At 37.7% G+C, this 144,179-nt stretch overlaps 5 protein-coding genes across 9 annotated transcripts in view; 4 read left to right on the top strand and 1 right to left on the bottom strand.

Annotated features, from left to right (window-relative positions):
• Positions 1-34,573: 34,573 nt before the first annotated feature.
• On the bottom strand, positions 34,574-49,246 carry LOC136211009 (calcineurin B-like protein 7). Of its 2 annotated transcripts, XM_066002502.1 has the most exons (10): positions 49,024-49,246; positions 48,723-48,944; positions 44,928-45,076; positions 43,751-43,833; positions 42,677-42,736; positions 40,661-40,769; positions 40,332-40,384; positions 38,747-38,827; positions 36,428-36,540; positions 34,574-34,870 (listed from the first exon to the last, which is right to left on the bottom strand). In XM_066002502.1, exons 3-10 carry the CDS (start codon positions 45,013-45,015, stop codon positions 34,816-34,818), a joined length of 642 nt encoding a protein of 213 aa, XP_065858574.1. In that variant the 5' UTR covers positions 45,016-45,076; positions 48,723-48,944; positions 49,024-49,246; the 3' UTR covers positions 34,574-34,815. The 2 variants fall into 2 exon arrangements, with proteins under 2 accessions (XP_065858574.1, XP_065858575.1); XM_066002503.1 differs by lacking the exon at positions 36,428-36,540.
• Positions 49,247-66,288: 17,042 nt separating this feature from the next.
• Positions 66,289-76,669, top strand: LOC136211008 (uncharacterized protein At4g10930). Of its 4 annotated transcripts, XM_066002498.1 has the most exons (15): positions 66,289-66,428; positions 66,641-66,737; positions 67,113-67,198; positions 67,370-67,460; positions 67,690-67,739; positions 68,222-68,291; positions 68,807-68,916; positions 69,403-69,468; positions 70,455-71,017; positions 71,140-71,223; positions 71,375-71,450; positions 72,859-74,116; positions 74,211-74,285; positions 74,771-75,739; positions 75,873-76,669. In XM_066002498.1, exons 2-15 carry the CDS (start codon positions 66,666-66,668, stop codon positions 76,077-76,079), a joined length of 3,777 nt encoding a protein of 1,258 aa, XP_065858570.1. In that variant the 5' UTR covers positions 66,289-66,428; positions 66,641-66,665; the 3' UTR covers positions 76,080-76,669. The 4 variants fall into 4 exon arrangements, with proteins under 4 accessions (XP_065858570.1, XP_065858571.1, XP_065858573.1 ...); XM_066002499.1 differs by lacking the exon at positions 71,140-71,223; XM_066002501.1 differs by lacking the exons at positions 66,289-66,428; positions 66,641-66,737; positions 67,113-67,198; positions 67,370-67,460; positions 67,690-67,739 and having other exon boundaries at positions 68,219-68,291; positions 68,811-68,916; positions 70,439-71,017.
• Positions 76,670-80,979: 4,310 nt separating this feature from the next.
• LOC136211007 (probable inactive ATP-dependent zinc metalloprotease FTSHI 1, chloroplastic) lies at positions 80,980-95,217 on the top strand. Its single transcript, XM_066002497.1, has 15 exons — positions 80,980-81,779; positions 81,881-81,965; positions 82,962-83,396; positions 83,880-83,933; positions 84,021-84,086; positions 85,043-85,138; positions 85,221-85,349; positions 86,593-86,645; positions 88,839-89,034; positions 89,386-89,500; positions 90,001-90,275; positions 91,646-91,729; positions 91,813-91,925; positions 93,003-93,252; positions 94,673-95,217. Exons 1-15 carry the CDS (start codon positions 81,130-81,132, stop codon positions 94,859-94,861), a joined length of 2,790 nt encoding a protein of 929 aa, XP_065858569.1. The 5' UTR covers positions 80,980-81,129; the 3' UTR covers positions 94,862-95,217.
• Positions 95,218-98,216: 2,999 nt separating this feature from the next.
• LOC136215251 (SUN domain-containing protein 5) lies at positions 98,217-105,218 on the top strand. The gene is made up of 4 exons (XM_066002921.1): positions 98,217-98,475; positions 100,416-101,695; positions 102,881-102,966; positions 104,388-105,218. The coding sequence occupies exons 1-4, from the start codon at positions 98,295-98,297 to the stop codon at positions 104,626-104,628; spliced, it is 1,788 nt and encodes a 595-aa protein (XP_065858993.1). The 5' UTR covers positions 98,217-98,294; the 3' UTR covers positions 104,629-105,218.
• Positions 105,219-142,420: 37,202 nt separating this feature from the next.
• The window catches only part of LOC136211006 (F-box protein SKIP8-like), a 3,734-nt gene continuing 1,975 nt past the window's right edge, over positions 142,421-144,179 (top strand). Inside the window, exons 1-2 of the mRNA XM_066002495.1 lie at positions 142,421-143,134; positions 143,797-143,993. Coding sequence (XP_065858567.1) covers positions 142,697-143,134; positions 143,797-143,993 — 635 coding nt within the window. The 5' untranslated portion in view covers positions 142,421-142,696. The remainder of the gene's footprint in view (positions 143,135-143,796; positions 143,994-144,179) is intronic.

Genomic DNA, 144,179 nt, shown 5'->3' with positions numbered 1-144,179 from the left:
GAGTAACTTAGGATTAATTCCAAAGTTGAATTTAAATGAGTTTCTTAAATGTGATTATTGTAGTCAGGCAAAAATCACAAAAACAACTCATAAATCCATTGTTAGGAATTCTGAACCTCTAGAGTTAATTCATTCTGATATATGTGAATTAGATGGAAAATTGACTAGAAATGACAAACGTTATTTTATAACCTTTATTGATGACTGTTTTGACTTTACTTATGTTTATTTGATGAAAAATAAAAGTGAAGCCTTTGACATGTTTAAGTTGTTCATAGTTGAAATAGAAAATCAATGCAATAGGAAAGTTAAGAGACTTCGTAGTGATAAAGGAACAAAATATGGTTCTAGCATGTTTATTGATTTTTATAAATCACATGGTATTATACATGAAACCATTGCACCTTATTCACCTGAAATGAATGGAAAGACTGAAAGAAAAAATAGGACACTAACCGAGTCTGTAGTAGCTATTATGCTTAGTTCAGGTGCTGCCTCACATTGGTGGGGAGAAATCCTATTGACTATTTCCTATGTGCTAAATAGGGTCCCCTAAGTCAAAAAGAAAAATCTCTCCTTATGAGATCTTGAAAAATAAAACACCTAGCCTATCCTATTTTAGAACTTGGGGTAGTTTGGCTTATGTTAGGATTCTCAACCCTAAGAGAGTCAAACTTGCTAGTAGGGCTTATGAATGTGTATTTATTGGGTATGCTGTGAATAGCAAAGCATATAGGTTCTATGATCTGAATGCACATGTTATTTTGGAATCAAATGATGCTGACTTTTATGAAGATAGATTTCCTTTTAATTTGAGAAATAGTGGGGGTGCATCATCTAGTAACATGACTGCTGTTAGACCTATAGTGCAAAAGGAGAGTGAGGAATCTGAACCTAGGAGAAATAAGAGACCTAGAGTCTCTAAAGACTTTGGTTCTGACTTTTATGCTTTCACAATAAAAGAGGATCCACTTACTATACAAGAAGCCTTAACATCCTTAGATGCTGATCTATGGCAAGAAGCCATTAATAATGAAATGGACTCACTTGAGTCAAACCAAACTTGGCACTTAGTAGACTTACCACCAGGTTTCAAACCAATAGGTTGTAAATGGATCCTCAAAAAGAAACTAAAATCTGATGGTTCAGTTGATAAGTATAAGGCTCGCCTTGTAGCTAAAGGCTTTAGACAAAGAGAGAATGTTGATTTCTTTGATTCATATTCACCCGTTACTAGAATTACATCCATTCGTGTTTTGATTGCTATTGCTTCCGTACACATTCTTGTGGTACACCAAATGGATGTTAAAACTGCGTTTTTGAATGGTGAATTAGAAGAAGAGGTTTATATGGATCAGCCTGAGGGCTTTGTAGTTTTTGATCAAGCCCATAAGGTATGTAAGTTAGATAAGTCTTTATATGGGCTAAAACAAGCACCTAAGCAATGTCATGCAAAATTTGATAACCTCATCATTTCAAATGGCTTTAAGGTGAATGAAAGTGATAAATGCATCTACTACAAATATGAAAATGGTGTTTGCACCATTATATGCTTATATGTTGATGACTTGCTTATTTTTTGTTCTAATATTTATGTTGTGAATTCTGTTAAATCTATGCTATGTGAAAACTGACATGAAAGATCTAGGAGAAGCAAACGCCATTCTTGGCATCCAGGGACGAATCTACAGTGGGGGCAATGGGGGCACTTGCCCCCACTGAGATCCAGGAATGTATAAAACCCCAGGTATCAATTTGAGGTTCTTGTAGTTTGCCCCCATGAAAGTGCCATTGTTGCTGGGATGAAAGCTTCCTCGCATACCAGAGAAGACGAAGGCTAGGGATTAAGTAGAATTAGGTTTTTTTTTTTTTAATTTGTGTTACATAAAACGACGCCGTTCCACTTAAGTGGAACGACGTCATTTCCTATATAACAAATCAGAAAAAAGTTAAACAAATAACCTAATCCATACCTCCTCTTTTATCGTAGCAACAAAACAGACAAACCAATTTCCTTTTTGAAAATACCCTATCCAATCCCTGACTCCTTTCTTTTCTTTCTCCATCTCCTATCTTTCTTTTCTTTGAGGACCCTAACCTAACCCTCAATCCCCAAAGCAAATCTGCTTCTTCTCTCTCACCCTCCTTTGAACGACTTTGAACCAGAAGGAAGGTTCTTTGCTGTTTTGTTTTGTTTTGTTTGCTGCTATTAACTTTTTCCTTTGATTCTTAATTGCTCAACTTAATACATTATTTGCCCCTAACTTTCAAAGTGTCCCGATAGCCCCTGAACTTACGCAAAATGTAATCAATTGATTACTCGGTTGAAAAAAATAAGTTAAATAACAAAGATTATTTCAAGCGCCTTGGAATGTTATTACATAATTCAAAAATAGACTAAAAAGCAAGTAATTACTCGCTCAACTATAAAATTTGTCTTCTCTAAAATTAGAACCACATACCTCAATCTTGGTCATTTTACGTTTTTTAAGACGCGTGCAATATATCTTCTGCATTTAACTTACTTTTTTTGCAACCGAGAAAACAATTGATTACACTTTGAAAGTTAAGGAGACCAATCAATCTTTTTGGACAAGTCCAGAGACAAATGATGTATTAAGCTTAATTGCTTATTATGAAGTAGTATATGAAGTTGCTTTGCTGCTGTTAATTTTTTCTTTTAATTCTTAATTGCTAGTTATGAAGCATATGGTTTTAATTTTGGTGATTTCTCTCACTTAATACTTTATCAATTTCACCTATTACCAAGAAAGGATAGCTAGACATGAAGCAACTTCATTTTTAAATAGAGAAATAACAGTGTTGAATTTGGCATACTGAATTAATTCATAGCAGTTGTATGGTGAGATAAACAAAGATTTTTTCATTTTGTATTGGCAATTGCAAATTTGCTTGGGCTTCCAATATTGGACTATTCATTAGATATTGGAAAAAAGCATGTCAACCTGATTGATGAAAAGCTGCATAAATTGATTTACAGTGGATAGCTTCATATTTTATCTACTTTGTTTGATATAATTTGTAATTAATTGTAAATTAGCTATTTAGCAATTTAAGCATTCCAATTTAACCCTCGGAGCAAGTTAACAATTTTTTTTACATCGCATGTATAGTTTGCCCCCACTACCTATAAATTCTGGATTCGTCCCTGTTGGCATCAAGATAACTAGGCCTGACAATGGAATTTCCTTAGATCAATCTCACTACATTGAGAAGATTCTAAAGAAATATAACTACTTTTAATGTAAACCTGCATGTACACCTTATGACCCTTGTATAAAACTTTTTAAGAACACTGGAGACAGTGTAAGACAATCAGAGTATGCTAGCATAATTGGTAGCTTTCATTATGCCACTGATTGTACTAGACCCGACATCGCGTATGTCGTGGGATTGCTATGTAGATTTACTAGTAGACCTAGTGTGGAGCATTGGAATGCTATAGAGAGGGTCATGAGATACCTTAAGAGAACCATGAAACTTGGATTACATTATCAAAGGTTTCCAGCAGTCCTTGAAGGATATAGTGATGCTGACTGGAATACCTTATCAGATGTTTCCAAGGCTACTAGTGGCTATATTTTCAATATAGCTGGTGGTGCTGTTTCATGGAAGTCTAAGAAACAGACTATTCTAGCTCAATCAACTATGGAATCAGAACTTATTGCACTAGTTGTGGCTAGTGAAGAAGCAAGTTGGTTGAGAAGTCTGTTAGCTGAGATTCCCTTATGGGAAAAACCAATTCCAGCAGTATTGATCCACTGCGATAGTACCGTGGCTATTGCTAAGATTTAGAATCGTTATTACAACGATAAGAAATGACAGATACGGCGTAAGCACAACACTGTTAGAGAGCTACTCACTAAAGGAGCTGTTAGAGTGGATCGCATATGCTCATAAGAGAATTTAGCTGATCTTTTGACGAAAGGATTAGCTAGAGAGAAGGTCCAAAATACGCAAAGAGTATGGGACTTATGCCCCTACAGTGATGAGTTACACATAATGATAACCCAACCTATAGACTAGAGATCCCAAGAAATAGGTTCAATGGGTAATAACAAGTTGTGATGTAATATGTGTTAGATCATGCAATTTGAAGCATGAATATCCTAAAGCGATGTTAGGTTGAGATAATAGAAACTCTTAATGAAGTCTATACTCCATTTGGAGTGAAGTACATAGCTACAGAAGTACTTTTGATAGACTCACCTATATGAATGTGGAAGTGAGGCCGCTTCGTATGAGTTTAGGGCAAAACTCTAGAGCATTCATTATATAGCGGGATAGACGTGCAGGGCCATAAACGCACGGGCTACTAGGACTACACTCTGAAAAGGTTATGGCATGGTATAATGTTAGAGATAGAGTTCAAGACTACGAGTCACTCTAGTAAAATCTGATTTATACTCACTACGCAAAGGTTCAAATCGAAAGATGCCTCAGTTTATGTCTGACCTTATGTAACTGCTCAGTAAAACGTTTTCAAAAATTCTAGTGGGGGGTTGTTGGGCTTGGCCCAATTTTGAATTTATGAAAAAAGCCCAAAGCCTTTATCATATAGAGTGGTAAGTATCCCACATTACTTTCAAAGCACTTAGCGGAGGTATTTATAAAGGAGGTCCTCACACACTTGGGTGTGCCCCAAGGGGTACCCCACTTTTGTGAAAGGGTGAGGACCTACCTCATGCTTGACCACCACGCGCCGCCGCCGTCCGTCCGATCCGGGCCGGGTTGGTGTGGTGTGGTGTGGTGTGGTGTGAACTCTATAATTTTTTATTGAAAAATTAATAATATTCTTTTATTATTATTTTATTAAATTCAGATTTATTTTTTATTTAATTAAATACAGCTTTCTGAATCAGTCTCCCATAACGTCTATTTTTTTATCCGATCGAGTCTTTACCTGAACCAGTCTCCCACCTTCCCTGATTTCTCTCCCACCTTCTTCTCCACTAAATCAGAGCTCAACAACTCTTTTTTTCTTGTATAAATAGGTGTGAGAGACTGGCTTACTGCAACAATTAATTTTCATACATTTTTGATATTGAGCAAATTATTGAGTGTAGACAGAAACGAATTCGTACGGTGCAATACGAATTCGTATTACAGAGGGCTGTTTTATCCTGGAGGCGACCGGAAATTACACTACTTGCAATTTCCCGGCAGTTCCGCGAACGTCTTAAAGAAAGCGACTTAGTCCGCGACTCTGCCCATTTCTTTTGTTCGGTTTTTCCAGTTCCTGTTCTAACAATAATTAAGCTCTTAAACTTTATCTGTTCTAAAGATTAAGTTCCTAATTAATTATTTTTTCACATTGAACCTTTGATCATTGATTCTATTATGAATTCTGTCCTTATTTAACTTTTCCGTCGAGTTTGGACAGCGCACATCGTTAAGGCGATTCAGCCTATTGATGTGGACAAATATAAATAAGAGTTTATTGACTAGAATAAATAGAGAGTAAAAAGTAAAAAGAAATTACAAAAATCAATTTCCAGTATGTTCTTCCAAACTCGATCTTCTCCTCTCCCATTTTGCGATTTTCAGAATTAGAATTGTCAAATCTATATTCTCCCCTGACACTAAAATCCATTTCTAACAGGTTCTTCCAAGCTTGATTTCCAACTTGAAAGAATCTAGTGAAAATCGATTTCTATAAATTCTTTTTACTTTTTACTTTCTCTCCCCTAGTCAAGAAACTTATTTTTTTATTTATCCACGCGGAAGTGAAAAAATATACGTCAACAGGCCGAATCCCTTAGGCTCGTGTGGTCCAAACTCGATAAAAAACTTAAGGACTGAATCCATAACAAAATCAATAATCAATGCTCAATATGAAAAAATAATTGATCAAAAGCTTGATCCTTAAAATAGATAAATTTCGGTGTTTAATTATGTTTTTCTGCCAAAAAAAAATCAAACTGGCATTAAATCTATTTTCCTAAAAACCATAAAAGTAAAAAAAAAAAAATTAATTATGCCTTATTACTTAAATTTTTGTGAAATATAACTAAAGTTTAATAATTATTGGAATTTTTGTGATATGATAAAACTATTCTTAGAATAATGTTAAGTGGATAAGTATTTTTTCGAATAATATTCCATAATAATAAGAATTTAGCCCTAAGAAAAAGCTAATAGAGTTTTAACTTTTTGAAATTGAAACAAAATTGTAATGGCTACTCTACCACATTTGCACATGTAAAATTCCTCATTAATTAATGGTGGAAGAACATAATATAAAATTTGATTCAACATTTGATTGATTTATTCAAATGGGTCCTCATACATTGTTGGAAGAATATAGAAGAATAATTTGGTATTTAACCTTTTCTACATTTTTATAATAATGCTATTTTTAACGGAGTTCGTTCGGAAATTGACATTGCCCTTCATACGATTTGGATGTCGGTGAAAGAAATAAGCTTATTCCGTAAAGGTTATATGGCCCGTTCCATTCGGGATAAATTCATTTTGGACAGGTTTTGCATTCAAGGGATCATTAAGCCTTAAATCCATACCATTTCGGTTCACTAGGACGTGGATTAGAGTTAACACGAATGGGGCTGTTCTGGCGATTCCTTCTTGTGCGGCACAACAAGTTGTTGTGCCAGAGCTGGTGGTATCTTCCGAACTTCGAGGGGTTTCATAAAGGGTGCTTTTACGCTCACGTTAGCTGAGCGAGATGCCCTGTTTGTAGAATCAAAAGCGGTTATTTTTGCTGTAATTAAAGCAGGTGAATTAAATTGGCTCCCTCTTTGGCTGGAATGCGATTTTCTTGCTGTGGTAAATCTACTTCGGGCTCGCTCTTTGCGGGTGCCATGGAAACTTCTCGATGATTGGCTTCGTTGTTTAAATATAATGCGTCAAAATATTGTCAACGTCAGCCACATTTTCAGGAAGGTAATTCTACAGCTGATGCTCTATCCACGTTTGCTTCGACATCGAGCTCTTCATCTTTGTAGCATTCTTATCCAGATATTTGTGCCCAATTTGTTCGACGTCATATGATCGGGACTAAGTACTTTCTGAAGAAACAAACTTGACTTCTCTGAAGACAACATTCTATGAATACCTCTAAGGTATCGAATAAGCGAAAAACCAATTTTACTTATTCTAAGCAAGAATTGGAACCTACTATCCATAATAAGAGGATAAAGCTCTAGAAATGGAAAGAAATTGCCTCAAGCAACACTGACTTGTATGTAATCCACTTCTCTTAAGTTGGGAAGAGCCCTAGTCTTTCTAGCAATGATTTAGCCATCAAAGTGAAAAATGTAAGGATACATCGTAAAAAGGGTGTTGATACACATCGACTGCTCTATCAGTCTCATCACTAAAGAAATGGTACGAGAACTGAAAATAGATTCTATTAGGATAATGCATGTATAAGTACTGGTGGTTGGATTGAGCCAACACATCAATCATGTAGGCGACTGTATCTTATTGAGATGTGTGTTCAGAGGTGAAGAATACAGATGGGGGGCGAATTGCGAGTTTGTGATCGTAGATATAGACTTTATAAATAACATCATTACCTGAAGGCCATTATTATCTAAATATGTGGCCCTCATATCAATCAAGGAGTGAACTCTATGCATCTCGATGGAAGATGGAGTAGTAACATGCAAAGGTATTCCTCGGAGTCCTTTTGAGGAGTTGGTTGTGCTCTAGGATGATATGGTGATAGAAGAGGAAGAGCCTCACAGTACTGAACCCAGAGGAGAAATTGGAACCTCATTGTAGGAGAAGGTCGGGTGCTCCGGATTGCCAAGACCATGAAGGAACACATGAAACGAGAAATTATGGAGCTCCTAAAGAGTGAACAAGATGTATTCTTGTGGAAGATGAATGTTATGAAGGGGGATAGATCCATCCACGATCACCCACAAACTCAATATCAATCCTAAAGACAATCATGTTGATGGTTGAGGAGTTAGAGGCCAAGTGTGCTAAAATTTTAGGATGTGTGTATGTTTTATCTCGAGCATGCACTCGAAAGATTTCTAACAATAATTAGGGACAAATGTATCATACTGTATCAAGTATCATTCTACTAGAATCCACAAGAGTTATTTTTGAGAAAGTATCATTCTACTAGGCTTTACTTAATGTTTAGGCGATCAAATAAGTGAATTTTTTTTTTAAAGTTATTTCTACTCCTATTCGTATACTATGTGAGATGGATTTTTAGCATGCCTTATCCAACTAGCACGAATAAGCTGAAGTGTGGTAAGATTGGTCCAATATATGTGTTCTAAAGTCTTAACTCAATTTTATGCAAGCAATTATAATTATCTTAGTTTAATCATGTCAACAAAGGCAACGTATAACGTTAGCAAAGTTTCATACCATGTGGTCTCATATTTTTGCAGATCGATACCTGCGAGTTTTTTTTATTATAAACCAAACCTTGTGATTTGCAAAATTTTCATTTTTGTTGACTTTACCAAATTTAGCCGATAACGTCCCTAAAAATGAAAATTTTCAAGAATTAAAGTTGTTTAGTGTCATATTTACTATGAAACCACATTTTTTATTTTTCAAAAATCATCATATTTGGAGTGTTCTCTCTCTAAATATTAAATTTATCTCTCATAAAACAACACTTGAATGTCATCAATCTAAAAAGTTGAAGAATTAAAATTGTTTAAAATATGATTTTTTTTTTACAAGAAAGGACAATTTATTAAATATCATCAGCAAGAGCAGTACAGACATAAGAAGGAGGTACGAAATCCAGACCCTCCTCTCAAAAGCAGGTGTAGCTGCACGGGCTAAAAGGTGAGCAGCGGAATTCGCTGACCTACGAATAAATGAGATTGACACATTACCTATGTCCTTAATAAGGATTTTGCAGTCTTCAATAACTAGATCTAGAGCCGAATTGCCACTAGTTTCTCGCTGAATAGCATACACTAGCAATTGTGAATCCGATTCTACCAACACGTTCTGCCTGCCAGAGTCCTTCAGCCAGCTCAATGCCTCGCGACACGAGATCGCCTCAACAAGGAATGGGTCAAGACAACAGTAAATAGTATCGTTGCCCGCAGCTTGGAACCCGCCATCATTATCCCGCAGGATGAATCCATTACCAGCAATACCCAAGTCAGAAAATATGGTCCCGTCAATATTAAGTTTTAACATACCTGGTGGGGGTTTGCACCATTTCTGAATCACTTCAGCAGTCGTCGCCACCGCACAACTTCCATGGCTTTGGGCAGCTTTCCAACTTGAGACAAATTGCATGGCAGTGGAGAAGAGTATGGTATGTGACATGACTTGTTTTGACCATACTCTATTGTTCCGGTTAAGCCACAAGAACCAGCAGCAGACTGCCACCGTACCAGTTTCCGATGGGAACAATAACCTCAACTTCTCCCAGAATTCTCTAAAGGAAGAGCAAGAATCTCCTAGACCTGCAACGCTAGTCAGGCCCCAGAAAAGTCGAGCCTGATGGCATCCAACTAAGACATGGAAGTCATCCTCCTCCGATTGCAGACATGATGGACACAAGTTATTAATCGGAACCCTTCTAGCAGATAAAGCGCTCAGCGACGGTAAACAACCAGCTAAGGTTCTCCAAATTAGATTTTTTACCTTGGGAGGAACCTGAAGTGCCCACACTGTATCCCAATTAACTCCATCAATTGTCAATGATGGATTATTGCCATATTTTCTAGACCACAGGTGTTTATACGCACTTTTCACACAAAACTTGCCTCTCTTTCCCCAGAACCATCCCCATGCATCAGACACCAAACGGAGACTTAGAGGAATCCTCCGAATAAGTTCTATATCCCGATTCACAAAGATCCCATTGATTAATTCCAAGTTCCACTCTCCTGAAGGTTGTCGGATGTTATTCATAGTATCCACTTCAAGGCCCGGAAGTCGCGCACTTTCTATAAAAGGGTGGTCAGGGTCAGGCAGCCAAGGGTCTTCCCAGATGTTAATAGACTCCCCTGACCCAACAACACGTCTAGCTCCAGAAATAACAAGTGATTGTGCAGCATGTATACTTCTCCATATAAAACTAGGCTGATTACCAAGATCCGCCTCTAGAAAGGAAGAAGAAGGAAAATACTTAGCCTTATATACCCGTGAAAGTAAGGAATCTGGATTGGTTAGTAGCCTCCAACCTTGTTTAGCTAGAAGAGCAAGATTAAATAGATGTAACTTTCGAAAACCCAATCCACCTAAGCTCTTCGGGACACACAGTTTCTCCCATGACTTCCAACGCATGCCTCTCTCCTCAGACCCAGATCCCCACCAAAAAGAATTCATCATTCTTTCCAGATCATCACACAAAAGTTGAGGTAGGAGGAATAGACTCATAGCATAGGAGGGGAGAGCTTGTATAATAGATTTCAACAGAATCTCCTTACCAGCTCGAGACAACATTTTTGCCTTCCATGCTGTGACCCTTGATCTGACTCTATCAGCAATGTATTGGAACACTTGAGTTTTACTTCTCCCAACTAAAGCCGGGAGACCAAGGTATGTTGCAGTGCCCAGCCCCAATGGCACTCCAAAAATTGAACTTAAGATCAAACGGAGCCCCGCACTACAATTTTTGCTGAACGAGATTGAGGATTTGGAGTAGTTTACCTTTTGTCCAGAAGCTGCTTCATATTCTTGCAAACACTGCTGAACCGCTAAGCACTCTTCCTTGGACGCTTTGAAGAACAAGTAGCTGTCATCTGCAAAGAAGAGATGAGAGATTGACGGGGCTGATTGAACTATCCGACAACCATGGATCTGACCCTGAGCCTCTAAACTTTGCAACGACGCTGATAAACCTTCTGCACAAATCAAAAAAAAGGTAGGGAGAGATAGGGTCACCTTGACGCAGACCACGCTGTGGTAGAATTGGCCCAATCACCTGATTATTATGAGTAATATTATATCTGACCTTTGTAACACACTGCATCACCAGAGATATCCACCGGTCATCAAAGCCTAACCTCTGCATCATTTGTTCCAAAAACGCCCACTCAACCCGATCATAAGCCTTGGCCATATCAAGCTTAAGAGAAACATATCCTTGTTTACCTCGAGTTTTATGCTCTAGGAAATGGTTTACTTCAAACGCAAGCATAATATTATCTGTGATCAGTCGTCCCGGGATGAAAGCGCTCTGTGTGGGCGAGATAATAATATCTAGAACCTTTTTTAGCCTGTTAGCAACTGTTTTCGCCAGAATCTTGTAAATAACATTGCATAATGCTATTGGTCTGAGATCTGAAACTTTTTCTGGAGAAGATTTCTTTGGGATTAGAACAATATTTGTGTCATGGATGCTCTCCGGAAACAACCCTTCATTCAACCATTGAATGCATGATTGAATCACATCAGGGCCTACCAAGTCCCAATATTATTGGTAGAAACATGGATTAAAACCATCAGGACCGGGACTTTTATCAGGATGCATTGAGAAAACTGCCCTCTTTATCTCGTCTGCAGTATATGATTGAAGAAGATCAGCATTTAGTTCCGTCAAGATTTTTGGCTGAATATTATTCAAAATAGGTTCAGAGCGACTCCCTGAAGATGTGAAGATTTCTGTAAAGTAGTCTGAAATTAGAGAAGGTAACCCTGTCTCCCAGTCGACCCAATTTCCTTCCTCATCTTTCAGTCGTCGAATTTCATTCCTTTTGCGCCTACTGTTAGCAGCCGAGTGAAAAAATTTTGAGTTTTGGTCACCAGCTTTGAGCCAAAGTGTCTTGCTTCTCTGCTTCCAATAGGTTTCTTGTTGGAGGAGAAGCTCATCAAGGCGATTCCTAGCAGCCCATAGTGCTTCGATCGCCAGCCTATCAGTACAAGATTTTAGTCTTCTAATTTCTGATCTGCATCAATGAATTTCTTTCTTAAATTGGTTACGAATGTTGTTTCCCCAAGCAGCAAGTATTTCACCACATTTTTCCTGTTTAACCAAAATTCCTCTAGCATTTGAATGTTGCCAGGCCAAAATTATCTGGTCTCTGCAATCAGCTTCTTTGATCCAAGCATTTTCAAACCGAAAACAGCGAGACAGAGAACCCATAGTGTTAATTAGAGCCAAGAAGAGTACCGTATGATCACTACACTGAGTATCCTCATTCAAGACATAAGCCGAACTGAACTGCATAAACCAACTGTTATTAGCAAGGGCCCGATCGAGTTTCTCTTCTATAGCATTTTTTGAACCACGACCTCTTTCCCACGTGAACGGATAACCCTTCATACTAACTTCTGACAACCCACAATCTGTAATAGCATCACTGAATCCCCTTATCAAGTTAGGTGGGTGTTTGTTACCTCCTCTCTTCTCAGAATGAGAGAGCATGTCATTAAAATCCCCAATGATAACCCAGGGATCAGAATTATTCAAGCTAAGACTCCTCAATAACTGCCAAGAATCTTCCCGACGCAATCTCTCGGAAAAGCCATAAAAACCGGTTAATCGATACTCCGGCAAACCTAACAAAGTGACCCTGAAGTCAATGAAATTAGAAGAATAACCAAGCAACTGAACTGAATTAACAGTTCTCCACAAGAGCGCTAAGCCCCCTCCATTATTGATTGGATCAACAAAGAACAGGCCTTCAAAGGAAAGCTTTCGTTTCAATGCTTCCACCTTGGGACGACTGCATTTAACCTCCATTAGAAAGATGAACTCGGGATGTAAATTGGCAGAGAAATCCACCAACTGACGAACTGTCCGGGCGTTCCCTATCCCCCGGCAGTTCCAGGACAGTATACTCATGCTATCTTGCGAGTCGGGCTACCACGACTCGCTTCTTGGATATTTTCAGTAGCTACCTCCAACCTCACTGTATTGTTTTCCTCACAATCCATAAGATTTTCTGAACTCCCCTGTGTATCTTCGACCAATGATCCTGAGCGCTTGCGTTTCGGGTCAGAAATTACTACACCAATATCTTCTGGAGTCTGATGGATATACTCTTTGTCTTGAAAAGTTGTCTTACTCTGTAGTGCCTTAAAACCCGGGGGAATAACTGTAGCAATTTTCGGAATACTAACCTCCCTTTCACCTGAACCGACCCTTGAGACAAAACTTGAAGTGACAACATTATTTGTCTGAGTAAGGCTCTGAGGAGGTCGGCTAAACAAAAATCTTGATTGCTTAGGAACTTGGGAACGACGAGTAGGGGCTCTAAGCCAGGCCCCATATGCTCTCTCTACTTTCATCGGATCAGCCACTTGTAATAGAGCTTGACAGAATTTATCTGCGTGCCCTATATGTCCACATACAAAGCAAAAGGTTGGGAGCCGTTCATATTTAAAGTTTACCCAAAAAACAGTACCTCCCTGAACACTTATCTGCATTTTCCTCTTAAGCGGAGCGAGAACATTAATCGAAACACGAATTCGTAAATAGGTACGAGAGACCCCTGTGAAGTTATTCGGGTCAGCTTCCACAAAAGTACCCACAAAGTTACCTATACTGACAGCAACCTTTTCAGACATAAACCCAACTGGAAGATCATAAACCTGCAGCCAAAAATCAGTGTGAGACAAGTGAATATCCATAGGATTTTGATCATCCTCAAGCCTCTTTAGCATGAGTAATTGTTGTTCAAAAGTCCATGGTCCACCCTGAATTACCCTATCCCGCTCCCATGAATGGTAGAATTCAAAACGGAATAAATTGGGGCCTATATCTTCAATGAAAATCCCTTTTGAGGGACTCCAAACATCAGCTAATGTGGATTTCATAAAAGAGGTTTTGATTGGCATGTTTATTAGAAAAGAACCTATCAAACACCAAGTTTGGGGACGGGATTGAACTTCAGCGACATCCGGTTGAATCACTAATCCCGACTGAACTTCCTCCTCTAACGTAATTAGAGCACTCCTATCAATAATTTCTTCCATCGAAAAGAGTTAAGTTAATTATAAAACTTAATTAACTTTTATTAAAATTAATTATTCAATTTAATTAACTGTTATCAAACTTTTTTTTTAAGTCACAGCAATGAATCAGAACCAAACGGATAGAGACAGCGGCTAACAACCGCAGCAATAAATGGAAAGGAGGTCGGCAACCAGAGCAAGTCCGCGCTGGCGGATCGTCGAACAGTAGACAACAGAACAAGCAAGGAGAGAGACCATCGAACAGATCAGGCGGCCGGTGAGGGCGGCGAACAGCCACGGCAATGAATGGACCGGAGGCCGGCGACCACAGCAAGTCCGCGATGGCGGATCCAACCGGAAAATAGGAAAACAGAAACTGAAAAGCGATCCGCAGCCGGTAAGAGCATCGAACAACAGAGACCAGAATAAACAAGGGGAGAGACCGGCGAACAGAGCAGGCGGACGGTGAGGGCGGCGGATCTGGGCTCGTCAACAGCGAGATCGTCTTAGCGTCTTATCTTCTCTCCAGCGGCTAGGGTTATGATTTAATTCTTAAAATTTTTACAAACCACGTGATTTGGTTTGTAACAAAAAAAAAATATATAAGTACAAATCTGCAAAACATAAAATCATAAAATATTTATTTGAAATTAATTCTAAAAATAAATTGGAAAAATATATATTTTTTTTGCACGTGCTTTTTTTTCTTTTAAATAAATTTGGAGTTGAATAAAAACTTATTATAACAGTGGTTTTGATAAATTGGAGGCTTTCTCAGAATCCATTTTTCATGGTTTTCAAATCAACTACGAAATCACAGTGCCTTGGAAATTGACCACACGTTCTTATTCGAATCGGATATTTATCTACCTGGCTAAAGGTAGAGGGTAGGTTTGGTTCAATTGTTTTTGTTTGTTGTTTCTGATAGGTAGTAGATATTAGTTGTTATTTTTTGGGTTAAAGTGCAAAAATACCCTTAGAGCATCTCCAAGAGACTCTTAGTGAGCTCTCTAAAAATAATATAAATAATTGACTCTTAGTGATTTAAGAGTGGCTAAGATATATCACCTCCAACAATGCTCTTTATATTCACTCCTTATTTATTATTTTATTATTAAGATTATTCTTTATTATTACATTACCAATAGTGTGAAGAGAGAGACACATCAATAATAAATTATTAATAAAAAATGAAGTTATGAGGCACTAAGAGGTGGAGAGAGACTCTCTATTAATAAAGAGGATGGAGAGCCTCTTAGTGATTTGAGGAGCCACTAAGAGGCTATTGGAGATGAATTTTCATTCTCCCTCCTCAAATTTTAACTTAAAAGTCAATTTAAGAGGCTGTTGGAGATGCTCTTAACGTTTTGAGTCATGAGCAATTTTACCCCTAACGTCTAAAATGATGCAATTTTATCTCTAATGTTGGAAGCCAAGAGCAATTTTACCTCTAACGTTGATAAATTGGGTCAATTTGAGAAATAATTCATCAAACTGTCTTCTCGGTCATGAATCTTGTCATCTACACTTCACACATGCGTTATTTTATCAGTAACAAATCACAAACATATGTTGGGATGTGAAAAAAATAAGAAAAAATATTAAAAATATACTGTCTTTTGTACGAATTAGACAAAAAAAATCAAAAAATTCACCGAATTTGTAAATATTAATCTCCAATTTTATTATTAAATTACAAAAAACATTATATCCTTTTTTTAGAACAAATTGATATGCAATTGGTGCAAAATAAAGAAAAAAAATGACTGTATTTTATAATAGTGTCTGAAATTGATCCAATTTATCAACGTTAGGGTAAAATTGCTCTTGGCTACAAATGTTAGGGGTAAAATTGAACCATTTTAGACGTTAGGGGTAAAATTGCTCTTGGCCCAAAACGCTAGAGGTATTTTTGCACCTTAACCCTTATTTTTTTTACTAAAAGCCGTTGTTTCGAGATTTTACTAAACGCTTTCTATCTTATGTTTAGAATTAAAATGCAAAAAACAGTTCCAAAAAATGAAAACAAACTGACACAAAATATATGCGATAACAATTGATTAATAGTTTAATGTATATCAATTAAGGTTGGTTTGAGTAATTAAGGGTCTCAAGTCGTCTAAGTTAGATCTCGAGTTCGAGTCCTAGTCCTAGTATACATAGAAAGCTTTAATTGGAAGAGAATCTACCTAAAAAATATCTGACGAGTCTCGAACCGAAAAATCGGACAAACTATAAATAAATAAATAAAAGTTCAATGTCTCAAATTAAAATATGAGAGTCATCACATGTCACACAAAAGAGCATGTTTAGTGGTTATAAACTCATTGTTACTTTTCGGCTTAATACATCATTTGCGTTCTGAACTTGTCCTAAAAGCTTGATTGGCTCTCTGACTTTCAAAATATCTCGATAGTTCCCTGAACTTGCATAAAATATTCAGTTAGCCCTCTGAACTTGCACAAAATGTAATGACTTGATCACTCGTTGCAAAAAAAAAAGTAAGTTAAATGCGGAAAATGTATTGCACGAGTTTTAAAAAAAAAAGTAAAACGACCAAAATCAGGATATGCAATTCTAATATTAGAGAAGACAAGTTATATAGTTGAGCAAGTAATAACTTCATTTTTAATTTATTTTTGAATTATGTAATAACATTCTAAGATGCGCGGAATATATCTTCCGCATTTAACTTACTTTTTTGCGACCGAGTGATCAATTGATTACATTTTACGAAAGTTTAGAGGGCTAACTGAATATTTTATGCAAATTCAAAAGGCTATCGGAACACTTTGAAAATTCAGGGAGCCAATCAAGCTTTTTGGACAAGTTCGAAGAGCAAATGATGTATTCAGTCTACTTTTTTTGAGATAAGATATAAAAAATACCTCTAACGTTTATATTTAGTAGTAATTTTACTTCTAACGTCTAAGAAGATAACATTGATATCCAAGAGCAATTTTATGCATAACGTTGACAAGTTGTTATTCTACGCCAATTGCATATCTGTTGATTCTATTCCATTTGTTCCATTATATAAGTCATTTTAGAAAGTGAATTTTTTTTCCAAAATATAATTCGTTTAGTTTTCCAAAAATTATTAGTTTAGTTTTTCGATCAAGCATTGCATTTTTTTTCTTGGTTTTCAGTATTTATGTGTTTTTTAACATTCTAAGGCTTATGCCAAACCATTACACTAGAGAGAAATTTGTTTCTAAGTTAACCAATGTAAATTCATTGATTTAATTCTATATTAATTAGTGTGAAACACCATAAAATGACTTATATAATATAACAGATGGAGTAGAAAAAAAATTATATTTTTTGTGATTTTAATAATAGAATTTGAGGTTAATATTTTTAAATTTGACAAAATATTTATTTATTTTTGTCTAACTCGTACAAAATACATTATATTTTTTTTCACGATGATTGTGATATGTTACTAATTAGTGATAAAATGACGCACATTTGAAGTGCATGTGATAAATTTCATTACCGAGAAGATAATTTGATAAACTATTTCTCAAATTGACAACTTGTCAACGTTATGGGTAAAATTGCTTTTGGCTGCCAACGTTAGAGTTAAAGTTGCATTATTTTAGACGCTAAGATAAAATTGCTCCTGACTATATAAATGTTAAGGGGTATTTTTGCATCTTATCCCTGTTTTTTTATATGTAACTTAATTTTGTGACAAACTTTTATTGGACTCGTTCAAAATCAAAAAAGCAAAAGCATTCTCTCTCTTTAGTTTTTTTTTCTTCTTCTTTTTCTCTCTTTTCTCTCATCTTTATTAATTTTTCTCCCTCTAAAATCAAAGAGAAATGGTCCGTTTGTTTTACCTACGGTTTGCTGTTGTTGTTTACTGTTTACTGTTATGGTTTGCTATTTGCTGTTACGGTTTGTTATTGCTGTTACGGTTTGCTGTTTGTTGTTGGAAAAAACTGTTTTTTCACAAAGCACCAAGCACCCCTAAGTAAAATCTGGGACTATCATTAGATAAATTCCGATAATTTCACCACTCACTCCACTAATTAATGTAATCTTAAATTTCTTTAGATTTAATTTTAGGGGAAGATGCATTAATTTACTTTCACAATAACAATATCTGCAATTTAATAAGTAAACAATGTTAGCAATATCATTATAATAATGTGAATTCTTCATTTCACTGTTTCTGCTTCCATTATAAAATAATATAAAAGTAACATTTATCCAGCCAGAACTCATTTTAGAAAAAGAGAGAAAACATGGGAAAGATAGAGTGAGAACCAGTGGCGAATACAGGATTGTTTGGCTAGGGGTACCGATTTTACATGTAGTGTATAAAAAAAATTGTTAAATCAGTGTCTAATAGAAAAAATTCGGATTTAGAGAGGGTTTAATAGGCCAAGAAATTTAGAAATTTGGGTTTAAGAATGGTCTAACATGTCAACAAAATTAGAAATTTGGATTTAATAAGGGCTTAACAGTCAAAAAAAAAAATTAGAAATTTGGATTTAGAGAGAACCTAACAGGACCTGGGCCGATTTTGGATGCTAATTAATTCAGCATCCGATCTAAATTTCTTGGAAACATGAGGGTCGGAACACCACAACACCTCAAATTTTGTGGAGACAGGTGGACCGAAACTACTCGTGACCATGGTAGTTCCGGCGGCCGGAGGGGCCTGGCACCCCCGGATCCCCCTGTCTCCGCCCCTGGTGAGAACAATGCAAGATAAAGTTAATGGCAAAGAAACTAAGATGGAGAATTCTGAAGAAACCAAGTTGAGAAATTACACGGGATTGATTTTAGAAAGAGAAAAATTAATAAAGAGGAGAGAGAAGAGAAAGAAAGAAGAAAAAAAAAGAAATTAAAGAGAGATGGAGAAGATTGTGTATTTGATTTTTATTTTTTATTTTAGGGTTTGTTTGTGATAATTAGATAATAATAGGGTTAATTTATAAAGTAAATAAATATAAGGACAAAATTAACTCTTTTCCTTTTGACTTTTGACTTTTTTTAACACCGTCAATTTGTTCTGTGTTTGCTAATGGAATGAACCTCAAGGTACATGTTTGTCAACTTTTAAACCACATAGTCTATGTTTGAAAATGACCCAAACCACAAGATTTATTTTTGTAGTTTTCCCCAAAAAAAAAATATCAAACTGCCGTTAAATCTATTTTCCTAAAAACAATAAAAGTAAAAGAAAAAATTATGGACCTGTTTGGTAAAAAGCTTTTTGGAGTAAAATTAGAGGTTTGAGTCATTTTAGAGGTTTTGACTAGTCAAACTTCTAATAGTGGTGTTTGGTGAAGAGATATTTGAAATAGCTTATTGGGTCCAAAAAGCTAATTTTGAAAATGTTCGTTTTAAAAACTTTTTCAATTAGCTTATTGCTCCATCTCTTTTGTTTGACATTTTTACCCCTAATTATTACCCTTTAACACTAAATAAATGCTTTATCATGTATTTATTTGTAATTTACCCAATCAGCTAAGTTTTACCAAACAAGTTTACACAATCAACTAGTCAAATCAGTTAATGAAAAAAAATAATCAGCTAACAGCTAATGTAATCAGCTGATAATCAGCTATCAGCTAACAGCCAAACAGTGCCTATACGTTATTACTTAAAATTTTGTGAAATATAATTAAAGTTTAATAATTATTGGAATTTTTATGATATTATAAAACCATTCTTAGAATATATTTTTTTAAACTATTCTTAGAATAATGTTAAGTGGATAAGTATTTTTTCGAATAATATTCCATAATAATAAGAATTTAGCCCTAAGAAAAAGCTAATAGAGTTTTAACTTTTTGAAATTGGAACAAAATTGTAATGGCTACTCTACCACATTTGCACATGTAAAATTCCTCATTAATTAATGGTGGAAGAACATAATATAAAATTTGATTCAACATTTGATTGATTTATTCAAATGGATCCTCATACATTGTTGGAAGAATATAGAAGAATAATTTGGTATTTAACCTTTTCTACATTTTTGTAATTTTAATGGAATTCGTTCGGAAATTGGCATCGTCTTTCGTACAATTTGGAAGTCGGTGAAAGAAGTCAGCTCATTCCGCAAAGGTTATATGGCTAGTTCTATTCGGGATAAATTCATTTTGGACAAGTTATACATTCAAGGGATCATTAAGCCTCCATCCAATCAATACCATTGTGGTTCACTGGGTGTTTCCTCCACCGACGTGGATTAAAGTTATATGGATGAGGCTACTATGGGGATTCCTTCTCGTGCTGGAGCTGATGGTATCTTCCGAACTTCGAGGGATTTTACAAAGGATGCTTTTGGGCTCCCATTAGTGGAGCGAGATGCCCTATTTACGAAATTAAAAGCGGCTACTTTTGTTATAATTAAAGCAGTTGAATTAAAATTGTTCCCTCTTTAGTTGGAATGTGACTCTCTTGTTATGGTAAATCTACTTTAGGCTCGCTCTTTGTGAGTGCTATGGGAACTTCTCAGCGATTGACTTTGTTGTTTAAATATCATGCGTCAAAATATTTTCAAAGACATCCACATTTTCAGGGAAGGTAATTCTGCAGTTGATGCTTTAGCCACATTTGCTTCAACATCGGATTTTTCATCTTGTGGCATTCTTATCCGGACATATTTGTGTCCAATTTGTTCAACATGATATGATCGGGACTGAGTATTTTAGAATTCGCCATTAGTGCTTGTATTTTTGATATGTTGGTCTAATTCTTGTTAAACTCAATCTTTCCCTTTTTTTAATAAAATTTGGTTTTGTATGTTTACGGGTTACCCCTTTCCCACACTTAAACTAGCCTTTACTGGGGAAAAATTCTAATAGAAAAATACGATTTAAAAAGATAATTCATTGGGTTAATTTCAAATTAAATCATATGGTTCCACGTTTTCACAGATTGGTACATGTGTTTTTTGGTTACAAATCGAACCTTGTGGTTTGCAAAATTGTCATTTTGGATTGGCTTTGCCAAATTTGGCTGATAACGACTTCAAAATGAAATTTTTTTAAGAATTAAATGATATTTTAAGCAACTTTAATTCTTCAACTTTTAGGTTTGAGGTCATTTAGGTGTTGTTTTTTTATGAGAGAGAAAACTCCAAAAATGATGATTTTGAAAAATAAAAAAATATGGTTCCATATTAAATATGATAGTAAACAACTTTAATTCTTCAAAATTTTCATTTTGAGGTCGTTATCGGTCAAATTTGACAAAGTCAACCCAAAATAAAAAATTTGCAAACCATTCGATTTGTAACAAAACAAAATCACAAGTACCGATCTGCAGAAAAAATGTAACCACAAGGTTTAATTTGAATTTAACCTTCACATACAAAATAGTAAAACCTTAAGTCAAATATTTACTAGACAGTGTAATTTCAAGCCTTTTTTGGTGGTCGAAATGCTAAAGGTTAAAGGGTAGTCAGAACATGAAAAAAAAAGTTTTGAAATTGCACTGTCTGGTAAACTTTAGGTTTAAGCATGGTTCAAAACCAATGTCGCCTATACCGTCTAGGGTTCGCCTAGACGCTCGAAATCGAGAATCTGCCGATTTTCTCCAATTAGTCCCTCTAGGCGTTTTTTGGACCCCTAGATGATTTCAGCCGCTTGTGCCCCCCTCGACTGCCGTCTAAGCGATGATGAATAAAACACATTTTTTATTATGAATATATTTTTTGTTTTATTATAATTCACTTTTGAATTGTTTCAAGGCCTAATACACAAATAACCCCCTGAACTTGTCCAAATGTTGTAACTGCTCCCTCCAACTTTCAATTGTAACAATTTACCCCTTAAACTTGTCCAATTGTAAAACATAACCCCAAATTGGGAATTTTTTTACCCCGTAATTGAAGCAACCGTAAAAATGTTTCCCCGGATTCGTATCACGCCAAAGATCTGATTATCACACTCCACGAGTGTTGCAACATTTGTATTTCACATGTTTCTTCAATTGCAGTCCATGTCAGCAATTTGGGGTTATGTTTTACAATTAGACAAGTTTGAGGGGCTATGTTTTACAATTGGACAAGTTTGAGGGGTAAGTTGTTACAATTGAAAGTTCGGGGGAGGGGGGGCGGGCAGTTGCAACATTTGGACAAGTTCAGGGGGTTATTTGTGTATTAGGCCTTGTTTCAATGATATTGTTGTTGCAATATTAATGTGTGCACATCTTTTTTAAGATATATGTTATAAATATATGTATTTTTCTATATTGAATAATTTTATAATTTTATTTTTAATTGAATTTACATAACAATTTATTGATTAACAAATATAAAATACAAAAATACAAATCTGATTAATCCTCGATTAATCCTCGGGAGCTCTATTCGTCTGACAAACGTCTACAGTTTTTTACAACATTGGGTTTAAGATTGCAATGTTTTGTAAGTAAATGTTAAAAATATGTTCTTCCTTAATAACTATAGGGTAAATTTGTACATTATTCCACAATAATATACAGTTGCTAACTGCTCCATTTTTGCACGAGTCTTCTAAAATACTGCAGTCGGTCCTCTCCCAAGTTGAAGGACCATGGGTGTATTTCACTAGTGTTATTTACCAATAATTCACATGTTCAATCAGTATTTACATTCACATTGATGAACTGTCATTCCAACTTTTATGTTAATATTCAAATTTCAGAAACTTTCATGTTGGATTTTGAAATTGAAGCTATCACCAAAGCTGAGGGGCCAAATGCCTATTTTCTTAGGATCAACACGTTTATAGATCGTACAATCTAAACGCAACTGAAACAATTATACCACTTTATCCGGCTGGTAAATATGTTCAGTTTCGGTTTTGAAATTACAATATTTGATAAATTAATCTACGTATAATCAATTTCAATAATTAAAAACTTATTAAATTTAGGTTAATTTGCCAAATATTGACAACTTTAGGACTGAGTTGATACTTAAATGATTAAACTGAACTTATCTGTCAATGTTAGGTGCTAGTTGGATGGATAGGACCCTTAAAGATTAATTAGGAATTAATAAAAAATTAATAAAATTTATATTTTTTTTTTTTTTTTGGTAAGAATGGAAGAAAAAAACAAACAAACAAAAACCTAACCCGGGATCAGTCTAGGAAGACTGACCCCAATCCTATCCTCAAGAAGAGAAGGTAACAGAAAAGAAGGAGGAACGGAAAGGGTAGAAACACCTAACATCCCCCCATGCCCAGCAGCTGCCAAGCGATCCGCCACGCGGTTTTGCTCCCTATAAATATGGGAGAGGGTAAGAGAATCGAAGGCAGGACGAAGCCTCAAGATGGCTTTAATGAGATTCTGACTCTTAAGACAAACAGCCTATCTATCCGAAATCCTGTTGATAGCCTCCAAATTGTCGGACTCCACCGAAAGTCTTTTAACACCCATGCGAATAGCGAGTTTAATGCCAGACAAGATCCCCCAGAGCTCCGCAGTAAAGGAGGAGCCCGTACCTAAGTTATGGGTAAACCCAGCCAGCCAGGCGCCACCAGCATCCCGAAGAACTCCACCAGCAGCAATTCTGCCATTACTAAGGCAGGAGCCATCCGTATTCAACTTGACAACCCCTTCCCTGGGCTTCCTCCAACCAACTAACTGGACCACTTTAACCGGGGAGGGGTGAACCAGGGGCTCTCCTTCAAAACTCTTTGTAATAACAGAGAGTTTTTTCGAGAAGTAAAACCGGAGGTCAGGAATAAAGACAGTCTTCTCAGCAAATAACTCTTCATTCCTCCATTTCCACATTTGGTGACAAATAATAGCGAAGAGAATAGCCCCGTGCTCCATACTGGCCAACAAATTCCCATTAACGCCTTCAGAGAACCAGTCAATATCAGAGAACCCCATAAAGGAAGGAAGGATGTGGTGAGGAAGGACCCCTTCCCAAACCTTTCTACTATTCGGGCAATCCCTCAAAGCATGGCACAAGGTTTCCACATGGTCGCTGCATCTGCTACAGGCACCAGATACAGCCAAGTGCCTTCTGTGTCTATCTGCATTCGTGAGGAGCCTGTCTTTGACTCCCAGCCATAGGAAACTCCTAATGCGGTAGGGGACTTTGAGGGCCCAAATGGACTTCCAAATTTCCAAGGGAGGATCAGCCCTATTAGGGGTAAAAGCTTCATAGGCCGATTTGCAAGAATAAGAACCATTATTAGTCAAGGCCCAGCAGTGTCTGTCCTTATCCTCCTCCTGATTACTAATCTTCACACCTCTAATATTAAGGAGGGTCTCCAGGCTAAGAAAGGAGTCGAACTTAGACCAGATCCAGTCTCCCTCCGAGTCCACCACATCAGCAATTCTCCAGGAGATGAGATCATTCGGCGGAGGGGCGATGCACACCTCAATCAACGGTTTGTCACCAATCCAGGTGTCATACCAGAAACTAATGGATCTCCCATTACCCACCTCCAAGCCAATCCTCATACAGAACTCAGCAAAAACAGCACTAAGCCCTTTCCAGAGGAAGGAACAGCTGACAACCCTCTCCTTCGGGCCACCAAAGATTCTATCTTTCCTATACTTGCCGCACAGAAGACGAACCCAAAGGGAGGAGGGGGATTGCCACATTCTCCAAAGAAGCTTCATTAACAGGACTTTATTATTGTCCTTAGCTTGCCTTATACCAAGACCCCCCTGCTCTTAGGCTGGCAGGCTTCCTTCCAAAGGACCAGGTGAATCTTCCTCCCATCCCCAGACTCTCCCCACAGAAAACGCCGATTAATTTTATCAAGGTCGTTGAGGACCGGCTCAGGGAGCTTACAGGCTTGCATGATGTGATTTGGAGCAGCGCAGTTGATAGACTGGATTAAAGTAAGGCGACCTGCAAGGGAAAGAGAATTAGCTTTCCAGCTAGCACACAAACCGTTAGATTTGTCCAAAATGTCTTTAAAAGAGGCTTTGGACACCCTGTCACTATGAAGAGGGACCCCAAGGTATTTCCCAAACGATTGAGTCAGGGGAATGCCAGACATCTCACTCAGTCTTCTACACAAGCTATTATCCATATTCTTGGAACAAAGCATACGGGATTTATGGATGTTAATCTTCTGGCCAGAAGCCTCACAAAATCAGTCGAGGATATACATCACAGCCTTAATTTGTTCCTCATTACCCTCCACAAAAATCATGACATCATCAGCAAAGAGTAAATGGGTAACAGGGGGGCAATGTCTGTTGATGGAAACAGGGTGGAGAGTCCCTTTGCTCACCGCCTCTTGGATCAGGTGAGACAATCTTTCCATGGCAATAACAAAAAGGAAGGGGCTCATAGGATCCCCTTGACGAATACCCCTGGATGGAGAGAACTCATCCGACATATCCCCATTGATCATAACCTGGAAAACAGGAGAGGAGATACACTTTCCAATCAAATTCCTCCAGTTCTCCGGGATACCAGCTTTGGCTAAACTATCCAGAAGAAAGCTCCAGTTCAACCTATCATAGGCTTTCTCCAGATCCAGCTTGAGAGCCACGATCCCTTTCTTGCCTTTCTTAATCTTCATAGAATGGACAACCTCCTGGGCAATAACAACGTTATCCATCAATTGTCTTCCAGGAACAAAGCTCCCTTGATTTTGGCTGATAATATCCGGAAGGATCTTCCGGATTCTATCAGCCACAATCTTAGTAATAGCTTTATACAAGACATTACAAAGACTGATGGGTCTCATCTGGAGAAAGGAAGAAGGCTTGGCAACCTTAGGAATCAAGACAAGGAGGGTTTTATTTACCAGACTGATATCGTTCGAACCACCAAAGAAACCTAACACAAAGCTGTATATACCCTCTTTAACAGTGTCCCAGTGTTTATGATAGAAACTAGCGGGGATACCATCAATACCAGGAGCCTTAGTGGAACCGATGCTGGAGAAGGCCAGATCAATCTCTTTAAGCTCAATGGGATGGAAAGCATTATTAATAGCATCCTCCCCCAAACAAGGAAAGGAAATGCCAGAGTGGGCACTCTCTAGGTCCACAGCTTCCTCTCTGAACAGGTCCTTGTAGAAATCAAGGGCAAGGCGCCGAATGTCCTCCTCCTCAAAAATCCACTCACCACTGGCATCTTTAATAGCCTCGATCCTATTTTGCTGTCTCCTAATGATCGTTGAGAGGTGGAAAAACCTGGTATTTCGGTCCCCGTCTTGAATCCAAGCCTTCCTAGATTTCTGGAACCACAGAAGCTCTTCCTGTCTAAGCACAGCTTCCAACTCGTTCTGAAGAGCTCTTAGGTGACCATTCAGGCTATGATCAAAACGAACCTCCAAGCAACGCTGAACACCTTCCATTCTCCTCAAGAGTTTGTTCTTCCTCCTAATAATATGACCAAAAGTATTTTTATTCCAAACAGCCACATTCCTCCTGAATTCCTCAGTAGCGAGGAGAACATCAGAGTGGGGATGCCAATTGCTTTTAACGAAATCCTTAAACTCAGGGTGAGACTCCCAAGCCACCAGATACCTAAAAGGTCTATTACCTTTCAGCCGATTTCCTTTGACCAAATTAATGAGGATAGGGCAATGGTCTGAGTGACGGAAAGGGAGATTAAGTACCTTGACCTCAGGAAACCTATAAATCGATGCAACATTAGCGTACACCTTATCCAACCTAACAAACACACTATTCCTTTTCCAAGTAAATTTGTGGCCAGCAGCACCCAGGTCCGAAAGCCCGCACATATCCATACTTTGCTTATGATTAAGACACCGGTTCACATAATGATTACCCCCTCCTCTCTGATCACTCAAGAGGGCAATGTCATTAAAATCCCCGGCAACCAACCACGCCTCCACCATGTTAGAGCTAAAAGAATGAAGGATCTCCCACAGCCTTCTTCGGTTAGTCGAAATAGGATCAGCATAGACGAAGGTAATAAAGAAGGGTTTATTACCCGGGTAACACACCTTACTATGGATGAATTGACTGTCCATAGTAACAATATCAATATTGACTTGACCTGGCTTCCAAAAGAGCCAAATCCCCCCTGCCCGGCCAGTAGCCTCCGACCTGACGCAATTCCAATTCTTAAACTTTCTAACCACCTGATCTGCTTTGGCTCCACTAACCTTGGTCTCAAGAAGGACAAAGCAGGAAGGGTTAAACTTTTTAATGAGATCATTGACATGAATGCGGGTAGCCTTGCTCGCCGCACCTCTAACATTCCAAACGAAGAAGTCCATCAGAGGGGGAGACTACAGACGCAGGCCCAAACCCTAGATCAGGTATTTGTTCGGGGCTCCGGAGAGCCTAGAGGCGGTCCCAGAAGGACCCCTTTTATCCAAAGAATTCAAACCATGAAGGTTCTTTTTAGGTTTCCCTTTGGGATTCTTCATGTTTAACTTACTCACTCCTATAGTCTTACCAATAGGAGCATCAACAGGAGGATGTAGAGTACTCGCCTCCCTACTCAAACCCTTCCCAGCTGACAGGATAGACTGGGGAATCTCTTTGCCTTTAGTAGAAGCATTAGAGACAAAGAGAGGATTAATAGAATTACCCAGACTAGAGGCATGCTCTACCGACTCCAGACCAGGCATGCTTAAATCAATTTGCTTATCAGAAGGATCCGAGTCCTGATCTTCCTCCATAGATAAAACACCGAACCTTGACCCGGAACCCGAAGATGAGTCCACTCCAGTCTCATCCCCTTCTTAATATCCGGGGGTCTGACCTTGATCTCAGGAGCAATCTGGAGAGTAGTCATCTTCGTACTGATATCTGGTGAATGATTAGCATTAACATTAGCCCATGGCTTCCTTCTCACTGGCCTCTTGGCAAGCATCCATGGGCCAAAGCTCCTTACTTCCCCTTGACTCTTCTCAGCTTCGCCTATGATAGGTTGCACCAACTCCTCCACGTCCTTCCTCCTCTTAGGACAACCCTCAAGGGTATGGCCAAACATACCACATTCATAGCAGATGTTGTGTATACCTTCATATTCAATATGATAGACCTTGTTTTGAGTACAAAACTGAGAAAGAAGAGGCTTAGCGAGATCAATATCGATACAGACTCTGGCAAACTTGCCTCTCAATGCCCCAATGGTAGTCTTATCAATATGGTGGACTTTCCCAACAAGGCTACCAATCTTGTTCAGGAACCTATCACTGTAGTATTCAAGAGGTAGACCCGAGAACCTAACCCAAGTAAGGATCCTGTTAACAGAGCAATCATGGGGATCAAAATTTGGGACCCAAGGTCTCAGAGCCAACACATGATTGGAGATAATATACGAACCACCATTCACAACAGCATTGAAATCCTCAGCCCTTGTGAATTTAATGACATAATAGTCATTTTCAAGGTCTGTGATAGTAACCTTTCCTTTCTTTGCCCATTGAGCCTGGATCCTCTGGGCAAAATAATTGAAACTGATCCTTTTCCCCAACACAGTGACGATTAACGCCAATTTCCACTTCGATCTCATGACCCGCTTGTCATCTGAGGACAGCCGGATCCTAGGACACAGCGGGTTATCAGGCTCTCCATCCTCAGAATCGGAATCAGAGAGAAAATCCCCGAAATCATTCTCAAAAGCATCCACCTCCATCATGGGATCCTCCTCTGACACCCCTAGCAACTTATCCCTCCAGGAGGGGCCTCCCAAATCCACGGAAACTCCCGCTTGAGTGGCTTGTGCAGTCTGTGCGGCTTGCGCGGCCTGTGCGGCTTACGCGGCCAGCACGGCCTGCGCGGCCAGCACTGCCTGCGTGGCCTGCGCGGCCAACGAAAGTCGCACGACATGCTCATCCTGCTGGGGAGAGACGGCCAGTACTCCCTGTGGCCCAAGCACCGGAAGCGGCCCTCTAACTCCGGAATCATGCGCGCGTCCCTCCGCGAAAAGCGAGTCCAGGGCCGCGGCCGCGGCACCAACACCTTCCAGCCCCCGATCGGCCACCGCATCCCTAGAAGCCCCCAACGGCACCGACGCACCCCTAGCACCCCCCGTCGAAACCGCCGGATCCGCCTCCCCACCATCCACCCACTCCGATCTACTCCTATCCCTAGACCGATCCCTCCGAATCCCGCTGCTCCGCCTCCTCCCCCGAGGAGATCCCTCGGATCTCCCATCATCCGCCGCCGCCCACGCCTCATCGATCCCGGAGTCATTTCCCCGCCCGCGCCCCGCCACCACCAGATCCGACACAGGCCAGCCGCCTGCCTTCACCGACCCATCCCCCTTAACCTTCACGATCGCCTTGGTCATCGCCGAGAGAGAGAGAGAGAGAGAGATTTACTTTTCTTAAATTCTACTATTAGTTATAGTTAATTTAGTTATAACTAATTGAGAGAGAGAGAGAGAGAAAATTGAGTTATAAAATTGATCTTGTGTTTTAGAGAGAGAAGAGAAATCTGAAAGAGAGGAGATAGATCTAAAAGAGAGAAATAGATCTGAGAGAGAGAAGATAGATCTCAAAATTCTCCATCTTCATAAAAATTCTTCACCATGACAACAGATCTGAGAGAGAGAAGCCAGATCTGAAAAAGAGAAGATAGATCTAAAAGAGAGAGAAAGATCTAAAAGAGATGAGATAGATCTCAAAACTCTCAATATTCATAAAAATTCTTCACCATGATATAAATTTTTATAAATTAAATTAAATTATGTATTGTACTATCTAAAAATAATAATATAAAATGGGTTACTATAGAAATACATGTGTATCTGTAACCTATATTTTAAAAAATATGCAAACATCAAAATTTCAACAACAATATGATTGAAACAATTAAGACAAATAAAAAAAATGTTGATAAGTAATATAATTCACCAAAAGTTCTGAAACAATGTCTTGAAAAGTCTTAAACCATATCATAAAAACAAGTAGAAAACACAATTGAACCAAAATACGTTAAATAATAAATACAAGGGTTAATTTCAAATAGATGCCCTATAGTTTTACATATTTACAAATGGGTAGATGTAGTATTTTTAATTATAAACACAACCATGTGGTTTGCACCATTACCAAAATCAATACAACTGCCCTAACTCTGTTAAAAGAGATGAGTAATTTCGGAAAACAAAAATTTGACTTTTTCCTCTAAAAGATCAAAGGCTTAATGAATAAAAAAAATGAAAGATCGATACTTCATGATGCTTTTTATCATTTTAAATTGATGAAAAGCATCACGAGGCTCCTGATCTTTCATTTGTTGGCATTAAGTCATGGTCTTTTATTTGGATGCATTAAGCCTCTAATCTTTTATTTTCTGTCACATTGGTCATTGCTTGTCAAATTGGTTAGTTGTGAATATCCAATTCAGTTAAAAAAATGTTATTAATTTCATCTGTGTTTGAAATTATATTTTTTATAACTCGAAATAAGGTTTTTACAGTTTTCCTGTAACCATATTATACATATTAGAAATTGTTTCCGATTATTAAAAAAAATTCTAACGCATGTGAAATGAATAGCATTTTGTTAATCGAGTTTTATATTCAAAATAAACTTTTATAGTCATTAGAGACTTAATGTGATAAAAAAAAATCAGAAACTCAATATAAACTCAATATTTTTTATACTGTGATTTCACGTTTTTACAAATTGATATCTAGGGCTGTCAATTAGTTGGGGATTCCCCATTCCCATTGGAGACCCGACCTGTTGGGGACGGGGAATCCACGTTTGTGATCCCCATGGGGCGGGGATGGTTTTTATTTTGTCCCCGATAGTTGGGGACGGGGCGGGTATGGTTATAAGTGTTCCATCCCCGTCCCCGTCCCCATCCCCGCCCCCAAATGTCCCCAACGGGGATCCCCGACTACATACCCGAATATCAAAAAAATAAACTAAAAAAAATATATATGTGATTTAGATAAACTAAAAAGATTGAGTTGTAACCCGGTTGCTTTAAAACGGAATATATTCTAAAAATAAATTAAGATAGATTATGTAAGAGCTCTTAGATTGGTTTAAAATTAAAACGGAACCTATAAAATTAATAGTAGAAATTATAAAATAAAAAAAATTGAAAGCTAATAAGTAACGCATGCACTGGGGATAGAGATTCCCCACGAGAATGAAAATCTTAGATAATCAAAACCTTGGAAACCTTTAAAAAAGTAAAGAAATTAAAAAATTAAACGGGGATGGGGATTCCCCACGGGGATGAGGATTTCTCGCGGGGCGGGGATGGTAGCCAAAATTTTCCCCATATGTTATTCGGGGCGGGGACGGGGAATCCCCGATAGACAAGTGGTCGGGGATGGTTAATGCAATCCCCGCCCCGACTCTCCTCATTTACAGCCCTATCTATGATTCTTTTGTTACAAACCAAACTATGATTTACAAAATTTTCATTTTTTATTTACTTTACTAAATTTGGCCCATAACCACCTCAAAATAAAAATAAAAAATAAAAAAATTCAAGAGTTAAAGTTGTTTAGTATCATATTTACTATAGAACCACATTTTTTGTTTTTCAAAATCATCATTTTCAGAGTTTTCTCTCTCTAAACATTGACTTTCTCTCTCATAAAAAAACATCTAAATGACGTCAAACCTAAAAAGTTGAAGAATTAAAATTGCTTAAAATTTTTTATTTTGAATTCGTTATCAGTCAAATTTGACAAAGTCAATAAAAAAAATGAAAATTTTGTAAACCACATTATTCAGTTTATAACCAAAAAAAAACCATGATACTGATATATAAAATCTTGAAACCACGCAGTATTTATTTGAAATTAACCCATAAAATTGTTCTTCTATGTTCTTCCAATGTATGAGGACCCATTTGAATAAGATCAATCAATGCTGAATTTCAAATTTTTTCATTATGTCCTTCCACCATTAATTAATGAGGAATTTCTTCCCTATCAAACATGTGCACATGTAGTAGAGTAACCATCACAATTAATTTTGTTCCAATTTCTGAAAGTTACAAGTCTATTATATTGTATTCCAAATCTTATTTGGTATGTGTGCAATACATCTTCCATACGGAGCTTATTTGTTTATAATCAATTGATTAATTGATTGCATTTTAAGTAAATTGATGAGATTATCGGATATTTTATTAAACCTATAAAACATTTACCAGGGAAACAAATCTACTTCTCGTCAGTGTTCACGTGGATTCTAACTGAGTCAATGAATTTGATCTGTTACCGTGGTATAGCTCTCTCTTTATATGCTAAAATTACCGTTGACGACTTCAAAATTAAAAAATTCCAAGACTTGATGATATTTTAAACAACTCGAAATCTTCAACTTTTAAATTTTAAGGTCATTTAGGTGTTACTTGGTGAGGTGAGAAAAAATGAATGTTTAGAGAGAAAAAGTTCCGAAAATGATAATTTTGGAAAAAAAAAAACCATAGTAAATGTGGTACTAAAAGACTTTAATTCTTGAAATTTTTCATTTTGAGGTCGTTAGCGGTTATTTTTATATTGTACAACTCAAAAAAAATCCCGTATTTACAAAAACCTCAGTTTTTATTTGGACAAAAAAGAAGATAAATTTACATAGAAATTCAGATTTGAAAAATTATTTACAACTATGTAAGTACTAATTTAAATAATGTCAAACTAAGAAAATCAGTGTTTTTTATATATTTTAAAAACTATGTTTTATGAATTAGAGATTTAAAATATATTTTTTAGGGTTTAGGATTTATGAATTGACGTCTAAAATTTATAAATTAGGGAATAAAATCATACTTTATTTGTAATATATATAAAATAATGATATATTAAGAATTAAGTTTTGTAATATTATTTAATTATAATATGCAATCTCAATTGTTTAGTCTTATTTCAATACAAAAATCTTTGTAACTTTTTTTTTCTTAAGAAAAATCCTTATAATTAAATATAAGGTTTTTTTGGTTGATGATGTGGACTAAATGGTACATAGTTGTCAATTTTTGTATGGAAATTTTTTTTGAATAAAGACCGAGTGATACCCAATATTATTAAAAGCAAAATCAAAAAATTAACAACAGAGCATCCAGAAAACAACAACTAAACAAAACGGAAAGAATTCCTACCTAAAGCATTATCGCGAAGGAGAAAAAAAACAAAAATCCGAAATTCCATCCCCACCAACAAAAATCCGAACTAACTCTACCAAAATCAGCCAGCTTATCCGCAACTTGATTACCTTCCCTGAGCACATGAGAAAAAACTATTTCCATCTATAACATATGCTCCAAACAGTTCTGCCAATCCACCCTCATAATCTACGGAACCATCAATCGAGAACGAAACAGATGCACAACATAAGAAGAATCACTCTCAACCCAAAGCTTGCGCCACCCACGCGAAAAAGCATAAGAAATTGCAAATAAAACCGCTTGGACTATATTTATTTGTATGGAAAATATTTGTTTGTGTGCACCACTTAATCACCATTAGTGTCCACGTAAAACCAAATGTTTGTACTAACATTGTACATTTTTATACGTAGGGTTTAAATTTATTCTTAGCAGTTAATTATAGAATTAAATTTATACTTTTAAAAGCGCAGACATGAAACCAAATTATTAGGAAATTGACTTTTGTTGACTTGCCACTAATGGGGAGTCCAAAATGATTTGTTTCAACTTTTCATAATAGTGTTTAAAGTTTCATTCAAAATAACAAGAAATATAGTATTTAGTTAGGTGTATAACAGTGTTTAGCTTCTTCTTTTTATGAAAAAAATAACATTTAGAGATTTTTTTGAAAAAAAATTTGTTTGTATTTAGTTGATATTGATAAAATTAACTTTCATATTTTCACGAAACACGTAGCATTATTCATATTTTTATAATATTATTTTCGAAAAAACAAAATTTTACTATGTATAATAAATTATTTTTTTGCTTTTATTTTTTATTTAATTATTTAGATTATCTTTATTAATTTATGCATTACAATTTTTATTCTTATAATTTACTTATTAATTAATTCAAAGCATGCGCATATTAGACATTTTATATGCTAACAATAATAGTTTATTACAATTTTACCAAACAGTAATAATTAAATAGCTAATAACAACGGCTAACACAGCTGAAACAAACAACTACTCCATCTACAAAATGTTAGTGGTAATATTACATGGTTCTAAATGCTCATTTGATTCACCTTATATAGCTCATTTTAGAGGTAAACACAGTTTGGTTAACCGGTCTATCAAAAAAAAATTTAAATCTAACCAATTCTATCGGTTTTTAAGACATTAGATTAAACCCTAAAATAATCCAAGTATATCAATTTACTGTATCCACGGTTAATCATAATTTTCAGTTAGATTTTTCAGTTAATAATTTTTAAATACTATCTCAATGATTAACCAAAAACGAATATTAACCATATGTTTTTATCCAAACCTAAATATAATGATTAACCAACAAAAACAACGATTACTCGTATTTTTATTCAAACCTAAATATAATAGTTAACCAAAACAACGATTAACCATATTTTTTTTTATCTATATATTTAAACCACAATAATTGCTCAATACACATTATTTTAAATATCAGAACCAAATTAATTCATTCAGCATTATAACGATTCAGTTAACTGAAACCATCAATTTTTTAAAATACAAAATCTAAACCGTTATAATCAACATATACAAACCTAAACCGTATCCATCAGTTAAGTTAATTGGTTTTTCCGGTTCAAGCAATGGTTTGATCGGTCACACTAAGCTCATTTTTATTTTTATTTTGCTCCAAAAAAGTAGAATACGAGTTTATGGTTAAAATTGAGAAATAGCTGTTTTAAAAAGAAGATCGGCCGACATTTCAGTAACAGTGAACAGTAAAATTGAACCAATAATATCAATGGAAATGTCCTTTCAGCAAAGCTAAAAGTTTGGTGAAAACAGACAAAATGTACACTTTAGCTTTATTTATTCTTTGCATCATGTTTCTTAGCATCTCACAGCTTCAATAAAATTTGATGCTTGAGTTTTCTTTTTTTATGCCATTTTTCTAGTCTGGAACTTCAGTGTGCAACACAAAACTCGGAAATTGTAGAGTTAGCTCCCTGAAAATTAGGAACCAAATTTTAAATTAGAAAAGCTTGCAGTTTAGAATAAATGTTTAGCAAAATACATTAAAAACACTAAATCTCATATTTCTAGGCGACAATTAGGGGTGTTAACGAGCTGGGATAGCTCGCAAACTATTGGAGTTCGGCTAAGTCAAAGCTCAACTCGAGAGGGATGGCTCGATATATTATCGAGAAGAATCTAGGGATTTGTCTCGTCGAGCTAAAAAATTTGGGTTCGATCTCACCCGTTTTCTAGCTGAGTCTATCCAGGTTCGGTCTTGGTTCGGCTTGTTAACACCGATAGCTGGAACACAATGCAACAACTCATATGCTCTAACAGATCCAATACTGTCAATTTCTGACAAGACAACAACATTTACAAAGATAATCTGCCTGACACGATTATTATTTTTGTTGACTTTATATCATACATAATAGCTCCTTCAAGTTGGCTATAAAAGACAATTGTCTCCGAACTTTGAAAATGACCTATTAACTCTTTTAAAATCGCTCACTGAAACTTACTCAACGTTTTCTTTTGGCCTCTAAACTTATTTAAAGTGATACGCGCTTTAACTTGTTCAAATATCTCTTGGCTACGCCACGTAGGACTAATTTAAGCAACTTCAAGGCGAATAAGCCGCTTATCATTTTTGTTGATTTTATATCATACATAATAGCTCCCTCTAAGTTGGCTATAAAAGCGGACCAATTAACTCTTTAAACTTGCTTATCTAACCTTTTGCCTCCTAACTTACTTAACGTATTCTATTAGTCTCTAAATTTATCTAAAGTGACTTATTAACATCCTGAACTTACTTAAAGTAATATACGTTTGTTCATGTCTCTCCTATGCTATGCCATGTAGGACTAGGATGATAACCATATTAATTTAAACAACTTCAAGACTAATAGACCGCTTTCAAAATTAGAAGGTCATTAGACTTTTTTTAACAAAACTTACTTAACGTATTCTATTAGGGGGCGTTTGGTTCGGGGTCTTTAGGAATGGGAATGAGAATGGGAGGGTTTCATTCCCTTTATTCTTGTTTGTTTAAAAAAAAACTCATTCCCTTTACCCATTTTAGATTATGGGTTTACCCCACTTTAGGTTAAGCCCATTACCCCAGGCCATGTAGGGAATTGGATTCCCTTACCCCATTAACTTTCTTAAACATATCCAAACACATAGGGGAATTAATGCTTATTCCTTTTCTTTCCTTTAGTTTCCCTTTCTTGATTCCTTTCCCCTTACCCCTTGTGAACCAAACGCCCCCTTAGTCCTTAAACTTACTTAAAGTGACTTTATTGACCCCTAAACTTAAATTGATATACGCATGTTCAAATCTCTCCTATGCCATGTAGGACTAGGAGGATCATCATATCAATTTAAACAACTTCAAGACTAATAGGCGACTTTCAAATTCGGCAGGTCATTAGATTTTTTTTAAACAAGTTTAGCGGTCGGGGTTAGAGATGTATTAGGCCTAACGAAAATTCTTTTTCTCGAAAAAGAAAAGAAGAATGAAGAAAAATATAGCAAGAACCGACTTGAGATATGGAAGAGTCATGTTCTTTAAAAGAGTAGGATTCTTTGCTACAAATTCCTTCCACTCTTCTAGATCTATCTTTCCATCTCCTTTTGTGTCTGCCTGTGCCATTGTCTGTGAAAATACAATAAAGAAGCTGAATTTCTGAAAACGGATTATCGTGTCATAATTGCTTAATCGTGTTCACAAGATTATAAATACAATAAAAATAATAATCATATCAAACAAGTCGCGTTAAAAATTTTGTCTTTATAAATTATGTTTTCATGTCAGAATTAAACCGTTCTATTTCAAGAGATAAATTTATCATAGAAAAAACATCTCTCGCCTTCTGAACTTTCAAAAGTTTCAGATGTTCATATTCTTGTCCAATTGCATTCAATGACCCCTTATTTCTCAATAGAAATTGTTAGATGTATAAATTGGGAGACACGTTATGTCACGTGTTAAAGTACTCGCCATGTGTTAAAAAAAAATGCCAAATAGACGTAAGGCATAACACTCATTAGGCTCCCAAATTAAACCTTCAAAGTCAATTAGGCCCTTAAACTATTAAAATCATCAATTGTATCCCTAAACTAAGCAAAAATCATCAATTGAGTCTTTATCATATCCTAAAATAAAAAAATGTGACTATTTGATATGGACTGTAATGATCTCTGTATTGGTTCAAAATGGGTTTGGGGAAGAGACTCCGAAACTCCGAAACTATTCAACCGAATGATTGCCGATGAGGACTTAATTGATGATTTTTGCTTAGCTTAGGGGCCTAATTGATGATTTTGATAGTTTAAAGGGCTAATTACAAATCTAGCCCAATTAAGAGGGGCCTTTTACATATCTAACTCACTTTGCTTCCATCTTACCAAATTAGACACTTTCAACCATTTTAGACAAAATTACCCTTAGTTCTATTCAATCATCGATCTACTTCTGATTCTTCTTCTTCTTCCGCTTCTTCTTCTTCTTCTTGTTCTGGTCCTTCTTCTTCTTCAGTTCATATTCTTCAATTTCTGATACCAATCATTATCGATTTTTGAGATTATTGACGTATTATGTTCAATTTCCCATAGAAATGGTATGTTTTTAGCTTATACGCTTGCTTTTCTCGTTGGTCTTGTCTCTTTCTTCATCTGTAATGGTATCATTTCAATTTCCTCTATTTTCCACAATTTTTCTCAATTTTCCTCCATTGCTGTCGCATTTGTGACGAAATTTATCGCATTTCGTCACAAATGCGACAAGAGCTGTCGCATTTGCGACGAATGCGACATTTGCGACGAATGCGACAACTCTTGTCGCATTTGTGACAAAATGTTTGTCGCATTTGTGACGAAATGCGACAAATTTCGTCACAAATGCAACAGCAATGGAGGAAAATTGAGAAAAATTGTGGAAAATAGAGGAAATTGAAACAATACCATTACAGATGAAGAAAGAGGCAAGACTAACGAGAAAAGCAAGCATATAAGCTAAAAACATACCATTTCTATGGGAAATTGAACATAATATGTCAATAATCTCAAAAATCGATAATGATTGGTATCAGAAATTGAAGAAGATGAACCGAAGAAGTTGAAACGAAGAAGAAGAAGCGGAAGAAGAAGAAGATCGATGATTGAATAGAACTAAGGGTAATTTTGTCCAAAATGGTTGAAAGTGTCTAATTTGGTAAGATGGAAGTAAAGTGGGTTAGATATGTAAAAAGCCCCTCTTAATTAGGCTAGATTTGTAATTAGCCCTAGTTTAAAGTCCTAATTGACTTTGAAACCTTTGTTTGGGGAGCCAAATGGGTATTATGCCTAGGCGTAATTAGTAACTTTTGAAAGTTCACGGGCAGTTCATGTTTTGGGGTCATTGAATGCAATTGGACAAAAATATGGAGTTACCGAATGAAATTGGACAAGAATAAGGATTTACTGAATGAAATGGGACCCTTCCAAGGTTAATGAATGCAATTGGACAAAAATATGAGTCATTTGAAACGTTTAAAAGTTTCGGGCCTTTAAAGTTTTGGGCCAAGTGCAAGGGGAAACATATGTATTTAGCCTAGAAAAAAGGTTGAATACATAAGGGCCTCCCTGAATTTGGCTCATAACACCGATTGACCTGAACTTTAAGGATGTCACATTAGCTCTCTGAACTTGCATAACATAACATGTTGAACTCCAAAGTTAGCAAAGATTTGAGCAAATTGAAACCCGTATCACTACAATGAAAGGGACAAATGATATATGTCCAAAGTTGATGAGCTTAACGGTTTTTTCGGCCAAGTTCAGGGAGCTCGTGATGTGTTTATCCTAGAAAAAATAAGACATACCTTATCTACAATGGATTCAATGTCATCATCTGAAAGTGTCACATCTGATTCATTCAAAACAGCCAATACCATTTCCTTCACCTTCCAGCATTATTCAAAATCAGATTTCAGAAACTTGTTGATAATGTTGAAAAATTAAGTGTAATTATGCTGATAATGTTGTACAAAAGCTTTGATTTTAAAGCCTTTCACGTTTCCAAAATGTTTTGGACACCGAAATTCTCTGAAACTTGTTCGAAACATTTGTGTCACGTTTCCGTAATATAGAAAATTGGAATCTCATTTCTTAAAATTTAGAAACTCATTTTTTAGGATGTAATTTTTTTTAGATTGAATCAATATCGATCTGGGAATTTTCTAGATCATCTTTTACAAGCTTTAGAAACAAAAACATCTCTTCTTTATTAGGTAAAAAAATTAATGTAGATATATATAAAAGTTAGGGTTAATTACAAGTAGATACCTTGTGGTTTCGCCGATTTGCAGATGGGTACCTGTGGTATTTTTTTTTTTTTTTGCAAATGCAACCCTCTAGTTTGCAAAATTTTGCTTTTTTTTTACTTTGCCACATTTGGGGATAACGACCTCAAAAGGAAAATTTTCAAGAATTAAAGTTGTTTAGTACCACATTTACTATGGAACCATATTTTTTATTTTTCAAAATCATCATTTTTGCAGTTTCTCTCTCTAAACATTAACTTTCTCTCTCATCAAAAACATCACCTAAATGACCTCAAGCCTAAAAAATTGAAGAATTAAAGTTGCTTGAAATATCATTTAACTCTTGAAAATTTTCATTTTGAGGTCGTTATCGGCCAAATTCAGACAAAGTGAATCCAAATGCAAAATTTTGCAAACCACACGGTTGCATTTGCAAAAAGAAAATACTGCAGGTACCCATCTGCAAATCGGCGGAACCATAGGGCATCTACTTGTAATTACCCTAAAACTTAAATACATTCTTATTATTTTAAAAAAAATTATCCACATTTTTATTATGGATGAGAATCGGATTCATGCCAAATACAAGATCATATTTGCAAATTTTAGTACTTTGTTCGACAATGCTAGAAAGTGTATAAAGTTCAAAATGAAACAATTTTAGCACGGAGTATGGACACGAAGATCAAGTAAAAAACAGACCAATTGTACCTGTGGGAGATCAAACTGACGTCTAGAACCGGACCTAAAAGGGAGGACCGATTATGGGACTATTCCAGACAGCCATAACCCGCCCAGGTTGTGGGAACCAGCTCTGGGCAGGTCATAGGCAGAACCAAGCCCAAGGAAGTACAACTTGCCCCATAATTGGGTCCTTCACCGGTCCTCCCTTTTAGGTCCGGTTCTCGACATCTGTTTGATATCCCACAGCTCCAATTGGACCATTTCTTAATAGATCTTCGTGTCGATACTCCGTGAAACTCGAAAATGATAAAATTGTTTCATTTTAAACTTCACACACTTTATAGAATTGTCGAACAAAGGACTAAAATTATGCAAATATGATCTAGTGCTTGACATGAATCCGATTCGCATCAATTATTTAGACGTTTTCCTCATGTTAAGTTTGTTCGGTTTTTCGTACCTCAACACGTTCAATGTAGCCAGTACCTCGCAGATCATACAATCTAAATGCAACTGAAACAAGAATTTTGCCAGATTCATTAGGACATATATATATATGATGATACTCGAATTCAATTACAGTTGTATTCAGATGGACTCTGATGACCACGTGAATTTGATCATTCACTGTTAGATTTAGGCCGATTATAATCCTAGCGTGGGGATTCGCAACATCCTAAGGCTTAAGATCTAACGGTGAATTACCAAATTCACGTGATCATCAGGTCCATGTGAACGCAACCATGATTAGAATTGCAGTGGAAAAAGATCATCATATATTTACCATACATGTAACTTTTTCTGCTTGAGGATAACTTGGATGGAAGATGCTTAATGACCGTACAAACTCTCCGAATTCAATAACCCCGTTCTGCTTCTCGTCGAAAAGATCAAAAACCTGCAATCGAAGGAATGAGGCTTAGCAAAACGGACAATATCTACATGGTATTGGATCAAACTGTTGTAATTGGTATCAAAGTCGAGTCTCTAAGTAAAATGTGTTGGTTCGGGGACGAATCGGGCGGACGCAGGTGGGTCGGTTCTAAGGGGTGGTGCCAGAGTGGAAAGCTTGAGTAAGGAACGGTTCTAAAAGATGGCAATGGGGGCATAGAGAACTAAATCCCATATTGTAAATGAAGGAAGCGACTAGACTATATTAGTAAGGTGTAATCTATATAAACACGTTAAAAAATCGTGAGCCTCAAGGAATGGGACTTGAGTCAAAACGGACAATATCTATATAGTATTGGACAAGGCTGTTACAGTTGGTACCAGAGTCAGGTTTCGCCTCTTAAAACGGACAAATCTACATGGTATTCCAATCAAACTATTGCGATTGGTATCAAAGTCGACTCTCTAAGTTCAATGTGTTGGTTCAGGGATGAACCAGGGGGAAGCAGGCGGGCCTCTAAGGACTCGGTTCTAAGGGTGGCCCCGAGGTGGAAAGTGTGAGGAAAGAACCATTTTAAAAGATGGCGGTGGGGACAGACTGAACCAGGGGGGAAGTGGGTGGGACTCTACTCGGTTCTAAGGGTGGCGCCGAGGTGGAAAGCGTGAGGAAAGAACGATTTTAAAAGATGGCGTTGGGGACAGAGAGAACTAAACACACATCGTAAATAAAAAGGGAGTGACTAGACTATATTAGTAAGGTGTGTTTCTAATCTATATAAACACGTTTTAAAATCGTGAGGCTCAAGGAACGGGACATGAGTCAAAACGGATAAACGGATAATATCAATATAATATTAGACAAGGCTGGGTCAGGTTTCGCCTCTTAAGATGTGAGGCACAAAAAAGCAACTGGAGCCAAAGCGGACAATATCTGGTCAGACCAAGACACGTTTCAAAGCTATGAAACACAAGGAACGAGACTTAGCCAAAACGGACAAATCTACGTAGCGTTAAACCAAACTATTACAACTGGTATCAGTTGACTCTCTAAGTACAATGTGTTGGCTCGAGGATGAACCATGGGGGAGCGGGTGAACCTCTAATGACCTGGTTCTAAGGGAGTGGCGTCGGGGTGGAAAGCCTGAGCAAGGAACGGTTCTAAAGATGACGATGGGGGCAGAGAGAACCAAATCCCACATCAAGAGGAATGACTAGACTATATAAGTAAGGTGTGTTTTTAATCCATATAAACACGTTTTAAAGTCGTGAGGCTCAAGAAATTGGCCTTTGATCAAAGCAGACAATATCTATATAGTATTGGACAAGGCTGTTACAATTGGTATCATAGTCAGGTTTCGCCTCTTAAAGCCGTGAGGCACACAAAAGCAACTTGAGCCAAAGCGGACAAAATCTGATAGTATTGGATTAGACTGTTACAATGACAAAATGAACTTACAATGACCATGAGTGTTATTTTCTAATGGGTTAATTACAAGTAGATAACAACCACGAAATGAAAATTTTCAAGAATTAAAGTTGTTTAGTATCATATTTACTATGGAACCATATTTTTTATTTTTCAAAATCATCATTTTTTTAGTTTTCTCTCTCTAAACATTAACTTTCTCTCTCGTAAACCTCAAACCTAAAAAATTGAAGAATTAAAGTTACTTAAAATATTATTTAACTCTTGAAAATTTTCATTTTGAGGTCGTTATCGGCCAAATTCTGACAAAGTGAACCCAAATGTAAAATTTTGCAAACCACGGGGTTGCATTTGCAAAAAAAAATACCACAGATACCCATCTGCAAATCGGCGAAACCACAGATCATCTATATGTAATTAACCCTTTTCTAATTTACTCATAAAAATGTGTTATATTGAATGATCTTGGGGAATGCTAAATAAATTACCCTGTCTGCAAAAAGATTATTCTTTTTGCTATCTCTGAAAAGTGCAAGTAGAAATTCTTCCTGTTAAAAGAAATAAAACACAAGTTAGCACTTATGCAGTTCAAAAAAACCTTTTCATGTGTAGAATATATAATAGGTCATTGAAATTAAAAGTTTGTTTCAATAAGGCCACTAGATTTCATTTTCTTTTAATAAAGGCCTAATATATCACCAGTTCCCTTAATTGTCCATAAAAGTAGATTGGATCCTTAAACTTTGCAAGTGTCTCACACCAGCTCCTTAAACTTAATTATTTCGTGTCACAAACTCCATGAACTTGTCCATAAAAATAGATTAGCTCCCTAAACTTTATAAGTGTCTCACCAACTCCTTAAACTTGCTTATTCCGTAACGATTAAATACAAAAACCATAATACTAACTCTCAATCCTCATCCATTCGATCTCTCATCAAACCTGCAAAACTAACTCTTATAATAGGTTGAAAGGTAGGAGAAGAGAAAAAATTACCTCTCGAATAGATGAACATGTATTTTTAGAATTTAGGTTTAATAGGTTTTTGTATTTAGTTGTTACGGAATAAGCAAGTTTAGGGAGCTAATCTACTTTTATGGACAAGTTAACGGAGTTCGTGATACGAAATAATCAAGTCCAAAGAACTGGTGAGACACTTGTAAAGTTTAGGGAGTCAATCACTTTTATGGACAAGTTCAGGGAGCCGGTGATGTATTAGGCCTTTAATAAAATTACTAAATTTCACATTTAATTTCAATTTGTTTATAAAAAAAAAAACTCACTAAAATATTAACGTGGTATAAATGACAATTGACTAATAATAAGAAAGCGTTATGTCCGCCATGTCTGGCTTTTATGCCTGACATGGCAATTGCATGTGTGTCACATGGCACATCCTAAACCCCACACAAAAATTTAAAAATCACATTTTTGCTGGGGTGGTGCTTAGGTTGTATATAGTGAGTCGTTTCTGTGACGCCTCAACATTCCGATGAGTTTTTATACACAAATTGACCAACATAACTTCATGGAAATACACCGGTCGGGCCAAGAAGAGGTACCTTATGAATAAGGCCATCATTAGTTATGGAACCGCTCAGCTTCTTGAATAGATCATACAAAGCTTCTATTTCATTGACAGTAACTGAAATAAAGACAACAAAATCTAGAAAGTTGAGTTAATCAAATTACGATTTCTATATTATCGGAAATCAAATTATGGTTTCTGAATTCTTACGCTTCTAAATTTCATTCCGTGAAATAAAAATCCTTTTAACTTTACATTATTGTAACATTAAAATTCAAATCAACAAAAATCCGTAAAACAATTAACGAAACGGTGAGCTGTAAAAGTTTGACTACATCATTGACTCTTTTTTTATCCATGTAGCCATGAATTAGGGTTAGATGCACCATCAGTCACTGAACTTACTTGGTTGTCTCAAAATGGTCACTCAATTTCAATTTGTCTCAATAAAATTACTCAACTTTGAGTTTTGTCTCAATTAGGCCACTCTGACGATTTCACTGGTTAAAAAGCATCGGAATGATGACATAGGTGACACGTCAGCATGAGTCAACTCAAATCTCTAACCAAAACGACACATGACAATGACATCCACGTACACGCCACCTGACTATCACGTGTCGGTTATTTTTATGAAAAAAAAACAAAATTTAGTTTTTTTTTCATAAAAATAACCGACATGTGGTTGTCATATTTCATTTCGGTTAGAAATCTGAGTTGACTCATGTTGACGTGTCACCTATGTCATTATTTCGGTGCCTTTTAACGACTGAAATCGGCAGAGTAACCTAATTGAGACAACCATGTGAGTTTAGTGGCAATGGTGCATTTAACCCCATGAATTATGGTCAAATATCTATTTTATACCTATCACTTCGCTAATTTTTTAACATAGTTTTGTTGATTTGGACTTTAATGTTATAATAATGTAAAGTTTAATGGTTTTTATGTCAAAAAATAAAGTTTAGATACCGTGTAATATACTTTGACAACGATATGTCTAAATATATAACTAATTTAACAATTGAATTTTCAAATAAATCAAAATTTCTATTAAAAATTGTGAACCGAGTGCAGTTTAAAAGCAAACCAAACCAAAGCAAAAACCGAACTACATAAAAAAAATACAAACCGAACCGAATCAAATTATAAATCAGTTTGGATTGATTTAGTTTTTCGGTTTTGGTTCAATTTTGCTCACCGATACTTACATGGAGTCTCGGAAGCAAGTTTGATACGATCATCATATGCTTGTCTTTTGGATTTTGCCGAGCAAAAGCAGCCTTTGAAAGCATGCATTTTGTAACAGAATTAAGTGTACTAGATGTTCATGCCAAGACAGCTTTCAAATAGATATGTCCTGAAATCAATGTAAGCAATGCTCTTAAGTTAATTCTGGTGCTACAAGTTACAAATTTGCCCCTAACGTTGTCGAGAAGTGTAGAAATAGTAAACTTTTTGGCTCAATATTGCCAATCAGGAGCGACATTAGGCCCAGGTAATGGAATCCATAAGAAACGTGTTACCTAGGTCTAACATTGCTCCTAGTTCAAAACGTTGAGTTCAAAATTTACTATTTCCTACATTAGCGGTATATCCGCACGTTCTTAAAACGTTAGGAACAAATTTAGATCTTTATCCTTTTTTTATAGAACTGAAATACATGATAAAGAAAATGGAATTCGCTTTTTTTTTATGACTCATTTGATGCTAACTCGATAATTGACAGTACGAATATGAGGAAATCTTATTACAAAGTTCAATGTTATGATGAGTTCTAACAAGATCACCTTCACACATCTAAGGCTGTAAAAATGGGGTATTGTGTCGTAATCGTGTTATGTAATCAATATATTCCACATGATCATATATACTAAATAAGAAAAAAAACGATTCTACATACAAAATGGTGCAATGTTAACACAACTTTTATAGATAAGAGTAATTTCAAACTCCATTAACGACAGATCCTACAGAATCAATTTCATGTTAATTTGGTTCGATGTCGCCCACCTAAGCTCCAGTGGAGTCCACATGTAACCAAAAAAAATAGTAAATATGTTCTCCCCCAATAGAGGTAACCATAGGACTAAATTTGTAACTCAAGCGGTTCGATGTGAAATCAAATTCGATGTCCCCCACCTAAGCTCCACTCGAGTCCACATAGAACCAAAAACGTTTGTACTCCCCCACAAAGGATAACCATGGGACTAAATTTGTAACTTAAGTGGTCCGATATGAAATCAAATTCGATGTCCCTCACCTAAGCTCCACTGGAGTCCACATATAACCAAAAATTTTAGTAAATATGTTCTCCCCCAATACGAATAACCATAAGAATAATTTGTAACTTAAGTGGTCAATCAAATTTCATGATGCCCACCTAAGCTCCACTGGAGTCCACATGGAACCAAACAACAACAACAACAACAAAGCCTTAGTCCCGAAATGATTCGGGGTCGGCTAACATGAACCATCATATAAAACCGTGAAAATCAAGTCGTGTCAGCGACACAGATTCGCTCCCTCCACTCCGTCCTATCCACTACCATATTTTCCTCAATTCCCAATAAACTCATATCACTCTCGATCACCCTCCTCCAGGTTTGCTTAGGTCTTCCCCTACCCCTCACCACTACATCCCTTTGCCACTCTTCGGTTCTCCTAACCGGCGCATCAAGCGCTCTACGTCTCACATGGCCAAACCACCTTAGTCGGTTTTCTCTCATTTTATTCTCAATAGATGTGACCCCTACTTTTGTCCTAATTATTTCATTACGCACCCGGTCCTTTCTCATGTGACCACACATCCATCTCAACATACGCATCTCCGCCACCGACATCTTATGGATGTGGCAGTGTTTCACTGCCCAACACTCCGTACCATATAACAATGCTGGTCTAATTGCCGTCCGGTAGAATTTTCTCTTCAATCTATTAGGCATGCCGGGATCACAAAGGAAACCCGTAGCACTCTTCCACTTCGACCAACCAGCTTTAATCCTATGAGCAACATCTCCATCTACTTCACCATCCGTTTGGATAATAGATCCTAAATACCGGAAGCAATCCGAGGCCTGAACAACTCTCCCATCTAGGATGATTGTCCCTGCCTCCCTACTCCTACGGCCGCTAAACTTACACTCCAAATATTCTGTCTTACTTCGACTCAACTTAAAGCCTCTAGATTCTAGAGTTTGCCTCCATAGTTCCAACTTCATCTCCACTCCTTCTTTCATCTCCTCAACCAACACAATATCATCTGCAAACAGCATGCACCATGGTATACCATCTTGAAGTGAACTTGTTAGTTCATCCATAACGATGGCAAAAAGAAATGGGCTTAGTGCGGAACCTTGATGCACTCCAATCGTAATAGAAAACTCTTCAGTCTTCCCAACACTAGTACGTACACTCGTGCATACTCCCTCATACATGTCCTTTATGATGTCAATATATTTCCGCGAAATGCCTTTCCTTATCAAGGCCCACCAAAGTACTTCCCTTGGTACCTTATCATATGCTTTCTCCAAGTCAATGAAAACCATATGCAAGTCTTTCTTCTTATTTCGATAGTGCTCCATTAATTGTCTCATTAGATGGATGGCTTCCATAGTTGATCTTCCCCGGCATAAAGCCAAACTGGTTTTCCGAGATCTTCACCGTCCTCCTTAGCCTTTGTTCAATCACTCGCTCCCAAAGTTTCATAGTGTGACTCATTAATTTGATTCCCCGATAGTTGGCACAATCTTGGACATCGCCTTTGTTCTTATACAAAGGGATTAAGGTACTTTTCCTCCATTCTGATGGCATCTTATTGTTTCTCCAAATTTTGTTGAAGAACGTCGTCAACCATTCGATTCCTCTTTCTCCCAAACATCTCCAAATCTCAATAGGGATGCCATCAGGTCCTACTGCTTTTTTCAACTTCATCTTACTTAATGCCATTTTGACTTCACCCTTTTGAATTCTCCGCAGGCATTCATGATTTATCATATCGTGATGGATACTTATATCTCCAACATCTTGTTGGCGATCTCCATTAAATAAGTCATCAAAATAGGACCTCCATCGTTCCTTGATATCCTTATCTCCACATGGAACCAAAAACGTTAGTAAATATGTTCTCCCCCAATAGGAGTAATCATAGGACTAAATTTGTAACTTAAGTGGTCCAACATGAAATCAAATTCAATGCCCCCACCTGAGCCCCACTGGAGTCCACATGGAACCAAAAACTTTAGTAAATATGTTCTCCCCGAATAGAGGTAATTATAAAACTAAATTTGTAACTTAAATGGTCAGACAATGTCCCCCACCTAAGCTCCACCTGAGTACACATGTAACCAAAAACTTCAGTAAATATGTTCTCCCCCAATAGAAGCAACCATAGGACTAAACGTGTAACTTAAGTGGTCCCACACGAAATCAAATTCCATGTCCCCCACTTAAGCTCTACTAGAGTCCACATGAAACCAAAAACTTCAGTAAATATGTAACCATAGGACTAAATTTCCGACATAAAATAAAATTCGATGTCGCCCATCTAAGCTCCACTGGAGACCACGTGTAGCCAAAAACTTTAGTAAATATGTTCTCCTCCAACAGGGGTAACATAGAACTAAATTTGTAACTTAAGTGGTCTACCGCGAAATCAAATTCGGTGTCGCCCACTAAGCTCCACCGGAGTCCACATGGAACCAAAAACTTCAGTAAATATGTTCTCCCCCAATACAGATCGTAGGACTAAATTTATAACTTAAGTGGTCCGACATGAAATCAAATTAAATGAAAATTGATTTTGATTGAGCCTAAATCTGTTTTCCCCAATATAAGTTATGATTAAATTGTTACCTTAACCCCTATCTAAGTGCTGCAACAGTAGATGTAGGACCAAAAAAACAGAAAGCTCCTGAATAGAAAAGTGCTGCAACAGTAGGTGTAGGACCAAAAAAACAGAAAGCTCCTGAATAGAAACAGAAAATGAAAAAGAAACTTGAACTCACCTGGATCAAACACCTGTTCTGTTCTGTTCTGTTCTTCTCCTTCTTCTTCTTATCTAAATCTATGAATCAGCAATTCAACATATAACATCAAATCCCTAGCCGTCCCATCCGTACAATCTGCCTGCATTTTCTTCTTTTCTCCATTTATTTATTGCATCCAGCTTTTTCTCTGTAAAGACAAAAGCAAACCTCCAAATGGGAGTAATCCTGTACGGTCACCTCCTTCAGTAAAAGAAGTTACCTCTAAATCAAAACCATTCAATAAATTAAAATACCCAAATATAAACAAACATTGGAGTACCTTATTTCTCGGCGAAAGTGTACATAAACAATGAGAAAAGGCGTGGACTTTTCGAAATTATTAGCCGAAAGTCGTGCCTGAAGACGCACATCACGTTCTGAATATGGGTTTTTGATTATTTTTTTCATTGTTTATTGTTGAGTGGATGAACTTGGTCAAACTGAACAGATTAAGGTTTCAAGTTTCAAGATTGAAGCTTTTTCCAGTGGGGGGTCACAGTAAGGTATTGGTACTGCAAGATTTGAAACGGATCAAAGAAACTAGAAACTCGTTTTTTATTATTATTTTGGGATAAGGGTCCTTGACCGTAACGTCTTTTTTGGAATTGCATGCAGATTTGGTTCAAGCAAGGTTTGAGCTGTGGTTGTAAATGAGTGGACCCATATGAGTTCGGCTCGATAATAACCGATTGTGTTTGGCTCGATTTTTAAACGAATCGAGTTTGTGTACGGAGAAATTCAATTTGAAAATTCACATTATTCATAAACGAATCGAGTGTAGGTTATGAACAAACTCGATTACATTATTCATAAACGCTTAAAAATTTAGAAATTTGGATTTGATGGGGTCTAATAGCCTAAAAAAAATAGAAATTTGGATTTAGGGGGCCTAATAGGTAAAAAAAATTAGAAATTTAGATTTAGAAATGGTCTAAGACTTCTCAGTAGACCTGGCAATTGTCGTGTTCGAGTCGTGTTCGTGTCGTGTCATTTCGGGTTCGTGTCAAAAAGAGTAAACCCAAACCCAACCCAAAAACTTTCGTGTCAAAGTCGTGTTAACCTGTTCGGGTTAGTGTCGATTTCGTGTGGTGTTTTCGGGTTACATGTAATTTTGTTATGCATATATATTAATAATAACTCTTTAAAATATAAGCAGATATAGTACTGTTTTTAAACATTTTATATCATTTTTAGATTAGTATGTTAACAATAATTATCGAAAAGTTCGATAATATCATGTTAGAGGGTCATGTAATGTGTTTATAACAATTTAGGAAATTCAAATCAATATTTGTAATTAATAATTATAATTTTATTATCTTTATTAATAAAATGACATAAAAAAACACGAGAGAATATAACAATAATTTTCAATATCCGTGTCATTTCGTGTCATTTTCGGGTTCACATATCAACACTAACCCAACCCAAAAATTAACGTGTCAGTTTCGTGTCAACCCAAAAATGACCTATTACCTATTAAGCTCAACACTAACACTAAAAATCCGTGTCGTGTTCGTGTCGTGTAATCGGGTCGTGTGTCATTTTGCCACCTCTACTTCTCAGGCCATCTTGGGGTGTTAACTAGCACGCCATTAATATTTCTTGGAGACAGAGGCCAAAATTACCCTTGATATGGCTAATTTAGTAAATACTCAATCAAAGTTTTAGGTCAAAATGCTCAATTTATCAAATATTTAATAAAAGTTTAATTAAATAACCAATTTAGCACCATAATCGTTGAATTTTGTAGAGACAGGGGGCCGAAACTGTCCATAGTCATGGTGGTGTCGGCGGTCATAGGGGTCCGAGTCGGGCCCCTCCCTGTATACGCCTTTGCTTATATTGTTCATGAACGCACTCGTTGACAAGCTTGATTCGATTTTTTTTAATAATAATATTTTACAAAGGGAAAAATGTAAAACAATATAGTCTTGTATGTTAAACAAAGGCTTAATAGGCATCCAACCTCCTAAACTTGTAACTTTTTTTCACCTGGCCTCCTCAACTTAGGGGACAACCTCTCAACCCCCTCAACTCTCCAAAAACATCACATACAACCCCTTACACCACTATGTTCGGTCAAAATATTGACCCATTTAGAAAACACGCTTGACTGTTGACCACACCAATGCCACGTGTCATTTTTTTAATTAAATTTTTCCATATTCGTGCGAGATGTTGTCGCTGTTTGTCGTCGCAGCCTTATCGAGGTGCTGAGGTTGGCGATAGTTGTCGTCGAGGTGAAATGTATCCAAGTGTTACAAAAATGACACGTGACATTGGTGTGGTCAACAGTCAAACGTGTTTTCTACACGGGTCAATATTTTGACCGAATATATGGATGAAAATGGGCTGTATGTGATGTTTTTGGAGAGTTGAGGGGGTTGAGAGGTTGTCCCCTAAATTGAGGGGGCCAGGTGAAAAAAAGTTACAAGTTTAGGGGATTGGGTGCCTATTAAGCCTTAAACAAATTTCAAATTAATATTATTAATAAATATAATTAAAGAGTTGTTTGAAACCGAAGTTCATTATGAATTGAATTAACGGGCTGCTCTTGAACAGCTCATGAACAGCTCACGAGCAGAATGTTGATCTTGAGCTCGAGCTTGAGTTTGGGCTCGTCAATTTTCTGATGAGTCAAGTTTGAGCAGGCTAACGCTCGGTTCGGCTTGATTACAACCTAATTTTAGACTATATTACTAAAAATTAAAAATTTGAAAATGTTGACTTGACTTTTATTTTACTATTCAATCAAGAATTTCAAACAAGTTTATCGATGATAGATTACAGCAGTTTCGTACATTTTTTGTTGATTTTTTGTAATTATATTAGTAACATAGTAAATATTTTAACAGATTTTTTGTAAGTGTGTTGGTAAGACCATCTCTAAAATATTCTTAGTCTAGTCTAAGCAAATAATACAAACAATTGACTCTTAGTGATTTGATGAGAGACTTATACATACCATCTCTATAATACTCTTAAAATTCACTTCATATTTATTATTTTATTATTAAAATTATTAAATATTGTCATATTTGCCAATAGTGAGAGGAGAGAGACTTCTCAATAATAAACTATTAATAAAAAATGAAATAAGGACAGGACTAGAAGTTTAGGAATGGAGAAAAGATCCTCAATAGTAGGGAGAATGGAGAGCGTCTCAATAATTTGAGAAGTCACTAAGAGACTGTTGGAGTTAGTTTTTAACTATCTCCGTTCTCAAATTTTAACTTAAGAGCTCAACTAAAAAGTTGTTGGAGATATTCTAAAGTTTCAAAGTTAATTAGGACCTTAAATTATTAAAATCATCAATTAAGTCTCTCAACTAAACAAAAATCATCAATTGAGTTCTCATCCTAATAAAAAAAATCATCAATTAAGTCCTCATAAAAAATCATTCGGTTGAACGATTCCATGCCCTCTTCTCCAAATCCATTTTGAACCAATATAGAGATCATTATAATTCATGTCAAATAGTCACAGATTTTTATTTTAGGATAGAACGATGACTCAATTGATTATTTTTATTTAGCTCGGGACCTAATTGGTGATTTTGTTAGTTTAAAGTTTTAATTGACTTTGAAGTTTTAATTTAAGTCATCAAATGAGTGTTATGCAAAAAAACAAAAAATGCTCCATAAAAAATGCTCCAAAAGTTCTACTATGGTCACGCAACTCATTGAATAATACATATTTTAATGTTTAATTGTATTTTTTATTTAAAAAAAATACTAAAGGTGCTAAAAGGAAAGCAACTATTGTCTCTCCATGCAAATCACTTTTTTAAGTATTATCAATCTCATCAAGACTCTTCTAAACACTTCCCATTAGAGATATTCTAACACACTAAACATTTTAGACAGTTTGACAAAAAAAAAAAAATTAGGCTTAATAGGCATCCAACCTCCTAAACTAGTAACTTTTTTCACCTGCACCCTTCAACTTAGGGGACAACCTCTAAACCCCCTCAACTCTCAAAAAACATCACATACAGCCCCTTTTCACCTCTATGTTCGGTTAAAATATTGACCCGTGTAGAAAACGCGCTTGACTGTTGACCACACCAATGCCACGTGTCATTTTTGTAACAATCACTTGGATACATTTCACCTCGACGACCACTACCGCCAACCTCAGCACCTCGATAAGGCTGCGACGACAAACAGCGACATCACCTCGCACGAATATACAAAAATTTAATAAAAAAAATTGACATGTGGCATTGGTGTGGTCAACAGTCAATGGCGTTTTCTACACGGGTCAATATTTTCACCGAACATAGTTGTGTAAGGGGTTGTATGTGATGTTTTTGGAGAGTTGAGGGGGTTGAGAGGTTGTCCTCTAAGTTGAGGGGGCCAGGTGAAAAAAAGTTACAAGTTTAGGGGGTTGGATGTCTATTAAGCCAAAAAAATGTGATTAACTTCTACGTGGCAGACCTATTTGTTAACATTTTAACATATTTTTTTGTAAGGTATTAGTAACACATTAAATATATTAATGTTCATCTTGTTTGAAAGGACAAATGTGACAGTTAAATAGCAGTCAAACTAGTTTTTTAAATTTCGGTAACATATACCTAAAATTGATCTTGTTTAGAAATGTTAGGTTAAATTTGTACCATTTCGTATATTACGTTTAAACCTTAATTTAAAAATTGGTCAATTACAAGTAGATGTCATGTGGTTACACAGATTTGTAGATCAATACCTGTGATATTTTTTTTTACAAACGCAACCGTGTAATTTGTAAAATTTTGTATTTTTTACTTTGCAAAACTTGACTGATAACAAACTGAAAATGAAAATTTTCAAGAATTAAAACTATTTAGTATCATATTTACTATGGAACCATGTTTTTAATTTTTCAAAATCATCATTTTGGGAGTTTTCTCTCTCTAAACATTAACTTTCTCTCTCATAAAAAAACAACACCTAAATGACATCAAACCTAAAAGGTTGAACAATTAAAGTTGCTTAAAATATCATTTAACGCTTGAAATGTTTTATTTTGAGATCATTATCGGGCAAATTTTAACAAAATGAACCCAAATGCAAATTTTTGCACACCACAACTGTGAGCGGCCCGGGAACCCGATTACCCTTTACTCGCGCAATGGATGATGGATTTCCGGCAAATGGGATTCCGTTTTTACATAACACTATCACTTTCCGTTTTTAAGGACGACGTTTAGCGTGTCCCTTCCGGTGTATGCATTCTTTTATTTATATCTTAGCCTTTTTATCATGTTTTGGGTTAAAGTATTTATATCAGAATCGCCACCCGAATTTTAATGTTCGGGAACATGTCAAAAGATTAGATGGCACACGGGATCACAACATGCCACCTCTTCGGAGTTAGGTTCGTGACTTAAACGGTTCAAGGGTTTGATTAATAAACGGGTAGATTTGTCTTTATTAAAATACCATAATATTTCTATTCCATATTCAATATATATCGTTTTTAACGTTTGAAATCGATAAATAAATACTGAAATATCAATTATTACATCATTTCCACAAATGGCACAAATAGCCCTAATACATCAAATCTAGCCCTAGAAAGTAAATCTATTAAACTTGCAAGACAATAAACGTTAGTTGCGAGTACTTTGAGACCCGTCTTTCGGATTTAACTACGACGCCAGACTCAATCAAATAGGACTCATTTATTCCTAAGATCTAACACATCAACATGCAATTATTCTGAAGCCTAATTTATTTGCCTAAATAGATTTTAATAGAAATGCCCAAAATACTCCTATACCCAGGATTTGCTTTTATCTTCATTTGTAAATATGGACAGAAAGTAATAAATTTACCGAAACAGAATCATACTCTACCCGGACAAGAAAACATGAATCTGCACGAAAGTTCCCTGTTACTTATCTGAGGTGATCCCCGATCGGTAACAAGGGTCTCCGATTGAGGATCATATCCTCGATCGAGGATTGCCTTTCGGGTAGACCCTTTGTTTTGATGTCAGAATCAGAAAACAATGGAAAAAGTGTAAAAAACAAAGAAACAGATAGCAAATAATGGGGATCGGGCTTTTAAAACCCTTCAGACATTACCTCTTAAACGCTTTTCCAGTTTTGGTGTGGAGTAGGCCGATGCACGCGTGATTGTGACTTGAGCAGCAACTCGAACCCGTGCAGCAAGAGATCCCAAGTGACCAGAATGTGGTATTCCACTAGATTAGACCGGAAACCACCAATTTAAAGTAGATTTGACCCAAAAGATCAATTATGGAAGTGTAATGACTTCAAAATTGACAAATTATTGAAGAATAGTTATAGGAAACGCGTTTCTTTGACTAATATCTTACAAATAGTGTGTGTTTGGGTGTTTGAATCTCTCAAAATGACTTATTTTGGTAATATTTGTGTAGAAAACCTCACAATTTCACTCAATTTCAAGTGGATTTCACTTGATTTCATTTAATTTCAATCAATTTCACTTTGATTTTTTATTTTTCTTCTCAGAAGATGCTTCTGATTTTCTGTCTCCGTGCGTCTCTCCCTTTAGTAGTGGAGAGTGGATGAAAACTGTCAGAAAACTGGCTAAAAACTGTCTGAAACCCGTTAAGGATCGCCGATCGAAGACCCTCATGCTCGATCGAGGAACAGGTCTTCGATCGAAGATCATTTTTTATTTCGAGTATTTTTTAACTTAAGAAATAATAAATCAAATAGAATTTGATAAAAAAATGAAGTAAAGCAAGCTAAAAGACTCAGAAAACGAGGTCCATGTCTTCACTCGTATTCCGCACAGCGCATCGTGTGAAGTCCACCTACACAAACTATTAGCTAAAGTGCAGGGCCGACCCTGGGCCTAGGTCTGGGGTGCACCGGCCTAGGGTCTAGGGCCGGAAGAGGGCCCAAAAAAAATTAGAGTAAATAAATTGTTTATGTTTTAAGTATAACAAATAAATTCAAAGTAGTAGAATGGTATTACATTGTTTTCCAACTAAAGAGATCAAGGGTTCAGTTCCTACCTCTGTAATAATATATTTTTAATATATAAATGATATATATATGGGTAGTTAAGGGTAAGAATGCAAGTTTCATTTTATTACCTCATTTTAAAAGAAGTTTCATTTTATTACCTTAATTTGATTAAATTTGAAAATTAAAAATGGAAATCTTGCCTCCAAAAATCTCCTATAACATTTTATGTATGAGACTCCGTAGGAGATTCCTACAGAACATGTTTGTAGGAAAAAATGTAGTTGTTTCCTATATTTCCTACAGGGACCCTATATTAAAGGGGTCTTTACTGCTTATTTTGCCTAGGGCCCCTAAATTGTTAGGACCGGTCCTGCTAAAGTGTAACATAGACTCATCACTAGGGCCGGAAAAAGTCTGTGCTCACAACAAGGCTGCGTTTGCAAAATAAAAATACCATATATACCCATCTGTAAATTGGTAAAACCACATGACATCTATATGTAATTAACCCTTTAAAAATTTCAACCCCATTTCATAAATCCTAAACCATAGACAATATATCATAAACCCCTAATTTATAAATTCTAATCATTAAAATATATTAAAAATGGATAGGGTGCAAAAAAAAAAAAACTCCTAACATTTACATACATGAGCAATTTTATCATTAACGTCTAAAATAATGTAATTTTACCCCTAACATTGGCAGCCAAGAACAATTTTATCCCTTAGGTCGGCAAGTTGGATCAATTTTAGACATTATTCTAAAACACAAATATTTTATTTCTTATTCTGCACCAATTGCATATAAGTTGATTCTAACAAAAAAAAATCATGTTTTTTGTGATTTAATAATAGAATTGAAGATTGATATTTTTAAATTCGGTGAAAATTTTAATTTTTTTTTACTCAAACTCGTACAAAATACAATATTTTTTTTAAGTTTTTTTAAAAAACAAATTCACGTTTAAACATATGGTTGTGATCTGTTACTAATTAATGATAAAATGGCGTACATGTGAAGTATAGATGACAAGATTCATGACCGAGAAGACAATTTGATAAATAATTTCTCTAATTGACCCAACTTGTAACGTTAATGATAAAATTACTCTCAACTGCCAACATTATGGGTAAAAAATTTTAGACATTAAAGGTAAAATTACTTCTAAGTGTAACATTAGGGGTATTTTTACACCTTATCTCTATTAAGAATAATTATTGTGGGCTGCTATATACCGCAATATTTTTTCCAACCACCGCACTATTTTGACAATTTTGCCCTCCTCATAATTTAAACTCAAAAACTCAAAAATCTCAAATCCTCTCTAGCTTGTTGGTTTTTCAAAAAACCCGACCTAAAACAACATGCCGCCAAAGCCAAGAGCGGGTAAAGGCTTCATGAAATCTCCGGTAAGTTTTTTTTTTTAAAATTACTCAGAAATCACGGGTTTCGCCTCCGAATCGGAGGCGGAACCCGTATGAATATACACTAAACGGAATCGCCGTGCCGTTTCCACCACAGGTGGAACGGATGAACTGCCCCTTCCACCCGTGGTGGAAACGGCACGGCCGTTCGTTCCACTATACGGTGGAACGAAAGGCACAATCGTTCCACCGTACAGTAGAACGAGAGCCATGCTCTTTCCGCCTTACGGCGGAACGAGCGGCGCATCCGTTCCACCGTATGGTGGAACGGTGCGTGCTGCCCGTTCCGCCGTAAGGCGGAACGAGAACGATGCCTAGGTCGGCCCTATGGCCGACACGAGCGCCGCAACCGTTCGGCCCAGCGGCCGAATGGTTACGGCGGTCTGTTTAGGCAAAATTCGGTCCGAAATTTTGTTTTTTTTTTAAATAACTTCGTTCGACCCGGCCTATGGCAATGCCCAAGTATTAAAAAAAACCGAAAAAACGAGAAATTGAGTATATTTAAATAAAAATGCGTTATTTGCATATATATATGTAAAATGTTTTTGGTTTTTACAGGCTGATATTGCTGAGGCCCGTTCTGGAAAGAGACATACAAGGTCACGTGTTGTGACTGCCTCTGCCCGGAGGGAACGGGCGGACCAGATATTGATGGGGGATGCCCAGAGGGCACAGCCTGAGGAGATGGCGGATGCTGTAGAGATGGACGGACCTGACTCCATGCCTCCTCAAAGTTCATCCTCTGTGCCAGTACCTACTAAGACCATACCGAGGGGTCGTGACGTACGTTTTGGTTCTACAGCAGGGTCGTCTTCGGGTGAGAAATTTAAATTTACTTATTATTATGTGATTTATTCGTAATTATTATAAAACATACGAATATAACAAATGAGTTTACTGTAATTTCAGGTAGCAGCAAGCGCTCGAGGAGTGATGTAGAGGATGACTAGATCGTGAAGACCCCGGTTCCTAGGGGTCCATCTGATGGTCTTGTGATCCCGAGCTTCCTGTGACATATTGCCAATGCTATCTGGAGCGGACAGAATAGGGGCCTCCTCAGGTGTCAGACATGATCATTATACTGTGGGAAGTTGTGTGTATGGTACAGTGGTGCTTCTAAGCAGATCCAGAACCGTATAGAGTCAACTGGATTGTCCCATTTACCCAATATCATGTATGGCCACATCGATGTGCCCCTTATTGTGGCTTTTGTGGAGCGGTGGCAGCCAGACACGTCATCATTTCACATGCCGTTTGGTGAGATGAGCATTATGTTGCATGATGTGTGGCAGATTTTGCGCATCCCCATCGATGGGGCTATGGTGACTTCTGATGCGAGTGTTGAGGAGCTTCAGTCTTATGTGATGGAGTTGTTTGGTATGACTCGGGAGGAGTTGCAGCAGGGTCACTACTTTAATGGTGGTATACGAGCGGCTTCCGTCCTGGATTATTGTCAAGGAGATCGGATTGCTAATGCACAGGCTACTGCTTGGACGTTTCTGATGCTCGGTTGCACATTGTTCGTGGACAAGAGTGGAGACTGCATTCGACCTTCTTGTCTATTGGAGGTACAGGACTCTGTATCTAGAGCCATTGGACTCTCGTGGGGCTCAGCTGCACTAGCATATCTATACCGTCATCTAGGTATTGCTAGCAGAGGAGACTGCGGGCAGATCACAGGTTGTCTAACACTGCTTCAGGCATGGATTTATGAGTACTTTCCGTGCTTCAGGCCTTAGCGGGAGGGAGTCACATTGGATCCAGCGATGCCGAGGGCTTGCATGTGGCCATCTATACCGTTGGAGAAGAGTGGGGATCGACTGAAATCATATCGTGTCCGACTTGATAGATTGACTGCTGATGAGGTGCAATTTCAATTTAATTAAAAAATCCAAATTCATTTACTTGTATTATTTGTATGTTAATGTTGTTGTATACGTCTGTATGTGATGTGGATGCCGTATGGTCCTGATGTCATTACGCATACCCCTAGGATGATATATGCCGGATGGATACGTTATAGGGATGTGATCGAGCCGTACATGCCGGGGAGATGCCTTCGCCAGCTAGGTTATATGCAGACCATACCCCGACCGATCTTGAGGCCGTTGAAGTCCGTACGTCCTTGGTCCAGCTTGAAGTATCGGGTAGAAGTGCCCACCGATATGGCGGAGGATCTTTGGACCTCGTTTCCTGCCATTGCTTTAGACTCGCATGTTCGCTCTCCACACGACAAGTGGTTGTGTTGCCAAAATGTAAGAAATTTTTCATCCATGCAACAACAAACTTCTCCTTATGCACCAACCACATCTCCTCAACGTACGAGATAAGAGTTTGGTACCTGCTCATCGAATCCTTCATCTTGCCCAGATTTTCCTCGTACTCCGCAATGGATAAAGATTCAATTAATGTTCTCCATTTTCCATTCTTGAATTTACCGGCAATTGATTTGTCTCCCATAATTATGTATGCCCGATCTTCTACATCCTTGTTTATATGCCAGGTGCATAGCAAATGTGCTGTATGTGGGAAAACCTCCAGAATCAGTTTCAACAACCCCAACTCCCTATCACTGACGATAACAGTCGGGTTGAGATCAAACCCAATCAAAACCCTCAGCCGCTGCAGGACCCAATGGTAACTTCCTTCAGTCTCATCTTTAATGATGGCATATGCGATCTTGAAATTGTTATTGCAAGGCGTCATCCCAACAATTTCAACAAATGGCATTTTGTACTTGTTGGTTTTGTACGTGGAATCAATGCCGATGCACCAGTGATAAGTCCTGAATAAATCTACTGATTCTGGATGTGCCATAAACACATGTGTAATGATGCTGGAATCACCCTCAGTTTGCGTATAATGAGCATACTTGTTCTCGAGAGCGATATGATAGAACTGACTAGCCAAGTCTCTACCTTCAAACCCATCCTTCCTCATCTTATCTCTATAGTTGTAGACGTGTTTAATTATTGGGTGGTCTTCATGATGCTTTTCTTTAACGGCTGCTAAAATAGCACAAGGCTTTGCTTGAGCCGAACTCATATCACGAACGATTAATTTAGATGCGATACTGAGTCCGCTCATCTGCCGACTTCCCTCTGGATACACACGTAACGAATGATTGTGCTGACCAGTTAATCCAGCCTTAGCCTTTATCCCCCAACCAGTAAGGTCTGACCGTTGATAGGCTTTAATCTCAAATTTACACATGCACGCTTTAGTTTTAGTTTTTCGTATTAACCCTGCGTCATCTGTTTTCCCTCTGTAGCGTTCACCCCATGAACATCTCAATTGCTTTTGCTTTCCACCATTTTTATGCGAAGATATTGTAATCTCAAACCCAATTCGAATAGCTACCTGTTTTTCCCAAGTAACAACATCTTCACACGAAGGGAAAACAGTGTCCGTTATAAAACGAGAACTGTAATCAATGATGTCCAGTTGCCAATCTTCTAACGGTTCCTGAATATATAAAAAATGCATAATATGTATTAACAATACGCACAAAAATGTTAAAAAATGGCATTCGGTTGCATAATAGGTATTAACAATACATGTAAAAATTTAAAAATATAAATTTAGGGCTTAGTCGGGTTAAAAATTACAATTCCGAGCTTGTTCGGACCTCGTATAGGCTAAACGGACAGGCTGCCACGTTAAAATGCAAAAAATTGGGCAAATTATGCCTAAAGGGGCAGCCTGCCCATTCCACCGTAGGTGGGAACGGGCAGGTCACGCCGCTCGTCCGACGGCGGAACGAGCGGCATGCGCCGCTCGTTTCGCAGGCCGAACGGGCAGCGCGTTCTGCTCGTTCGGCTGGTGGAACGAGCGGCGCATGCCACTCGTTCCGTAGGCCGAACGGGCAGTTCGTCCGTTCGGTCGTGCGGACGAGCAGCATGAGGCGCCCGTTTAGGCCAAATCCAATTAAAAAAAATTAAAATTTAATAAACGAAATTTTAATTTAAATTTATATCGTAGGATTACCTCGTGTACGAAATCATGGTCTTCGGGAATGCTCGGGTCCATTTTCGTCCAATTAGGGTTTTTAGGCTTGGGAGAGAAAGAGAGGAAAAAAAAGTTTTGGTTTTTGAGTTTAAATTATGAGGAGGGCATAATTGTCAAAATAGTGCGGTGGTTGGAAAAAATATTGCGGTATATAGCAATACCCTAATTATTGTACTAGTTTGACATAATTTGAAAGATCGAAGATAATGATAACCAAGCAACACATAAATTTTCCTTTTCTTTTTTTATATTTAAGCCTAATTAGTTTTTTTTTTTTTAGAAAAATGCTTGTATTTTCATTAGATGAAAAAAGAAACAGTAAATGCAAGATCCAATACAAGTAAAATAAAGAAATAAAACTTCACACAAGTAAATGCCAAAACCAATACAAGATCCACGAAGAAATGGAAACGACTACAAAGAGCAAATAAAACCATAAAAGGTATAAAAAAACATCAAACAATAATATAACATATACTTATCGTAAATCCGAATTTGTAGAAAAGCATTTACAATCCAAATTTAACCATTTAGGCCATTCGGAACATTCGGATCTGAGTCCTTTTTGTTATTGCAACCACACATATTTATTGATCCACGGATAAGATAAACCGTTTTCGTTCTTGCTAAATTCGGAAAAAGTATAAATGACAGAATAATAGAGAGCAGATACAATCCAGACGGATAAAGAATATCTGATAAATAATAATAAAAACACAAAAACCTAACAGATCAATAAAATATGAGACTTTGTCACAAAGGAAGAGAAGAGAAGAAGAGGAGGGAGATCGAATTTTTTTTTTTAAGCCTAATTAGTTAATCATATTATATGTAATCAAAATGGGTAAATTACATCCATGGGCACTGGATTTTATCCATTTTTATGATATGATCATTACATATGTGGTTACTCAACGTCTCAAAATAACCATTGAAGATCTCAAAATAAACAATTTAAAAGATTAATGATATTATGGGGATCCAGAACGAACCAATCGATCAAACTCATGGCGGCGGTTGTGTTGTCTGGCTGAGCAATCCGAATTACCCTGGTGCTGTTTGGGAGATTTTAATGATTTGCTTTCTCAGGAGGAGAAGCGAGGATGGCGGGTTCATCCTCAAAATTTGATTGACGGGTTCAGAGAGGCTGTTGTGCAGAGCGGGCTAGTGGACTTGGGCTTTGTAGGTCATCCGTTTACCTGGGAGAGGGGTCGAGGAACGGACCGATGGGTTGAGGAACGCCTTGATCGTGGTTTAGCATCACAGACTTGGCTGAATTTATTTCCGAATGCTGAAGTTAAAGTATTGAACTTTACTTCATCTGATCATTTGCCACTCTTGTTGTCCCTGCAACAGCAAAGCAAGAGGGTTTGGGTCAAAAAGTTCAAATTTGAAAATTCATGGCTACAGAATGGGTGGTGTCGTAGCATTATTGAGGATGCTTGGAGAGGCTGTGGATCTGATTAGATTTTGGTAAAAATTGAGGAGTGTGGGCGGAATTTATGGAATTGGGGCAAAGACTATTTGAGTGCGTTAAAGTGTAAAATGGTACAAGTAAAGAATGATTTAGCTCACTTACGACGTCGACGGGATATGGATGGGGTGAAGTTGTTCAAAGAAAAACAGGAAGTGTATTTTCAGGTACTGGGCCAAATGGAGGTTTTCTGGAAACAAAGATCGAAGGCATATTGGCTTAAGATGGGAGACGCTAATACGCGTTTTTTTCACGCCTTTGCAAATGGTCGAAGGCGAAGGAATAAAATTGAAAAGCTGAGGGATGAAAATGGAAATTGGCAGAATTGGGAGAGTGGAATGGATGGTGTTATAAAATCATACTTTCAGGACCTGTTTCAATCAGCGAATTCATTTTCCATGGATACTTTGGATAATATCCAAGCGGTAATTTCTGAAGAGCAAAATGCTGAACTGATACAGGAAGTGACTGAATAAGAGGTTCGGAAAGCGGTTTTTAGTATGCATCCAGATAAGGCGCCAGGCCCTGATGGCATGAATCCTGCATTCTATCAAACATTTTGGTCTATAATTAGGGCTGATGTGGTTAAATTTTGCCGGGATTATATGGAGTCGGGGACTCTTCCGCCAACAGTAAATGATACCAACATTGTACTGATTCCAAAAAAGAAGCAGCATGAAACGATGATGGATTTCAGGTCGATTTCTCTCTGTAATGTGTTGTATAGAATCCTTGCAAAGGTAATTGCCAATCGGCTGCAACCTTTATTGAACGACATGATTTCTGAAGCTCAAAGTGCTTTTGTACCTGGTAGGATGATCACTGATAATATAATTATTGCTTTTGAAACAACCCATTACCTTAACAGACAAACACAAGGGAGATTTGGTTCTGCTGCGCTAAAGATTGATATGAGTAAAGCGTATGATCGGCTCGAGTGGAGCTTTGTTCGGGCCATGTTGATGAAGTTTGGCTTTTCTGAGGTATGGGTAAATCGTATTATGAAGTGTATTACTACTGTGAAGTATCATGTTGTTGCGGAAGGTCAAGAAATTGGTCCGATTGTACCCTTTAGAGGTGTACGACAGGGTGATCCTCTTTGCCCGTATCTTTTTATCATCTGTGCTGAAGGATTGAGTGGGCCGATTCGTCAGAAAGAACGAGATGGGCTTTGGCATGGTTGTCGAATCGCGCGAAATACCCCAGTGATTAGCCATCTATTTTTTGCGGATGACTGTTATCTGTTTTTCAGGGCTGCTGTGGATGAATGTGAGGTGGTCCAAGAGGTACTGAATGAGTATGAACTTGCATCGGGACAAGTTGTGAATTTCAATAAGTCGGCTATCATGTTTAGTCGAAAGGTGGCGAGGGATGTTCGGATTGCAATGTGTAATGTCCTGGGAGTGCGAGAAACAACTGATCAGGGGAGATACCTTGGTCTTCCGTCGATGGTGGGGCGAAATAAATCCACGGTTCTGCGTTTTGTAAAGAGCCGTGCGTGGGATCGTATTCAAGCTTGGCATAATCGGCTACTGTCTAGAGCTGGTAAAGCAATTCTCCTCAAAACTGTATTACAAGCTTTACCTAATTATGCCATGAATGTGTTTCTTTTTCCTCTTGGGGTTTGTCGTGAGTTGGAACGGATGTTTAATACATTCTGGTGGTGCAATGGAAATTCTGGGATAAGATGGATGAGTTGGGAGAGGATGTGTGTGGATAAAGAGGAGGGCGGCATGGGTTTTAAGAAACTCCGGGAATTTAATATGGCGATGCTTGGGAAGCAGGGATGGCGAATTTTGACGAAGTCGCATGCCTTAGTGTCGCGACCGTTAAAGGCTCGCTATTTTCCTCATACGGATTTTACCCATTCGCTTAAGGGTCGAAATCCAAGTTATGTGTGGAGCAGTATATGGGAGGCAAGTCAGATTTTGCTGTAGGGATGCAGAAGACGTGTAGGCAATGGAGTTGATTTGAGGATTGGGGAGGATGCATGGATTCCAAAAAATGTTACAGGTCGTCCAACCACTGCGCTTCCTGATCATATTCTGCAAGCACCGGTCTCGTCATTATTCTGCACTGAAAGGCGAGCGTGGGATTCTGAGGTTCTTTTGGATATTTTCAACCATCATGATGCTAACAATATCCTCAGTATTCCCTTATCTGTAAATGATAACTCCCATGATTGGTACTGGTGTTATGAACAGAATGGTGAATATACTGTCAAAAGTTGTTATAAATTGGCTGTTACTGATGTTGTGAATGGGAACATAGGGGCTTGGCGGAAGTTATGGAATTTGCGGGTGCCTGCAAAAATAAAGAATCTGGTTTGGAGAGCGTGTCATGAAGTTATACCTATGGCGACGAATCTTGCTCGGCGAGCTGTTGTATTATCTGGTTTTCTCCGATTCTGCAGTGAGGAGCAGGAAACAAGTCTGCATATTTTTAAGAATTGCCGTTTTGCACATGCTGTATGGAGTTATGCTGATTTTGGAAGAGGATTTCTCCATGGCCATGAAACGTTTTTAGAATGGATGGGCGAACTGCTGAATTTATTGCCAAAGGATAGGTGCTGTTTATGGGCATCAGTTATTTCAAGTATCTGGTACTGTCGAAATCGGTTGATCTGGCATGGAGAGAGGCCGCGGGCTGAGGCGGTTTTCCAGATGGCATGCTCGAGTTTGCAGGCCTGTCGGACGGCACAACTACTGTTGTCGAATAACTGTCGGGTACCTGCTGCACCGGCTAGTATTGATCGTTGGAGGCGCCCGCCTATGGGATATTCAAAATTGAACGTAGATGCTTCTATCGTAGCTGGTTCGGGAGTTATGGGAATTGGAGCTGTGTTGAGGGATAGTGCAGGGGTGTTTTGTGGGGGAATGGTGATGAGAGTGCTTGGAAATTTTCTCCCACGGGAAGCTGAGGCGGTAGGAATTAAGGAGGCACTCAGTTGGGCGAAGAATCGCGGAATCGATAGGCTGATTGTTGAGTCTGATGCGCTGACTGTGGTTGAAGATATTTATAGACCGCGTTATCGGTCTGCATATGGCACTCTAATTGAGGATTGTAAGAGGTTATTAGTTTCTTTTAATGACGTAGCTGTCAGGTTTGTTGCTCGTTCTGCGAATGAGGTTGCTAATGCTCTTGCTCATGCACATCATTCTTTGTCAGAATTGACGGAGTGGGGTATTGTCCCTCCGGATTTTATTTTGCACTTGTTGTTTGCTGATTCATATTAATATATCCATCTGGTTTGTTTCAAAAAAAGAAAAAGATTAATGATATTCTTGATAATTTTAACTCTTAAAAAAATTTGATATGAGGCCATTTATATGTTGTTTAGTTAGGAGAGAAATTGGATTTTTAGAGAGAGAACTTAAAAAATGGTGATTTTAAAAAATAAAAAATGCGGTTTCATGATAAATGTTATTTTGAACAATTTTAATTCTGAAATATTTTCATTTTGGGGTCTTTAAAATCATTTTGAAGAGTTAATTAAAATTTAGTGGCCAGAAATGTAACAAAATGTAAAGTTTAATGAATTCAAGTTCAATGGATTTTATGTTACAGTTTGAAGTTCACTGACCATATGCGAAATTTTTTAAAGTTCACTGACCATGTGTGTAATTTACCCTAATGAAAATTTTAAATTTGTAAACTGAAAATTAATGTATCATTATCGCTAGGCCAGCTTCGATTCTTTCGAAACCTCCAAATTACGAAGCTGTCTTCATCTTCTTCTTCCTCAACCGGCATCACTTGCAGAAGCAGAACGGACATGCAGAAGTAGCAGAATCTTCCAGTCGCAGATAATTTTCAGTTACAGGTATTAAATTTCAATTTTGACCTATTTGTAACTATTTGATCCCTAATTTCTCCCTCCTGCCCTCCGAAAATCTTGTCATTTGTTTGCTCCTATCTGACCTTCTCATCTCCTTGTTAATCGCAATTCTAGAACTGATAGCCTGCATATGGAGAATCGATATTTTTACTCGTTCATCCTTTGACTGTTGCTTCTTTTGTTTTTTTGGGAAAAAGTAACCAGGTTGGTTCGTTGTAAGGTATGATAATGGAGGTGGACTTCGATGCCAGTGATTTTTTAGACCAAGAAATTATTGAGTTTGAAGAGAATAATGTACGTATCAATATATTAAATTGTAGTTGTATTTGTGTGTTTTTGGTTTAATTCGTTGATTCCGAAGTTACCAATTTTTCTCAGTGATGGATATATGTTATTGTTCCATCAAATGTATCATTTAAGAACTGAGGTTTTTGCATGTAATGATTAGTAAGCTGCATCTATTGTTTGGTTTTAGTGGATTGGGAAGTAGTTTGAATTATAAGGGGCAACTTAGTTGCGGAATTTTTGGGCCTTTCTTGGCATTGTTTTATGATCGATGCTTAAGAAACATCTAGCTTGTTTCACTTGCTTAGCATTTTGGGATAAGTTAGAAATTTCAGCCTATAATTTGTGACGTCTGTTTTACTGAAAGTTTTATTTTAAGTGCAGGATAATTCTAATTTTGAGGGTGAAAGATGTGGGATATGCATGGACATTATTGTTGATAGGGGGGTTCTTGATTGCTGTCAGCACTGGTATACATCTTCAATTTCTTTCTAGCTTCATTTTCTTTCAATTCCTGTCACGGTGAATCCAAAATTCTTGAAGTACTATTTTTTTTTTTTAATGTCCATATGACTTCTATTATTGGTTAGAGTGAACACAAGCAGAATGTAGTAACTTTGGGTTCATCCTGAGAATTTCAGGTTCTGTTTTGATTGCATTGACAACTGGGCTACGATCACAAACCTTTGCCCACTTTGCCAGAACGAGTTTCAATTGATCACCTGTGTTCCAGTGAGTGATCTAAAAATCCTTAAAAGCAATTTCTTGTGTTAAATTTTCATGGCGACTTTTTGTATTTTTGTTGTGCATTTATGATTACGGAACTTTAGTTATGAGGTGAGATTTCTTTCCGTTGATTTCGGTGAACTAATCATATCATGAGGCTACCATTCATGAAGCTTTATTGAAACTTCATTCAGAAGATTGCACGAAATGATTGGCTTTTTCTTTGATTATGAAGGTGTATGACACAGTCGGAAACAATAAAATTGACGATGATTCATCTTCCAGGTATCTTGTTTCCTATTATTTAATTTCTATGTTGCTGGTAATTTCCTGATTGAGGACATTCGTTTTTGTGTATTAGGCATAGCATTCTTGTATATACGCAGCAGGCTATTTGTAGTTAATGGCACGTGTTTGAGAAATTTGACAGAGATACCATTGTAGTAGAAATAAAAAAAAAATTATGCTCCCTGGTTTCAAGTTAAAATAATAGCAATATGTTACAAGCCTTTTTGCTTAAGAATGAAGCTGGAAAATGGAAGAATCGTTGATCAGATTCGAAAGATGGGTAAACTAGAAAGTCCAAAACCGATATTGGCATTTCATTTATTATTTGAGAATTGATATTCATGCTATTGTGTTTTCAATTCTGTTAACTGTGATTAGTATCATGATTTGATTTTTAGGATTAAGTGATTGAGGTCATGAGATGATTCTTCATCACAAGTTTGTGAGTTGTGGTTTTCTTTCCTTCATCTGTGCTGCAGGGATGATGAGTGGTCTATTGAAGGGACGAACAACACTCTCTCTTTTCCATCATACTATATTGACGAGAATGTAAGCATCATTCAAATATTGAATTTTTGTGTCTTAGGATTAGTTCTTAGTCATCTTTTAAGTTTTCAGCTTTGTAACTATAAGCATACCGTCTTGTGAATTTAACAGGTTTATTTAGCATTAGTATACTGAGAGATATACTGAGAGATATACTGAGAGATATATGAAAGTTGAGAATTGTATTTCACAGAATAACTTTAATTTGGAATGTAAATGTTCAACTCTCTATCAAGGAGAGATCACTTCATTTTCCTATCGTTCTTGCCAACTGCTGGGCTATCTGGGAATATATCCTGCTGTTCCTCAATGTGGAATTCCTTTTCTGCTCAGAAGTTTATCAGTTGTGTCTGATTTAAATGCCACAATGTTTTGTACATGCATTTGAAATCATGGATTTGTTTTTATTTTTTGTATAAGTTTGGAGTGTTATAGGGATTCAGATTTATAATTTTAAGTTGTATCTTTGAAATGATTGTAGCCATCTGCAAATTCTTATTTGCTGTCTCATTTTGTAGGCAGTTATCTGCTTGGATGGAGATGAGTGCAAAATTCGAAGTGGATTAGCTAATATTGAAGATGACAGTAACTTGGATACCTCAATTGCCTGTGATTCCTGTGACATTTGGTAACTTCATTATCTGAAACAAGTTTATAAGGTGCTTATGTGTAAAATGATATTGGTAAAACCTAGATACTCATGAAGCAAGGAAAACCCTCCAAGAAACAAAATAAATTTGAAGGTCTGAAAATGATTAAATAGATGAAGATATATAGAACCCAAGCAAATTTTTGTTCTGAAAATGATTGAAATGAGTAGTTTTTATAACATTTTTATTGTGACACTTTTTGAACTTTATTGCAGTTTTTCTTTCTCCTGTTATAAATTTCTTCTAATTCACATTGCAACATTGTTATTTCTCTGTGAATTATTTTATAAATCCTATTTTGTCATCACATAATTTTCACTCTGCGCAAACGATGAATAGCATTTTATCCATTTCGCCTACTTAAATGCAATTGTATAGTCTGTCAATTTATTTAATAATATCATATAGTTAGTTTTTACCCCATTTTGAACCTATTTTCATTTTTTCGACATAATTGGTGATAGGTACCATGCCTTCTGCGTGGGCTTTGATACTGAAGATACATCTGAGGATACATGGTTATGTCCAAGGTAAATTGTAAGGAATTATAGTTTTAACATTCATGTAGATTAGGCTGGGAGAATCCCTCGCCCTTCATCTTATAATTGTCTTTCTTAATGAAATATATATTTTTTTTTTGTATAAAACGGATACATCGGGAAGTGTCAGGTTGCTGGTTCATTTTCTCAATATGGTCCCCTGAATGCAATCAGGGAAATTGGTTCTGAACCTGAATTTATGTACATGCATGATAAGAATAAACACGATATAGAGCAGAAACCAAGAATCAAGACATTGAATAGAGAAAGTAAGCTTATATTAGTTAAGAAAATTGGATTTAAGCCCGCAGGAAATAACTTCCCTCTCTATCAGAGATAGAGAGCCCTGCATTGAAGCAGAAAGAAAAATACAAAATAACCCTATCCTTTCTCACAAACACAATCCAATAAATACTCATTTCTCTCCCTTTAGTGTCCAAGTCTCACTAGACTATGACTAACTTTTCCCCCTATGCATTACAAACTGCTGTGCTGTAATAACAAAATGTCCTATTAATTCCCATCATTGCCTTGACCTGTTGCATAAACCTTCAATTCTCCTGGCCCCTCTGAATTATGGCCCAAAATTCCTCCATTGCGAGCATATTCTCTCTATCAATTCACGTGCATGTTGGCTGCAGGACTTTTAGATACCTATGGGATACATTCAAATGGACAATTTTGTGTCCCTTATTTGTGATTCTTATGTGGATAAAAATCAAATAAAGCAATAACCATTTTTCTTGCATATGATTTTTAGAATTAAATTTAAGAACCATCTCTGCGTTATAAATAGCTCACATTTTTCTGATCTATGCTTGGACAATTTTGTATGAAATCAACATTGTTGCTATTCTCCCTCATGCATAAAATAGTAAAATACTAGTATATTGTATATTTTTCATCATTTTTTTTAACAGAAACCTAGGTTTCTCCCTCCTTTTCTCTGAAAGAGTTTCAGTTTTGATTTGCTTTAGATGTATGGTTGGTGAAATACCACAGAAATCTGATGCAACTTCAAAACAGAGGCCAAGCCACTTGAGTGGTGCAGAGAGTGGGCATACTAGTTGTTTACATGAGACTACTTTCTGTGGGAAGTTGTCTGTGGCTGTTGCTGATGATGGAGAGACAGCTATGGTTGTCTCAATGGTTGATGGAAGTAAAGGGAACAAGGAGGCAACTGAGAAATACACAGCCCTTGAAGTGGATGAGGACCTGAAAGTTGATGGTGATAGTCTTATGGAAACCGTGTCTTCTAATGAAAAGAAGACTGTTGAATCAGTCTTGGACATACAGGGTGTCCAACTTTCCTTATCACAAAATACATCCTCCAGCCAACCTTCTGCTTCCTTGGTGATTGGTGAGTTGAAAACAAATTCTGTTGATGGAGCAATCAATCGACTGAGCAGCACTGACGGTGTTAAAAGTTCTTTGAGGAAGTTGCTTGATGAATCCAAAGCTGGTAACAAATTGTCTGAAACTGAAACTGAAACCACTATTGGCCTTCATCTTGGTTTATCTGTCAACTCTTCTTTGTCTGGTAATTTTGCAACCATAATTTTTTTTCAACTTCTTGTTAATGAACGAAGGGCATAAAAAGTTATATGGAGCTTTTCTATGTTCAAGAATGTGTAATTGCAATAAAAATTTATGTGCTGTCAGTTGATCAGACAAAGGATATAGGAACTGGACAACAAGGGACTGAGGATGTACCGCAAGTGCTTTCTGAAGAATCTTTATTAAGAGGTTGAAGAGTGTCTTATTATGATACAATATGTAAAATAATGAGTCCATTCTTTGAGCTGTAGCTTATGTAGTCTCCTTCATGATTTTCCTTCAAGACATTTGCATAACCATTTCATCATGCAATGCATTGCTAAATGTTTGTACTTTGCAGATGAGAAGATTCTACCTGATGCTGAAAAGGAGGCTGGCAAAAGGATTGGCTCAAAAAGAAGTCGTACAAATCGCAGGTTACTCAGACATTAAGCTTTTTGACACTTTCTTATGTTATTTATGCCATTAGTGGTAGTGCCTAGGCTTCTGTAGTTACTAGTTAGTAGTTTAGCATTGGTATGTCAAAGTGCCAACAACTTAATTGTGGCTGCTGTGCTGCTCTTTTTTTTTTTCTTTTTTTTTGGTCTGGGTGTCAACCGGAGTAGGTTTTTGAATTTGTTTTTAACCCTTTTATTTCCTTTGAGCAACTTCAAGGGGCTCATTGGCTGTTATCAAAGTTCGAGAGGTCATTAAACTTTCCTGAACAAGTTTGGGGTGTAAGGATGTAGTAGGCCAAATAAAACTAATAGCTTTCTGATGGTCAAGTTCAGAATCTTTTTATCTCTGAATATTTGCCTACCTAAAAGCTCTTAGTTTTGTTTTCTCTCTTGAACAAAGAGGGTTAAAACCCTAAATGCTTACAGTATCAGATAATCAGATTGTCACTCTTCATAAGTTCATCCTAAAACCATTTTCCTCTCTGGACTTGCCTAGTTTTTGGCTAGTTTTTTCTGAGCCATAAATGATGGGATTCGGTTGCCTTCTTTGGTTTTATGGTGCACCTTTTTCTAAATTTGGAGAGTAATTTATGGGGACACCATTCTGATTACTACACACACAGACAGATAATTACATATACATACTTGGATACATATGTGTACATTACATATACATGCTATACATTGCAGCCATTAAAACTTAATGCAATTTGTATAAAACATTTTGATCCCATATGTTTAATGGTGTCAAAACTGGCTGTCGAGTCATAATCGTGTTATGTGATCTATATTTTTCCCGTGATTATATATGATATAAGTGTAATGCAAATGATAACCGTGTCAAACGGGTCGTGTCGGGTGGGTTGTCTCTGTAAATTGTATTATCGTGTCATAAATTGATAGCCGTACCGAATATTCCCCTTTTTGTATGTCTTCTGCTCTGAAACCATATCTGTTATTTGTCATAGTAATGTGAAAACATAGTTTCTCATGTATTACTTGTAGACTGTTATGTGAAGAATTGCGACAATGAGGTATTGATATATTTTATTCTATAAGTTCCAGTGCTAATGATTTTGCGAAAAACTAAATGCACTTAAATTCTATTCTATAAGTTCCAGTGGTAATGGTTTTGCGAAAAACTAAATACACTTAAGTTACTTCGAGATGCAATATCTAAGGATTTTGGGAGTTTATTCAACATAGCTTTTATGGACTTCTTATTGTATACAAATGAATTTGAATCTGGCAAGAAAAGAAAGAGCACAGAAAGTAGCAACAGGAAAAATAATATAGTAATTTAAGTTATAATTTTCTTATTGCCTGTCGGGGTGAGTATTTTTTTTATTATATCTTTGATCAAAAGTCTTTTCTTTATTCTTTTTAGTGTTGATGTTGTCAAGACTGCTGCTGATGAGGAAGATAGAATTAAGAATGAAGCTGCAGCTTCTCAAAAGAAACTTAGAACCAAAGGAAAGTTTCAAATGACTCGTTCTAAGGATCAAAGCAATGAATTTTTTAAGGATGATTCACGTAGACGTACCACCCAGGTGGCAGTTCCCGAAGATGCCAAATTGAAAAAGTCTACTGAGAAGGAAGATGTTGTTCCTGATATAATGAGTATAGTTCAGGGGATTGGTCGTAGACCTAAAGGGCTTCTCACCCAGAACTCTGGTGATAAATCTTCAAAAGAAAGGGAAAGTACAGCTGGCTTGAGAGTCAAAAAGATTATGAGGAGAGCTACAGAGATTGAATCTTCAGATGTAGTTCAAAAACTTAGGAAAGAAATAAGAGAAGCTGTGCGTAACAGGTCCTCTACAGATATTGGGGAAAACCTTTTTGATCCAAATCTTCTAGCTGCTTTCCGCACGGTTGTAGCAGGACCCACAGGGGAAGCTCCTGCAAAATTGCCACCACCTGCTTTGAAGGCAAAGAAGTTGCTTCTTCAGAAGGGTAAAGTACGTGAGAATCTTACAAAGAAAATATATGGGAATTCTAACGGAAGGCGAAAACGTGCATGGGATCGAGAGTGTGAGGTTGAATTTTGGAAGCACCGATGCATGAAGGCTTCAAAGCCTGAAAAAATTGCAACTTTGAAGTCAGTCCTTGATCTCTTGAGAAAGAATCATGAAGGATCAGAAGAGCAGACATCTGGGAGTCAGTCGAAAACCCCCATTCTTTCGAGATTGTATTTAGCTGATACATCTGTTTTTCCAAGAAAGAATGACATAAAACCTCTGTCAGCTCATACATCGACAAATAATTCTGAGCAGAACAGCAGACAGCTAAACTCAATGGAAAAAGGCCAGAATTCATCTCATGATGGCCGTGCATCGGAATTAACACAAACAAGCACAGTTTCTTTGAAGCTTGCTGTTCCTTCAGTTCATGACAAAGGGTCTAATGATAAACTTCAAAGCTCGAAGGGTAAAGCTACTGCTAGTAATCATGGTTCTTCGCAGGCTTCATTAGGTGGTTTAAAGGTCAATTCACAGAAGGAAAAAGGTATTCATCATGATAGGAAGATTGACAAAAGAAAATGGGCTATGGAGGTACTTGCAAGAAAAAAAGCTGCTACAGGTACAAAAGCAATGCTTGAAAAGGAGGAAGACAATGCTAAACTCAAAGGAAATTACCCCTTGCTCGTATGTAACTTTTCCTTTAGTCTTTCTAATAGCTGTTTGGTTCAATGATTTGATTTATGCTAACATTTGCCTTCTTCCTGATTGTTATGAGCAGGCTCAACTGCCAATAGACATGAGACCAGTACCGGGACAAAGTCGCCACAATAAAATCCCATTATCAGTCAGGCAGGTAAGATATGCCTTCTCTATAACATGTCTTAACCTTTTCTTTTGTAAAAATCACATACATCCCTGACGCTTGCTTTCTTCTGAAGAAATAAGTAGTGTTGTACTTTGTCTTTAGAAGGGGGATAAAATGCACCCACCGGCAGTGAAGTTTGGTGTCTGTTTCATAACACTGAACTTCATTTTCTTTCAATTAAATCACTGAAACTTTACATTTCATTTCAATAAAGTAATTCTGGCCAATTTGTGTACAAAAGCTCACCGATTGTTGTCCTGGTGAAGCACTTTAAAATCAAAGTTTCCAGTGCAACATAGTGGCCAATAATATATATTGTCTGATCTAGGCTCATCCGAAGTTCTTCACACTGAATTGCTCAGTGACCTCTAATTTTTGAGCTGGACTACAACGGATGTCACATTGATTTCATTCTTCCGAACTGAGCATAGACTTGATTGTAGTTTTACCTAATTGCTGTCCTTGTTATACAGACACAGGTTTACCGACTAACGGAACACTTCTTGAGGAAAGTAAATCTGCCAGAGATTCGCAGAACTGCAGAAACAGAATTGGCTGTTGCAGATGCAATTAATATCGAGAAGGGAGTTGCTGACAGGTCGAGTAGCAAACTAGTGTATTTAAACCTCTGTTCACAGGAATTATTACATCGATCGGAGAATAGTGCGTCAGTCACGACCACAGAACCAAATTCCTCATCCTCATCGTTGCAGCCAATTGATCAATCAGAACAAGCTAATGAAAGTGATGCTGCTGTTCATGATGCGCTGAAGAATGCAGGGCTTATATCTGATTCTCCTCCGAGTAGTCCACGCAACACCAACACGGAAAAAGCAAATGAAGTTGTTAATTCTCCACTGCAGAACAAAGAAGATGAACCTGAAAACATATTTGAAATTGATTCCCATCCAGAGGAGGATATATACGGTGATTTTGAGTATGATATAGAAGATGAAGATTACATCGGCGCTGCTGCTACGAAAGTTGCGAAAGTACCTCTAGAAGAACCCGAATCAAGACTGAAAGTAGTCTTTTCCACTCTCAAGTCTGAAAACTTAACTGATCATCCTAAAGATCAGAAGAGATCGGATGATATCGAAGAATCCAAGCTTTCTACGAAGGGTCATACTGATACAGGCACCGTTAGCTCAACAACTGAAGATGGGACCGATAAGTCTTCTGCTCCTCCGCGGTCCTTGCCCGCTGAAGATGGTGAAGAACTTTCTCTTGCAGAGTGTGAAGAATTATATGGCCCGGACAAGGAACCATTACACAACTTGCCAGAAGAAACACGTGAGCTGGTTGTTCATGCTAATGTTCCAATCAAGGAGAGTGTTTCAAGCCAAGTTAACAGAGAAAGTTCATCCAACCTTTCTCATACCAGTGAAAACGTCCGAAGGAAGGATAAATCTGAAGTTGACACCATTCCTGTTTCCAAGAAGGTACTACCGCACCTATTTACTGTTGTCTCTACTTATACCGGTCTACCATTTATCAATTTTCTGAGCAAAAGATATGTGATACCATATCGTGCTTATATATTTATAAATTCGTCCGGATTTTTTTCGTCTGCAGGTTGAAATGTACATCAAAGAGCACATCAGACCGTTGTGTAAAACTGGTATAATCACTGCTGAACAATACAGGTGGGCTGTTGCAAAAACTACTGATAAAGTTATGAAATTCCACCAGAATGCCAAGAACGCGAGTTTCCTTATCAAGGAAGGCGAGAAAGTGAAGAAACTGGCCGAGCAGTACCTCGAGACTGCACCGCAGAAGTGAAAAGGCGACTTCAAATGACTAATATTTCGTGTTCTTGAAGTCGCTCCTACCTTTGTTTTTTTTCCCATTCTCCATCTCCATACAAGTTATTCTGCACATGTTGACAGCGTACTACCCGGCTCATTATCAGTACCAGTAATGTATACATCCAGAGTAATATTTCGTGTTCTTGAAGTTGCTCCTACGTCCGGTTTTCTATTCTCATTTCCACACAAGTTATTCTGCACATGTTGACAGCATACCACCCGGCTCATTATCAATACTGGAAATGTATGCATCAGAGTACGAAGCGTCTAATGGAATCGAAACTTGAAGTGACGGATCGGTCCAGAATGTGTAGTCTGCAGAGGGGATGAAAGGTAAATATCTATAGTTTAAATCCATTAGAATCTGCAGTAGGAATTATGGAATGGAGGAAAAGGAAGTTCCCAAATTGCAGGAACCTTAAACAAAGGAAAATGACCGTTTGGATGTTTAAAAATTCAAAATCAAGCTCAAAGGTGTGAACTGAGTTAATGTGTATGTAAATTCAAATCACAAGATTCCCATAGAGTATATGATTAATTATTTCTTGGTGGGTTTTTTTTTTACGTTTAGGGTATGTTTGGTTTAATTTTTTTTTTTTTTTTTTTACATATTAAATAAAAGATCAGAAGTTTAGTGTATCTAGATAAAAAGTCAAGGGCTTGATACAAAAAAAAAATCAAAGGTAAAAACAATGAAAGATCGAGCCCCAGGTGCTTTTAGCCAAATTGTTATGCTTGAATTTAGGTAAAAAGCATGAGACTTGCCATCTTTTTTTTTTGTTTTTTTTTTTTTTTTTTTTATAACTTTAGACTATATTAAGCTTTTGAAAAAAAAAAATCAGTTTTGAACATAAAACTCAGTTTATAAGGTGTTATTTGTATTTTTTACAATTTGAAAATAATTTTTGATATATGTAATCAAGGTTGTAAAAAACATTAGATGTTAGTTGGACGGACATGATCGGATTTATATTTTTGTATTTTTTATTTGTTAATAATTTTTTTTATATAAATTCATATATATTATTTAAAAATAATAATATAAAAAACACGTATATTTATAATATATCTATAAAAATGTTTAAAAATCAATATGTCAACAATAATATTTTTTTTGATAGAAATTGGGACGAGACAGAACTTGGACGGGGTGAGCACTCGTGATTCAAGAACTGACAAACCCGCAATATATTAATAAACGAAAAATGAGTGTTTGAACAAGAGAAGAGGAAGGAGAACAAACAAAATGAAGGGGGAGGAGAAAAGTTTAGGAAAGTCAAGAAAAACGCAAGTGAGAAATACTACAAATGTCATCATTGATAAACCTGTGGCAAAAAGCAGGAGTTGAAGGCCACCAATTGATCACTGAGGAAGAGAGTCCAAACTTTGTCAGTGCATCAACAACTCTATTTCCTTCCCTAAAGATGTGTGAAAAAAGAATGTTCATCCTATAGCAAATGCTGAGACAATGCAACCATTCTTGACGAATACTCCAAGGAACATCCATGGAACGATGTCTAAGCAGATTAACAACGTACATTGAGTCTGACTCAACCCAAAGCTGATGCCAATTTTTCTCCCAAGCAAGTTCAATTGTAAAAAATAGTGGCTCTCAATTCAGCCATGTAAGCAAGAGAAGGAAGGGTAGAAAAAGCAAAACAACCTTTGGGAAATCCACGATAGTTGCGAAAAATACCTCCCGCTCCTGCCTCGCCTGAAGTGCCAAAAGCAGAGCCGTCCACATTGACTTTAACCCATCCCGGAGGAGGTTTAAGCCAATGGACCAGAATAATGTTGGGAGCCGCGGGCGGCTTAGGAGAAGCCAGAAGACGGGATAAGATAACATCATCTCTCCGTGAAGAGCAAAAACCTTTAGAAGTGGTAAAAGACTCTCCAATCATTCGAAAGAGGGTGATCTTCGAGTGCTGAATAGAAGGAGAAACCTCCTTAAAGATTGCTTCATTCCTGCAATGCCAGATTAACCAGATGCAAGTGACAGCAGCAACACGCCAGATCATCGACACCTGTGAGCCAAAATGAATGCTATGAAGAGAGCTGAAGAAATTGATGAATTGTGAATAACGAGGCAAATAGCAGTCAAAGTGAAACTCAAGGGCCCTCCAAAGAGAATCTGAAAATAACCAAACCACAAGCCATAGCTCCCACGAGAAGGAGAAAACCATAGCTTCCACGAGAAGGAGAAAACTTCTCTAATGAAAGAAGGAGAAAACTTCTCTCAACAACAATATTATTACAATTCAATTATAATAAAGTAAAAAATATTCACAATAAAAATGCTATTGTTTACCGCAAGGTTGTAAAAAACGCCAGGCGCTAGTCGGGCGGACAGAGCCTTCAGGAATTAATCGGATTTGTATTTTTTTTATTTTTTTATTATATAAATTCAATTAAAATATAGATTATACTGTCTAAAAATAATAATGTAAAATTATTTAATATAGAAAAACATGTATATTTGTAACATATATCTTTAAAAATGTGCAAACATCAACATTTCAACAACAATATCATTGAAACAACTTAAAATTGGATTATAATAAACCAAAAAAATAAATTCACAATAAAAAATGCTTTTGTTCATTGTCGTTTAGGCGGTATTTAGGCGGGTCGAGGCGGCCTAGGCGGAGGCAAGACAGCTAAAAATCACCTAGGAGTTAATAAAACGCCTAGAGGGACTAATTGGATAAAATCGAGGCGGATTCTCAATTTCGAACGCTTAGACGGTCCAGACGGCCTTCGTTTCGAACAGTGGTTCACCGTCACTTAGTCGACATCTAAGCGGTTACAAATCGCCTAGAGACAAAAAAAATACGTATAGAAGGGCTAATCACAAAAAATTAGGAGGGATTTTCGATTTTGAATGCTTAAATAGGGTCTAATGAATTAATGTGATAAAAAATTAATAATTTAATATGATCAAATAAAAGATGTAAAGCTCAATGAATAAAAACTAAAAGATTCGGGGATTAAATTGGATGGTTAAATAAAAAGGGAAAAGTACGAAAATAAATGTTTGTGTATGGTTTAAAATTTTACAAATAGAGGTATGCAATATGTTTTATTTACAAAAGAAAATATTACAAATTAATAGTTGTGATCACAACAAATGATATTTTTATTTTAAAAAAATATATTTTTACAAATTGTCAAAACCTAGCCTCTTAGAACATAATTCCCTAAATCGGAACCATAAATCATATGGCGAACACTTTATGTTTTTTTTATTGATTTAACAGTTTTATAAACTAAATTGATGTTTAACTTTATTTTATATAACTGCACTACGATTTTAGAGTTTTTGTTTTGTTAATACGCAAAATAAAAATACTTTTAATTGTCATTGTAATTTCAAATGATTTATTTTGTTAAAAAAAGGCAAAAAGTATCATTAGGCTCCTGATCTTTCATTTTTTATTCATTAAGCCCTTAATTTTTTATTTGGATACATTAAGCTCCTGATCATTTATTTTTTGACTCATTAAGCCCTTTATGACAAAAAAAGTAATTTTGAATATAAAATTATGTTAAAAATACGTTATTAACTTAATCTGTATTTGAAATTATTAAAAGGATATTTTTTACAGTTTGAATTAAGGTTTTTACTGTGTTGATCCTCCATCTTTCTATAATCTTTTACAAATTACTCTAAACTTTTAATTTACACATAAAACAATTAAATTAACTCCAAACTTTTCTTATAGCATCAAATAAAAATCACACACCCAATAATTATAATATATACTAATATCAAGGTACAAATTCTAATGTCAACTTATAAAATTCGAAAATTTTGGACACGGACGTGACATTTACAGTTTTCTTACAGTCATATTATACAAATTTCGAATGCATGTGCAATTTATGTTCAAAATTATTTTGTTGGTCATAAAAAGCTTAATGATACCAAAAATAAATGATCAGAGGTTTAATGTATCCAAATAAAAGATTAAGGGTAAAAATGAAAGATCAGGAGCCTAATGATACAAATAAGTATAAAAAAAAATAGGGTAAATTCCAAAAAAAACCCTTGTGGTTTCATCGATTTCCAAATAAACCCCTGTGGTTTGTTTTTACCAAAAAAAAGAGCGTGGTTTACGCCGTTACTCGAAAAACGAAAAATGAGTTAACAGTGTTAAAAATGCCGACGTGGCAAAGGGTAAAGTTGGAAAAACGATTTTTTTTTATTTTTCTTTCTTCTTCTTCTTCTTCTTTCTTTTCCTTTCTTCTTTTTTTTTGTTTTTTTTTCCAGAAATCTGGAAATTTCCAGATTTCCGATTCTGGAAATCTGGAATTTCCAGATTTCTGGGTTCTGGAATTCCAGAAATCTGGAAATTTCAGATTTCCAAAATCGGAAATCTGAGATTTCCGATTAAAAAAAAAGAAGAAGAAGAGGAAGGAGAAGAAGAAGAAGAAGAAGAAGAAGAAGAAGAAGAAGAAGAAGAAGAAGAAAGGAAAGAAGGAAGGAAAAGAAAAAGAAAAGAAAGAAGAAGAAGAAAAAGAAGGAAAGAAAAAAAGAAAAAAAGAGGAAAAGAAAAAGAAAAGAAAGAAAAAGAAGAAAAAGAAGGAAAGAAAAAAAGAAAAAAGAGAAAATTAAAAAAATTAAAAAAATTCGGAATTTTCAATTTTATCCCTCATTTTAAAACTGTTAACCCATTTTCTGTTTTTCGGATAACGGCGTAAACCAGACTTTTTTTTTTTTTTTGGTAAAAACAAACCACAGGGAAACCACAGTGATTTTTTTTTGGAATTTACCCAAAAAAAAATATCGAAAAGTTTCAATATCCAATTAAGAAGACGGTAGTAAACCCGATCCGTTATGGCCCGGAACAGTTTACAGATGGAATTTGGATAAACCCAGAGACAGACGGATTTATTTAGCTCAGTGACTAGTCACTGCATTCTCATTTCAATCTCTCGAATCCTTGAACTTGAAGCTCAATTACCTTACAATGTTATGAAAATCCATAGAAAATCCTTTCTTGTTAACGCGCGAATTTTGAACAATGAATACCATTGACAATCTTTTATCCACTAGGGTTTATCTTCCAAAACCCTATCAAAAACCCTTCAAATGCACTCGAAATCATCGATTAAAGTCTCCAATGCTTCACCGGTCATTCACAGTTCTATGCGAGGTGAATTCAGGCTCCCCTTCTCAGCCCAGTGAGACTGGAAAAGATGATTTTCTCACTAGAGTTTTGAAGGAAAATCCGAGCCAAATTGAGCCGAGATACCTAGTTGGCGATAAGTTCTACACCTCGAAAGAAAGAGAGAATTTGAGCAAGAATAAGAACGTAGGTGTTACTCAATTTCTTGCGGATAAATTGAAATTGAAAGCAAAACCGACTGAAGAGATGAGTGAAGGTCAAATTAAGGGTGAAGCAGTGTATTTGAAGGATATATTGAGGGAATATAAGGGCAAACTCTACGTTCCTGAACAGATTTTTGGTGCAGAGTTATCTGAGGAGGAGGAATTTGATAAAAATTTAGAGGAATTGCCGCAGATGAGCTTTGAGGATTTTAGGAAAGCAATGAAGAGTGATAAAATTAAGTTGTTGACATCAAAGGAGGTTGCAGGAACTGCTGGTTTTAGAGATTTCATTGTTGATTTGAAGGAAATCCCAGGACAGAAGAGCTTACACAGAACCAAATGGTAAATGTTAGTTGCTAAAAGTTTTATCATTTGGTGTTTCGGATTGGATTTTTTCCTTTTGGTGATATACTTTAATTATAGGCTGCAAATTTGCTTTGTAGGGCAATGAGACTCGACGAGAATGAAGCTCTAGTATGCTTGGAGGAGTATAGAGGCCCCCAATATGAAATAGAGAAACACATGAAGGTTTTCAATCTTCTAATTCATTGTAAATGTCATGGAAATAAATGCACATTGCTATAGATATGTATTTCTTAGGCCTAATACATCCCTAGCCTCCCAAATTTGTTCGGAAAAGTCTAATGACTCTTCTAACATTGAAAATGACCTATTAATCCTTGAAATTGCTTAAATTGACATGATTAATCCTGAGTAAATTGCACTGATGGTCGTTCTGAACTTCACTTTCTTTCAATGAAGTCATTGAACTTTTCTTTTTAAGTCATTCCGGCCATTCCAAACAACATATTTGTTGGTGTGCCTAGCGAGCCATAGAAAGACAAACATTGGAATAGTAATGTGGCAGCCACGTTGTGATTCCGGCGATTTTATGTTTGAATAGACCAAAATGACTTTACTGTATGAAAGGTGAAAGGTAAGTTCAATGACTTCGCCGAAAGAAAATGAAGTTTAGTGGTCTTTGTGAAACATACCCTAACTTCAATGACCATTGGTGCAATTTCCCAATTAACCCCCTAAGTCCTACATGGCAAGACAATATACAGATTTGCACAAGTTGAAGCGCGTACCACTTTAAGCAAGAAGGGAGCCAACAATAGGTCACTTTAAGCAAGTTCATGGGCGAATAGGCCACTTTAAGTAAGTTTAGGTGGACAGTCGATCACTTTGAGCAAGTTTAAGGATTTAATCAGACATTTTCATACTTCAGGGGTCAATCGTCTTTTATGGGCAACTTAGAGGGGTGTACGTATTAGAGGCCTATTTCTTACCTTTTGACATATTGTTAATTGTCTTCTATGTCATGTCAATGTTCCACTGAGTTTTTGTATAAAAAATTGGACGGAATTACTATATTGAAATCAAATGTGAAGTTAAGTGATTTTATTGAAAGAACCTGGAGTTCAATGACTTCTGTGAAATAGACTCCAAATTTTATTGACGGTTGGTGCATTTGTAGATATGCTTTTCTTACTTTTTGCTCTGTTTTTTTTTTTCATGCAGTCTTCAGTGGGAAAGTTGCCGGAGTACCCTCATCCTGTGGCGTCTTCCATATCTAGTAGAATGATGGTAGAGCTTGGAATGGTAACAGCTGCAATGGCTGCTGCTGCAGTTGTAATTGGGGGATTCTTAGCTTCTGCAGCATTTGCCGTTACTAGTTTCGTCTTTGTGATGACTGTATATGTTGCATGGCCTATAACCAAGCCATTTTTAAAGCTGTTTCTTGGCATCATATCTGGAATTCTCGAGGGGGTGTCGGATTATGTTATTGATATTTTCACTGATGGAGGAATTTTCTCCAAGTTGAATGAATTTTACACTTTTGGTGGTGTCTCTGCCAGCATTGAGATGCTAAAGCCAATAACATTTGTGCTTTTGATCATGGTTGTTCTTATCCGTTTCACGCTTTCAAGAAGACCTAAGAACTTCAGGAAGTGGGTAAATGTTGTTTCATATTTTACATTCTGTTTCTTATATGCAATGTTGCACGAAAACTTTGATTTTAAAGCGTTTTGCATTTCTGTATCCGTTTCGAAAACCGAAACTCTCGGAAACTTGAAACTCCTTTCTTAGGATGTAATGTGTTTTCAGAAGTAGATCAATGCTAATCACATGTTTAATAAAACCTTAATATTTTGTAGATCATCTTCTACAAGCTTTCGAAATGAATAAACCTCTGTTTTCCCTCTATTATGTGACTTATATTATATATATATATATATATGAACATGCATCCTTATGATTTTAAAAATTATAGATATACCCTTAAATTTTTATTATTTGTACGTTTCCCCACGTTTCCATTTCATATATCTTTTACAGATTGTTGTTTCTCAATGTTTGTTTTCGTTTCAGTTTCCGTATTCGTTTGTGTTTCCATGTAACATAGAGTTGTACTGATGTAGTTTCTATTTTTTGCAGGATTTATGGCAAGGAATTGATTTTTCACGCTCTAAGGCAGAAGCTCGTGTTGATGTAAGTTTTTGACCATTTTGGTTTTTGTTTCCAATCTGCTTATGTTCTACTTGAGTGTTTCACTTTATTGGAATCACATTCTTACAGGGCTCAACTGGAGTTAAATTCAGTGACGTTGCTGGGATTGATGAAGCGGTAGAGGAACTTCAAGAGGTATGACAACTTGCGTTTTAAGCTTATCTATTAACTTTCATCGAAACAACTAGTGAATTCTTAAACCTTACTGCCCCTTTACCCGAATATGGGGTTGATTACATCTATGGTCCTCCATTTATAAAAAAATGGAATAAAATTTCCATAACTCTTTATTTATAACGATAAACTCCTTGCTGTTTGACATTTTGTCACAACTATTATCCTTTTGGCCTGAAACCAAGAAATTCAATGGCCGGAGATTCTACCTGGATGTCATATCAACCATTTTTAACCACGCCAAGAATAAAAAACAATAAAAACTAATCTTTCCTTGCATTCTGTAAGCTTTTAGTTCAATTGGTTCCATGTCATGGTATCAAAGCCTCTTTGACCAAGTGATCAAGGTTCGATTCCTGACAACCCCATTTGTTGATTTAATTTCAACACATGCTAATATGGGCCTGTGTTGTTCACGCTTCAACCCTAGTTGGCATTCACGTGCGGGTGTGTCAGATGTTAATATGAATTGGGCATTTAACTATCATCTTAAGCTTTAAGTTCAATTGGTTCCATGACACATCCCTGTACCTTGTGTCGACAAAATAGTGACTTAGGACCCATGTGGCAACTCTGGGAAATGGATTTACTAATTTCTGGTCAAAAGGACAATAGAAGAAATAGAAGTCAAACGGCAAGGGGTTACTTGTTATGAATTAAAGAATTATGACAATTTTGTTACATATCTGACAGTTGGAGGACCATAGGTGTAATTAATCCCCCAAATATGCCTTCATTTTCATCTAACCCGGCGACATCCTCTCTATCATTTGATAATCTTAGACTCGTAGTATCTTTCCCCTTAAATACATTTCTGATACTAATTCATTGATATTTCCGTTCCAAAATTTCATGCCAAATTATATTTACTGCTCACACTATATTGATTCTTATTTTTTCGTTAAATCTTCGTTTAGTTGGTGAGGTATTTGAAGAATCCAGAACTATTTGATAAAATGAGTATCAAGCCTCCACATGGAGTACTTTTGGAGGGTCCTCCTGGATGTGGCAAGGTTAGCTATGTTTGTTAACCAGTTTATGAATATTGTAATGAAAGTTGAACAAATGTTAAATAGTTTTTAATTACTTTTCCAGACTCTGGTTGCGAAGGCGATAGCTGGTGAAGCTGGAGTTCCATTTTACCAAATGGCTGGGTCTGAGTTTGTCGAAGTCTTAGTTGGCGTTGGATCTGCTCGTATAAGAGATCTATTCAAGAGAGCCAAGGTACTTTAGACTGCTCCAAAATCTGGATTTTTAATATCTGTTGGTCTGCTTAGTTTATTGATGGAGCTACATCATTTCTCTAGGATGTTGAATTCAATCTTTAGAAGCATTGTACTTCATGGCAATTCGTTTAAGTGGGCTGTGTTCGTGTTGTGTCAATATCGGGTTAGTGTCTGTCAACTGAGTCAACCCTAACACAACTGAAAATATTCGTGCCAACCTAATTGGGTTCATGTCGTTTTTGCGGGTGTCATGTGATTTTACTATCCCTGTTAATGATGACATTTGAAAATAGTGGAAGATATAATAGAACTTCTAAACATTTTTGTCATTTTTGGATTAGCAAATTAACTCTTACCATCCTAAACTTTGATAAAAAAATCCATTTAATAAACAAACCCTTGACCCGTTAATATCATAGTCATACTGGGTTCATGTAATGTTTTCATAAGTCACGAGTAATTTTACTACCTCTATTAGGGATGGATTATAAAATTTTGGGAGGTTCAAGTTGTGTTCATGGATCAATTTATAATTTTATTACCTCCGTTAAAGTGACATGTAAACATGAGTGACTAATAATAAATTTAAGGGATATGGTGCAAAAATACCCCTAACTTTTATAGTCAGGAGCAATTTTACCCTTAACGTCTAAAATGGTGCAATTTTACCCATAATGATGACACTCAAGAGCAATTTTATCCCTAATGTTGGCAAGTTGGGTCAATTTCAGATACTATTAAATCACAAAAAATATGAAATCTTTTTTTAGAACCAACGGATATGCAATTGGTTCAGAATAAGGAACAAAATATCTGTGTTTTATAATGATATCTGAAATTGACCCAACTTATGTTAGGGGTAAAATTGCTCTTGGCTGCCAACGTTAGGGGTAAAATTGCTCCTAACTTGTTAGGGGTATTTTTGCACCTTATCCCTAATTATAAATATTGGTGTCATTTTTCGAGTTACCAAGTCAATCAAAAAATGTCTGTGTCAATTTCGTGCCAACCCAAAAATGACCTTGCCTGTTTAATAAAATAGTAGCCCATTAAATTCGTGTTGAATACATGTCGTGTTGTCTACACAATTGCCACCTCTACTTTATTGCATACGAGAAGAATGTTTTGAAATTGAGCACATTGTATAGGTGTTCAAATCATGAGTTACATTAGATCCAATATAATTCTTGTTGTAAGTGCTTGAATTGAAGTGATTGTTGAAAACCTAATGGTTTCTGCAGGTCAATAAACCATCCGTCATTTTCATTGATGAAATTGATGCTTTAGCAACCAGGTGATCATCCTTATCAGTTACTTTAAGTGAATATTCTTGTATCCTTCTGGAATTCATATTGCAGTCACTAGTTCTGATCCGATTTTCATGTGCTTTACCGTTCTGATTTTTTAAAAATGTCAACCTAATGCACACTATGCTCATTAGCAAAGCCCTTTTATTTCTTCAGAGGTTTTTAAACTCCACAGATGAAACGATTGGATAAAATTTCTCTTGACCGACAACGATAGAGGTATTCTTATCCCGTATTACTTCATAAATAAAGCTCCACCGGAACATATAAATATTAATGTTTTCCAACATCACCATTGTTTACCATACATTTATTTGGAAAAAAGGCAAAATGATTAATGAGTTGATGGAAGTAAATTTATAATGCCATAATTGATAAGGATACTTTTGTGACGGTTGTGAAAACTGTCACTAGCAACTGTTGCGACGGTTAAAACCGCCTCCAGAGACCTTTTTCTTGTAGTGAATGAAATTTGATTCTTAATCATCACTGCATCTTTCAGTATGGAATCAGTGGAAAACTTCCTTCCTGAGTCGTTGGAAAACTCCTTTTTTGATCCTTATCTAAGCAAGAACAACCCATCAATGATCATCATCCAAGATAAGGTTTCATTAACGATCTCCAATTGTCAATTCTAATAAAAGATATATTAATGTTTTAAAAAAGTCTAATGAAGATTTTTGAAGGATGTAGTGCGGTGAAAACATTAATCCAATATCCCACATAGGTAGAAGAAAGCGTTATGTTGCCATTTATATATAAAAATACAAGCAGATTCCATTGACGGGCTTGGTAATGCGAGCTTCTAACCCAAATGGGGGTATTAGCCTATACTGACTGTCCAAAAAGGTATTTAGTGGGTTGGAAGTGCCTATACGGAGCAGTTAACCTTCTTTTGGATCGGAAGAAGGTTAACTGCTCCGATAGGCGCTTCCAGCCACTGAATACCTTTTTGGACAGTCAGTATAGGCTAATACCGATCACTTTAATACCTGACTTGGGTTACAAGCTCGTGTTACCAAGCCCAGCAATGGAATCTGCTTGTGATTTTTATATATAACTTGCAACGTAACACATTCTTCTACCTATGTGGGGTATTGGATTAATGTTTTGACCGCACTACATTCTTCGAAAATCTTCATTTTACTTAAAAAAAAGTTTACAAATCTTTCATTACAATGAACAATTGGAGATCAGTAAAGAAACCTTATCTTGGATGACGGTCAGTGATGGGTTCTTGCTTAGATTCATCTACAGACAAGGATCATTAAACAAATTTTCCAACGACTCGCGGAGGAAGTTTTCCATTGATTCCATCCTAAAAATGCAGTAATGATTGAGAAATAGATTTCAATCCGTGTAAGAAAAAAGGTCTCTAGAGGCGGTTTTAATCGTTGCTAGTGACAGTTTTCACAAAAGTGTTCTTATCAATTATAGAGTTTATAAATTTATTTTCATCAACTCGTTAATCATTTTGCCTTTTTTTCTTCTTCATTAAATGTATGTTAAACACTGGTGATGTTAGAAAACGTTAATATTTATATGTTTCGGTGGAGCCTTATTTATATAGAATTATGGGATAAGATATAAAGATACCTCTATTGTTGTCAGTTGAGAAATTTTATATAGATGGTTTTTTGCATTTTTTATTTGCTGCATAATATAACTGGATGACAATATATTGACGGTAGATGAATATATCAGTATTTATAGACTAGGAATCAAATGGTTAGTGCATAGTTAACTAGGAACCCTAAAAAAAACTCCGGGTTATAAAATTGTGCCTATGCGCGCCTCCAGCAACCCGCTAAGCTCACTAAGGCGCACGCCTCGTGAGAAGAATCTGCATTTTGGCATCTCTGGGGGCATGCCAGGAGCCTAGCGCCTTTTGCGCTTGAGGCACGCCTTTGATAACTACAGTTGAGTGATTCTTCAATGTATATAGGATTGGAATATTGAAGATAAGTCACTTTTGGAGATTATTTCCTCATAATGATGAGGATCACATAGACCATTGTAGCGAGATATCATCCTAGGCTATGCTAAGTCAAGTAGCTATGTTGTATGATATAAACTGCCGACTGATGAAAGACACGGTGTAATATAAATTCTGAACTATTTTCCATTAAACAAAACTTATTATTTATTTGTTTATTCTTTTTGTTGCTTTTTTTGAATAGGCGGCAAGGAATTTTCAAAGAATCTACTGACCACCTCTACAATGCTGCCACTCAAGAGAGAGAAACTACATTGAACCAGCTCTTGATAGAGCTTGATGGGTTTGACACCGGCAAAGGTGTTATTTTTTTAGCTGCTACAAATCGTAGAGATTTGTTAGATCCTGCTCTTCTCCGACCTGGTCGTTTTGATCGCAAGGTTTGTTTATGCTAGAAAAGGGTACACATGAAATGAAAGAGAACAAATTTAGACTCTACATATAAAACCGTGCAATATGAGCATTAAGTTATGATTCTGCATTGACACTAGTGGAGCTTAGATGGTGCAGATATGGATGGGTTTCCGTTATATCTGTCGAATATTAATGGAGTTTGAAATTCCTCAAGCTACGATATTAGTGCTAACATCGCACAGTTTTATAGGTGGAGTCTAAATCTGTTCTCCCCCAATAACCTTAAGGCTAAATTTTTACCTTATCCCTTTCTTGAAGCTTGAAGTTATCACTGTCCAGCTGCTGCTGGTGTGCTAACCTTGGTTTTTCTTGTGCAGATACGAATTCGTGCTCCTAATGCTAAAGGGAGGTCGGAGATATTGAAAATTCATGCAAGCAAAGTTAAAATGTCGGAGTCTGTTGATCTATCTATTTATGCAAAGAATTTACCTGGTATGTCTTCTCATATTTGGCATCATTGCATTAAGCTCTATTACACGGAAGCGGATGTGGAAACTGAAACTGAAATGGACCAGTAATTGAAATTTGTGAAAGATATAGGAAATGGAAACATGGGACACGTGTATATAATTTTTAAATATATGGATAATATCTATAGCTATTGAAATGATAAGAATATAGATTTAATTAATTATATATATTAAAACGACTACATACAAGGCAGGCACGTAGTAGAGGGAAAAAAAGTAGTTTTCATTTCAAAATCTTGTACAAAATGATCTTGAAAATATTAATGATTTACTGAACATGTGATTAGCATTGATCCACTTTTGAAAATGCTTTACATCCTAGAACACAAGTTTCCCATTTTTGTAAATTACAAAAATGTGACTGAAGCATTTCATACAATTTTTCCGTGAGTTTTGATTTCCAAAATGTTTCAGAAAATCAAAATTTCGTGTTCAATGTCGATAATCATGTGCAATTATCAGGATGGACTGGAGCCAAGTTGGCTCAGCTGGTCCAAGAGGCAGCTCTTGTGGCAGTAAGGCAAGGGCATGCATCAATAGTTCAATCAGACATGGATGAAGCAGTTGACAGGCTTACCATAGGACCAAAACGAGTTGGAATAGAGTTGGGTCATCAAGGACAATGTCGTAGAGCTACTATAGAAGTTGGAGTTGCTATCACTTCTCATTTGCTCAGGCAATATGACAATGCGAAAGTTGAAATATGTGATCGGATTTCAATAGTCCCCCGCGGTCAGGTTCTCGTTCTGTTTCCTCAATGATTACCCTTTTCTTTTGCTCGTAATAACTTCTCTTCCTGTTAGATTTCCACATTACTTAATTAGAGAGCTACATGACTCTTTATATATGAGAAAATTTTGGGATGAGTCATAGTTGTTAAAGGCGTTTCTAAGGCTCCATGTGCACAAGGCACTAGGCAGAGCGATTCGCACCCCCAAAGGCGGGGCCTTTCGCCTCCTGCCTTTGTGCACCTAGCCGTGTTTATAAGAGGCACCAGCGTGCACAACACAGGCTCAACCTGCCTTGTGTTTTTAATTCCACAAATTAATGAGGTTGCCAGGACTCGAACCCTCGACCATTCGGTCCTACAGGCTCTGATGCCATGTCATGGAACCGATTGAACTAAAAGCTCAAGCTTATAGTTAAGGCCCAATCGCAGATCTTATATTAATCTCTGACAAGAAGTAGCTATTAGTTAATTTAGGATTTACTATTTAATTGAACACTTAAACTTTAGAATGTGGGGTTTATTGCATATTAGAATTTGTGATTAAGAATATTGACATGATTTAGTTTTTATTGCATTTTGATTTTAGAATTTGTTGTTTCTTATATTTTAAATATTATCATTTATGGTTTTATAAGTATTTATTCTTTTAGTGCGCCTTGTGTCGCTCAGGCACGTCCCTATGTGCCCAGGCGCATGTTGGGTCACTCATGCTTATGTGCTTCGCGCTCCAGATGGTTTTAGGCGTGAAGAGTGTTTTGGGCTGAGTTTAGCATTTGTTTAAATGGTATTATAGCCTTTTATTCAGTGTTAGGTCACCCATGGATTTACTTCACGCTCCAGATGGTCCTGGGAGTGAGGGGACATATTATACGTCTCACATTGCTTAATTAGGAAGCTATATACTCTCTCCATTTCAAAATAATTGTCACATTTGACTAAATTGCACATACCGAAGGAATAATTGATTTGCATTAAATCTATAAAAAATGGATTAAAATAGCCTCCACTCATTAATTAAGACAAGAATGGAGTAATTAGTGTCGAACTCATTAATAAGGGTAAAATAGGAAAAAATTGTCTTGAAAACTAAACCTGACAAATAATATGAAATAAGAAAATAGCTCCTTATATGCGTGAGTCAATGCTTCTCCTTTGAGATACCTTTTGGGGGTGAATTATTTTTCTGGGATAAAGGAAGGCTTGAACAGCCCAGGAACAAAAGAAAAAGGCTTTTGGGGGTGAATTAGACTCTTATTTACAATTACTAAATTGTCGATGGGATGGTTAATTTCCCCTCTCAGATTTTGAGCCTATTATGTTGCATGTCACACAATTACTTTAGTTCCTAAGTTTAAATGCGCTATATGTTTTCTGCAGACTTTATCACAGGTGGTATTTCACCGACTGGATGATGAATCATACATATTTGAGCGTCGACCACAGCTGCTGCATCGTCTTCAGGTATGTCTTTAAAAAGTATCTTAATTTGGGAAACCTTTTTTCAGAAACTTGTGATTATTTTACTAAGTTTGTTCTGCGCAAAGGTTCTTCTTGGTGCGAGGGCAGCTGAAGAAGTTATTTATGGGAAGGATACATCGCGGGCATCGGTTGGATACCTCGCAGATGCTTCTTGGCTCGCTCGTAAAATCATAACCATGTTAGCCATCACATTGTTGTTTTATGGATAAACGCATATTTAAGTCCTTGATCGATTCAATTTTTATTAATTAAGTCATTGATGGGGATAGGGTACAAATCTGGCCCTATGGTTATTGGGAGGATAGATTTAGACTCCACGTATAAAACTGTCCAATGTTAGTACTAAGGTTTTGTAGACGACTCCATTAATGATAGATCCAACAAAAGTCAATTTCCCCTTAATTTGGTTTTATGTTTGCGCCACTAAGCTACAAATTTAGCCCAATGGTTATTAGGGGAGGGCAGATATAGACTCCACTTATGAAACCGTGCAATGTCAGCACTACTGTTTGATTCCACGTGGACACCACTGGAGCTTAGGGGGCGCCGAGATGGAACTAAATTAACGAAAAATGGACTTTTGTTGGATCTGCCACTAATTAAGTATGAAATTGCTGAATCTGAAAAACTTTAGTGCTAACATTGCACAGTTTCATACGTTGAGGCCAACTCTATTCTCCTCTAATAAACATAGGGCTCATTTTGTACTTTATCCCTTTAAATGGTCACATCAAGTACTTGATCAATTAATTTTGAACACGTTAAGTTCATGATCTTTTAAATGGATACATTAAGCATTTAATCAATTATTATTTTAACACATTAAGACCGTATCGGATAACCCAGCTATGTTTGTTTGTGATTCAAACCCTTTATCACGTGTAGAACTGCCAACATGTCACAGATCGCCACGTCAGATAATTATATAACATTGTCATGTCAACGCCTAAGGTAACTTTGTCATCAACACCCGAACTAACTTTAACGTAACCCCTAAAGTAAAACAATCAAACTTATTTAGTGACTGTTTTACTTTAGGGGAACATTGATATGCTGACAGTTCTATTCTATGTGCGCTAAATGGAGTTTTAATCAAACACATAATTGGGCCATCTAATAGGGGTATAATGTGTTAAAAAACTATTAATCAAGCAAAGTCTTAATCAATAAAAATCGAATTGTTCACGGGGCTCAAATATGCATTTTGCGTTTGTTTTATGGGGGTTTAATATGAGTTCTTTTTTCTTTTAAACAGATGGAACTTGGAGAATCCGATGGTGATTCATGGAGAACCACCTCCTTGGAGAAAGAAAAGTAGATTCGCAGGGCCTCGCCTGGATTTTGAAGGATCTCTTTATGATGATTATGACCTAATTGAACCCCCAATCAACTTCAATTTGGATGATGAAGTTGCCGAGAGAACTGAGAAGTTGATAAGCGAAATGTATGGAAAAACAGTTTCTTTGCTAAGACGGCACCATACTGCATTGCTCAAAGCTGTTAAGGTAATTTATTTTGTGGAGGTTTGTCTGTGTTTTGCTTCTAATCATCGTTTAAAATGATTTTCCTTAAAAAAACGGGAAAAAATATTACTGGACTCTTGAACTTCTACAATTTTAAGGATTAAGCCTTTGAATTAAGCTCCTGTACTTTCACGGCGGTAAGAATTAAGCTTTTGATCTTTAATTTTTATACATTGAACTTCTCACCAACGGCACTGCTTTCTAAACTGTTAGTAAAAAGCTCAATGTATGTGAAAATTAAAAATCAGAGAGCTTAACTTTAAAATTGAGAAAGTTCAAGGGCTTAATCATTTGTTTACTTTATCAAATGAAACATTAACATAATAATGAGGTCGTAATAGTTATTTGACCATAATTTTCGTGACACTTAAAAAAAAGCTAATGTAGTCAAATTTGTACGGGTGATCATTTGGTTATTTTTTTTTTTTGTTTTAGATAGTTGTTGTATGATGGTTCATGTTAGCCGACCCCGAATTTGTATCGCTGACACGACTTGATTTCACGGTTTTATATGATGGTTCATGTTAGCCGACCCCGAATCATTTCGGAACTAAGGCTTTGTTGTTGTTGTATAGATAGTTGTTGATTTGGACTTCAATATTAGAGAATATAAAGTTCAAGGATTTTTATGTCATTAGATAAAGTTTAGTAGCCATAATGTTAGTAGCACTATTATTTAGGAGCCATGAATGTGTTTTACCTGTGGCAATGGCATTGACATCCTAAGCTGTCATGTTACCTGCTGTGTGTCACGGGGCCAGGCCAAAGCCCCGTGAGGCGCCGAGATTTCCCGGGTCCCGGCCAGGTAGGTCCAGCCAACACCTACCGAAGGGGTCTGTCCCCTTTGAACATCAGGCATCTCGTCAATTCGTATGTCCATAATCCGTCCTGGAGGGGATTCCCGTGGTTAAACCTCGCTTTACAAAGGACCCGCACTATGGGCCGTCTCGTGGGCCCAAAGTGTCCGTAGGGGTTCCACCCTAGGGAGACATCCGCCTCCCTTCCCAAAGGCCGGATGCCTTGACGCTGGGCCCGATCTTCCTCGACGCCTTGCCACTGCCCTAGCCAATGCTCCTGCTGAAGTTTGGGATGATTTGGCCATGCCTGGGGCTCCTGCTGAAGTTTGGGATGACTTGGCCACGCCTGGGGCTGAGATTTGCCTACGGCCAAATGACTTTGCCTACGGCCATATTCTGTCCCCGCAAGACTGTGGTGCTGAAAGTAAACTTAGCAGTGTTCTCGTGTCATAATAATACGATTATGAGATTTATATATTTCATATAATTATATATAATATAAATGCAATAAAAATGATAATTGTATCAAACAGGCCGTGTTAGACTGGTTGTCTATATAAATCTTCTTTCGTGTCGGAAATTGACAAGCCCTACTTGATTTGCAGGTACTTCTTAATCAGAAGGAAATCAGTGGAGAAGAAATCGATTATATTTTGAACAATTACCCTCCTCAGATGCGTTTAAGTCGTCTTTCGGAGGAAGAAAATCCGGGAAGCCTTCCATTTCTCGGAACAGAACGAGGGCGCGAAGTCGATCACGCCATGCTAACTTCATCCGAAGAACAAACCCTATGACCCAACACTTGACTTTCATATTCATACAGCCAAAAACACAGCCTTCCTTGTCGGCCGGTCCGGTACAAACATGACAGTGGAGTAAGACTTCTGCTGTTTGAGATCATATACATAAATGAGCTTAAAATCTTTCTTGTCTGAACTTTTTTTGTTGAGTGTAGAAAATTTTCCTGTTATTCCCTTCATATGTGTCGTTGTTGAAGCTAAAAATGAGAGGAAAGGAAGTAGTTTCAGCTGGCTTGATTGAGTTGAAAAGTGTTCACCACTATATTGCTTTGCTTTACTATTCATTTATATTATAGAGAATATTTTTTGATAAATTGATTAATATTTATGTATAAAGGCTCAATTTGTCAGATGGAGTTTATAGTTAAATAATTAGCTTATTACATTAGCGGATATTTGTTTACTTTAGCGGATATTTTAATCACGGAAATCGTTAAAGTGATCTAATTGAGACAAAATTCAAAGGTGGATGATTTTATTGAGACAATTTGAAGTTAAGTAACCGTTTTGAGACAATTATATAAGTTTAGTGACCAATGGTGTACTTAAACCCTGACTATTATTGTTAGAATCTGAACTGACTATTATTGTTAGGACAAAAGGATTAGACAAATTTGATAATTTTAGTAGTAAGAAATTAAGTTTTGTGATATTAGTGTTTTATTCTTGATACTCTGAAGTTAACTCTATTAAAATATTAGACAAACTTAAACTTAGTCATTGTTATCACTTTTGACGGGCAAATTACACCCATGGCTATTGAGTTTTACCTTAAATAATATTATGTCCTTTAAATTTTAAAACGTAATATAAAAGTGCCACTAAATTTCAATTAATGCCTATGATGATCTGAAAATAAAAAATTTCAAGAATTGATAATATACTAAGGAATTTTAATTCTTTAACTTTTTCGTTTTGAGGTTATTTAGATATTGTTTAGTCAGTAGATAAAAAATTTTGAAAATTGTGATTTTGGAAAATAAAAGACATAATTTCATGATAAATGTGGTTCTAAACAATTTTAATTCTCGGATGTTTCTATTCTAAGACCGACAATGGTCATTTTGATGCGTTAATTGAAATTTAGTGGTTATAATATTAAAAAATATAAAATTGAGTAAGACTTTGTTCTTTATTGCTGAAAAAAACTGAACTGAATTGAACTGAACTGAACTGAATTTAACTGAATACTACTGAACTTAACTGAATACTACCGAACTGAACCGAACTAAACAATAATGATGATATTAGACTTTAAAATAATTTAATTGATAATATTGGACATTAATAAATTTATAATAATAATAATGATGGTTCTAATAAATTTAATAATATCAATAATAAATAAATATATTAGTAAAGATAAAACTAAATTGAATATCAAATAAAAGCTCGGCTTGATAAAATTTTGGCTCGATAAAAGCCTATAAAATTAAATAAAAATGAGTCTAATTTAAATTAAAAATACAAATTACATACAAACACAAATTTACATATAATTTAAAGCCTATGAAATCAAATACAAATTTTTATATGAATACAAACTCTTAACTTTTTATTCTAATTAAGGGTTAAAGTGTAAAAATATCCCTAACGTTTTGGGTCATGGGTAATTTTACCCCTAACATCTAAAATGGTGCAATTTTATCCCTAACATTGATAAATTCGATAAATTTGAGTGCAATTCCTAATTTTTAAATATAGAAGCATACTTTAGTTTTAATTTTTTTTATTAAACGATATATACTTTAATAAACTATCATTTCTTGACTATCATTTCTTAACTTTTATCTAATTTATAGATAATGATAAACTATAAATAATAATAATAATAAATAATAATAAATTAAATAATAATTATTATTATAATAAATTATATATAAATAATTATAATATAATAAATAAGGATAAATTACTGAATACTGAAACTGGATGCTGAAACTGAATGCTGAACTGAACTGAACTGATTGTTACTGAAATTAAGTGATAAAGAACAGGGCCTAACTTTCATATTATATTATGTTTACCATAAAACTAACTCAAGGTCAATGGACATGATTGTAATTTATCCAATTTTAACAAAAAAAAAAAAAGGTTAAATGCACTATTGGTCACTGAACTTTCATAGTTGTCTTAAAATGGTTATTCAACTCCATTTTGCTTTAATTAAAATCATTTAACTTTGAATTTTGTTTCAATAAAGTCACACCATGACGACTTTAAAAGCAAAAAAGTACCAGGAATATGACGTGACTTCCACATCAGCACTAATCAAATTTCACCGCTAATCGAAACGACATGTGATTACCACCTCATTGATCGAAATCACGCATTGTTTCAGTCATCGGTGAAAGTTGATTAGTGCTGACGCGGAAACCACATCATATTTTTGGTGTCTTTTTAGCGAAGCTTCATTAAGGCCGACCACTACATAGGTTCTTGAAGTCGTTAGGGTTATTTTGATGCATTTCCATTTTAAGATTATTTTGATGTGTTAGTCGAAATTTATTTTAGTGGTTATAACGTAAAAAAAAGTTGTAAAGTTAATTTACTTTCATATTGTGTTTGAAATTTAACAACCATACTATAAAAATAACTAAAGTTCAATGGACGTGATTGTAATTTATTCACTTTTAATCTTAAAAAAAGGTTAAATGCATCATTGGTCACTGAACTTTTATGGTTATCTTAAAATGGCCACTCAACTTTATTTTGTTTCAATAAAGTCATCCCGATAATTTCAAAAGCAAAAAAAAAACACCAGGAATATGACGTGACTTACACATCAGCACTAGTTAATTTTCACCGCTAACCGAAATGACACGTGACTATCGCCTAACTTATCGAAATCACGCATTGTTTCAGTCATCGGTGAAAGTTGACTAGTGCTGGCGTAGAAACCGCATCATATTTCTAGTGTATTTTTAGCAAATCTTCGTTAAGGCCGACCACATAAGCACTTGAAGTTGTCGGGGTGATTTTATTGAGACGTAATTTAAAATTAAATGATTTTATCGAAAAGAAATGAAATTGAGTAACCATTTTAAAGCAACCACAATGATCAATGGTGCATTTAACCCGAATCAAAGGACTAATTTCATAGATTCAAAGAGCAGCCCTAAAATACTGCCGTTAGTAAGAGCTAAGACCACAGTGAGCTGGACATTTTAGTCAGTCAGACAAACAAAAACAGTAATCTCCGAACTTACGCTACACCAGAAGTTTCCGAAATAGCTGGAGTCAAACAAACCACAAAACTCATAAAAACATGGAATTCAAACCAAATAATCAAAATTAATAATTCAAAAATGGGTTTTTTAATCAATTTTCTCAGTCATTTACAAAAACACATACACCCAAACAAAAATAGAAAAAAATTCAAAAAACCCCCAAATATCCTCCTCCTCCCATCTTTCTGGAAGAACAAATGAAGAAATGTCGAAATGAAAATGGGGGCAAGAATAATATTATTATTAGTACAAATAATAATAAGAATAAGAATAAAAGAAGACATTTTTATGAGGTGTCTTTATCTTTGATTCTTTTGCTTTGGGTTCTTCTTTTGTTGCTGTATTCTAGACTTGGTCTCAGTCATCAGAATAATGAAGGTAAAGTTTTCATCTTTTTCTCTTTTTTTTTTTTCATCCCATTTTGTTGGAGATTGTCAAATTTGAATTGGGTTGTGATTTGTTTAATTAATGGAATTTTAGGGCACGTGAATTTGGGGGTATGGATTTGGATTGTCTCGAGTTGAGTTGAGTTTCGACTTGAGATGTCGCGAATAATACATCTAAACTACTTAAATAATGATTAAACATTAGGGCACATGAATTCAGAGGTACGGATTTGAATTTTCTGTTTTTAATTGGGTAGTGATTTGTTTAATTAACAGAATTAGGGTTTGTTAATTTGGGGGTGCGGATTTGATTTGGATCATCTCGAGTTGAGTTTCGACTTGAGATGTTGCGAATAATACATCTAAACTACTTAAATAATGATAAAACATTAAGGAGTTATTGTGAATTTGGATTTTGAATTGGGTAGTGATTTGTTTAATTAACTGAATTAGGGCACGTGAATTTGGGGGTACGGGTTTGGATCATCTCGAGTTGAGTTTCGACTTGAGATGTGGCGAATGATACATCAGAAGTACTTAAATAACAATAAAACATTAGGGAATTATTGTGAATTTGGATTTTGAATTGGGTAGTGATTTGTTTAATTAACCTAATTAGGCCACGTGAATTTGGGGGTACGGATTTGGATCATCTCGAGTTGAGTTGAGTTTCGACTTGAGATGTCGCGAATAATGCATCTAAACTACTTAAATAATGATTAAACATTAGGGCACATGAATTCGGAAAGTACGGATTTGAATTTTCTGTTTTTAATTGGGTAGTGATTTGTTTGATAAACCGAATTAGGGCACGTGAATTCGGGGTTATGCATTTGAATTTTCTGTTTTTAATTGGGTAGTGATTTGTTTAATTAACGAAATTAGGGAATTTGGGGTACGGATTTGGATCATCTCGAGTTGAGTTTTGACTTGAGATGTCGCGAATAATGCATCTAAACTACTTAAATAATGATAGAACATTAGGGAATTATTGTGAATTTGGATTTTGAATTGGGTAGTGATTTGTTTAATTAACTTAATTATGGCACGTGAATTCGGGGGGGGGGGGGGGTACGGATTTGGATCATCTCGAGTTGAGTTTCGACTTGAGATGTCGCGAATAATACATCTAAACTACTTAAATTGTCATGATTAACCCCTTATTTCCTCATAGCGGCACTGCATACTCTACGTGCCAGTGTCAATTTAAGCAAGTTGAGATGACAGAAAAGTCGATTTAAGCAAGTTGAGGTAACAGAAATGTTGTTTTAACCAAGTTGAAGTGATAGAAAAGTCGTTTCAAGCTAGTTGAGGTAGCAGAGAGGTCTTTTTGATAGTTTCGGGGAAAATTAGGCGTTTGAGTGTAAGTTATTATACATACATACATACAGGGGCAGACCGATACTATGACTGGGAGCCTTGGGCCCCACCAACCCAAAAATACAGTTTAATATAGTGGGTGAAGGATTTTGGTGTCCGTCAAAATTCCCAACTGGCCCCAGCCCAATCAGCAACCCTTTTAAAATTTTGCCCTCTGCCCCTATACATACACAGGGCAAACCGACACTATGGCTAGGGGCCTTAGCCCTCACCAGCCCAAAAATACAGTTTAGTATAGTGGGTGTAGGATTTTGGTGCCCTTCAAAATCCCCAGTTGGCCCCACTCCAGTCAGCAAACCCCTTTAAAATTTTGCCCTCTGTAACTTTATCATTCGTCCGCCCCTATACATACATAGGGGAGACCGACACTATAGCTAGGGGCCTTAGCCCCTTCAGTTTAGGACGGTGGGTGAAGGATTTTGGCGCCCGTCAAAATCCCCAGCTGACTCCAGCTCACTCAGCAACCCCCTTTAAAAAATTCCCCGTTAACTTTATCGTGCGTCCGCCCGTATACGTACATTCATACTAACTCGTGGTTCATGCATTTTTCAGGAAATTCAGTGCTCAGTAACAGAAGCTTACCTTGTGGTGGTGTTTGCAAAGATAACTCATACTTTGAAGAAAGAATCTACAATACCACAAATGGACTTCTTCTAGAGCTCAACATAACTTCCGGCTGCAACAAATCCGCAGTAGACATCAATATCGGTAACCAGAAGTACTCGATTTCCGAAATCGATAGGTTAGAAGACGTAATCGCGAGCTTTTTAGGCTACCGATCTTTCGTATGTAAAGCTCAAAATGCAGAAGGATTGAAAGCAGGAACCAAAACAAACCTAAGATCTATTGATTCCACATCTTTTCTCAATCTCGACGAGTTTCTAAACGTTTCGATGCGCGAAAAAGAAGAAGAAGTTCCGTCGCAGCTTGCGAACATCACTCACAGACTCGAACCCGACGGAAAAGAATACAACTATGCCTCGGCGGTAAAGGGTGCAAAAGTTGTAGCACATAATAAGGAAGCAAAAGGGGCAGAAAACATTTTGGTTCATGATAAAGATAAGTACCTACGGAACCCGTGTTCGGCTGTCGGAAAGTTTGTCGTGATTGAGCTGTCGGAGGAAACGTTGGTGGATGTTCTTAAAGTTGCTAATTTTGAGCATTATTCTTCTAATTTGAAGGAGTTTAACTTGTCGGGAAGCTCGAATTACCCGACCGAAATGTGGACTCAATTGGGGAATTTTACTGCTGCTAATGTTAAGCAAGGGCAAACTTTCAAACTTTATGAACCTAAATGGGTTAGATACTTGAAATTAGACCTTTTAGGGCATTACGGGTCCGAATTTTACTGCACGTTGAGCATTGTTGAGGTGTTCGGTGTCGATGCGATCGAACGAATGCTCGAAGATCTTCTCATCCCGTCGGAAGAAGGCAACGCCAGTAAGTTGCTGAAGCCTACGTTAATTGCAACACCGGTATTGGAACTTGGTGGAAAAGGCAACAAAGTTCGAAATGCGACTGATGATTCCGCGACGAAGAACGAAACAACGACGACAGCAACGACGAAGAAGATTCCGATTCCTGCTCCGGTAATTGAAGTTAGACAGCAGACAGTTAGCAGAATACCTGGTGATACTGTTCTAAAGATCTTGCTGCAGAAGGTGAGGTCGCTTGAGCTGAACTTTTCGGCACTCGAAGAATTCATTAAAGAGATGAATCAGAGACAAGGTGATCTTCTGCCCGACCTTGAGAAAGAGCTATACAGAATTTCTTCTCTGTTGAAGAGCAGCAAAACAGAAATTAATAGTCTTATGGAATGGAAGCAACAATTGGTACATTTCTTTCAACTTTCATATTTATAATTATCGATGAAATTTGTGTCGCTAAATGATTAATTTTCGTTTATAATTTCACTCTATTTGGAGTCTGTAGCGGATTTGTAATCTGCGGCAGAATCTGTGACGGATATCTGTTTTGATGCTTACTCCCCAAAAAATTGTATTGTAGGCTGAATACATCAAAGTCGCTAAAAACCCGATTGCCCCCTTAACTTTAAGTATGTCTCGTTAGCCTCCCGAACTTACTTAAAGTGACATGATGAACCCCCTAGTGCTACGTGGTAGAGTAAGAGGCAATTTGCACAAGTTGAAGCGCTTATCACTTTAAGCAAGTTCAGGGAGCTAGTAGGTTATTTTAAAAGGCAAAAAGTACCATTAGGCCCCTGATCTTTCATTTTTTTGGTTCATTAAACTCTTGATCTTTTATTTGGATACATTAAGCCCCTGATCATTTATTTTTTGTCTCATTAAGTCCTTTATGATAAAAAAAAGTAATTTTGAACATAAATTCGGTTAATTGGCTGTTATTCATTGCGCCTGCATTCGAAATTTGTAATTTTTCACTGTTTGAAAGCATTTTTGGATGTGTAATGTGGTTGTAGAGAAACTGTAAAAAATATATTTTTTTAATAATTTCAAATACAGATGAAGTTAATAACGTATTTTCAACAGAATTAGATGTTCATAACTTGCTAATTTGGTCATAAATGGCTTAATGAGACCAAAAATAAATGATTAGGGGTTAATGTATCCCATTAAAAGACCAAAAAATGAAAGATCAGGGGTCTAATGATGCTTTTTTGCCTTATTTTAAACTAGTTTAAGGATCAATATGTCATTTTTAGTAAGTTCTAGTAGTCAATAAGTCACTTTAAGTAAGTATATAGACGATATCTTCTCTTTCAGAATAAAATAAAACAAGATATCTCCAAAGTTCATGGCGGTTTTCTGGATCAAGTTTAGGGATCCCTGATGTATTCAGGCCATTTTTCCATAGTTTATTCTATTAAGAACCTATAGCGATTTGAAATTAGTGACGGAATCTGCGACAGAAATATCCGTCCCGATGTTTAGTCCAAAAAAGTAATTTTTAACATTTTTTCATCCATTGAATCTCGAGTATTTTGTTCCGGCTCTACCACCAAAAAGCTAATTATATGGTTTCTTTTCCCTTATCAGGCTAAAGGAGTTGAAGATCTAGAGTCGTGGAAAGGCGGCCTAGTTTCGAGTATGGATGCATTAGTCAAAGAAAATATAATGCTAAGGTAAGAATTTTGATGAGCATTTTTTTTCCATTAATGCGTAGATTGCATCAACGGTTAGTGAAGTTTGGAAGTCTATTTCATAAATGACTTTGAGCTTCATTATCGTTTAATAAAATAATTAAACTTTACTTCTGATTTTAATAAAGTCATTCTGGTAAATTTGTATAAAAAAACTCATCGGAATGTTGATGTGACATAAAAGACTGTTGACTATATGCCAACTAAGCCTCGGGTCGGATAAGAATTTGTGTTTTATTGGTTTAGGATGTGTGATGTGGCACACACACATGGCTGCCACGTCAGCCATAAAAGTCAGATATATGCGCCATGTCGCTCACTTGACATATAATCAACTGTGTTTTGTATCATGTCAATATTCCAGTGAGTTTTTTATACAAATTTTCTGGAATGAGTTTAAAAAGGGCGGCCCGGTCGCATTACGCGTCCCCGCTGAGCGAGGGTCCGGGAAGGGATCCCACCACAAGGGTGGAATGAGTTTATTGAAATCAAATATGAAGTTCATTGACCTTAATGAAACAAACTCCAAAACTTCAATAAAAGTCAATACATTTTAAGTCGCATTGAACTTTTCTCTTAATAGATCTAGTTTTATTTGGATAAAAAATAAAACGACGGTCACTCAACTTTATCTATTAATTCACTACAATCGTGAAACTTTAATTTGTGTCATATAATTAACTAAATATTGATTTTTATCGCACTAAAATCACTTTTATGAATTTTCCAACATGCCGATAAAGATGACGTGGCATCACTTTGACATGGATCAAACCACTTTTTGAGCCGTGCAACGCCATGTCAGCAACAAAAGCACTCCAATCGCAGTCTATAAACAACAACAAATTGAAATTTTGGAAGATTTCTATTGCTGACGTGACATTGGCAGTGCTAATAAGCGTCTCCTAAACTTCGACGTGGATCGAGTTCATAAGCCAGGTTGGAAATTCATTACAGTGACTTTAATCAATGGAACAAAATCAAAATTCAGTTCTTTTTATGGCACAAAATAAAATTCAATTTTGCTCCTAAAGTTATTGGAAAATTTTAATTTTACCCCATCATACAAAATGGACTCAATTTTGTCCTCATGGTGGAAATCCTAGCTCAATTGTACCCTTTTTATGAAATTCCGTCGCTAATTTTCATCATCATTTACTTATAAAAACGTAAAACTAAACTAGATTTTCTACGACGAAAGTAAAATTGAGCTAGAATTCTACCGTTATTTACAATAAAGATAAAATTGATCTTTCCTAATATTCGGTGACAAATTTGACCCTTATCCGAAAAGTCAATTACCGTCAAAAAACAATAGGTAAAAGTTGAATGACCGTCGCTCAATTTTACCCGTTTCATTTTCCGGTTTTCCGGCTAACAAGTTTGTATTTTTTTTACTTCAGATTAGATGTTCAGAAAGTAATAGATAATCAAGCAAATTTGGAGAGCAAAGAGCTTGCTGTTTTTGCAATAAGTCTTTTCTTCATTTGCTTTGCAACTATAAAGCTAGTTTCCACAAGAGTTGTGAATTCGTTACGGGATTCTCCGGGGAATAAGGCGGCCGTTCACCGGACGAGTAGAGGTTGGTTTATGATACTTATTACCAGCACTATGACAATATTCATCACCCTATTGTCTGCCTAAATTTTGAGAATTTTCAGCAACAATTTTGACACTTTCTTCTAATGAATGCATTCTCGAGTTGCAATATCGAGGAATGCGGGCTAAAAATCGGCTAACAACGTACGAGAGTGCAATTTTATCCTCATCGTTTTTACCCTAATTCGGTTTTTCCTTTTTTTAAAAGAATTACGTTGGTAAATCTACGGAAATTACCAATGGAATCGGGAATTCATTTTGAAAAGGGTAAAACTGAGCTAGGTTAAAAACGATATGAGTGCAATTTTACCTTCACCGTTTTTGTCAGTTTTTCCCTAAATTTATTGGAAATCACCGATCGGATCGAAATTGATCGTTATTGGCTTAAAAAGAGGCGAGGCCGAGCTAGGAAAAAAACGATGACGGTGAAATTGTATTATTTAAAACGTTAAGAGTGTACTTACACTTCTTCTGGCGTATAACACAACACGTTAGGAGTATTTTTTTACCGTTATTTCGTAAGCAGGATTTTTACTAGCTTTTTGTAAGCTTCTAGTTTCTAGATTATTCAATTTTGATCTTGGAATTCCTGCTATTGTACAAAATGTTAACATAAATATATGAAGGTTATTTTTGAGCCATATATAACTGTTTATTTTTATTTTCCCGGTTAAATGTCTCGATTTAAATGGTTCTTTGACATGTTATCCGATTTCTTTGACAAAAATATTAGCAATTTGAATTCTAACGACTCCATTTATTATTAAAATTTCTATTACGGTTTGTTTGAATTTTGATAAATTTATTTACTTTTAAAATTCAACATGATATAGTGACCTATATTTATAGGTGCAGGGGTTGTAAATGAGCTGCGCTTATGAGCGGTTTCGTGTTCGGTTCGATCGTGTTCGACTTAATTTATAAAGGAATCGAGCTTTAGCACAGTGAAACTCGGCTCGAAAGCTCGAGTTAGGTTCATTAACAAACTTATAAGCAAGCTCGATTATAATGTTCATATACACGTTCGTGAACAAGTTTGATTTTTTTAATAATAATATTTCTATAAATAGAAAAATATAAAACATCATAGTTTTGTAGATTTCAAAACTATGCAATTTTGTGTTAAAAAAAATTCTAATTGATGAATTGTTTGCGAGCTAAGTTTATGAATTGAATTAAATGAATTGATTATGGGCAAAACTTGCAAACAAACTCGTGAACAACTCGTGAATTAAACTTTTTAATGATTTTTCATATAAACTTTTTAATCTGTTAAGTACTTATTTTAAAAACTAAATATATAATTATTTTACTATTAAATAAAAATATTAAAATTCAAATTTAATTAAAAAACACTTAATAAATAAATTTATTTTTTTAAAATGTTTTTTTATTTAAAAAATTAAATATATATTTTCATATATGGATATTTAAAGACTAAAAACTAAACTCAACTTAGTATAATTTCTTTAGTTTTTGCTCAAGTATCATGCTTCCATAATTTGTAGAATTTGAAGTATAAGAAATTTAGTTAAATTCCAAAAATTGCTTCAAGAGATGGCAATAGTTAGGATATCAATGACTAATATCATTCTCGTACTCTTATCCTTTTATATTTTGAATTACTCGTTTTGTCTTATTACTTTAATGAGTAGACGGTCCTAATTTCATTCATGTCTTATATAATTCACAAGTATGTTTATTCGTTTAAATATATAAATTCAATAATAAACATATAAACTATAAATTTAACAAACTATACATAAGCTTAATATTATACAAGTTTAACATCATTTACAATTTTAGAAAGAAAAATCCTGAAACACACACTCCATATGATCTCAAATAGATGTCGTTTTGGGATTTTCAATTTGGTATTTTTTTATATGTCGTTTTATATTACCAATGCACTTTTAACAATATTTTCTCAAATTTATCCTTATTTATAATAAGAGAGATGTTTAATAATTAATGTAAGTAATTGGGTAAATTCCAAAAAAAAAACTCTGTGGTTTGATGTTGTTCCAAAAAAACCCTTGTGGTTTGTTATTACAAAAAAAAAGACTGTGTTTTACGTCGTTACAAGGAATGCAGAATTGGAGAAAACGCCGTTTAACTAAGTGACGTGGCAAAGGGTATATTTGTCCGAAAATGTTGGGAGACCTATATAAGCTCCAGAACTTACTTGTTAACAGAGTTTATCTTCAGTGACTTTCCATATTTTAGTTGCATTGATCGCTTTCCTAAATCGGAATACGAAGTGGCAGCTAACGAAGAACTCATGTCTAAGCACTTCGATCATCGTTTATACTACTGAAGGTGTTTGATTTCGTAAGCGACGAAATTAGATAGACGTTAGAATCGACTGGTCGAAGTGGGTAGAGCAACCACATTTCAAGGCTCTCCAAGGGGTTACGTGTCAGCCAAGGTAAGCTAACAATATCCATGGATGAATCAATTTTTTCTTATGTTACATCAATCCAATTATCACTACAATCCCAATAACAATTAATTTCTTCTTTAAACACCCATTTTCTGATTTCAATCTTCTGTTTTCTTCGTTCTTCTGCAACAGTTCCTTTCTCAGTCTTCCATTTTCTTCCTTCTCCTGCAACAGTTCCATCTCTACCTTTTTCTTACCCTCAGAAATAGACCGTAACTCCATCTCGAGTTCATCCAGGCGAGCACGACAAACTTCTAAATCATCAGGATCAATCCACTCAAAATAATGACAAGCAGCTCGATCAGGATATTTCGCACAGCCAACGAACCTCCTTCCATTGTTTAACTTTGTTGATGCTCGGCGGATTGGAGCTCTAAACCCACAGAAGCAGTATGATTCCTGCCACTGGCCCAATGAAATTTGAGAAGACCCTGAATTCGATGAACTCATCTCTTCAAGCTTTTAGGGTTCACTCAATTCTACACGAATTAGGCAAAATTGGAACTCCAAATCTTGGGGTTTACCTTCGAAACATCAAGAGAATCACGAACATGTTAATTACTCAACATGATTTGAAGGAATTTTGATTTTAGATTTTCGAACGAACGAAGAAATTGAGAAGAAGCAGAAAATTGGGGAAAGAAGAACAAGTTCTGGAGCTTATATAGGTCTCCCAACATTTTCGGACAAATATACCCTTTGCCACGTCACTTAGTTAAACATCGTTTTCTCTAATTCTGCATTCCTTGTAACGGTGTAAAACACAGTACTTTTTTTGTAATAACAAACCACAAGGTTTTTTTTTGGAACAACAACAAACCACAGGGGTTTTTTTTGGAATTTACCCTAAATAATTCTAATTAAGAATAAAGAGAAATTTTACACAAAAAGTAGGTCTACCATACAATGTGATAGTAGGATGACTCGTGTTGTCTGACTCATGAGGCATCTTGTCCATTCGGCACCTGGCATGGAAGATCCCCACATCTGAAGGAATGGCCATCACCCATGGAAATCAATCGGTTGCCTAAAAAATGTACATGGCATCACTTGAAATGAAGCCATAAGAAGACGAGCCCACCGAGGAAGAAAGAGAAAAGGCAGAACCAGCTGGGCCTTGGAGTCTATCTAGATGGCAGACGACAAGTTGATGTATATCTCAACAGAAATTCCTTCTCCCAAAAAGGGGAAGGGAAGTGGAGACTATGCGTCAACTATAAGGACCTGGACAAAGCTTTACTAAAAGAATCTGAACAGTTCAATGCATAAATATGATCATAGATTCTATAGCAGGTATGCCATCCACTCCCTGTTAGATGCCACAATGGGGTGTTGGTCCCTTGTAAGGTTGCAAGTATAGTTCCAAGGGGGGGTTAGGAACTATTTAAACTTTTTTGCAATTAGGGCAGACTTCTTTTTCTAAGGAAAAAGGTTTTAACAGCGGCGCTGAGTAATCAGCAAGATACTAGCTTAGTCAACTGGTGACTAGGTCAGTTTCTTAGCTTGAGTCAGGAGATAGCACTTAGAGTCTATTCCTGAGCTCAGATGTTTAACGCGCACAACTCAAACTTGACCTCTTTACTTGGTCAGTTTTTGGTTATTTTAAGCAAGCAATATAAATAAGGAGTTAAAGGTAAGAAATACTTTACTCAGCAGATTTATCCAGGTTCGGCTTCTTCTAAGCCTACGTCCTGTCCCCGGAACACGTTCCGAGATTTCGAATCCTCTACTGAGCTCTTTAAAGGTAGAGCCTCAAACCTTTTACAATCTTAGCAACTGAGTATAACAAGAGTACCTTCCTCTATACCTCTACTCAGTCCTAATCTCTCGCTGAGTACTATAACCGAGTACTCAGCCTCTCCTTTCTATCTCTAGAAATGATAAGTGTTTTGTCCTATACAAAGTTTTGCTAAGACACTTTAGACGATTGAAACAATCACTCTAGACTTTTACACAGATGTATGAATTGTAGTGTAAGATTTTCTTTGCTTCTTTGCTTGCAGAACTTGTGTAGAAATTTGGTCAGCGTAATGGCTTGATCAAGTTCTGTGTGGAGTGAAGCTTCTGATGGCACTATTTATAGAGACGTCTGGGCATCGGTCATTTCGAATTTCGAAATAACCGTTGGAGGGAAACGGCTACCTGTCGTTGTCATCCTGACTTGCTCAGAGCTCTCGGCCAATCAGAATTGTGTATCTTCTGTCCTCGGTCAGCTCAGCAGACTGTCTCTCCTTTTATGGTAAAGTCAACTGGACAGCATACTGTGTCGTCTGAACTTTACCCGAAGGGGAAATACTTTGTCTGAAAGTTTTCCTTGGCCAGCTACTGTCTTGTACGTTTGTCGAATCTACTCAGCAGCTTCATCTTGAAGTTGTTCTCGAAGGTCTTCTAGATCCTTCTTTTGCTGAGTTGCGTTTTGTTCAAAACGGCAACGTCTTGACAAACGCGGGCCGAGTTGTACTGAGTTGTTTGACTTGGGCCTTGACTTCCGTATTGGGCTTGGGCCTTTTAATTCTTATGTCTTATAAACAATTTTAACTCAACATTGAACAAACACATTAGTAGAATAAATCAAAGCATTTAAACTTAGTGTGTTTTAGAATATGTATTTCAATTATACTTAAACAATTTTGTCAAATCAAAATTATGTGGAAAGGTGTTTCAACAAACTCCCCCATTTTGATGTTGGCAAAACTATTCAGCGAGGAACTCAGTATGAGCTCCCCCATGATAGTTGACTTTTTATAACTTGGCAAACTCCCCCGTAAGGGTTGAGCTACTGACTTAGTTTTACTCTAAACATTTAAGGTTTAATCGAGTAAGTCTAAGGTCAGTTTTCAGATAGGTCAGCTAATTCAACATATTCTATTTACTCAGTATTAAGCGGAAGGTATAATCATATAGAGTGCGCTGAGTAATTTGTTGTTCAATGAGTTCTTAAAAGACAATGTTTTATAAGCACATAAGTCAATGTCAAACATGTTATCAGCATTTGATTCAGTCAATAAGATTTATAAGTATAAAACATAGCTGATTTAATTGAAGATACGTAATGACTCAGTACACAGTAATATATATTAACATATATCATAACTCAGGAATAGGAATCAAAGATGCAGATATGATATATTGATAGTAGTCAGTGGTTACACAACAAAACTTATAGATAAGGCATATAGATTACATCTGACTTAGTCTATACTGAGCTAGCCTATCTATTTCTTTTTCTTGTGTTGAGACTGACTTCGCTCATGCTGAGCTCTAGCTGCTTTATCTTTCTCTCCCGTTTTGTCAGCATCAGGAGGAGGAAGTTTGAAAGCATCAGTTAAGACAGCTCGAGTCAGTTCTTTAGACAGCTCTTTAAGTTTGTCAGCGCTTTCATTGACGCCGTCAAAAATTGCAACTCCATCAGTTGATACCTCTGCGGGTATGTTGAGGTCAGCAGCACTGAGCATATTGACGCTCAACGCTTGAGCTTTGCCTTGCCAGATAAGAGCTTCAGTAAGACCAGCAAAGATTTAGTGAAAGGTCTTTAAAAGGGTTGTGTCGTAATACTGACGTTGAATATTGTTATGACGAATGTGGTTGAAGGTTTGTTGTCACGTCCGTGACTAAATTTCTTGAATTTATATTATCAATTGATTATGATCTTTCTATTTCACGCCCGATGCCGATTGAGGTTGTTTAGGGTCGGGTGTGACATTTGTTGTATGAGAGACTACATCTCATTCTGCTTCATTGCGTCAGTATCCATCTCTTGCTTATTCAGATTAAGCAATCGAATAGCCTCACCAATTTGCTCTACTGAGCACTGATTGTAAGAAACCATTTGCTCATTGGTCTTGAGTTGCTCGGTGTGAAGCTGAGCAAAAAGCATCTTGACTTCAGATGAAGTGGCATAGTCGGTGTTCACCTCTGACAAGTTCTGGATTTGTTGTTGTAAGGAGGTCAAGTATTGCACGGTTGTCAGCTGGATCTCAGCCAGTTTGGCTATTGAATCCTGCTTAGCTTGCTGTGCTTGAAAAGATATGATGACGTTCAGCAAGTCCTTGAGTCCCTTAACTTCGTTGAGAAGCTGAGTGACCTGGGAGAGCTGAGTAGTCTCAATAGATGAAGACCCAGCAGCAGGAGGAGTGGAATGTTGAAGGTCTCTGATCAATGCTTGAACTGAGTCAATGAGCTTTTTGCCGGACTCAGTAGCATTCACATAGCTTTGAGAGCCTTCAGGGACATCAGTGTGACCGGAAGGAAGAGGAGTGAAAGGAGTTACCTGGTCAGTGACTGGAATAGCATTCTCAATCTGCACTTGAGTTTTAGGTATAGTTGATTGATCGGCAGAGAGTTGAGTTGGAGAAGTGGTAATTCGAATACTGTCTGTGCTGATGGTAGAAGTGTGTGGAGTCAGCACTATGCTTGAAGAAATGGCATGAACAGTAATCGGCTCAACCTGACTAGTTGAGGTGGCGGAAGCATTTTGGTCGGCATGTTCCTGTTGAGAAGAAACAGAGGCTTGCTTTTCTAATGGCGCCGATGTAGTGGAAGTTGGTTGGCGTTTGAAAAATTTTAGCTTTACTGAGGAGGGGTCCTTAGTTGTCTTAGAAATGACAAAGTCAGGAAGAGTTGGTGGGGGCACAAAATCTTCAGTGACAGGCTTCTCACTGGCCTTAACCAACTTTCTTCTTCTACGAGGTGGAGTGACAGTTTGAGTAGGATCTCCTGAGTGAGAAGGAGAAGATTCATGTTGCTCATCATGAGGCTGGTCAGCTTGTTCTTGGACTGAATCAACATTGTGTTGATCAAGTACTTGCTCATCTTCAGCAGCAAACCCAGCATTGGCCTGCTCAGTCTCGTGTTCACTTGCTGTCTCCTCAGAGTCCTCAGCGTCATCCTGACCGCTGGCCTCTTCTTCTTCTTCTTCCTCTGTACTTTCACCATCAAGTTCTTCCTCAACTTGTGAGATGAAGTGATCATCCAGTTGGACCTCATGTTCTTCGGACTCAGCTACACTACCTTGACATTGGGTGAAGTGAGAGTCACCCGGTACAATGAAGTTAGTAGGCATGGCGTTGAGGGGAGTCAGTGTAGAAGGTTTCTGCTTCTTCTGAGGTTGCTCAGCAGTTTCCTCAGTTCCAGGCTCACCTTGCCTGCTTCGTTTCTCAGCTGACTTACCAGCTGACTTCTGCCTTTTTGCTGGAGACTCAACATCTTTGGAAGGAGTCTCAGCAGTTTTCCTTTTGCAGGAAGCTGGGGCCTTAGTCCTTCGCCCTTTCTTTGGCTCAGCAGTTCCCTCAGCTTGTCCAGCAGCAGCAGCAGTTTTACCTTTCTTCAAAGGCTGTCCAAATTTTAGTGCTCTCAGCGAGGCCGCTGTGATCTCAGTTCCTCGAGTCTTGTCCTCACCTTCGAGATCAACTTTATGGTCGATGAGGATTCTTGTGATGATTGATCCTAGCCTCAGCGTGCCAGTACTTCAAAGGAAACCAGCAACAAGAAAGACTGGCATGTTGATGGGAGTGTACGTCAGCATATGCCATATAAAGCATTGCTCGAAGTTAGTTGCTGATGTAGTGCAGTTGATCTTTGGGTAGATGAAGTAGGTCAGCAAGTAATGAGCCATCTTCTGGTGCTAACCCATAGATGAAGCTGAGACTTCTCCTGAGTGGCCCTCAGGTTTGCAGAAGTTTTGTTCATACCCAGTGCCATCCTGATCTCCAGATCTTCTCAGCCTTGCTCCCTCAGTTTTTAATTTGAGAAGATTGCCTAAGTAGAGAGGGTTGATGAAGATGGTTTTCTCTTTCACCACTGTGCACAGATAGTCATTGTTGAGGATGGGAAAGCTTAGAGAGATTTTTAAAGAGTTTCTTTGCCTTAGAGTTCGATAAGCGTAAAGAATAAAAAATGGGGAAATACCCATTATTTATAGAGGTGATGTGTGGTGTGGATTTAATCGAATCCATGTGTCAGTTTTGCCTTGGGATTTTGAACCGACAAAGATCCTGACATTTATGACACATACGGCGTATACGTCATCCTAGGGCTATACGCGTGCTATTACATTTATTCTAACGGATCTAACACTCAGCGTTTAGAATACTAATCGTTTGATATTCTGAGTGGTCAGTATTTCATAAAGAGATGATTTCTAAGTTTAAGTTTAAACTAATTTACTCAGTGTGCAAGTTTACTCAGTATTTGCTGTTTAATTAGTTTCAATGAGTACACAGCAAAGACAATCATTCAGCATAGTAATTCACTCAGCATTCATATTCATTTAGCACAGGAATTTACTGAAGAGGATTAAACATACCAATTGCTTCTCTCAGTATGCTGAACTGCTCACGGGCCAGTGGCTTCGTGAAGATATCTGCAAGCTGTTCGTCCGTTGGGACAAAGGTCAGCTTGATCTCACCCTTGAGTACATGGTCTCTAATGAAGTGATGTCTGATGCTGACATGCTTCATTCTGCTGTGTTGAATTGGGTTCTTTAAAAGATCAATTGCACTTTTGTTGTCACATTTGACTTCAATTGTCTTCGTTTGAACACCATAGTCTTCAAGCTGTTGCTTAATCCATAGGACTTGAGCAACACAATGACCAGAAACAATGTACTCAGCTTCAGTGGTAGACAAGGCTACTGACGCCTGCTTTTTGCTGAACCAGGATACAAGACAGCTTCCCAAGAAGTGACATCCTCCAGAGGTGCTTTTACGTTCCAGCTTATCCCGTCCATAGTCAGCGTCAGTGTATCCGATGAGTGTAAAATCATGAGTATTTGGATACCATAAACCTGCGTTCACTGAGCTTTGCAAATATCTAAGGATTCTTTTTACAGCAATGTAATGAGATTCCTTAGGGTTAGATTGATATCTAGCACAGTAGCATACTGAAAACTGAATGTCCGGTCTACTGGCTGTTAAGTAAAGTAGAGAGCCTATCATACCTCGATATAATTTGCTGTCTACTGACTTACCATTCTCGTCAGCGCAGAGGACAGTGTCAGTGCCCATAAGAGTGGATATTGGCTTGCAATTCTCCAAGTCATATTTCTTTAATATCTCCTTGGCATATTTGGCTTGACTGATGAAGATGCCATTTTTTCCTTGTTTAATTTGAAGACCGAGGAAGAAGTTGAGTTCTCCCATCATGGACATTTCAAACTCAGTCTGCATTTGTTTGCTAAACTCCTTGCACATTGATTCGTTAGTTGCACCAAATATTATATCATCAACATAGATTTGGGCCAGCAGGGTATCTTTACCCTTTCTCTTAATGAATAAGGTTGTATCAGCTTTGCCCCTGACGTAATTTCTAGTCAGCAGGAAACTGGTCAGCCTCTCATACCAAGCACGTAGTGCTTGCTTGAGGCCGTACATAGCCTTTTTGAGTTTGTAAACATGGTTTGGGAACTTAGGGTCCTCAAAACCTGGAGGTTGATTAACATAAACCTCCTCGTTTATAACTCCATTAAGAAATGCACTTTTGACATCCATTTGGAATAATTTAAAGTTCATGTAAGATGCATATGCACATATAATTCTAATTGCCTCTAGCCTTGCCACTGGGGCAAAGGTCTCACCGTAGTCAATACCTTCTTGCTGACTGTAGCCCTGAGCTACAAGCCTTGCTTTGTTCCTGACTACATTCCCTTGTTCATCCATCTTGTTCCTGAAAACCCATCTTGTTCCAATGGTCTTTTGACTCTTTGGATGAGGCACTAGCTCCCATACATCGTTTCTTCTGAATTGGTCGAGCTCCTCTTGCATTGCGTTCATCCAGAATTCATCGTACTCAGCTTCAGTGAAATTCTTCGGTTCTTGAACTGAGACGAAAGCAACATTGCTGAGGTACTTCCTGAGTTGATTCCTTATCATCAGGGTATTCCCAGCAGAATCAAGGATTGCACTTTCTGAGTGCCCTCTTGGAATCCTTATCTCTTTAGGTAGATTCATGTCTTGTGATGTCTGTGTTTCAACAATCTCTGCAGAAGTAGATGGGTCAGTAAAAGTAATCTTAGGTTCACTCTTACTCTTGGTCAGCCTTTTCGTGAATGACTCAGTAGCTGGTTCTAGGTTAGCGGTGGTTACTGAGTGTGGATCATCTTCGGTCAGCGGCTGGTATCTACCTGCAGGGTTAGTTTCGTCGAACTCTACATGCACTGACTCTTCTAAAACTTGAGTTCGCTTATTAAAAACTCTGTATGCTTTGCTGTTTGTTGAGTAGCCCAAAAAGATAGCCTCATCAGCTTTTGAATCAAACTTTGCTAAGCTATCTTTGGTATTTAAAATAAAACATCTACAGCCAAAGGCACGAAAGTATCCAATATTGGGCTTTCGTCCTTTCCAAAGTTCATAGGGGGTTTTCTTGAGTATAGGTCTAACTAGAGCCCTATTAAGAATATAGCACGCTGTGTTAATAGCCTCTCCCTAAAAATACTTTGGAAGCCTATGCTCATCCAGCATTGTCCTGGCTATTTCAACCAGAGTTCTGTTCTTCCTTTCTAAAACCCCATTTTGCTGAGGTGTTCTAGGAGCAGAAAAATTGTGGTCAATGCCGATGGCTTCACAGAATTCAACAAACTTTTGGTTTTTGAATTCTCCACCATTATCACTACGGATGTGAGCTAATTTTAGGTCTTTTTCATTTTCAATTTTTCTAACCAAATTTGAAAATGTCTCAAAGGTTTCATCCTTGCTGGTCAACAAGATGACCCACGTATACCGAGAGAAGTCATCTACAATGACCAAGGAAAATCTTCTTCCACCCAGACTCAGCGGCTGGACTGGACCAAAGAGATCCAAGTGTAGTAACTCTAACGGACGTTTAGTTGAGACAATATTTTTACTGTGAAAAGATTGTTTGGTTTGTTTTCCAGCTTGGCAAGCGTGGCATAATTGATCTTTTTCAAATTTAAGTTCGGGCAGCCCCTCAACCAATTGCTTTCTTACTAGTTTGGCCAAGAGGTCCATGCTTACATGACCAAGTCTCCTGTGCCATAGCCAGGAATTCTCTTCCTTTGATACTAAGCACACAGTTTTTGAAAACTTTTTCTCTAAGTCTAGCATAAAGACATTATCTATTCGAGGGGCAGTTAATATTAACTCATTTGTTTTACCCTCGTATATTTTACATCCAGTAGCATCAAATATAACTTTTCTCCCATTGTCACATAGCTGAGCTACGCTGAGTAAGTTATATTTGAGTCCGCTGACTAGGGAGACAGATTCAATAGTAGGATTACCTCCGATGGTTCCTGACCCTACTATCTTACCCTTCTTGTTGTCTCCAAAACTTACACTCTTGTAGACACCGAGTCGGAGGACCTGTGACGAAAACCTGAAACAAGACGGTCGAAGCGATTGATTCCGAAAGTTTTGAAAAATATATAAAGAATAATAAGCTGAGGAAAATTAACGGCACGGCGCGGGCACGCAACGGCATCCCGCACGCGGACGACGATGGTCGAACGCCCGCTTGACGGCTCGAGACGTGCGCATGGCGTCCGTCGGACGCACCGCGAGTGGCACGCTCTCGACGCCCGGGCAATGCCTGGGACCGCTGGCGGTGCGCGCCCTCGTGGGCCGTTGAGCACACGTGCCTGGCAGCGCGAGGCACGCGTTCGGCGGTCGCGACGTGCGAGCGTCTAGCTGCACGGAACGCGCGCTCGGCGGCCATGGAGTGCACGCGTCCGACGGCGCGGGGCACGCCCCGAGGGTCGCTGGGCGGGCACCCAACCACGTCGGACGAACGCCCGACGAGGGTTGGGCGCTTGCCCAACGCCGTTGGGCGATCGCCCAACGAAAGTTGGGCGATCGCCCAACATTGTTGGGCGGCCGCCCAACAAGGTTGGGCGGTAGCCCAACACTAGGTTGGGCGGCCGCCCAACCACAATGGGCGACGCCCAATTTTTTTTGGGCGTCGCCCATTGTTCCGGGATCCGTTTCCCTATATAAGGGCACAGATCCCAAGGTGAAGGGGAGGATTTTTTAGAAGAGGAAAACTTTCTCACTCTAAACATTTTTAGAGAGAGAGAGTGGATTTTTTTGAGAAAAAATATATTTTTTCTCAAAAATTCCAAATTTCCTAAGTTCAATTTTTACTAAATTTTCATTAAAAAACGGAAGCTCGCGGTTCGTGGAATCAATCGGCTTCGACTGTCAAATACCGAATTAAAGGTATTATCCGAGGACTAGACTCTTTATTTAATTTATTTCTCTCCTTCTATTTTTTTTTATGTTATAGTTTTTTATTCCTTTAGTCATTTATTTATTTTGTCACGTTTTATTTAGTTAGCATATTTATTTAATTTTCGTTTCGTGTTAAATAAAATTCAGTTTTGTTTTAAAATAAAAACCTCGTTTTGACATCCCAATACGAACCGTGATCCGATAAAAAGGTAGTTCGGGTGTCGAAAACGTTGTAATTATAAGTTTTTTAATTTAAAAGAAATTTCCAAATAATGTTTTAAAATAAAAACATCGTTTTAGGAACTTCCGTTTTCGACTATGATCCATTTTCGGTAGTTCGGAAGTCCAAAACGATCGAATTAGATTTAATTAAGGCTTTTGAACAAATCTGGAAAATATTAGAGTGCTGCTGTAATTTGCCAATTCTGTCACTAAAGGCTGTTTACCGACGGATTTTCCGTCGGTAAATCTGCCGAAATGTAAAAAATGCCATTTCAGTCCCTTTTTCTTAACTTTTAGACTTTTAATCCTTAGTATATATATATATGATCATGTAATATATTCTTTTCAAATTGTTTTAAAACTTTAACATATATAATTATTTTAGGAGATTGGTATTTCATTTTCATTCTAATTTTTTTATATATGTACATATTACTTTCTTTTTATTATTATTCATTTAAATTACATTAAATTCTATTTTAAATGTTATTTACTTGGGCATTTTGGGAGATAATTAGTAGATATTGGGGGATGAACATATAGTCTTTTTGACATTAGGATTATATTAGTTATGTATATATATAGTTTTGGGGTATATTTGGGTTATCTTAATTATCGTTAAATAAAATTATTTTGAGTGATAAATGCTATTTTCTTATTTATGAATTTCATTCACTATTTTCTTATGTTTAAAGTATAAATATATTATTTTCATTATTCTTTCTTATATATGTATTAGATAGTATATTTTCTTTTACTCTTATTTTATGTCTTTTGGGCTAGAATGTGTAAATATACATCTATATTATTTTCTTTATTTCTTTTGGTCATTTATAAGTCCATGTTTCAAATGGGCTTCACTTGGAAAAATTAATTTTTGGGCCTAAATGTGTTTATTGATGTAATTATAATAGTTAGAGAGTCCATTAAATAAGTGGGGAAAATAAGTCACAAAAAGAGAGTTTTCAATTAAATTATTTAAGCTAATGAGCTTTCTTAGATTTCTAATGTAGATAAATAGAGTCATTTTGGTTGATATTTCAAATCGTCTTCAAAACACCACGTTTTAAAACCTTAGTCCGTTCCAACGACGGATTAAGCGAACATTGTAATCAAAATCGTTTTCTTTGTTAATAATGGAGATTTTGAATCGCTTTCTTAATGAATTTGTACAAAATAAAATTGACTTGTATGTTTAACCACGTTTTCTTATTAAAAGGCTTTTACTTTAATGATTTCAATTACTCGAGTCGTTCCAACTGCGATTCGGGTAAGCTTCATCAAACGGGGTTTTAAAACGCACCCAAATCGTTCCAACGGCGATTAAGGTGCGAACCATGTAATAAACATCGTTTGGGGAAATAAGTTAATGTAGAATAGACACACAACATAACATTTAAATACGGTTGTAAATAAATCACTTCTTTCTTCCCCCTCTCTGTGTATGTATAAACATAAATGGGTGATTCTTTACTAATGTGGCTTTTCAATATCATATGCTCAAAATGGTTTCCAAAAAGAGAAAGAAAAGGGTTTCAAATGAATTTTAAACTTAAAGAAGTATACGATTAGTCCGTTATCGCCTAACATGCTGAGTAGGAGGCCGGTGGTTCATAACCGGGCGATGTCGGGGTGCCTAGTAGCCTTTCTCCGGAAAGGAGCTAGCCTTCTCGGCTCGTACCTAAGTTTCCCGAACCCACACCGGTCTCCCGCAAGGGATCGGTGTTCATTTTCCCATTCGTGGGTGGCGACTCTTCCATATCTCCGAGCTCCGGTCCTGCCGAGCAGCTTGATTCCGCGATTGGTTGCTTTCGGCGCCAATCACCGCTTATGTCGCCATGAGGTTGTCCATCCCCCGGTCCGCCCGGGAGATTAGGCCGCGGCACCTCGTCTAACAAGTGGCGACTCTGCTGGGGAAGCGAGAAATTTGATTCCGGAAGGCATGCACTAAGCCCTTAACGGGGACGGATCGTTTTACTTCTTTTCGTATGCATTCACGAGCATTATTGCAAACCCTTTGGGTAATTTCCGCGAAACCTCTAGCGAGAGTCCATTCGTCGCTCGAAAGAGGCTAGCGTAAGTTCCCCCTTACAGTAAGGCGCCAGAGGGTCCCTATCCATTCGTTAGGGACGAATCTGTGCGGTCCCGCGGTCAGCCGTGTCAGCATATAGTAGCCTTAGAAGTTTCGATAGGATTACCCGTTACTATTTTTGATGTGATAAATGAATCAGTTCGTGTTTTCAAACCGCCATGATACGTGTCTAATCCTAAATTATGTAAAGAAAATGAGACGATGCGTTAATATATACTCATGAATCGACATACTAATTACCCTAAAACATCGAAATGATTTGAACTAAAGACGACTTAGTCATCTCATATGAATGAACATGTGCGACCCGTCTTGTCCCTTTCGATGTCCCGACGAAGGCACGTGTTCAGGAAATATGTTATGACGTAAGCACGTATTAGTATGAATCAGTTCGGTGTTAAGGATAGTTATATTTCGATACAAAAGACTATATTAACGGTAGCCGTTATTCACATCCTTTAGATAAATTGGGATAAAACGAGATCATGACGAAACGAAAACGAAGAACATTTCTGTTTCGAACGACCTTGTTGTAACGTGAAAAGTTTCGCACAAGTAGCCCGTCCCTTCCGAATAAAAGACGAGCTTTTACGTTATGCCTTGTGTCATTCTTAAGAGAAATGGACGTGTCCGCAACAGATGACTAAGAAAATAAAGAAAAGAAAAATGAACTAATCGACCAAAATCATTCTGAATCTACGATATATGTTAATCCCGCGAGTAGTTAAAGAAAATAAACCAATGTCGTTGAATACGTGCCTCGGATGAGAGTATACCCCGTTTAAAATCTCGAAGCCAAATTAAGCCAAACCATATAATTGCGCCATATAGACGAGACTGCGGGTTTTGACTAACGACTCGATCATTTCGACCGTTACCAAAACTGCAAGAAATATGGCCCGATATACGTGTTTGCTTAAATTCGCGCCTAAAAGAAAGAAAACGGTGATATCCTCGCTTCGAACAAACACGCGATTCAACAAAACGTTGATTTTCTATAACCACAATGAGATGATATATCCCGTGGATTGGGAGGAACAAAGAGTTGTAATTAGCCGAAAGATTATCGTGCGCTCAAAATAAGACTCGCCATCTTTTCACGTAGCAAAATGAGCAAACGAATTCTCGACGCTAAGAACAAACACGTTACGCGATGAGTCCGTTCCCTAAAATAAAATCCAAAAGTGATTCCATCACTAAATAAACACGTGGTTACGTCTCTCGATAGATCCAAAAGATCCCGTTGTAATACAAAAATCGAGACACGAACCCACGCGAACAAAAGGGAACGAGTCATTGACAATAACGAACGATTGGACTAAAAGAATAACTCGAACCACGTCTAAAAACTGAGATGCGCTCAAAGGGAGTCAAAACCCGAATTAATGCGTCTCACGAAAGGACGAAAGACGAGTTATTCCGAAAGGACAATCCAACTTGGTCGATTTCTTAGTCACTGAACGTTGATACGTCAAAACGAACTGTATTGTCTGATGGTTGATTTACCTTCCCGCAATAATCGATGGCATCACGCGTCCCCTGGACCGTAATGTGAGCCAAAAAACCAAAATCCTAGGAAAGAGACCTGAACCAACGAGTGTGTGGAGGAATAAGGGTGGAAGAGAGATGTTGTGATACATGTAAATAGAACTAACGTTTGTTCTTCTTATCTTATAATCGTAAATAAATAAACGCACACACCACGAATCATGCATATGAAATCATGCATACATACTAATGGATACCGTTCGTGCAGACGTCATCATTAAGCGGTTGTGGTTTCGCGAGAGTAATCGGCTTGTCAGACAGTTTGATCAGTCGCGAGTAGACAGTCCCGAATCAGTAGTTGTGGCTTCTGAATCATCTTTATCCGAGTATACTCAGTCTTCCGTCAGTATGTCTGCAACCGACGAGAAGGTGGCTGAATTGGAGAATTCTGTGAACAATATCAACGACCAGCTGGCCGCGATCTTGGCCCAGTTAGCTGAGTTAGTGCTAAAGGACAACAAGAGTGGTAGTAAGCGTGCTGAGAATGAGGTGAACGATGGCCCTCGCTTTGGGAATGAGGAGGATTATCAGGATTATGTCCGAAAACAGTTAGAGAAGGAGAAAGCTAAGGAAGAGGAGTGGAGGCAACACATCACACAGGAAGTGCAGGACTTGCACGGAGGAAGCTCCGGAAGTCAGGATTTCTATAACTTGAAGAATTGCTTGACAGCAACAACTTTGCCTCTGAAATTCCGGCTCCCTGACATGAAAAAGTTCGATGGAACTGGAGATCCCACCGCTCACATGAATCAGTACGTTGCGGTAATGAAGCACAAGATCCTGACCGAGGATCAAGTCTTGGGGCTGTTTAACACTTACCTGGAGGGGGCTGCCCTCACATGGTTCCATGCGCTGCCAATGGTGACAAAGAAGGATTGGAAGGAGTTAGCGAAGTCATTCATCGCTCAGTATAGTTTTAACACCATCTTGGAAGTCACTTTGAAAGAGTTAGAGAGCACTAAGCAGCAGACTGGGGAATCCCTTTCAGACTTCGTGAAGAGATGGAGGGCTAAGGCCGCGGTCATGAAACAGAAGCCGCTTGAGCAAGATCAGATCCGAATGGTGATTGGCAATACGTTGCCGTATATTAATAATGAGTTGAGATATATGCCGTTCACAGATTTCAATCAGATGTATAGTTGTGCCTTGACCATCGAAGGCGATGGGGAGCCGAAGAAAGCTTATACCAAGTGGACGAAGTCTGGATATAGTGCCGGAGGGCCTAGCGCGAGTACGGAATCTGCGACAGTGAAAGTGGTTGATCTTAATGCTATCGAAAAGAGGCGGTTCGCCAAGTTCGATCAGACCTATGCGAAAGTTTTTGAACGTCTGCAGAAGAAGGGGTTGTTGAAAGCCCTTACCCCGTATAACAAAGCTCAACCTACTCCGCAGATTCAGGCTAGAGGGTATTGTGAATTCCACAGCAGTTATGGACATACGATTGAGAATTACGAGAGGCTGAAACACGAAATCCAAGATTTGATTGAGGAGAAGAAGATAGCTGATCCTTCGTCAGCAAACCCTTCCGTTAGGCGCAATCCATTGCCTAATCATAGGGTGAGCGTGATCGGAGTTGGTTTGACGGAAACTGTAGTGATGGAATCTTTTGAGGAAGATGTAGAGGAGTTGTTGGACTCCGTCGAAAGAAGCAATGTGGGAAATGGTTTGTATGTGTCCTTCTTGGGTGAGGAACAAGAGGAAGAACCAATGGAGGAGGGATCAGATGGTGGAGCACCATATGACGAGGATAGTGCCGAAGAGACCGGTGAAGGGGCGTCTCGGACTATCGTGCCAAATTTGGGTTTGTTTAGTGGAGGAAGGGATCCCGAAGTGCACTTGCGTGAGTATATGCACGACATGTTTATTGAATCCTTCGGGGTAGATGAAATTGCTCAGTGGTTCCACTATTCGCTGGTAGGTGAGCCTTTGCAATGGTTCCATTCATTGCCCGACTCTTGCAAGCACGATTGGGATCGGTTGTCGGATTTGTTTCTTGAAAAGTATCAGAGAGCTGAGGATAGAACCGCGGAGCACTTTGCAATGCAGATTGGACCCATCAAGTGTCCATTGCCAAGGGTGAGCAAGTATAACGGCAATAAGGACCCTATGGAGCACCTTCACTTCTATTCGTCGGCTATGACAACCTTGAGTTTCAAAGAGGAAGAGATCACTAGCTTGTTTTGTAATTCATTGATGGGTGAACCGCTGATGTGGTATATGTCGCTGCCAATGTATGTTAAGACCGATTGGGCAGCTATGACAAAGAGATTTATCAAGGAGTATACAGTATGGATGCTAGCAGAGCAAACCCCTGATTCCCCATCTTACCAAACACCCGATGCGGTGTTAGCGATGCCTAGGTATGGTGGATACCGGGATCCTGTGGAGCATGCAAGGATATTCCGCGATCATATGTATAACGCTGGATTTCCACAGTGTGAGTTGCATGAACATTTTCCGAAAACCTTGATGGGTGAAGCCTTATTGTGGCATCAGGGTCTGTCAGAGGAAGAGATGTGTCATTGGATACCGCTCCGAAATGCCTTTGTGGCGAGATATGAAATGTACATTCCATGGACGGGATCTCTGGATGATCTGGACAGGATTAGGCAATTCCCCGAGGAACACTTTGTGGATTATGCTAGGAGGTGGAGGCACCGTTATGAGCGGTGTAATGAGACAATGAGTGATAAGGTGCAGCTTATGTGCATACAACAAGGCGCTATTCCGTTGGCCGCAAGAAGGATGAGTAGAGTGTCCCTCCGTGACTATGATGAGTTGATAGGTTGGGCCTTGTATGGATCGGCGGATCCCTTTTTCCTGAATCCGAGTGTTCCTCACGTCATGGATTTAATGGTCGTAGACATTTGGGCGAGTTCCTCGAACGAGGAGGATGCCAATCGAAGGGTTCCTATTAACATTTGGGACGAGTCGGATGACGAGCCGGAAGTTGCGGTGATGACGAGATCAGGTCGTGTGGCCGAGGGAAAGGCACCAATGGTAGAGACTGAGATTGGAGAAGGTTCGGCTCCTAAGCCCGACGACCAAGTTCTTGAACAGTTGAAGAAGACGCAAGCTAAGTCTACGGTCTGGGAAGTTTTATGCCACTCTAAGTACCATCGTGAGAACCTGATGAAGGAGTTGCAGAATTTGGTGATCTCCACCGACACTGAGCCGGCAGCGCTAGTAGGGGCAATAATGGCCCGAAAGAAGACTGAGATCACATTTACCGACGAGGATCTCCTAGAAGAGGGGAAGGCTCACAACAAGCCATTGTATATCCGAGCGGAAATTAACGGGAAGAAGACTAGCTGTGTGATGGTCGATGATGGATCGGCCATTAATGTTTGTCCGTTGAAACTCTTGTCGAAGTTGGGAGTGGATAGAGGAGACTTGACAGCTTCTGAAACAGTGATCAGAGCATACGATGACAGCCGTAGGCATATTGAAGGAGTCTTCAAGGCCAAATTGAAAGTAGGGCCGCATGAGGAAGAGACTGAATTCACAGTGTTGGACATCCCGGTAACTTTTGCTGTGTTGTTGGGACGCCCTTGGTTCCACAAGCTGGGAGATGTGCCCTCCACGCTCCACCAAATGATCAAGTTCCCTTTCGGGGAGGAGATAGTAACAATTAGAGCTGAGAAATTGAGCTCGGTGGCAGCATTGGGAATTGAGCCTCTACTCTTCTCCGGATTGCAAGTCTCTGGGATTTACGAGTCGAGCATGACCACCGATGTGGTGAAGATGATGAAAGGAGGTTTCATCCCGGGAATGGGATTAGGAGCACACCATCAAGGGTTGTCGGAGTTTCCGGATTTTAAAAGTCAGAAAACCCGGAGGGGTTTGGGATATGAGCAGGGGAGTCCATCCAACATGAGTGCAGAAGGAAAAATAGGCTTGAGGAAGCATTTTGTAAGCGAGGGGCATGGAAAGCCATATTCGGGAACCTCCGAGTCGTGGACTAGCACGGAAGGAAAGATTTTGCCAGGGTTTGAAATCTTCAATGATGTCGCCGACTGGGGCAAAGGAAAGGCAAGCTGCTTTGTCGAGGAGATCATGATGCTAGATTCAAATGCCGAGGAGCAGGTCATTACCATTGAAGCGGCTACAGGAGCTGAAATTGAGCCTAGTACCTCGAGAGTATATGAGAAGTCCGAAGATATTGAGGATGAAAATTGTATTACTGCTTTGTTTGAGTCCGATGATGTAATCACCCACGCTATCAATGAAATGAATTCTGATTTTGCTTACTTGCTTGATGTTGATCATGATCATTCCATGCATTCTCATTCATATAACATGCCTACATTTGAAATCAATACAATAGAAATGTCAACTTTCAATCTTGGTACGGATGAAAATCCTAAACTTATACAAATTGCTCAAGAATTAACTATTGAAGAGAGAAAAGAATTTGAGAGAATAATTAAAAAATACGAAATTGTATTCGCGTGGACATATGAAGACATGCCTGGAATCGATCAATCAATCGTAACTCACCGTATTCCAATATATCCCGAGGCGAGGCCTGTAAAGCAGAAGCTCCGACGTATGAGACCCGAATGGGCAGATAAGATCAGAGAGGAGGTGAAGAAGCAGTTAGAAGCAGGATTCATCGAAGTGATCGACTATCCCCCTTGGGTCGCAAATGTAGTGCCCATTGCGAAAAAGGATGGCAAAGTGAGGATGTGTGTGGATTACATAGATCTTAACAAGGTATGCCCCAAGGATGAGTTCGCCTTGCCTCATATCGATGTATTGATCGATAATGCAGCATCAAGCGTCTTACACACAAATGTGGATGGTTTCATGGGCTACATGCAAGTTCAGATGGCCGAAAAGCACAAAGCGAAAACCTCGTTCACAACAGAGTGGGGAACATACTGTTACAGAGTGATGCCATTTGGTTTGAAAAATGCTGGGGCAACCTACCAGCGAATGGCCACAGCCCTGTTCCATGACATGATACACAAGGAGGTAGAAGTCTACGTGGATGACATGATGGTCAAATCAGAGACAAGAGAATGGCATTTTGCCGCACTCGAGAAGTTTTTGGCCCGAATTGCAGAATTCAAGCTAAGGTTAAACCCGAAGAAGTGCTTTTTCGGCGTTTCGTCGGGGAAAATCTTAGGCTATGTAATCGGAAATAAGGGAATTGAGGTGGATCCCGATAAAGTGAAGGCTATAAAGGAAATGCCAGCGCCGAGAAATGAGAAGGAAGTGAGGGGGTTTCTGGGGCAAGTTCAGTATATTAGTCGGTTCATAGCAAGACTCACCACAATCTGTGAGCCAATCTTTAAGTTGTTAAGGAAAGACCAACCCGTCGTTTGGAATGATAAGTGTCAACAGGCGTTGGAGAGTGTCCGAAGTTACTTGTCTAATCCGCCAGTGTTGAGACCGCCTAAACTGGGAAAGCCACTTCTCCTCTATGTAGCAATTGAGGAGCGATCTATCGGAGCAATGTTAGCTCAAGAGGGAGACACCGGTGTGGAACACGCGGTGTATTATTTGAGTAAGAAGTTCCTAGAGTATGAGCTCAAATACAACATGATCGAAAAGACATGTGTGGCAGTGGTGTGGTTGACGAAGAAACTGCGGCACTATTTCCAATCGTATAAAGTGATCATTATTTCTCGGATGGACCCCGTGAAGTATCTATACCGAACTCCATCCTTGACGGGGAAGTTAGCCAGATGGTTGTTGCTTTTGTCCGAGTTTGACATTGAATATGTGACGAAGAAGGTTATCAAAGGAAGAGCCGTGGCAGAATTTTTGGCTAATCAACCCCTGAATACAGAAGAAGAAGAGATAAGCTATGATTTCCTCGATGAACATTTGAATGCAATCGAAGTTATACCGTGGAAAATGTTCTTCGACGGAGCAGTTAATTCGAATGGAGCCGGAGTAGGAGTACTACTTATCTCCTCGGAAGGAGAAAGAATCCCGATGGCGAAGAAGTTATCCTTCCCCCTTACCAACAATATGGCCGAATACGAAGCATGCATTTATGGTTTGGAGTCATTAGCAGCACTGGGAGCGTCATATGTCGAAATTTGGGGTGACTCCAAGTTGATCATCGAACAGGCACAAGGAAACTGGGAAGTGAGAGAAGAAAGGCTACGTCCGTATCTAGATCAGCTAGAAGGGTTGGCATTGAGATTCCAAGAATGTCGCTTCTATCACATTCCTCGAGCTCAGAATCAGGCCGCGGATGCCTTGGCCACTTTGGTGTCAGTTTGGGACAACCCCCGGAACCTTGCTTCGAAACCATTGGTATTGAGAAGATCTCACAAACCGTGCTACGAAGACGTAATGCTGTTAGGGGCAGATGAAAAACCGTGGTATTTCGATATCGTGAACTTCATGAAAGATGGAACATATCCGGCAGAGTCAGAACCTAGGGATCAAGCTGTGATTAGAAGGCTAGCTCATCAGTTCGTCATCCATAACGACTTGCTTTACAAAAGGCACATTGACGGATTACAACTAAGATGCTTGGATGCTGGAGAAGCCCGCGAGGCGATGGAATCAGTACATTCGGGAATTTGTGGAGCCCATATGGGAGGAGCAGTACTAGCTAAGAAAATTATTAGGCAAGGCTTTTATTGGCTCACCATGGAAAGAGATTGTAACGAGTATGCAAAGAAATGTCACGATTGTTAAATCCACGGCGATTGCAGTCATCTTCCGGCCATGGAACTACATGTGCTAGCACCTATTTGGCCATTCGCTGCCTGGGGCATTGACATCGTCGGCGAAGTAAGGCCTAATGCTTCAAATGGACATAAGTTTATTGCAGTCGCCATCGATTATTTCACCAAATAGGTAGAAGCAGAGTCGTTTAGCAAACTGGGATCCAAGCAGATGAGAAAGTTCATTGAAAAACACTTGATCACCAGGTTCGGAGTGCCTCATCACATGATCATGGATAACGGGGTCCAGTTTCAGGGGGAAGTAAGGAATCTTTTTCGAGAATATGGCATTGAACATCACAGGTCTTCTCCGTACCGTCCACATGCTAATGGGGCAGTAGAAGCAGCTAATAAGAACCTTAAAAGGATCCTCGTAAAGACGGTGGAATCACATCGGAATTGACATGAGCACCTCCCACTCGCGTTGTGGGCTTATCGCACGACAGTCAGAACCTCGACTGGGGCAACGCCATTCTCCTTGGTATACGGAACAGAAGCAGTCCTGCCGATTGAGATCGAAAAGCGATCGTTGAGAATCGCAGTGGAAGCAGAAATTCCCGAAACGGAATGGGTGAAGAGGCGATGTGAGCAGTTGGCTTTAGTTGATGAGAAAAGGATGGAAGGCCTTTACCATGTACAGTTATATCAAAGAAGGATGGCTCGGGCTTTCAATAAAAAAGTCAAGACCAGTCCTATCAAAGAAGGAGATTTGGTGCTGAAACAGATCCGTGTGACGCACACCGACCCGAGGGGGAAGTTCAGGCCTAACTGGGAAGGACCATTCGTCGTGAGGAAGATACTAAGCAAAGGAGCGGTGAAGTTAACCACAATGGATGGCATGGAATTCTCCGAACCTACCAACCTGGATAGGCTTAAGAAATACTTTTCGTAAAAAAAAAATAAAGAAAAATAAAGAAAATTCCCGATAGGTTGAAAACCCGCAAAGGGCGACCTATGCAACAATAAGGGAAATCCCAATGGGTGAAAACCCGAAAGGGCACTCATTTAAAAATTCCGGGATAGTAAAAGGAGAGGAGAAAAATCGCCGGGATCCGAAAACCGAAAGGCGGGTCCTGGTAACAATAGTTATAACTTGAGCAATTACAAAAACAATGTATAAGAGACTAAGTATTTCTGTTGTTTGTAAATAAATAAAGGCATGAATATATTTGACGAGAATGATTGGAATCATTATAATCTACCGAATGCATGGTAATATGAATCACGGGTTATACATTTCCTATCCTACTTTCCACAAAAAGCCTACCTACTATCCACCCCACTCCCTATACATCAGCTATACATCGGGGAAACCCTAATAAAATCTACAAAGCAACAATGAAAGCTACAAAGCAATACATAACGAGCCTAATACGGAGGGAAGTCCCAATAGTTCTCAAAATCTCTCAGGTGAGATGCCCGCTCCGCAGATAGTGCCTCCTCGGCAGCACGCGCTCTCTCATCAGAAACTCGCGCTCTCTCATCAGAAACCCGTGCTCTCTCATCAGCAGCTCGTGCTCTCTCCTCTGCAGCAAGGCGTCTGATCGACTCATCACGCGCCCTCTCCTCGACGGCAAGGCGACCCTCAGTCTCCCGTCGCATCATCCCCGACCAGTGGTCGTTCCTCTCTTGATACACATGACCAACTCGGGCATCAGCTTCCCGCACTAGCTCGCTCTGTCTCCGCTCGTGGGCATGCAGATCACTCTACAGAAAAAGAAAAAAAAACAGATAAAAGGCAGCATAAGGCAAAAGCATAAATCATACATACATGCATACATTCCACTACACTAAAGTACAGTAATGATACATACCAGGTGATCGGTGCAGCGCAAGCTGAGGGGGTCTCGGAGATAACCAGACAGCCCCACGTAATCCGTACAAGTCTCTCTCGTGGTCAGAGAAGCGTCCGAGGGATCAAACGGGACCCTCGAGGAGAAGATAGGAGGGGCCACCTCAAATCCCGCGTAAGGTGCCCCGGACTCGTCATAGCAGATCGTAGCATAATCTCTCCCATAGTCTGGTATAGGCACGCCTGTGGACGACCCCTCCGGTCGAGCTGCACTGGATGACTCGCCGACAAAATAGGGCTGCTCGCACACCGGTGTTTGAGCCCGAGTGCCATCGAAAAAATCTGATAGGTGGGCACTCCGCCAGGATCCCTCCTGTAAAAAAGGCAAAAAAAAAAACACACAATAAAACCTCCGAGCATATCATGAATAAAATGAAAAGAGGGCAGAATCACTTACCGGAACCTCCGCCTGACCAAAGACGGCCTCGACCGCCTCTCTCGAAAACACGTCCGCCACCGGATCTACCTCCATCGCTGCCGCCGGGGCATCCCTCGCGCTCAGTAAAGTAGACAAATAAGGCTCGCGGCCCCCGGTATGAACCCAGACCACTCTACCGACAAAACGACGGGTCAGATCTCGACGAATGGTCGATAAGGGCAGAATCCGCACAGCAAACATGGAAACGGGAATCCCCCCCGGCGTCCAGTGAACATCACTCACTCCGGTGATGCCTCGATCTCCCAAATACCACGCCCGCACACAAGGGCCGGTGAGCACGCACTGCTGCTCCTGGATCATCGATGTGTATGCATACTCGGGACCGAAGTCAAGGTCGTCCCACCTGAACTTAATCTAAAAATATGCACAAAGAAAAGGGTCAGAAAGACTCAAGCCAAAGTCTAGCGAGACTAAGCAAAATCTACCTGTGTGAGGACCAATGAGTCAATCCGATCTAGGAGCCATGGCACTGTCCGCCTCCTCTCAGCGCTCAGATCAAAATCTCTCCATCGAACCATAAAAGGCGGCCTCTGTGCTCTCAATCGAGGTCGAGATCGACTGGGAAGGATGCGTCTCTCGTACGCCCACACCTGCGGTATAAACAAGGACTAGGAGTGTGAGAAAGAAAAAGCAAAGACCGGCGAATCAAGAAGGCATCACGTACCAGCAGAGCAAAGGTGTAACCATCGAAATCCTTGCGCTTCCGGCAAGTCAGGTCTAGAAACTTGTAGAGAAAAGCTAAGCCTGCCCCCGCCCAATCGTAGGAAGCTGCGGCATCTAAATCACTAAGGGCCTGGATGAGACCCGCATGTACCTTTCCGCCCTTCGTGCGGAAAATCGTCTCACTCAGAGCATATACAAGGAAGCTACGAACCGCCAGATCAGTAGCATCAGTCTCACAGAAGTCCCGTCTACTCAAGAGGCTAGCAGTCGAAATAAACTTCGCCGGGGTAGATTTGGCGCATAGGGGAACTCCTGGTCCTATCAAGGCGGCAAGCCTAGCAGGGTCGACCCGCGGTCGCATCATGCCATAATGGAAGGGGACGGGGGTGTTGCTCCCTCGTAATCCGGTCAATAATGAGAAATCTCGGGGCGAGATGGTCATCTCCCCGAAGGAAAGGTGGAAGGTGTGGGTCGAATCAACCCACCGCTCACACAAGGCCCGTAGGCCAAAAGGATCGCATACCCCGTTGGTGCGGGGCAGCGCTGCAATAAAGGGCTCGAAGCCCAACTCACGCACGCGGGCTCTCGCCGCGGCACCTAGCCTATCATACCACGAGTGAACCTCGGCGGTGGTCCCTGAAATCTCAATGAACTAAAAAGGAACAAGATAAGAAAATTTAAATACAGCTCCTAAAGCAGGCAATTGATAAGAACGCGTTAAGACTAGGTATTCTTTCATTTTCTAAGACATCCGGTCAGTTAGGACCAATTTTCTGTAAAAATCTCTCATGTAGGGTCATTCACGTAAGGTTTAGTCAATTCTTTAATCCACCCTCGTCTACAGGTGATGGGGAGCGTAGATTAGGTTTTACTATTCACGTACGTTAACGTGCATTAGGTAAGTTTTTACTATTCACGTCGTTTTCACTATTCACATGCATTAGCTAAGTTTTTACTATTCACGTGCACTATTCACGTTTTTACTATCCATGTTTTTACTATTCACGTGCATTAGCTAAGTTTTTACTATTTACGTTTTTACTATTCACGTGCACTATTCACGTTTTTACTATCCACGTGCATTAGCTAAGTTTTTACTATTCACGTGCACTATTCACGTTTTTACTATTCACGTGCATTAGCTAAGTTTTTACTATTCACGTGCATTAGCTAAGTTTTTACTATTCACGTGCACTATTCATGTTTTTACTATTCACGTGCACTATTCACGTTTTTACTATTCACATCGTTTTTACTGTTAACATGCATAAATTCGTAGTGTACTATTCACGTGCATATAGCGCGCATTCTTACAAAAACAAACAGGTGTTACGTGTAAATAAAGGAATTCACGTTTTCTAGCTAAAGTCCTCTAAGGCAGTCTAAGAGTTATCATGCAAATCATGTTCGTATAGGAGTGCTAAGGCCTAGAGTTCAAATCAAATAAAAGTGAGGAACCACTTACCTCGTTGCAGCGTGTCCTGCTCAAGTGTGTCGTATGGTCGTGGAAGGTATCCACTCTATCTAGGTTTACATAAACCTCGTCCATGCCTCTGGTGCCATCCCATTCGTCTAAATCCATCCCGAGAATAATCCAAATTGAAGTCTAGTGAGAGAAAGAGGAGAGAGAAGGTGTGGGGTTGAAATGAAACCCCACCACCTTATATAGGAAAAGGGAATGGCATTCCCGTAAATAGGGAAAAAAGTACGATTTGACATAAAGGTAAAAAGTAAATAATTAATTACCAGGTGCACAGACCTCCGATTTGCAGTCCGTTTCAGCCTGTATTTCTCCCAGACAGTGACTAACATTGTCAAAACATCAATTCCAGACAACAGCTAATTTTTATAGAACAGTGACACCAGTCAAAATACAGAAGACAGTCAACTGAAAAACAATCAGTAGTCTATGTCATTTCAGACTAAGACGTGTGCCCATTGAATCGTCGAGATGATAGCTCCAGTGAAAAAATACAAACAACAATGTGGTAAGAAAATCCAGAAACAGCCCCCGCTTTTTAGCCATTTGACTCACGGTCGCAGACCGGAGTTGCTTTTGAGCCATTTGACTCTCGGTCGCAGACCGAAGTTGCTTTTTAGCCATTTGACTCACGGTCGCAGATCGGAGTTGCTTTTTAGCCATTTGACTCTCGGTCGCAGACCGGAGTTGCTTTTGAGCCATTTGACTCACGGTCGCAGACCGGAGTTGCTTTTTAGCCATCTGACTCTCGGTCACAGACCGAAGTTGCTTTTGAGCCATTTGACTCTCGGTCGCGGACCGAAGTTGCTTTTGAGCCATTTGACTCTCGGTCGTGGACCGAAGTTGCTTTTGAGCCATCTGACTCACGGTCGTTGACCGGAGTTGCTTTTTAGCCATCTTCCCCGTAATCTTGAAATAGGGTAGCTGTTTAGCCATTATCCCCGTAATCTTGAAATAGGGTAGCTTTTTAGCCATTATCCCCGTAATCTTGAAATAGGGTAGTTGTTTAGCCATTATCCCCGCAATCTTGAAATAGGGTAGCTGTTTAGCCATTATCCCCGCAATCTTGAAATAGGGTAGCTGTTTAGCCATTATCCCCGCAATCTTGAAATAGGGTAGCTGTTTAGCCATTATCCCCACAGTCGTAAATCAAGGTAGCTGTTTAGCCATTATCCCCGCGATCTTGAAATAGGGTAGCTGTTTAGCCATTATCCCCGTGATCTTGAAATAGGGTAGCTGTTTAGCCATTATCCCCGCAATCTTGAAATGGGGTAGCTGTTTAGCCATTATCCCCACAGTCGTAAATCAGGGTAGCTGTTTAGCCATTATCCCCGTGATCTTGAAATAGGGTAGCTGTTTAGCCATTATCCCCGCAACCTTGAAATGGGGTAGCTATTTAGCCATTATCCCCGCAGTCGTAAATCAGGGTAGCTATTTAGCCATTATCCCCGCAATCTTGAAATAGGGTAGCTGTTTAGCCATTATCCCCGCGGTCATAAACTAGGGTAGCTATTTAGCCATTATCCCCGCGGTCGTGAACTAGGGTGCAGCCCGAAGCAGAGTCTGATGCAGTCAGAGAGCCACGCCGGAGCGCGCAGCGCAAAGGTCAGGTATGTTTCCTCCTACTCGTTACGTGTCTTTTACTTTTATATGTTTTACATTGCATGTGTTACGTTAGCAAAAACGTTTTCGAACCACACACATCACTGTCAAAATAGAAAAGTAGGGGCAACTGTAGACACCGAGTCGGAGGACCTGTGACGAAAACCTGAAACAAGACGGTCGAAGCGATTGATTCCGGAAGTTTTGAAAAATATATAAAGAATAATAAGCTGAGGAAAATTAACGGCACGGCGTGGGCACGCAACGGCATCCCGCACGCGGACGACGATGGTCGAACGCCCACTTGACGGCTCGAGACGTGCGCGCGGCGTCCGTCGGACGCACCGCGAGTGGCACGCTCTCGACGCTCGGGCAATGCCTGGGACCGCTGGCGGTGCGCGCCCTCGTGGGCCGTTGAGCACACGTGCCTGGCAGCGCGAGGCGCGCGTTCGGCGGCCGCGACGTGCGAGCGTCTAGCTGCGCGGAACGCGCGCTCGGCGGTCACGGAGTGCACGCGTCCGACGGCGCGGGGCACGCCCCGAGGGTCGCCGGGCGGGTACCCAACCACGTCGGGCGAACGCCCAACGCGTCGGGCGGACGCCCGACGAGGGTTGGGCGCGGGCGTCGCCCATTGTTCCGGGATCCGTTTCCCTATATAAGGGCACGGATCCCAAGGTGAAGGGGAGGATTTTTTAGAAGAGGAAAACTTTCTCACTCTAAACATTTTTAGAGAGAGAGAGTGGATTTTTTTGAGAAAAATATTTTTTTTTCTCAAAAATTCCAAATTTCCTAAGTTCAATTTTTACTAAATTTTCATTAAAAAACGGAAGCTCGCGGTTCGTGGAATCAATCGGCTTCGACTGTCAGATACTGAATTAAAGGTATTATCCGAGGACTAGACTCTTTATTTAATTTATTTCTCTCCTTCTATTTTTTTTTTATGTTATAATTTTTTATTCCTTTAGTCATTTATTTATTTTGTCACGTTTTATTTAGTTAGCATATTTATTTAATTTTCGTTTCGTGTTAAATAAAATTCGGTTTTGTTTTAAAATAAAAACCTCATTTTGACATCCCAATACGAACCGTGATCCGATAAAAAGGTAGTTCGGGTGTCGAAAACGTTGTAATTATAAGTTTTTTAATTTAAAAGAAATTTCCAAATAATGTTTTAAAATAAAAACATCGTTTTAGGAACTTCCGTTTTTGACTATGATCCATTTTCGGTAGTTCGGAAGTCCAAAACGATTGAATTAGATTTAATTTAAGGCTTTTGAACAAATCTGGAAAATATTGGAGTGCTGCTGTAATTTGCCAATTCTGTCACTAAAGGCTGTTTACCGACGGATTTTCCGTCGGTAAATCTGCCGAAATGTAAAAAATGCCATTTCAGTCCATTTTTCTTAACTTTTAGACTTTTAATCCTTAGTATATATATATATATGATCATGTAATATATTCTTTTCAAATTTTTTTAAAACTTTAACATATATAATTATTTTAGGAGATTGGTATTCCATTTTCATTCTAATTTTTTATATATGTACATATTACTTTCTTTTTATTATTATTCATTTAAATTACATTAAATTCTATTTTAAATGTTATTTACTTGAGCATTTTGGGAGATAATTAGTAGATATTGGGGGATGAACATATAGTCTTTTTGACATTAGGATTATATTAGTTATGTATATATATAGTTTTGGGGTATATTTGGGTTATCTTAATTATCGTTAAATAAAATTATTTTGAGTGATAAATGCTATTTTCTTATTTATGAATTTCATTCACTATTTTCTTATGTTTAAAGTATAAATATATTATTTTCATTATTCTTTCTTATATATGTATTAGATAGTATATTTTCTTTTACTCTTATTTTATGTCTTTTGGGCTAGAATGTGTAAATATACATCTATATTATTTTCTTTATTTCTTTTGGTCATTTATAAGTCCATGTTTCAAATGGGCTTCACTTGGAAAAATTAATTTTTGGGCCTAAATGTGTTTATTGATGTAATTATAATAGTTAGAGAGTCTATTAAATAAGTGGGGAAAATAAGTCACAAAAAGAGAGTTTTCAATTAAATTATTTAAGCTAATGAGCTTTCTTAGATTTCTAATGTAGATAAATAGAGTCATTTTGGTTGATATTTCAAATCGTCTTCAAAACACCACGTTTTAAAACCTTAGTCCGTTCCAACGACGGATTAAGCGAACATTGTAATCAAAATCGTTTTCTTTGTTAATAATGGAGATTTTGAATCGCTTTCTTAATGAATTTGTACAAAATAAAATTGACTTGTATGTTTAACCACGTTTTCTTATTAAAAGGCTTTTACTTTAACGATTTCAATTACTCGAGTCGTTCCAACGGCGATTCGGGTAAGCTTCATCAAACGGGGTTTTAAAACGCACCCAAATCGTTCCAACGGCGATTAAGGTGCGAACCATGTAATAAACATCGTTTGGGGAAATAAGTTAATGTAGAATAGACACACAACATAACATTTAAATACGGTTGTAAATAAATCACTTCTTTCTTCCCCCTCTCTGTGTATGTATAAACATAAATGGGTGATTCTTTACTAATGTGGCTTTTCAATATCATATGCTCAAAATGGTTTCCAAAAAGAGAAAGAAAAGGGTTTCAAATGAATTTTAAACTTAAAGAAGTATACGATTAGTCCGTTATCGCCTAACATGCTGAGTAGGAGGCCGGTGGTTCATAACCGGGCGATGTCGGGGTGCCTAGTAGCCTTTTCCCGGAAAGGAGCTAGCCTTCTCGGCTCGTACCTAAGTTTCCCGAACCCACACCGGTCTCCCGCAAGGGATCGGTGTTCATTTTCCCATTCGTGGGCGGCGACTCTTCCATATCTCCGAGCTCCGGTCCTGCCGAGCAGCTTGATTCCGCGATTGGTTGCTTTCAGCGCCAATCACCGCTTATGTCGCCATGAGGTTGTCCACCCCCCGGTCCGCCCGGGAGATTAGGCCGCGGCACCTCGTCTAACAACTCCCTCCTCGTTTACGCTCAAATGTGATGAACTGAGTTTCATCACCCGTCATATGCCTTGAGCATGCGCTGTCAATATACCACATCTTTGACTTCTCGGCACATCTCAGGCTTACCTGCATTGTAACTAGTTACTTTTAGGTACCCAATTCTTTTTGGGTCCTTGCTTGTTAGGTGCAACAGGTAAAGTATCATATTTTATTTTATGGCGACATACATGGACAGTATGGCCATTCTTTCCATAGAAGTCACAGCTGACCTTCTGTTTAGGATGTTTCACGGACTTGTCAGCACCCCAGTGCTGAGCGTGCCAACACACCTTAGTGGTGTGTCCTAACTTCTCACAAAAGTCACACTGGACTTTTCGCTGGGGATTCCATCTCTGCTGAGTACCTTGGTACTGAGTTCTCAGAGGACTGTTTCTTTCATTTGGAACCTTTAGTTGGTTCTGGATAGTTGTGACGTCCTTTCTCAGTTTCTTTGAAACTGACTGGACTTCAGAGACAGACTCATGTATGATCTTCATGTTATCATGCAGAGTTGTATTGTCCTGAAGAAGGAATCTGAGCTCACTCAGTTTGACCTCTTCCACTTCGTCACAGCGCCTGCTGAGTGCTCTAACTTTCTTATTACACTTCTTGACAAGTGTATAGAGATCACTCAGGGCATTAACCATATCGTTTCTGAGCTGGGTAAGAGAAATTACCTCATTTGATTGCTCCTCGTCATCTGATAGGTCAGCATGCTCAGAGACGCATGGCTCAGCAAGTTCGTCAGCCATGAAGCATATAAGAAGACGAGCCCACCGAGGAAGAAAGAGAAAAGGCAGAACCAGTTGGGCCTTGGAGTCTATCTAGATGGCAGACGACAAGTTGATGTATATCTCAACAGAAATTCCTTCTCCCAAAAAGGGGAAGGGAAGTGGAGACTATGCGTCAACTATAAGGACCTGGACAGAGCTTTACTAAAAGAATCTGAACAGTTCAATGCATAAATATGATCATAGATTCTATAGCAGGTATGCCATCCACTCGCTGTTAGACGCCACAATGGGGTGTTGGTCCCTTATAAGGTTGCAAGTATAGTTCCAAGGGGGGGGGGGGGGTTAGGAACTATTTAAACTTTTTTGCAATTAGGGCAGACTTCTTTTTCTAAGGAAAAAGGTTTTAACAGCGGCGCTGAGTAATCAACAAGATACTGGCTTAGTCAACTGGTGACTAGGTCAGTTTCTTAGCTTGAGTCAGGAGATAGCACTTAGAGTCTATTCCTGAGCTCAGACGTTTAACGCGCACAACTCAAACTTGACCTATTTACTTGGTCAGTTTTTGGTTATTTTAAGCAAGCAATATAAATAAGGAGTTAAAGGTAAGAAATACTTTACTCAGCAGATTTATCCAGGTTCGGCTTCTTCTAAGCCTACGTCCTGTCCCCGGAACACGTTCCGAGATTTCGAATCCTCTACTGAGCTCTTTAAAGGTAGAGCCTCAAACCTTTTACAATCTTAGCAACTGAGTATAACAAGAGTACCTTCCTCTATACCTCTACTCAGTCCTAATCTCTCGCTGAGTACTATAACCGAGTACTCAGCCTCTCCTTTCTATCTCTAGAAATGATAAGTGTTTTGTCCTATACAAAGATTTGCTAAGACACTTTAGACGATTGAAACAATCACTCTAGACTTTTACACATATGTATGAATTGTAGTGTAAGATTTGCTTTGCTTCTTTGCTTGCAGAACTTGTGTAGAAATTTGGTCAGCGTAATGGCTTGATCAAGTTCTGTGTGGAGTGAAGCTTCTGATGGCACTATTTATAGAGACGTCTGGGCATCGGTCATTTCGAATTTCGAAATAACCGTTGGAGGAAAACGGCTACCTGTCGTTGTCATCCTGACTTGCTCAGAGCTCTCGGCCAATCAGAATTGTGTATCTTCTGTCCTCGGTCAGCTCAGCAGACTGTCTCTCCTTTTATGGTAAAGTCAACTGGACAGCATACTGTGTCGTTTGAACTTTACCCGAAGGGGAAATACTTGTCTGGAAGTTTTCCTTGGCCAGCTGCTGTCTTGTACGTTTGTCGAATCTACTCAGCAGCTTCATCTTGAAGTTGTTCTCGAAGGTCTTCTAGATCCTTCTTTTGCTGAGTTACGTTTTGTTCAAAACGGCAACGTCTTGACAAACGCGGGCCGAGTTGTACTGAGTTGTTTGATTTGGGCCTTGACTTCCGTATTGGGCTTGGGCCTTTTAATTCTTGTGTCTTATAAACAATTTTAACTCAACATTGAACAAACACATTAGTAGAATAAATCAAAGCATTTAAACTTAGTGTGTTTTAGAATATGTATTTCAATTATACTTAAACAATTTTGTCAAATCAAAATTATGTGGAAAGGTATTTCAACATGGGGTACTAACAAAGACCCTTGAACCCCCTCGATAAAAAAAGCACTATTGCAAAGGAATAAGGATAATAAAACAATCTAACAGAATAAAACTAGCTTCACTTAATTACCCAACCTCAAATAATGTAGTCGAATATGAGGCACTATTGCAGGGAATAAAAATCATAAACATCATCAAGCCCGATCGGTGCACTTTGAAAAGCTACTCAAAACCGATGATCAGTCAGCTGACTAATAGTTACTAAACTAAGGAGCAAATTATGAAACAGTATCTTTGAATAGCCAAAGAGCTTCTCGCTTTAGGAAAGCAAGAAGGCCACAACTGGAAGGTATGAAGGATTCCCCAAGAGGAAAATTCTGAAACCTCCTCACTCACATACGGGACCGAAGCCTTCGTCCCAGTTGAGTTCGAAGGCAGTACGCCCTCGTCGAACTTTCTATCTAAAGCAAATAAAGAGACTAATATAAGAAATCACAACAACTCTTTTTGGGCCACCTCATGATGTGCAACACTGAGGCATTGCAACCCAAAAAATGCAAAGGCAGACTAGGAACTCAGTTAGAAGTCTCATACAAAATAACAAAACGTGTAAATTTGCAGACAGACAAGTTAAAAGAGTTGGATGGTATGCCATTCCTCCGGACATGGAATGTCAACATACTAAAAAAATTCTACAAATGAAGATCCTTCTCAACTGCCCCATACTCGTCAAATAAAGATTTTTTTGATTGTAATTGTTATTTCAACTTATCTAAACAGATAGTCGAAAATAAATAATAAAAATTGCATCATTTCTTTATCTTCACTTCGGTTTCAGTGTGATTGTTAAATTTCCCTTAGATTATATTAAAGATCAATCATATGTATGCAATAAGGATTTCGATCACAATCTCTGGTCGAACAGACTTTAACATAACCCTCTTGAACACATAAGCGACTTTGAAATTTATGAGGATCGCATCTACGTCTATTCAATTAAAATAAAATCATAACACAAAGATTGAAGCAAAACTTGGAACATTCAGTCAAAATTTGACAAGAGAAATAGATAAATCAAAACTACTTTACTCATTAAAATATCAATTTTCTTTACAAAAAATAAACAAAGCTACACTATGGGAGGGTCATTATCGTCGGGCTCATCATCGTGCAAAAGATGTATGAAGAAGTGCTGATTATTGAAAGATACCTGAAAGTTATTCTTCTTGATATGGGACTAGATGAGCTTTAGAGCTTAGGTGTGAGGGATTTCAAAATCACCAACAAGTTCAGCCATTTCAGAAGAGACACGATGGGGCTTTACGATGCCAGGTGGCCGACGATGTTGCTGCTCCTAAGACGAAATGGTGGCGCAACTGATGGTGCACTCGCATGCCAGCGGAAGGGGAAGCAACAACCATGGCGGTGGAGTGACAGGTGCTAATTTATTTATGAACAATAACTAGGTAACTATCTATTGGTTTCTTTTGTTAATTCAATTGATTTTAGAGAGAGAAACATTAACAAAGAGGAGAGAGAAGAGAGATGGAGAAGATAATGTATTTGATTTTTACTTTTTATTTTGGGGTTTGTTTGTGATAATTAGGTAATAAGGGGTTAATTTATAAAATAAATAAATATAAGGACAAAATTAATTATTTTTCCTTTGACTTTTAACTTTTTTTTTAACATCGTTAGTCAATTTCGAATGTGTTTGCTAACGGAATGAACCTCAATGAACATGTCTACCAACTTTTAAACTACATAGTTTATGTTTGAAAATGACTCAACCTACATTATTTATTTTTATACTTTCCCCTTTAAATATTTCATAAAAAATTATTGTCAGAACTATTTACCCAAAACGAATAGTTTGGAACAATTAAAAATATTAATTTTTATTCTATATACAAGGTAACTTTGTAAATTAACTAAATCATAAATATTTTTTATCAAAAAAAATCAATTCACATCTTCTTTAACGGTAAAGGATACAAACAAAAAATCCATATTTACCAATTTTTATACGAGAGAATTGCATTTATAAATCGGATATTTTTTATATTTTTTTAAAAAAATTATTGTATTAAATAAATTATATCATTTAAATTATCTTTATCAATTGGTATCAGCAGTAAACAACGATAATTCTTACCTTACAATTGACATAAATTTGATTGTTCACATTAAATTATAATTTACTCAAAATAATTATTGTACTAAATGAATTATATCATTTAAATAGTGTTTATCAATGCCTTGTCATTTATTGATCATTTAGATTAGAATCCTAGCTTAATTATAATTCAAGATTGTAAGACTCGGATCATCCCAGCCAGATCAACTCAATTGAACCGGATTCGATAGACAACCGATCAGACTACGCCAAAAATTAACATTGCTAAAATCCGCCTAAAAAAACCGGTCACGAATTAGCGGATTCAACTCTAATTGAACCTCAAGGTACATGTCTACCAACTTTTAAACCACATAGTTTATGTTTAAAAATGGCTCAAACCACATGATTTATACTTTTCTCTTTTAAATATTTCATAAAAAATTATTGTCAGAACTATTTACCCAAAACGAATGGTTTGGAACAATTAAAAATATTTATTTTTATTCTATATACAAGGTAACTTTGTAAATTAACTAAATCATAAATATTTTTTATCAAAAAAATTAATTCACATATTCTTTGACGGTAAATCAGATATTTTTTATACTTTACATAAAATAATTATTGTATTAAATGAATTATATCATTTAAATTATCTTTGTGAATTGTATCAGTAATAAACAACAATAATTCTTACCTTACGATAGACATAAATTTGATCGTTCACATTAAATTAAACTTTACTCAAAATAATTAGTGTATTAAATGAATCGTATCATTTAAATAGTCTTTATCAATACCTTGTCACTTATTGATCATTTGGATTAGAATCCTACCTTAATTATAATTAAAATTGTAAGATCCGGATCATCCCAACCAGATCAACTCAATTGAACTGGATTCGACAGACAACTGATCCGAATATACCAAAAATTAACATTGCTGAAATCCGCTTAAAACCTATTAAAAAAATCGGTCACGAATTAGCAGATTCAACTCTAATTAAATCTTATATCCTTAATTTTTTCCTTATCCGTTCTTTAAGCTGTCCGATTTTAACAAGTACGCTTCGGAATATTCCTAATTATACCATAAAAATAGAAATGACACGAGTTCTGAAAAATTGAGTCGAGATTCGGAGGCGCATGAGCAGAGAGAGCACACGTTCGAGGATCCTCTTCAGTCAGTTACAAGTCACGAGTTACAAGCCTCATTTTCTCTCTCTTCCTTCTGCAATCAAAATTCCGCTCTTCTTCTTCTTCTTCTTCACTAGGGTTCTGTTCATCACAAAGGAAACCATTAATCAATCTTCATTTAGGGATTCAAGAAAACACTATCAATTTTAGGGTTTGATGTTCTTCTTCTGTGTAGTTTAAATGTCTTATGAATGGAGATTACTACCTCTACTCTCACACTCGCTTTCTTTTCTCAGCCTTTTCTTTTAGCCTGTTCTTTTACTCTTTTTTCTCTTTTACTCGCTCTCCTCACTGTCCGATCAAGATTCCCCAAATCTCACCCCTCTAAGAATTGTAATTGTAGCTGTTCGTGTAACGGTACTGTAAAGAATTCGGATTCTTCCTCTCAGGCGGCTAGTGCGAGACAACCTAACGGCGGCGAAATGGTGGTGGCTGCGGCAACGGTTATGACGGATAAACCTGTTGAGAGACAGACTGGGGCATCGATGATGGAACAATTGGTGCCGGAGATTACGACACACGCGCTGAGTTATTTGGATTATCCGAGTTTGTGTAGATTGTCGATGACTAATTCTTTGATGCGAAGGGCTGCTAATGATGATAATGCTTGGAAAGCTCTTTATCACAAGGTACGGTTATCGATTGTTTTTCCCTTGCGGAATCTTTAAAGTTAAATTGGGTTTTTGCAGTTGTTTGTTTTTAGGTTTTGGGCATTGTTTTCATTTCTACTTCTTTTTATATGGATGGAATTGTATGCTTCTTTTAAGTGTGAAATCAGAAATGTCAAAGTATAGTTAGGGTTGTCAATTTGTGACATATAACACAATTTCGAGAGGTAACTCTACGATCATCAGTATTTCTTGCATTTATATTAGGTATAATCATGTGGAATATATAAATTACATAACACACCAATCAGTTTCGACGCTCCTAGGTATAATGTTTCAAGTCAATGGATCAGAACACTCTGAGGTTAAATATGAACACTCTGAAGTATTTAGGATCACAAGTGATGTTTTCGCAGTAGGGATAATACATTCTGTTAGATTTCTGAGGTTCTTTAGTTAGTTTGCATGATGAGATTCTGTATCTAGATTTTCTGAGGTTCTGTATTGACATTTCTTCAATTTCCATGAGTTAATTCTTGTCTTTATGTTATGTTCTCTCTCCAATTTTATACGATTTCATAGTGAACCCTTTTCATTTAAATTCTTGTCGTGTCGCACTTTCTATATATTTGCTGTCCTATAGTTTTGCATTTAATTTCTTTTTTGTAACTTTTCTGTATTAGGATTTTACTTTGGAACAAGATACCGTGACACCTGTTAATGGATGGAAGGCTTACTATGCGGCTACAAGAGCCATTGTGAATGTCAACGCAGAATTCTTTAACATCATTAAAGAAAGGTCTCTTCAAGCAATGAGCCGTTTTTGGCTAAATGCAGATTATGTAAAGTGTATCCATGCATCAGGGGAACTTTTCTCAGGGTACGTTATTGTCAAAATTCGTGCTAAATAGTAATTATGCTTATGCTTTTAAGTTGCACTACTGTGATAAAGTAGATTCCTTTGTTTTTATTGGGTTTGGACTGTTCGAATGTGATTTTGCCATTAATTGCTTGCTGATTTGAGTGTCAGTGGCATAGCATGTTTCTGTGACGCGTCCTTGTAATT

The sequence above is a fragment of the Euphorbia lathyris genome, chromosome 1 (genome assembly GCF_963576675.1).
Source record: "Euphorbia lathyris chromosome 1, ddEupLath1.1, whole genome shotgun sequence".
Taxonomy (NCBI): domain Eukaryota; kingdom Viridiplantae; phylum Streptophyta; class Magnoliopsida; order Malpighiales; family Euphorbiaceae; genus Euphorbia; species Euphorbia lathyris.
The sequence above is the reverse complement of the archived record's forward strand: the minus strand, read 5'-3'. Positions and strand labels throughout refer to the sequence as shown.

Coding starts and splice junctions, on each gene's coding strand:
- LOC136211009 (XM_066002502.1), bottom strand. CDS start 45,015: ATGCATGCTTTCAAAGGCTGCTTTTGCTCGGCAAAATCCAAAAGACAA. Junction 42,737..43,750: donor ATGATGGCCTTATTCATAAG/GTACCTCTTCTT, acceptor TTCTTTTAACAG/GAAGAATTTCTACTTGCACT. Junction 40,385..40,660: donor TCAAGCAGAAAAAGTTACAT/GTATGGTAAATA, acceptor TTCTTGTTTCAG/TTGCATTTAGATTGTATGAT.
- LOC136211008 (XM_066002498.1), top strand. CDS start 66,666: ATGATAATGGAGGTGGACTTCGATGCCAGTGATTTTTTAGACCAAGAA. Junction 67,740..68,221: donor GACGATGATTCATCTTCCAG/GTATCTTGTTTC, acceptor TCTGTGCTGCAG/GGATGATGAGTGGTCTATTG. Junction 69,469..70,454: donor GATACATGGTTATGTCCAAG/GTAAATTGTAAG, acceptor GATTTGCTTTAG/ATGTATGGTTGGTGAAATAC.
- LOC136211007 (XM_066002497.1), top strand. CDS start 81,130: ATGAATACCATTGACAATCTTTTATCCACTAGGGTTTATCTTCCAAAA. Junction 83,397..83,879: donor CTAAGAACTTCAGGAAGTGG/GTAAATGTTGTT, acceptor TATTTTTTGCAG/GATTTATGGCAAGGAATTGA. Junction 84,087..85,042: donor CGGTAGAGGAACTTCAAGAG/GTATGACAACTT, acceptor ATCTTCGTTTAG/TTGGTGAGGTATTTGAAGAA.
- LOC136215251 (XM_066002921.1), top strand. CDS start 98,295: ATGAAGAAATGTCGAAATGAAAATGGGGGCAAGAATAATATTATTATT. Junction 101,696..102,880: donor TGGAATGGAAGCAACAATTG/GTACATTTCTTT, acceptor TTCCCTTATCAG/GCTAAAGGAGTTGAAGATCT. Junction 102,967..104,387: donor AAAGAAAATATAATGCTAAG/GTAAGAATTTTG, acceptor TTTTTACTTCAG/ATTAGATGTTCAGAAAGTAA.